General features: G+C 37.2%; 3 protein-coding genes across 5 annotated transcripts in view; 1 reads left to right on the top strand and 2 right to left on the bottom strand.

The window, feature by feature from the left end:
• Nucleotides 1-14652: 14652 nt before the first annotated feature.
• Nucleotides 14653-63804, bottom strand: TBC1D19 (TBC1 domain family member 19). Of its 2 annotated transcripts, XM_062493437.1 has the most exons (21): nucleotides 63706-63804; nucleotides 53441-53513; nucleotides 52635-52680; nucleotides 50843-50918; nucleotides 46212-46286; nucleotides 45231-45294; nucleotides 44243-44289; nucleotides 42600-42710; nucleotides 41730-41802; nucleotides 40871-40909; nucleotides 38297-38409; nucleotides 32856-32930; nucleotides 32320-32382; nucleotides 24495-24579; nucleotides 22160-22204; nucleotides 20920-20952; nucleotides 18420-18529; nucleotides 17116-17207; nucleotides 16270-16385; nucleotides 15719-15789; nucleotides 14653-14727 (listed from the first exon to the last, which is right to left on the bottom strand). In XM_062493437.1, the coding sequence occupies exons 1-21, from the start codon at nucleotides 63802-63804 to the stop codon at nucleotides 14653-14655; spliced, it is 1581 nt and encodes a 526-aa protein (XP_062349421.1). The 2 variants fall into 2 exon arrangements, with proteins under 2 accessions (XP_062349421.1, XP_062349422.1); XM_062493438.1 differs by lacking the exons at nucleotides 50843-50918; nucleotides 52635-52680; nucleotides 53441-53513.
• A 16848-nt stretch (nucleotides 63805-80652) lies between these two features.
• Nucleotides 80653-86938, top strand: CCKAR (cholecystokinin A receptor). Its single transcript, XM_062493436.1, has 5 exons — nucleotides 80653-80776; nucleotides 81528-81779; nucleotides 83835-84096; nucleotides 85711-85838; nucleotides 86412-86938. Exons 1-5 carry the CDS (start codon nucleotides 80653-80655, stop codon nucleotides 86936-86938), a joined length of 1293 nt encoding a protein of 430 aa, XP_062349420.1.
• Nucleotides 86939-105210: 18272 nt separating this feature from the next.
• The window catches only part of RBPJ (recombination signal binding protein for immunoglobulin kappa J region), a 22521-nt gene continuing 4104 nt past the window's right edge, over nucleotides 105211-123627 (bottom strand). The window contains exons 3-10 of one of the 2 annotated variants that reach the window (XM_062492697.1): nucleotides 117439-117604; nucleotides 116174-116348; nucleotides 114515-114652; nucleotides 114237-114349; nucleotides 112436-112576; nucleotides 108058-108213; nucleotides 107211-107314; nucleotides 105211-106433 (exon numbers count right to left, since the gene is read on the bottom strand). In XM_062492697.1, the coding sequence (XP_062348681.1) occupies nucleotides 106118-106433; nucleotides 107211-107314; nucleotides 108058-108213; nucleotides 112436-112576; nucleotides 114237-114349; nucleotides 114515-114652; nucleotides 116174-116348; nucleotides 117439-117604 (1309 nt within the window). In that variant the 3' untranslated portion in view covers nucleotides 105211-106117. The remainder of the gene's footprint in view (nucleotides 106434-107210; nucleotides 107315-108057; nucleotides 108214-112435; nucleotides 112577-114236; nucleotides 114350-114514; nucleotides 114653-116173; nucleotides 116349-117438; nucleotides 117605-123627) is intronic. The other variant, XM_062492699.1, reaches the window with a different exon arrangement.

Below are 123627 nucleotides of genomic sequence, written 5' to 3'. Positions count from 1 at the left end.
ATGGAGTGCCCTGCAAGGTTTCATCACAGAATCAGAGAAAAATGAATGACCTTTAGAATTCCTCTAGTCTAACTCCCCTACTCAATCCTGAGGAGCATCTCTCATAACCAGATGCCAGTTTCATTTCAGACTGTTTTTTAAGTGGAGTGGTTCAGACTGCCATCCACCTTGACTACTTACCTAGCCCCTACTGGACTACAAAGATGCTGTGGATGTCACAGCAAAAGACCCTTGGTAAAATCAGTATTTTCTGCTCTTAGCATTTCAGTCATTGAGCCAAGTCTCATAACCAAAGGCAATTGTGTTGGTAGAACTGTGCTGGTTTTTCTGAATTGACTAGTCCTTTGTCATTAGAGAAATGGCTTCCAGAAACATTTCCTTCATTATCTCCTCTGAGAGAGCTACTTGGTAAGGATGGCTGGTCTGCAGTTTCCTGCACCTTGCTTTGATGATGGATGTGACATTTGCTTTTTTCCAGCAATTGGAAACCCCATCTGATTGCCACAGCCTTTAGAAGGTGATAGGAAGCAGCACAATGAAGTTACTCACCTTTCTCAGCACCTTTACAAGCAGTTCATGTTCAGCCCTAAGGACTTGCAAAGATTTGCTAAATTTGCTGAAGTCCCCTCCTCCAAACCTTGCCAAACTAGGCATAGAGCTCTGTGAACCCTAAGGGCTGACCTTGCTTGTAAAGTACAAGGGAAATAGGGCTTTGAGCATCTCAGCCTTTTCACAGTTCTTCATCACTAGTGACCTGCCCCATTCATCAGCAGAGCTGTGTGGGTTTTGGGTATGTTTGCTATTTAGAATGTTTTCTCTACCTCTGAATGCAGACAGCTGTAATAGAAGGGCTAGAATTTGTTGTGAATGGAGAACGAATGGTAATGTCTGAACGTGGGGTCGCTAGATGAAGCACAGAGCAGCAAAAAAGTTTTCAGCTTGGATTATGCTATTTGCATCCAAATTACTCTATGTAATGTTACGTCTATGTGCAGTTTTACAAGACACCCTGTTGTGGAGAAAAAGAGCAATGAAGAAATCCTGATGACTCACAGAGGTGAGACAGGATGGAGACACTGATAACTATCAGCTGCTAAAGGCTACAAAGAGGCATATCCAAAATCTCTGCGCTGTTCCCAGACAAGAGGAACCGAGGAGAGGAACATGAGGAGAACCTCAGAGTTGGTATCACTTCTCTCCTGTGTCATTGCCGTGGATGCTGGACCCAGCACCACCTGGACAGAAGCGGCACGGTGGCAGATGGGCAGCCTGGTCTCCACTGCCTTGGTGCCCCGTGGCTGCATGGGCTTCAGGAGAGCTCATGTTCCCGGAGCTCCAGAGCACGGGGACGCCCTTTGTTAACTTTTTAACAAAGTTAAAAGTTTATTTGTTTTGTGGTCTGCTCTGAGTACGACCGCCTTTCCCGAAGGAGGTCGGGCACTGGTGTATGCTATATTGCTGATATAATGTTGCAACAGCATTTCCCACAAGTGCCTACCTTGATCTTTTTGCAGGGAGCAAACTGGTCTTGAAGGCTTAAGAGTTCTGCCATTTACGTTACTTTCTGTCACGAATCCTGATGAGTATCAATTGACTGCTACAGTCTTGGTCGAATTTTCTGAGTGTTCTTTGCAGTATGGATAACTCGAAAGGTTTTTATTTGTCCTGCATCCTTCCATTGATCTTCAGTGCAGCTTCAGAAAACTTTTTTTCCCCCTTTTGTTAGCATGTATTAACTGCTTCAAGTTGCCTTTCCCGTTAGCAATTTTATCATTCACCTAGCCTTAATCACCACATTGATTTATCTGAACAGAAAAAGGGAGAGGAAATAATCTTCAGAGTTTAATGGCAACAGTTTTTTCCAATATATGCATTCAGCCAGCCCTACAGCAACTCTGAAGCAGGTTTGAACAATAGAGTAATAGTTTTTCTGCTCTTTGGTGTCATTTGCAGTCTCTCCAAACTACAAGCTGTGAATGCTCTGGGTAGATGAGAAGACTGATGAGGAAAAATAAGCCAGACTAATAAAAACAGATGAGAAAGAAACCTGGTGGGGGAAACAGAAACAAAGCAAAAACTTTGAAAAAATACTACAAGGTTACTTTACAGGAAAGAAGACTCAGAAATTATTTTTTTTTTTAAACAATGCAAGTACAAACTGAATTCAAATTCAGATAACTCATGTCTACCAGATTATTGGTAAATTGTCCAAGAAACATTTGATTTTACTAGTGCTGTGAAAAGAAACACTCATTTTTGAACAGGTTTGAGATTGAAATTCAAAATTCTTCTCTTGTTTAGAGAAGTTATTCATATCTGCACCCAAATTATAAAACCTACCAGTTCTCAGATTTCATGTGCTAATAAAATATCAAATGAAGGTGGAATTTTATAAGATTCATATTTGCCAGAATGAGAGGATCAGTTTAGAATCCCCTTCTCAGTTGTTTTTGGATTACTGAAGTTTATGTTTTAGGGAGGGAAAGTTGCTAGTTCAAGAGGAAACTATACAAAGTATTTTAAGTGGTCTTGTATTTCCAGCTGTTAATGGACTAAGAAACTATGGGTCATAGATTGTTATCTCAGTCCAATAAGATAATTGGAAGATAGAGAATGGAAGTTAGTGAAACACTTTCTTTATCTGATGGGAGTATTAGCCCTTAGGATCTTCTTATCAGTGACCATGAGTCTAGATATCCCTCAAGCGAGTAAATTACCCGGTAATAAGCCAAAATAACAAAATCTCTTTCAATAAGAAAGAAGGAACAGTCTTTAAGGGCAAAACAAGAGCTGCAGATCTGCAAAGAATTTTTTATTAAGTTTCCTAATTTGAGATTTTTATTTCCCAATCAGCATTGTCTCAGGCATTGCAGAAGATTTTTTTCCTTAACACTTATAGAGTAAAGACAAATATAAGTCTTGGAACACACTATGTTCAGCAAGTGTTCATTGCAGCTGAGTCTTGTATTTGCATAGAAGCTTTGCTTATCCTTTCTTCAAATTGTTGAGTTCTTTATGGGAACAAAGATGCCATTCCAGTTAGGAGATGTTGGCTAGGCAGACTGTGGTTGAATTCTGTTTATTTCAAAAATAAACAAAGACTCAATCTGTTTACACAAGATCTGGAGGCGCATCCGGAGATAGAGTCTGAAGGAAAACAATGGCAGAATGAGTGAATAAAATATTTCAGGCAGCACTTTGATTTCTGGAATCTGTATTAGGAGCCAAACAGCTTACCAGGACACAATCTTACTGTGGTGCAGGAGCAGGGAGGGATCTTGCTATCTTGAATATTTTTGATTGTCAGATTACAGCAAAGTGATTGGTTGCTACATATTTTGACAGCTAAAGACCATTAGGAGTAACACAAAAACTGTTGTGGAAATTAACTACATTACAGATTTAGGTAATCAGAAATACGTTAAAAATTACCAAGGGATAATACAGGAGATCATGATTTGACAAAGTTCATAATCTGATCAACTCAGAACATACATCACTACAACTGGTTTTGCCAGAGTTGATTGCCAGGTTGTAAAAGTCCAGGCATCTTATTAAATTACAAGAAGATTTTGATTGTGGTAATTTTACATTCACAGTAAAATCATAATGGGTTCATTTGTAGTTCAAACTGTCTTTAAATGATCAGTGTAACCATTCCTGAACAGCAATATTAACACAACAAATCTATACATTTAAAATAAATTGCTGGCTTTTTCACTTTTCAAGTAATGTGAGAATTTAACCAATTTCAAAACAGAAGTGAGAGCTATTGACATGATTCACCAATAAAAGTCTGTCTTAGAGGGAATGGAGAACAAAGAATTTTACCACCATATGAAAAAAACCCCAGTATATACATAATATTTCTTCCACTTTCCCTGGATCCCAGCAAATTTCTAATTCTGACATTAACTAAGCAGAGACAGTGAGAGCTTTGTGTCTTCTTATTCCGTCCCTTCCTGCTAGACAGGAAACAAGGAAATGCACAATCAGGAGGTGATGAGAGTCACTACTGCATGACTACTTTTTATCTTATAACAAGCATATTGACCAACTGTTTAAAAAATAGAATAAAAATCACATTAAAAAAACATCATTTGGGCAGAGTCATTTAGCACATTCTCATGAATGCAGCAAGTATTGAAGAGTGCCTCCTGGGATATGTTTGGGTAGGTTTTTGCACAGAGAAAACAGTGCCTACTCATATGTAACAGGAACTGTCAGGATGGATTCTGCTTATTCAGGCTGGTAGAGGCATTCTGGGGATCAGTTTTAATTTTTTCAGGGTCTATGAAGTAACTGTTGCGTTAAAAATAATGTGAGTAGTATTTTTCAACATTTTTTTTGTCTAAATAAAGGCTTAGTTCATAATATATAAAGCTGTTCTTTACCAGAATGAGCATGGTCAGAAAAATGCTGTCAGATTAATTATTCACAATGGAAGTTATTTGTCCCTTTAAGATAATATATGGGATAAGAACAAAGACCTTTATTTACAAACTTCAGAGGAAGAAAAAAGAAAGTGGCAAAAGTTTTTGCTTCAAGCGAGTTTTGATACCTTTAGAAGCTCTTGATTGAGAAGTGGAATGAGCAATCACTCAGAGATCAGAACTTTGGTGAGTAGGAGATTATATTCTCATGATCTGTGACTAACAGAAAGTAATAAAAAGCCTAGTGAACATGTGTATCATGTAAATACAATTCTATTCTCAGATGGTTGGTGGTAAATTGAAATGGCTTCTCTGAGGTCACAGTAAGCAGACGGTTTCCTGGAATTTCTGCAGGCAAGTTGCACATCCTGTAAACAGGAGCTCTTTAGATCTGTGGCATTGCACTGCCAGGTACTGTGAGCGACAGACTCCAATAAATAAGATCATTCTGCAGAGGCAGAGAAAGCTGGTCTCAAATTACCCAGAAATTTGAAGGACATATGGAAATCACTGCTCAGAAAATCAAATAACAGACATTTTTTCTTTGTCTCAATTTTTATATGTTTTTAATTGGGTAATAGAGAGAAAGAATCAGAGACTGCATCCTCAGTTACAAGGTCATTGGATACAGACTATTCTCTTACAGTCAGAACACAACCTTGGGCATTTGGTGTTCTGATTTGGTACAAATAGCTGTATTTTTCACAATTTTTTTTTTTAAGAGAGTAAAATTTCATCCATTGCTTGCATTTGTAGAAAAAGTACACATAGTTCGTTTTTGTTCCTGCTTGCTTGGCAGGCTGCAGTACTTGCAAGATTGTGTGCAATGTGCTAAGCTTCCTTGAGCATTGGCGTTGAACGAGCTGTCATGAACTTTCTTGGATCTGGACTTTTTTTATTCCTTTATCTGCCCATTATGAAATTGTAACAGTTTTGGTTAGGGTGGGACAAAAAGGTTCTATATTCAGTGAAGATTTTCCAGCTTTCTGATATGACTTGTATACAACAGGTCATATTTTTTATCTTCTATTTAATGAGTTTGAGCAGTTCCTTCTAAACTGTTCATAGTAGTTAATAGGAAACACAGGGAAGGGCTCAACTAAAAGTCTAAATCAGAGACAATCAACTCTGAATCCCTTAAGAATCAATAGAGAGTAATGGGAACTTCAGGTTGGTAATTTCTTACTAAAATAAGCATCTAAAATCTGAAGCTTTTCAAATATGCAGAGGCAAATCAACTTTCAGGATAAAGAATGTCAGTATCTTCTGTTTCTTATCCAATAGGAAATGACCAGCTAACAGTGCCCCTGATGCCTTTCTTTATTTCATGTTCTTGGGACACAGGAATCAAAATACCTTTTAGGCCTTACAGATATAACCAGAAAACAGCCATAAAGGAAAGCGCTCACCACATGAAGGAGTTGGAATGCATGTCCTGTAGTAATGGGTAAACTTTTCCTAATGTTTTAGCATCTGCTCTCATGTTTACGCCACTGTAATTTCAGAGAATACCTTCAGAACTAAAGTCACTAAAGAGAGACTCAAAAGAGTATTTGGTTTGTAAGATGTGCTCCCAGTGGGATTACCTGTTCTAACACCAGCAGTTTTCCCCTTCCCCTAGAATTAGTGTCTGTGATCATTCAGTACTGGAAGTCTCAGTATCACTCCAGAGCAAATCTCTTATTACACAATCTTGGTATCTTTGTAATCTGTAAAAAGATACAAGCTCAAGAAACAGTTACCTACATGATCCAAAAAATTAAATTCATAGAATCACAGAATGGGTTGAGTTGGCAGGGACCTTACAGGTCACCTTGTATGTTGCTAATAGCTTCTAAACTATAAAGGCTTGAGGCAGATGTGGCACCTACAGGGAGTTACTGGAGAGAGACTGCAGTAAACCACAAACTATGGCAGTGGGTGCTGTTCCTTAAGGCAGGGCAGTTGCCTTGTCCTGAGAGTTTTAAGCTGAAAGGAATGAGTGGTGCACTTCTTGAATGATATCAATTTCTCTTTTTAGATCTAACTGATCTCACAGCCTGAAAACTCACTGTGAAATAAGTGGGCTAGTGAATATTTAAAATATATTACATTATGGAGGAAATAAAAAGCTTAAATGCCTAGCATTAATTCTTAGTGAAATCTTAATAAAGCACCAAGTCTTGAAAGAACATTTCTGTTCCATAATAGCCCTGCCTTTAAATGGTCCCACCAAAAGCAGAGTGCACAACACTGACCTGTTTGCATTGGAACAATTTCCTGAGCAGTATCAGTAACCACCTCTGTTTAAATGTCTGAAGTCAGGAGAGAATAATTTATCCTGCACTTGTAATTTAAAAATCTCTCCATGGTCTTTTCTAAGAAGGAACAAAATTTCCATCTAGAGAAAACTGAAAAGATGGCTTACATTTGCATCAAGAACATATTCATTTCATTGGGTTGTGCCCAGTTTTCTGAAAGATCTACAGTAAATTCTACAAAAAGAAGACTAAAAAAGCCAGTTCAACTCAGAATACTTTTTATTAAACTGTTTGGAACTTGTGAACAAAAAATCCCTATCTATGAAGGGCTATTTCTTCTATAACATTTTACATTGCATGTGTTTGTGCTGCTGAACAAGGTGATATTTTCCCTTATAAAATAGAAAAGACTGAACTGAGATTTTATAATAATGTTCAGAACTGCCTAGCAAGAAGAATAGTAGCCTTGAGCTGAAACTCAACTAACTGTGAGAATTACAGTTCAAACTTTTAAACTAGGAAAATACTAATATAGAATTGATTATTCAATGAAAACAAAAGAAACCCTCATCTGAATGGGCCAAGATGGACCATACATGCCAGAGACTCTTGCTCTTTATGTAAAAAAAACAAACTTTCCACAGTTTACGGAAAGGAAAGGAAAGGAAAGGAAAGGAAAGGAAAGGAAAGGAAAGGAAAGGAAAGGAAAGGAAAGGAAAGGAAAGGAAAGGAAAGGAAAGGAAAGGAAAGGAAAGGAAAGGAAAGGAAAGGAAAGGAAAGGAAAGGAAAGGAAAGGAAAGGAAAGGAAAGGAAAGGAAAGGGAAAATAAAAGAAAAAAAGAAGAAAAAAATTACAAACCTCAGGAGCGAAACTTCATCATTTTGCAGAGAGCAGGAAAAATGAGACAAACTAGCAAAAAGTGTCAAGCTGCTAACATTATGAATTATTATTTTAGATTCCACTTATAATGATACTTGGCTTTTTCTTTGCCCAGATTGCTAGGTTAACTTCAGCCTAACCCTAACCCCAGTTTTCCCTGTCTTTTTTCTAGAAACAGTATTTTCACTTTGTCCTAGTCCCATGCTCTGGAATCCTGTGTAAAGATCTAGTGTATACAAACCAAAGAAGTTTATTTGTACAATCTACTATCTCGGCCCTTCCCTCATCCCAAGTCTAGTAGTAGGGATGAATTTTCTAACCATGTTTTCCATTACTTGCTTGCAAGTTAGTGCCTAACACTCTTGTGTGTGTGATTTCTTCCAAAGCCAAGGTGGCCAAGGTCTTAGAAAGGTTTTTTCCGACTTTGAGTGAACACATAGATTATCATCCAGCCTGAGGAAATCTGCACTTACTATTGTGTCTGCAACTTCCCCTGGCAGGCAATGCACCACTCTCTTCGTCCACAGAGCTCTCCAGTGTCTGCATTTAGAGTGGTCACACAGGATGTTGATGAAAACACCCTGGTCATCACTTCCTGCTGTTTCTGGAGGACTGCACTGACAGGAAAGTCTTTGATATATTTGGCTTTCTAAGATTGCAAACCTCTATTTATGTCTTTATGAACTTAGATTGTTGCAAAACTAAACATCTACCACTTCCACCTTTTAATTGTGTGTTTTCAAGACTGAATATTGATTAGCTACCTAAATAAATAATACTTGCCATAAACCAACTCTCCACTATAATACTTACCCCTTATCCCTATTACCACCTAATGCAGGAATGGACTGATACAGAATTTAAAGTTTTTCCAGGATTTCTTTGTAACAGAATAAAAACACATTTCCCAGGGGAAGAAAACAATCCTAATCAGAAAGGTTCCTATTTTCTATAAACTGTAATCTGCAGTTCCCATAGACAGGAAACCCAGATTAGACAAACTATACAAGGATACAAGACTGAAAAAAGAGAAGAGAGAAGAAGATAAAGCTCTGAAACAGAAAAATCTAGTGGTACAAGTTTGAATTCATACAAACATATCAAAAAGACATTTTATCTTTTGTATGATTAACAGAACTTACTCAAGTTTTTAAAATTAAAAAAAATTGTTGAATAAAAATTCAATATAAAGTCAGTAGAAGAAAGTGTACTTTGTTAAAAATACAGGCAGCAAATGATCACTTTTTGTGTTGCAGAGGTCACAGTCTACAGCATTTGAACACCTTTTTCCACACCTGTTCCCTTTCTTTCAACGATTGCTTTCCCCACAGTGGAAGTGCATTGCTTGAGGCAGAGGTGGCAGATGGCCTCTCCTGCCTCTGTGTTAATGGAAATGAGGGGCATTAATACTCCTAGCACCTCTTTCTTATGTCTATCAACTACCTGTAATGCCTTCAGAAATTCGGTACAATTAGTACGAATTACAACCTTAACATGAAACATCTAATTGTATCTTAAGGTCAGAAATGATGGAGAGAACTTCACCAGTAATGGGAGTCCTTCTAGTAACTGGAATTTCCTTGCAGGTGGTAACTATGCCAGTATTCCACAGTTAGAACTTGATGTTAACAGACCACAGTTAGGCTTCAAAGAAATGCTTGTTTTGGTAACCCAGATGTACTTGGAAAAAAAGGGAGAAAAGAGAAAATGTTGTGACATTTGAATTATTATCAAAATATTTAGATAAGAAATAGCACTGAACACATGGAAAATTTAATATTAATGCTTTTTATAATGTATTTTCTGCTGATTTACTATTTATAATTAGACTTATTAGGGTATAACTATCCTAAATTGAGCTTTTCAGAAAAAAAACCATAGAATGTAACATTCAGAGAACATGATTCTTGAAATGAACAATCAGACATCTACTAAAACATATTATGGTAATGAAACCTAATATTTTGCTGTTGACTATCACATTCCAACTCGTATCTTAGCAACATGATACAGGCTTTTTTGTTTAAAGCAAAGCACAGAAATTGGTCACATGCTTTGTCTTGCACAAATTGTGTCTTTAACTCTTTTGTTAAATATTCCATTTATTTTGGTCATAATTCCAAAATAAACAATTTGTTCAAGTTGTTCAGCCAAACACAATGTCATTTGGCAAAGCACTGTGGTCCTCCATAAAGCAAATTCTCTAGAGAGAATTGTTTGCACATATCAGTAGTCCAATATCTACAACATGCTAATTTTGAAATGTGGGTACACGGAGGCCCCCGTGCAACTTTCTTCAGAGAACCTCAAACTCATTTCCTGCAACCAGCAATGTCCAACAAGACACAGAATCAGGTGAACCTACCTAGGCTTAAACAAACTCAAAAAAAAAAATTGCCAAAAAAGCAGTATTTCTCCCTTTGTATTATTTTTAAGGCTGATTCCTGGTTAGTATTTAGCAAAGTCAGATGGCAGTACCATTGTTCATGTTTTGCTGTGTTACAAAGCATGGTAATGAACCCAAGACAAACATCTTGTCCTAACCACAGACTCCTTCTGTCCCTAGTAATAACTGCTGACTTGTTCTGCACTGTGTCCTCTGCAGAAAAGACAAGTATCCTGAGATGCTTCTCCAAAGCATAACTGGCCAGTAACGCCATAATTTGGTAGGCATATTATTAATTGCCTAATTTAAAAAATACTAAGATGACACATTTTAACACTATTGTAAAGCAGAGACAGCACAACATTCACACTGTTGTTCTTCAAAATTATATTTCCTGCATTAACAGTTTTGTTAAGGTATTGAAAAAGTCAGCCATAAAGTGTAGAGGGAACAAAAAGTCTTTCCGTGATTTCAAATAGCAGCACACAATCTCTGGGTTCTAGAGATTTCAGTTTATTCCATGGTTATTTGCTGCAATAAGTGGTTCAGATCACAGATGTGCAGCCCCTCACTACATGTGTGGCCTTGTGCTAAAAGCCTGAAGCTACCAGAAGGGTATTTTTTTGCCTTCTGTACTGGTTCCTAAAGCTGTAAATAAACAAACTCTGAATCCCAAGTGCTGGAGTTGTCCTTCAGCACTTCTTCTGAAAGGACCCACAAGAATGTATCATTCCTGATACCCAGTTATCATTCCTATGGCTGCTGGAGGGGGAACTATTCAGAGGGGTTGTTTCTCCTGCTGGTGCTGCCCAGTCCAAGGGAAAGGTTGGCTAATGGACCTCTGTCTGCCATTCCCATGGGCCCCCTCCTCAGCCCTGGTCCTGGCCCTGTTGCATTCCCTGCCCAGAGCTGAGCTTCCTGGGGCTGGAGGAAACCTGCTGGAGCTGGCTGGGCAACACATGTTTCAGCTAATTGTCCTTTCTGTGGGGGCTGTGGGGATGGAAGCTGCTGGTCCAGCACATGGCAAGGTGCCAGGCACGGACAGAAATGGCCTGGAGGAAAAGAGGGAAAAGGAAGCGCCCAGAACCTCCCACCACCACCCCCGCTGCATCCGTCACCTCCCTCCCCCATTTCCTCACATAAAATACTGGACAGAATATTTTACTGATCTGTTAAAATATTCCCCTTCCTCACTGAAGACAGAGCCCTTCAGTTTTGCAATGTATTTCAGTATCTTTTATAAAATGCTTATTTTGTTGTTAATTAACAGCTCACTGTATTGCTTTCCCCAAACTGATCTTTATACAGCAAATCTGTTTCAAGGAATCCCTTCAGTCTTGTTGGAAGCATTTTATAAAATTCATTAGGAGATAGGAAAATAGGTGTAAGCTTCTGCTTTTTTTTGTTTGTTTGTTCGTTTGTTTGTTTGTTTTCTGGCAACAAGTATAAATGTGTCTTAAACTGGAGACTCCTTGCAGCCTGTTCTTTTTACTGGGATATCCAACTGTTTTACAGTCTTTATATTCTTGTCATTTCTCATAATAAAATTTGTTACCATGACAAATACTCCACTAAAAATTATAAACTGTTCGAGTTATTTAGTTGTTTCATGACCCAGACATCAAGATTTGAGTTTCAACATATTTTTGGAAGTATTGAAGGAAGATAACTTAAGTATATTTTTAGAAAAGCCTTTTACTTTTGCATTTTTACAACAGTCTATTTGACATTACAAGAAACCCTTGACAGACCATAGCCAGAATACTAAGGTAAGCAGCAAAAAATTTGATCATTATCTAGAAATATGAAGACAGCTGGTTCTTGTACTGAAATGTCTGTTTATATTGATTTCAGATAGGGAGGAACAGACCAAAACAATTTGACTAAATCAAGTTGTTGGATATTAAGCTGAGCCTGTTTAAACCAATGTAATTATCAAGTTAGATATGATTCTGCAATAACATCACTGTCATTACTTGAAACAGCAAAAATGAAAAAGAAGTTTTAAGAATTTGAAGTCAAATGACAGAATACAAATGTCAAGAAGTTTGAACTGATCTCTAAAGTCAAAGAATTAAAATGTAAATATTTGATATTACCTATGTATACAAGAGAAGTATCTAGCTGCAAGATAGAAACCAGTCGTTTTAATATTAAAAAGTAAATATTAGTATTATTTTAAGTAAAGGAGATTAAAAATGCAAGTATCAGCTAGAATTTGAAACAGAGTATTTGATGGAACTAAATGAGTAACTGAGTGGAACACAAAAAAACCACCACTTCAGTAAAAAATTTTAAAATAGATTTTTAAAAATCCATGAAAATCTAACAGTATAGTTGAAACTTAAGATGAGTATCTAGTTAATTTTTTAATCTTATTTGAATCTCATTTTAAAGCACATATGCTTAGTATTCCTGTATAGAAGAAGGTGTGTGGGGATCCTCATGAGCTCCATAGGACAAGGTTCCCTGTCCAGCCAGCAGGAGAGACACTGGTGCAGGTCAGGAACAGTTCAAGTGCCCCAGTGGGGATGCAAGGGAGATGGGAGATAAAAACAGACCATATTCTGTTAGTCATGGACCTGCTTTTTCAAACAAGAATCCAATAGTCTCTATCTCTTCCTCCTTACAGCATTTCCAAATTTATTGAAAATTAAAAAGAACATACTGCTCAAAAATCCTAATCTGGAAAAGGTTAAGGTACCGTTAAGATTCTGCACCATGTACTAGCACAAAGCAGAGGGAATTAGAGGGTCAGCAGGCCTGTAGGGAATCTCCCTTGCTATTTAGTAAATACTTTTAATTCTTTAAAACACCATGGTAACCTTGTAATGACCTTATTGAGCCACAATCCTTGTGACTGCTTTGTAACATTATAATTTCTAAACTACTATCCAATTTATAGATTTTAAAAACTGTGAAATGCTGCATTTTGAGTGGTAGATGTATATTATGTGTTGTTCTGAAGATGAAATAAGATCTTGTGGTTTATATACAAACTGAGTATCCAGAAATGCAAACAGAAATTCAACAGAGGAGAGACTGCTCCCCTCCTTTAGGAATTTACTCTGTAATCTTAAGCAAATCACTTAATCTTTCTATGCCTTCATTTCCCATATATTAAACAAGAGTAATACTTGCTGTAAAGGATAAAAGCTGTCACATGTCTTTTTAAAAACTAAATGTCACAGAAAAACTTCTAGTTAAACAGTTAAAACAACTTCTTGCAAATATTAAGGAAAACATCAATTTTCTCTGTTGTCCAGATAAAAAATTTCCCCAAATACTCTCATACATTATATCTGCTAAGCAGTTTGATTCTTTATATAGGAAGTGATCCCAGAGTCTACAACTTTACCTTTTTAAAATTAGCCTTATAAATGTACTAGTTCACTAACTTTCTACTACATTATCCTGACAGAGTCAACAAGATTCACAGACATACAGCTCATACCCCTACCTGAGATTACATCTTAGATCACTTGTCAAATTTTGAGCAAAGTATGAAGGATTCACATTCTACTGATTTATATTCAGTATGGCAAATGACAACTGCATGTACATTATCATGTACATGTTCATAAACCAGGCAACAACAGAAGTCCTACTGCAAATGCAGTGACTGTATAATCCATTAACATTTTTTGACTGTGAACCTTTTTCAGCTGCTTAGATACAATCAATCAAATCAGATTACTTATTCCAACTTTGGTATTAAACAAATCAAACAAATTTGTGAGGAAGACCTCACAAAAAAGTATGACAGCTAACAGCTGATGCCAGCCTGACTGTAGTGACAATCCCTCACACTTTGATACGAGCAGGGCTCTTGCACTGAAGCCTGAGCTGTTGAATCACAGAGGCTGGAAAACTGTCAAAGGCGTAGCACTGCTCTCCCAGAGAGGGCGTGGGGCACAGCAAAAGGACTCCTGGCATTGTTCTCAGGGCAATATTTTGCCTCATGCAAAGACCAGCTCCAACAAGTTCTGAAGAAAGGCTAAGCTCAGGCCTTCTCTGCAGGGGCACATATTTTATGCCTTTGATGGGACTCTGGGGAGGAGTTCAGCAGACGCCTGAGACAGCTCTATACCTAGCTAAAGTGGAATGTGGAATGCATGACTACATCTCTGTGTGTGAAAAGAATAAACAGGAGCAGCTAACATGAGAAAGAACATGGAGAAAATTTCTGTGGAAAGAACAAATAAGATGGGGATAGCATAACTGATGTACGATCCCATCTTTTCCTTAGAAAAAAGAAAACAAATTGCAAGTAAAAGTATCTTTATTTTCTTACTTGACAGTATTGGAGATGATATCCTCTAAGCTGTGAGCCTGAAAAAGCAATTTCATATTTAAAGAAAAAGAGCTTTTACAATGCTGGCAATAACATCAGAAAACTCAGGTCATGAATTACATTTACTTTATTTAATTTAATATTACATGCATTTTAGACAGTGATTCATATTATTTACTTGCACAAGTAGTCATTCTCAATGTACAAGAAATAACCATTGCTTTTAAGGTGAAATTTATTATCATGCACTTCACACAATCGTGTGCAAAGTTTTTTTTTCCAGTTAGAAAATATTAAGGTAATTATTTCTAAATTGATTTTATACATGGAGTTTAATTTTGGTTTTATGCAGACATTGCATAGTTGATGCTTAGCTTCTCCAGAAAGACTGGAATGTGGTACCAGTATTGTTGAAGCAGATCAAGTGACAGTAGCAAACAAGAAGATTTGGAGAAGAGGCATTACTTTCAGGGTTGAAATGTCAGCAAGTACAGCCTAGGATGAAAACCAAAAAGGCTTGTTAAACTTGACATGTGAGTCAAATTTCCTTAAACTAAGTTAAGAATCTAGGAAATATTCAAATACTGACTACAATACTGCCAATAATTACATTTGGACATGGCTAGAAACAAATTATACTGGTTTATGTTAATACTGTATTGCATAACTTTACATTCTAACATTTCAAAGAAAAAACATGTTTACCCAATGTACAGTACTCAAGTAACTTTATTTTAGTCTTCAGCCTTACTTCAAATACACACACCATCATGGGTGAATTAGGAGTCTAGCATTTCAACTTGCTTCTAAAAATAATTGGGAATTAAGAATCCTTATCCTGTGGCTTGGCTAGTACTTGTGAAGTAAGTCCAATGTAATACCTTAAATAACAAATGTCTTCTCATGAAAGTATGTTTTTAAAAAACCCAAAGAAATTGAACACAAACTCTCAAAGTCTGGAAAAAAATCCATCAATGTATTTTTGAAAAAAAAAAAAGAAAAAATTAACAGGTTACTAAATATAAATAATAATAATAATCTTGTTAGTACTAACTTCATTTTCTTCATTTCATATGGCAGTACACACAATGAAATTTCAGATTCACGTTGGCAAAGTAATCTTGCAAAATTTTTGTAATTTTTAGAACAGAAGCATCTAAAATGTACTGAGAAAAAGGGTATAAACTTCTGCAATATTTCAAGAACAATATATCCCACTAACACAGATTACATATTAAAAAAAAGTAACTGCGCAAAATCATTTTATAACACTGGATTTTTATAGCAAATATGCTTTATTTCTATTTACTCCAGAGAAGTAGCATTATGTACTGCATGTTCACAATTTCCTTATTTTTCATCTAAGGTAAGAATTTAGACAGAAAGACTTGCACTATGCACCATGTGCCATGTGAAGTTCAAGTTACTCCTATTGGCAAAGCATCAGAAACTATTTCAATCTCCTCTAAGTGAAACTTATCCTTACTTCAGCTGCAGCCAGTGATGTCACCTCCATCAGGTTGACTGCTCGGAAAGCAAACACAGCAGCTGCCAGGACTGAAAGAAAATGTCCAATATTTAAGTTTCTGACATGGTAAGTAGTGGTTAGAATTAATCTTGATATAAAATACCATATTTCACTTATTTTAATTATTTTTACAATCAGGGGGCCTCCCAACTGCTTTAAGTACAGTAGAGGTAGTTGCCTTAAATAACATGAATCTTGTATTTTGTGAAAGTTGATGAAGTAATTTACCACTACCACTGAAGCTGGGAGAACATCCAGTGCTCTGTTCAGAGAGCACTTAGCATTTTTTAAGTATTGCCATAAAAAATATTACCTGACGTATTTTTTATTAAACATGCTGTACTCATGCAATTCCATTTTTCTAGATACATGCTTTGACCTGTATGTAACCTGCTGTGTGCATTCAAAGAGCAACCATTTTCTTCTCATCACAAAATACTTTGGGGCGAACAAGTATTTGCCTTACATTCACACAGACTTCATACATTTCGTAAAAATAATTCTATTACCAGCAAGAATTTCTAGAGAATTGTATCCCAGGATTCTGTCCCACAGAAGCAAGAGCTGGTCTGTAGCTAAATAACCAGAAAATGCTCGTACCATCCATTTAAATGAAATTCGTAGCCTGCAAACAAGTGACAAACAATGGTTATTATATCTCTGCCTTCCATAATAATCAGATTGTCTATAAATTGAAAATATTTCATTATCTTTCTGCATTTCTCTTCTGGGAAGAATAAGCATTTTCTCTTGCTGCAGTAATAATCAATATTTTAATTTGCATCAGGAATCATAAAACTATTTAGCATTTTATTTGATAAAGTACTAATGTAATTCTTATTATCATTCTAATCAAACAATCACATTAGAGTGATCCTCATCTATTATCACCCTCACTGTTTCATCCTTTCTGCTATTATGCTATTGAGATGGATACCAATTAAGACAAAAAGGTTTTCAGGTTCTGTTGTGCGTGGCGCCATGAGTTCACTATTGAATGACTCTTGCCTCTTCCAGTACCTTCTGCTGCAACTAACACATCTCTGTGTCTCCTGTCCCCTAGGAAATACATCACTTATTTCTATCAGATCCAACATGAATTACTGAAATTTAGCTGAATAATGCAAGCATAGAGCGCTACTCACAAAGCAATTCCTCTTACACAGAGCAAACAGAAGGAATGCACAGATATGCAGGTTAGACAAAGCACTCCATCAGACTCTCAGGGAAAAATGGCACACTGATGGTTATACTTTTGTGCAATTTCCCATAGATCTTAAATTAAAATACTACAGACAGCATTTTGAGAACAATGAATGTGCAACATTTGTAACAAGTTAGAAAGAAGTACTTACGGCTGAGCTCCAATTTCTCGGAGGTGATAGAAGAGCTGGGGCAGATGGGTTTGTAGAAGAGTCTCAAAAAGCAAACATAATGATACAATGCCCTAAAGAAACAAGATTATATTGTGAATACTAACATTCATCCTGTCAAATCTGAGAAAACAGTATCAGCATGTAAGTGTGCATGAATTTTTATTCCAAGCAATAAAACATTATGAATGCTATAATATTCAACTGAGGTGAGAAAGGCACAAGCAATTCTAATACCTTCAGTCACTAAAGCCTTTCACCTGCAATTCCCTTTATGTATTAGAAACATAATATGTTATGATAGTTCCCTTTTGAGTCTGAGTTACTTATGGTGTTTGCATGTCAGGGATGAAGTACTTAATGGTTATTATAGTGTAACCTACTTGAAATATTTCCACTTTGATGAAACAGACCTCAGCTGCACCAAAAAATAAAGGATGTGAGAAAAAGTATCTCTCTGATAGTAAAACCAAACAGTGATAGGGATAACTATAAAAATAGTTAAACATAAACATATTTTAAAAATGGTTTCAAATATTACCACGGAAATGAACAGACTCTTGTGTGACCTCTTTCTCTGCTATTAAAGATGGAAAGCACAATACATAGTCTTGAAATGGTATACCAAGGAAAGGATTTTCTTTTAACCAGTAAATATTTTAAAAAGCAATATAACTCTTCAGCACTTTTTGAAGGAAAAAGAAATATTTAATCTGTTTTATTATTCACAAATAGAAGACAAGCCAATTTTTACAACTCTTGTACATTCAAGACAGCATATACTGGTCACAAAGAGACAAATTATTAAAACTCATCTAGTAGTACTAAAACACATGTGCTGTCATACCAAGATACTTCAGTTAAAGCAACAGACACAAACTTGGTATCACTGAAACAATATCTCTATATATATATATTTTAGCCCCTTTACCCTAGACAATATTTTGGAGTCCATTTAGATATCTTTAATGAAAGTAAATTTATATGACTCTTTGAACTGAGAAATCTATTAGATTAAAAAACTAGACTCTTATAAAAGACCCCATATCTCATAAAATGAGAACTTACTATTTTAATAAGGTACATGATAGCAAAGACTAACAATGACATAGAAAACAACAATATCCAGACTGGAATTACCTAATAATTTTCCCAAGCTTCCCTGAAATATTTTATTATATTTAAAAGAATACATTTCTATCACACAGAAAACCATGCTACTCTATATTATTGTTCTGTAGGAAACAGGATATCAAGTGAATGGATTTATTTCCTAATGAACTTACAGAGGGATGAGAAGAGATGGAATGGAGTCTGAAGAAAAAACGCACATACATCTCACGGAATATCTGATACAATTTGGAAGGTTCATGGTACAGAAAACAAAGTGGAGCAACTGAAAGGATAAAAGAATTATAATTGACTCAACACTGTAAACTGCTAAAAGAGTTCAATGATTAAGCGCATGAAGTATGAGGAAAAGCCATGTAATTTATAGTACCATAAATTAACAAAAACAATACTAACCCAATTATTGAGAAAGAACTATTCAATCACAGTCTATCATTTAATGCAAAAAGTCAAAAAAGGGAGTATGATACACTCTAACTATTATTCCTACATATTTCAAGAAGCTAAACTGATTAGAACCTGCTTACTACAGTGCTGGCTTCTGAACCATAAGAAATATGCTGTAAGGAGAGCACCCCTGGATTGTAGGGCAATGCAAACAGTGCAAGTTTTCAATTCAACTGTCTGTAACGTTCAGTGTGCCATGGGGCGAGTGACCAGCTCCAAACTGATGCCTTATTTGTAAGACTGCTTGAAGATGGATATTGTGAAAATGAAAACATTAAAAGAACAGCTTTTGGTTGCCACAATAACATCACTACATATGACAAACTTACAGAGACATGTTTATTTCTTACAAGATCTGTAGACTATAGATGTTAGGTACTTTACTGTTTAGAAGTCTTCTGGTACACCTGATTCAAAATAATAATTGATTACATTTGTAAAACAGCAGCTCTGAAATGTTGCTTGTTTTGTAGAAGTCTAGGCTATAGATAAATCTGTTATATGTATGTGCTGCTCAAACAGAACCATCATTCCTTGAGACTGATAATACATCCACTCAATTCATTCTCATAGACAGTTGTCATACTTTTTTGTGAACAGCCTTTTGATCTGTCCAGTCATCATGCTGACTGCTTCATTTTACAGGTGCATTCATTTTAGCTGACAGCTTACATTTTAACACACTCAGTTTCTATCTCTACATTCACCTTCCCCTCCACTTTATTTACACTAAGCTAGGGATATGGATATATTTATCTGCATATGTATGTACACAAAACACATAGATATATGTATATTTTATATATATATATATATATATATATATATATATATATATATATATATACATATATGGATGAATTATATGCATGTGTGAATTTACTGTCATAATTAAGTATCAGAGAATGTGGCTTAATAACAAAAATGGTATCTGTGTATGAGAGGTGGGGTGCTAAGGTCGGGTGAGATGTTCACAGAAACATCTATTTCTGTAGGGGTAAGAAAAGCAAAGGGTGTTACCTGTGTTCACGTTTTTAATGCCTGAAGATGGAGGTGGAAAACTTGTCAGTGTGCACATGTACATAGGGGCCAGGAGTGTAACAGAACAGCCTCTGAGAGCTGGCACCCTGACAGTGTATGCATGCAAACAGGAAAAAGGGTATAGGATTTTCATAAATACCCAGACACTTCCTCATATAGCAGCACAGCACGGAATGCAGAGGATGCTCTGCTTAGTACCCACAGCCTTGAACTACATTACCATGTTTCTGATGCCTTGCTTTTCACTCTTCCTCCTTCTCTGAGGCAGCATTTTCTAAGCCTGTGCAAAGCACAAGGACAGGAGGAAGGGAAGAAAACTCACACCCAAGTTGGGGAGACACTGTTCTCAAGGGTAGAGTCAAATCCAAACATTTTGAAAAGCAGTTCACACAGAACAAGTGAATGCCTCTAAGTGAGTCCCTAAGGAAGAGTTTGTGACTTAAGTACTCATTACTCTAAAGACTTTAGATTCCCTACTCAGGTTCAAATCTGCATTTCATATTTCAATTCCATGATTTTAATGATTGTGTGTGATAATTAGATTTTATTATTAGCAAAACATAGCATTTTAAGTATAATCTTACAATCTGCTTGCCCTGTGATGCTACAAACCTTTGATAAACCAAAAGAAAAAAATGAAAAGCCAAAACGTCTAATCTCTCATTTGCAACAGCTGCAATACGTCTGTAACCCAAAGAGATTTTTCTGCTTTCTTCTAAAAATCTTGTTGATATTTGTGCTTTACTCTGTGTAGTAAATTATGTAATGTTCTTTTAACACCTCTTGTACGTATGTGTAGAGAGCAACAGGCCTTTCACATAATTCATGTTTTTAAGGACTTTTTTTTATGGATAACTTGGTATACCCAGAAGTGAAACACAAGGAAAGAGCACTTGGTAAAATTTATCCCTTTAGTCATATACGTTAAGATGCATAGCTTAGCTCAGCTATTAGCTCTCAAAGAAGGAATTCTCACGTGGTAGCAAGCTGTAATATAAGTAAATAAAACAGCCTGAAATTTTAAAAATTATATTCAGCAATCTTCCTTCACAAAAACCATAAAAGCACATACACAAGTTTAAAAGTTGCAGAAAAGTATATACAGCTTTAAACTACAATATGAGGAAAAGCAATCCTGAGGGTTTAGCTTATGAGAGTCACACTTACCATACATAGAAAAGCCATGAAAAGGAATTACACCTGAAAAACAAAAATATTTCTTTTTTTGTTCTTCAATAATGATGCATGCAAAAAATATTATTTCCCCTCACTCAGATTGTATTCTGCCTACGTCAGGAATAAAGTTTTTCCTTGTTATTGCACCTGCATAGTTCTCCATCTTGTACATACGTAAGTACAGTACACCTATGTCAGTGAAGCCAATTACATGCTTAAACACAAGCTACAGTTCCTAGAAAGCCAAGTAAAGCTCAGTTTCCATGAAGTTGTTACACAGAAGCTTTGCTGATATCAGAACCTAATTTCAGATAATGACAACCCATAAATATCATGCACTGACAAGAATGGAGTAGGAAAAAAAGGAGGCCAAGACCTCTAGTAATTCACGTAGTACTCAGATAAAACATTCACAGTACTTGGCAGTTGTAGCATGACAGCTCACTCCTCCTCAGCTGATCTTAGCTCCCATTCACTAGATTTTATATAAGACAGGTAAGAGGTGGCTGCTCTGGCAAAAGATCTTAAGAACAATGCTTCATGGCTACAAAGCTGCAAGAATTGCAGAGGCAAAGAGAAAAAAAGTGAAACAAAAGTATGTACTGCAACTGACTCTACTGAAATACAGAAGACATAAAAGACAAGGCCAGAGACACAGACTTAAGATTGGTGATGTAAGGCCTTGAAAGCAAGAAAAGCTTGAACTTGAAACACAAATGGAGGGAAAGGATCCCCTTCAATCCTTGAAAGGATTTCAATAAGGGATTGAAATGGTCAAGAAAAGAGCTGAAAAAACCAATTTTAATAACTGTAGCTATAAGAACAGCCATGATTTTAAAATTACATTAATCTGTTTGGTCAACACACATTCTGAAAGGAGAAGACTTTAGGGTGTGGTTTGTTAAGTACTGAAAATCTGGGAGGTCAGCCAGTTTCAGCATTTATCATTCAAATCCTCTAAGTGCTGATACAAGAGTGAATACAAGCTGCTGCACCACAAGCTGTTTTCCTTCTCTTTCCCACACACATAGACAAACTCCATTTGTGATCACTAATACCAGGCTAAATGTGGGTTTGGAGTAGCTTCCATCCAGCTTATTCCTTTAAATTAATCAATTTCACAGAATAACAGCAAAACATAACTTGTAATAGAAAAAGAAAATATCATGTACTTGAGGAAAAAAAAATCCTTCCAAACTACCACTAGAGGAGGCAATAGTATAATTCATACCATTTGGAGGATAGAAAACAGCATATTCTTCCATTCCGAGTTTTCCTGTGACCCGTCAAAACACAAATAAAATGTCATTAAGCTGTAAAAGGTATAAAGATTTAAATAATTTAAATAAAAAAACAGATTTTAAGTTACAATTACAAAAATCATAACTAATTACATTACTGACCATCTGACATTGTCTAAAACGTGGCAAGCAATGCAAAGGGACAGGTACAATGTCAGATACAAAACTGAAATGCATCACCAATAAAGAAGGATGACAAACAACTAAAAAAGGAGGAAAATTTCAGCAATGCTGCTCCACTGAGATTCTATTTGGGTGTGTCCTAGGAGCTCTAAAGGTGTTTGCTGCAGACCTTGAAGACAGGGAAGCTCTAGAAGGAAATAAGTCCAGATTGACCTAGGGACAAGAAAGGCTTTTAAACAGATACAACCACAGATAAAAAATATTCAAGGCTTCATTAGGTCTGCAACAGAGGAAGATGGATGTTCTGCTATAACACAAATATTTAAGTAATCTGCTGGATACACAAGACTAAATTAAGTCAAGAAAATCACTGATCATATATACTGATCATATAACTTTTTTATCTTCCCTGCAAAATGAAGACATTATATTATTAAACTGTATTTTAACTATAGAAACTAATAATCCAAAATCCATTAATAAAATTTAACCATTTATTGAGAAATAGAAAGGTGTTATTAAACATAATTACAACTTATAAAAACTTTCAGTTATTTTCATTTTAAAATGAGAACATTAAACTTTTAAAAAATTTAATTAATTACATGAAAATTTATAGAAAATCCTGTGTACTCTATTTACTCTTCACAATAGAATTTAGCACATGGAACTTTCGTCAGGTTCAATGGAATCTGGACCTTGATATTTTCCTGTAGCAAGAACTGACTAAAATAGAATAAAAATTCACCTGCAAAACTCCTGCCTACTAAGCCATGAAAACAAAATCCAGTATTTTCCAATGATACAAATTAATTGTTTAATTAAACTAAAAATTATTTTCTCATTTTCCTTTCAATAGTTTGCTTCTTGTGCAGCCAGGAATTATAATCTGGGAGGATGAGTATTTTTAGCATAAAGCACATCTCTTGGAAAATCAGCTAAAAATAGGACATAGAAGCCTTCCGGATTTACACTGCACAAATTTAGGTATCAGCAACATCATTCCCCAGATTTGTCTAGGAATATGCAGGATGTTCTCCATAGCTGTGTTTCTGGGCTGCCATTGCTCTGTGTCTGAAGCGAGACCTGGGATCCTACTGCTGCTCTGCTCTCAGGTTAGCCCTTTGCTTATTTCATGCAGTAGGCAAAGAAAAATACATAATTCAATGGAAGACAGTAAAATAAGCAATAAAAAATGAATTAAAAATTAGAAAACAAACTTATAGTGACATAAGAAGCAGCAAGACGAAAACTGTCAGCAGAGGTCCTGCACAAAAAAAGTACTGAGGAATCATATTTGGCTAAATACAACAGGCACCAGAACCAAGGAAATAAAAGGGAATGTAGGAGATGATGGTACATGGAAAAAAAAGTATTGGATTACTGAATGACTCAAGAAAGAAGGCAAAATTAGGAATCTCTAGGTAAAATCAAGGGAGGTGATGTTCTAAGATGCATGGAAACATCCAGAAGAATGGCATGAGAAGCTGGCAGAGAAGGCAAGTAGACTGAATCAAGAAATCTAAAGATTGTTAAGAAAAATAAAGAAACCTCAAGTCAAAGAACATCCAAAAATAAGCTAATACTCTGGAAGACACCATGCTTTAAAAAAAAACAAAACAGTGCTCAGTATGCTTGGTAAAGCTCTCCTTTCCCACGCTTTTGAACAGAGCCCACAACTCTTCAGCAACATGATCTACTGTCTACAAATATTTGCAAAACACACGGCTTTGGAAAGACAACATTCTATAACAACTTCCAGTTGCTAAATTTATTGGAGTTGCAGGAGACAATATTGTCTATTTAAATGCCTATTTGTGATGAAGACAAACATTCTCATGATTTTCCCACATTGTCATTGTTGTGTTTCATTTCTTTGGGTAAAACACTGCAGAATTATACACAGAAAACTGGAGTAAAAGAACAATATTACAATCAGTGATCAGCTTCTAAACTGTCATGATAGAATCTGTGCAGTAGTCAGCCGGATACATTTTTATTAACATTCATTTATTAACATACATTTATTAACATTAAAGTGTAGTCTACTAGGTGCAACGAACACAAAGCAAATTCATATACTGTGTTAGTGCATCAGTCAACAAAAATCTACATGATCTTTTTAAAAACAACTCTTATTACCTCGTATGTATGATTTGGGTGGGGTGGCACTACTGTAAGTAAAGTGCTCCAATACAGATGTATCTCGGGAAAAACACAGTAACACCTGCAGAAAAGAAAGTCAGCTGACTAACTGGATCAAAGCAATGTCAAACAAATTAAGGACCTGTCTTAATTAGCACTTGTTAGATGCTATTTAAGAGAGCCAATAAGGTTGAAAGCTTTTCACCACCTTAGTTTACTTTCCTGTTGAAATTTGAAAGGCTCACTTTGAACTTGCTATAATTTTACATTCACTGGCATTTGTCATCAATTTTATATCCACATTCTTCAACCCTCCTCCTTCTCTCTTGGCAGGTGTTTACCCCCTTCTGTCACAACATTAGTGACTCTATGTACCTGGCTGCTTTTACATCTTTTAGACTGTTTTTCTACTCAGTTACGATGACCTGGGGATGTCCTAGTAAGTGAATAAGCAAATTAAACATTTACACTCTTGGATGTGTGCAGTTCTGGAAGAACTTATATTTGCTTTCATTACCAGCATCTTTACAAAATGTTTGCATGCAATTCAGCCCTGTCAAAATACATATTATAATGTTCACCTTGATCCTAAAGATCAGAAATGCACATCGTATACTCTAAAGTATATTTGGGGTTTGTTGTTCACATAAATGAAAAATCTGTATTCACAGCAACTGAGTATAAAATTAAGCAGTAAAAGCATTAATAGAAAAAAAAACCCAACAAAGAATCTCTTCCTATCTGGAGTTATAAAAATTGTAGTGATTAGTACTGTACTTTAAAAACTTCATGTTTTCACACACCAAAAAGCTGTACTATGAAGAATGTACACAAGAGGGCAGACATAAGGCAGACTTCAAGTCACAGCTGACTTCTGCACATCTGAATCCCTCTCTGTTGGGGTGTAAACCCATCTGGAAACTAAGCATCACTCAGATGTTCTCTCAACCCCCTTCCTCTCCACCCCGGCGGAACGGGGAGGAGAATCAAAGTAAAACTTCTAGGCTGAGATAAGAACAGTTTAGTAAGTGAATAATGGCAAATGATAATAACAACGATAATAAAAGACTAATGCCAGACCATTCCCAAACCCAGACGGGCAACCCAGTTCCAGGTAAATCCCCCTGGTTTATATACTGGGCATGATGTGCTGTGTGGATCAGTCCTGGCTATGCTCTCCCTGTTTCTTTAGTGCACCTCCTCACTGGCAGAGCATGAGACAAGGAAAAGCTCCTTAACTTAGGATAAACACAACTTAGCAATGCCCCAAAATATCAGTGTGTTATCAACACCACTCTCATTCCCAATCCAAAACACAGCACTGTAACAGCTTCAGAGAAGAAATTAACTCTACCCTAGCTGAAACCAGGACACTCTGCTCTTGAAGATTTAAGAGTTTATTTTAACTGTAGTCAAGGTGTAAAAGGAGGAAATGTTTCACTACATAATTCATTGTGAATAAAAATGAATGGATTTTTCCTTCCCACTCATTGGTGTAAATATCTTCCACATATCAGCATTTACCAAAAGGAGACACGCAAAATGACACATCTGAATATTACTGCTTTAATTTTTTTTAATGGAAAGCAAGTCATATTTTGAGACTTATCTTTCTTGAAACTTCAAAATACAAACATCTTTCAGAAACGAATAATACTTTATCTCAAACAGTTTAAGCTAAATATTATTTTTGTGCAATACACAATCATGCTCATAGCTGCCAAAATATCACTGACAATAACAATACACAGGCAAATGTAATTCTATGTGTATGCTAACTGAGGTGAACGAAAGAGAAACTAATCTGAACAGGACATAAACTATGTACTCTCATAGGGGAAAGAATGTAACCTTCATTTGAATACAGTGTCCAGTACCAGTATCTGGAAGTCTTTAAATGAAGACTGCATCTTCATAAGCGATAGACTCTAGCTCAAACCTAAGTTACGACTATACCCAAAAAAACTCTGGGCAAGGTTCTTTGCATGTATTCATTCTGCAGGATGTAAGACTAAAGTATTCAAAGTTCTGGCCCAAAACAAAGAATTTACAAATTTACTCATCCATATGTTATTTTCCTCGTTAACAAAATGATAGTACTAAAGAAAATAATGGTATAAAAGCCTTCTCAAGTACAGAAATATTAACCAAATTATTGTATATTTATAATCCAACTGAAAAGAAAACCACTGAATTCAAATCACTGAGGGAAAGAAAAAAAAACCCAAAGCCAAAGCTTTTATCAAAAAGAAATTACTTTATTAAAAGTACCTGTATTTTATTTAAATAGTTATGAAGAAGTAATAAAAATAAGTAAACTTTGGATAAAAGAAAGCAAATATATTAAAGGAAATAAATGACAACATTTCACAGCATTTTTCCTGAGAACAAATCTATGCGACTAAAGAGGTACCAATAATGCAACAAAATACCCTCTGGTCAATGACCTGGAAAACTTGAGAGGCAGTAACTAGTCATGTAAAAATGCCATAAACCCAGAACTAATGTATTTGGTTTAAACTAACATTTTCATTATCTATCTTATTTAGCCAATATTTAATTCCATTTATCATATTAAATCAATAAATAATGTCCCATATCACAGTGACTCATACTACAAAATCTTTCCAGGGGCTATAGAACAAAAATAATTTGGCAGTAAAGCATTTGAAAATTAGGTTGGAAGAGGAAATTATCAAGGAAAATGGATAACCTTTTTCTAGAGCAGAGTCTGAAGAATACCATAAAATAGCAATCACAACTAGAGCAACACATAATTAGAAGTTTGAGATATTCTCTGCTTCAAAACCTTGCAGTAAAAACTAGCCACATAATTTTTCAATGACTTTTGGTGAGTCTCCCTCAAACTACTAAAGACAGTTAAGTCTTTTTTATAATTCTCATTCTGTAGCTTTCTTTTAGTCACAATATAAAAAAATGGAAAACATTCAAATGGGTTATATATTGAGAATGATGAACAAAATCTATTTCTGATGGTCTTAAAAGAAAAGATTATATCATGTATTAGTTCATACTTCTTCATAGTTTATAACCCTGTGTCTACTGCAAGTGTCAGTTAATGACTAATTAATGCCATGGTAGTCTACATAACGATTAAAAAGAAATAGGAATCAGATTTTCACATCCCAAGATGAAGAAACAGTGTTACAACAATGAAGATCATCTTTGACCATTAAACCAAGGAAAATTCTTACATGTAAGTATTTCAGTGAACAAATACCAATGTTTGAGCTGACATTATTCAGACAGCTTGCAAATTTCACAGAACCACAGAAGCACTAGGTTGGAAGAGACCCTCAAGATCATTAAGTCCAACCCGTGCCCTAACATCTCAACTAAACCAGGGCACTGAGTGCCACATCCAATCTTTTTTAAAACACATCCAGGGATGGTGACTCCACCACCTCCCTGGGCAGACAATTCCAGTAATTTATCACTCTTTCCATAAAAAAACGTTTTCCTCATATCCAACCTCTATTTCCCTTGGTTCAGCTTAAGACGGTGTCCTTTCATTCTGTCGGCTGCTGCCTGGTGAAAGAGACCAATCCCCCCTGACTACAAACACCTTCCAGGGACTTGTAGAGAGTGATAAGGTCACTCCTGAGTCTCTTTTCCCCAGGCTAAACAACCCCAGCTCCCTCAGCTGTTCCTCATGGGGTTTTGTTCCAAGCCCCTCATCAGCCTTGTTGCCTCCTCTGGACGCACTCAAGCATCTCAACATCCTTCCTAAACAGAGGGGCCCAGAACTGGACACAGCACTCAAGGTGTGACCTCACCACTGCTGAGTATAGAGGAAGAATGACCCCCCTGCTCCTGCTGGCCACACCATTCCTGATACAGGCCAGGATTCCATTGGCCTTCTTGGCCACCAGGACACACTGCTGGCTCATGTTCAGTCGGCTGTGGACCAGTACTCCCAGGTCCCTTTCTGCCTGGGCACTGTCCAGCCACACTGTCCCCAGCCTGTAACGCTGCAGGGAGTCACTGTGGCCAAAATGCAGGACTTGGCACTTGGACTTACACTTCATGCTATTGGACTCTGCCCATCCGTCCAACCATTCCAGGTCTCTCTGCAGCACCTTCCTGCCTTCCAACAGATGGACACACGCTCCCAGCTTAGTGTCATCTGCAAATTTACTAATGAAAGACTCCGTGCCCTCATTCGTGTCATCAATAAAAATATCGAACAGGACTGTCCCCAGCACAGACCCCTGAGGAACACCACTGGTGACTGATCCCCAGCTGGATCCAGCACCGTTCACCACCACTCTCTGGGCCCAGCCATCCAGCCAGTTCTTAACCCAGCCAAGAGTGCTCCTGTCCAAGCTGTGGGCTGCCAGCTTTTCCAGGAGTGTGCTGTGGGAGACTGTCAAAGGCCTTGCTGAAGTTCAGGTGCACAACATCCACAGCCTTTCCTGCATTCACCAGGTGGGTCACCTGGTCATAAAAGGAGACCAGGTTGGTCAAACACAACCTGCCCCTCCTAAACCCACACTGGCTGGGTCTGATCCCCTGGCCATTCTGTAAGGGCTGTGTGATGACACTCGATATCAACTGCTTCATTACCTTACTGGGTACTGAGGTCAGGCTAACTGGCCTATAATTACCAGGATCCTCCTTCCCACCCTTTTTGTGAATGGGAGTCACATTGGCCAACTTCCACTCATCTGGAACCTCCCCAGTGTCCCAGGACTGCTGGTGAATGATACAGAGCGGCTTCGCAAGTTCATCTGCCAGCTCTCTCATCAGCCTGGGATGGATCCCATCTGGTCCCATAGATTTATGACTATCCAAGTGGCTCAGCAGTTCTCTGACTGCCTGCTGCTGGATAACAGGGGGACCATTCTGCTCCCTCACACCACCTGCCAATGCAGGACAGTTGTCCTGAGGACAAGTCATCTTCCCACTAAAGACTGAGGCAAAGAAGGCATTAAGCACTTCTGCCTTCTCCTCATCTGCAGCTACCAAGTTCCCTCCCTCATCCAATAGAGAACAAAGACTGGTCTTACCTTTCCTTTTACCATTAATATATTTGTAAAATAATTTTTTATGATCCTTTACAAAAGTTGCCAAATTGAGTTCAAACTGAGCTTTGGCCTCTCTATTTTTTTTCCTACATGCCCTAGCAACCCCCTTAAATACTTCCTGAGAGACCTGACCCTCCTTCCAAAGATGACACATCCTCTTTTTATTCCTAAGTTCTTTCAAAACCTCATTGCCCATCTAGGCTGGACATTTGCCTCATCAATTCATCTTTGACACACAGGAACAGCCTGTTCCTGTGCCCTCAAGATCTCTGTTTTGAAGCACACCCATCTTTCCCAGACTCCTTTGTTTTTAAGACTGCTTCCCAAGGAACTCTCTGAATAAGTCTCCTAAATAGGCCAAAGCCTACCCTCCAGAAGTCCAATGTAAGAATTTTACTGATGTTCCTCCTGATTTCACCAAATATCAAGAACCCTATAATTTCATGATCACTCTGCCCCAAGTGGCCTCCAACCACATCTCCTACCAGACCATCTCTATTTGCAGAAAACAGATCTAACACAGTCCTTCCCCTGGTGGGGTCACTCACCAGCTGCAACAAAAGTTGTCCTCCACACACTCTAAGAACTTCCTGGACTGTCTCTTTTCTGCTGTATTAAGTTCCCAGCAGATGTCTGGTAGGTTAAAGTCACCTACAAGAACAAGGACTGGTGATCCTGAAACATTCTCCAGCTGTTTATAGAATAAGCTGTCCACCTCTTCTTCCTGGTTGGGTGGATGATAACAGACTCCCAGTAGGACGTCAGCCTTGTTAGCCTTTCCCTTAATTCTTACCCAAAGGCATTCAACTTCATCATCATTAGTTTCAACATCCATGGTATCAAAAGCCTCCCTAATATAAAGGGCCACTCCACCACCTCTTCTCCCTTTCCTGTCCCTTCTGAAGAGCTTGTATCCATTCAGTGCAGCCCTCCAGCTGTGTGAGTCATCCCACCACATTTCTGTGATGGCAACTACATCATAGATTTGCTACTGTACCATGGCCTCCAGCTCTTTTTGTTTGTTACCCTTGCTGCATGCAATGCTATACATGCACCTCAGCTGGGCTACTGATTTTACCCCTAACTCAGGCTTACCACCCTTGGGCCTCCTTTCAGACAGCCCAGCTGCATCCCCTTCCCCCTTAAAACCTAGTTTAAAGCCCTCTCAATGAGTCCTGACAGTTCAAAAGTTAAAATCCTTCTGCCCTTAACAGAGACACAGAGCTCATCCAGTTCCCACAGGCCAGGTGCCATAAAAGTTGCCCTGTAATCAGAGAACCCAAAATTCTGCTGATGACACCAACCCTTGAGCCACTTGTTCATAATGTGGGCTCTCCTATTCCTTTCACTGTTTTTCTCTGCCATCAAAGGGACTGAGCAGAACCCTGCCTGTGCTCCTGCCCTATCAACCACTTGACCAGTGCCCTGAAGTTGCTTTTAATTGCCCTGACACGCTTTTTTTAATCTCATCAGTTCCAGCCTGGAGTATCAGCAGGGGGTAATAATCAGAGGGCTGAATCAGGGAGAGTATCTCAGGAATATCCTGTACCCAAGCCCCAGGGAGGCAGCAGACCCATGGGGCCTCTGTTCTCCTCAGAAGGGAATCACCTCCTATTACAACCCTTCTTTTCCTTTTAATGCTAGAGGTGCTGATCTATCTGACAGATAAAGCATAACTGGGAGGCTCACTGGGCAGATAATTTCCTCTATGTCATCTGGCTGACCCTCTGGATCCAGGGCCTCATACCTATTCTGAAATGGCACCTGGGTAGGTGATGAGTGAATTTGTGAGTAAATTTTAATTCTGAAACAAATTCAGATACAGATCTTAATATTGTGCCCATTTTAAAATAAAAAAGGTCACAATTCCATGAGGTCACAGTTTTAACTATTAATGTTTAAATGCAGAATTATATGCAGACATGCTTGCACAGTATGCTTAAACAGTACTGAGTATTTTTATATCTATATGTATCTATGTAAGCAGCATTAAGGACAGTTTCTTGCCTAGTTAAATTACTAGCAGTTTTACATATTCCCACCACAAAATAAATTATTTAGTTTCACATAGCTCTAAACAAAAAATTTAATCACGTCTAAAATAACAGATATGACTAACGAAATCAAAAGTGCTGTGGAAATGTTAAGTTTGCTGCATGACATTTATGTTGACATTGCAATCAAACACACATTAGGAAATTCATAGCTGTAATCTCCTTCTAATTATGAACATTTGATAGGCACCAACAAGGATAATTCTTTATAAATGAGCTGGATTCCTGATTGCTAGAAACAGCTTTGTGATGGGAGCAATCCTATGAGTAACCATACCTGTCACTACCTTATTCAGAATCAATGTCTTTAATTTAAAAATATGCTTATTGCCACAGGTCACTGTAAAGCAAGGGGGTTTTTAAAATGGAACCCTGACTATACTTCTCAAGTCTTAATTTCTCTGTGCATAATAGCTTTTAATTGTTGAGTTTTACTGCAAAGCTGGAAAGGGGGAAAAAATATGGCTGACCTCATATTTTCCAGCTTAGTGCACTGGAAAGATATTGTGTATGGTCCTTCACAGCAGGAGTTCTAGAAGCTTGCCCTCCTTAATCTGTTTAAGTGTCCAAGTTTGCTATTCAGAAGGGAAGGTATATACAGCAAACAGATGTATCTGTTCCACTGTACTCTGCCTTATAAAGTCAGTTATCTCTCCAAAGATTATACAATCCCATAGAAGTATACCTCCTAGGCTTTCTAACCAAAAAATAGTTACATACCTGATACAAATAATCCTCAAATACAAAATAGTAGTCATCGTTGCTTGCTGTCAGCTTTACATCCTGCAATAAAAAATACAAGAGTTTGAAGGCAAAAGACCTCTCTTCAGACTCCCATGGAGGCTAAACTTAACATGCTGATAGAAGACACTGTTTCACTTTCATTCAAAGAACTACAGTTAAACTTAGACTCCACATTTTAAAATTTAAAAATGATGTATTAACTTGATGATTAAGTATTCATAGATGAAACTTGAAATGGAAGCAGTCATACTCTGTTGGTTCTTTCTCACAAACCCAGTTACTCCTTCAAAAGAAGATACCATTCCCTTATGACTTTACAGTTCAACTTAAATGTCTTACATGAGAGACAACACAGGCACTAGGAATAGGTACACAATAATAAGCACACAGTAATTATTTTTACACTCTTCAGAACCAAACCACCTAGTATTTTCTTTCTTAAAAAAAAAAACAACAAAAAGATACCAGTGTGATGAGCACATAAATCACTCTCTCTTGAGCAAATTACTTACTTTGTAAATCAGGCTATCCACTAGAAGGTCGTGTTCAATCACATTTGACTTAAGCTGTTCATAGTACAAGATGTCCTAAAATTAAGAATATTATCATCATCTCTCTGAGACATGACCTCAATTTATATTTAATTAAAAAATTTAATTTTCAGCAATTGAAAAAAAGGCACATATTCAAGTGAAAAAAGCACTGCATGTTTATGAATTATGTATCATAGTGTGTTCTAGTTTAAGCCCTCAGAACTGAGATTTGAGACATTATAAAATGATGTTGCCTTCAGATAAATAATAAAATGAAAATGAAGGGACTAGTTCAAACCAAAGACCCATATCTTCCAACCACTGATTCTCTCTACACCTAAAATGTTTTCAGTGCTCAAAATCATTGTTTTATTTCTTCATTACCCTCTGTTTATATGCATGTCTCAACCAATAGCTTCTGTCTTATCTTTAAGCATTAGTGAGTTGCTGCTGCAAATATTTGACATTAAACTAGTATGAACCTGTGAACAGTTTAAATTTGTGCAAAGATGAAATGATAAATATACAAAAAAAGTGTTGAAGAGTACAAAAAACTAGGACCTGTTTTTAAATTCCAGTTATTTCCTGAACATCTATAGACCACACACACAGGTGAAACAATGGGGAAGAATCAGAACAAACTTCTCTGCTTTTCCTTATTCTATGCCTTCCTTCTTAGAAAGAGCTTGCAAAGAAAGAATACAATGAAATATTGCACTGCCATTCTGTAACTCCCAAATCCCTAAATATCTCTCTGCCATTACACCTACAATTGAAAAACACTTTCTTATTGATTTTAACTAATTGATAAATTAAGTAAGCCATTCGAAAGATCCTTCCCACTTCACAAAACTGTTTTGATTTCAAGGTATCTATACGGACACACAAATATTTGTATATTCCAAACTTCACAGATTTACTGCTGATTTCTTTGATAAATACAAGTCCAGAGTAAGGACTGAAGAACAAGTGGGAAGTAAGATGAAATCTTGAGAGAGAGAGAGAATGGTGAATAGTACACACTTAGAAACTATTAGAATTAACATATTGCTAAACTGCTAAGATGAAATGAGGACAAAAGCTTTACTAATTTACTGAATTTACTAAGTACTGATGCCTCCCACAGGGAAAATTTTCCTTTTGAGAAACAGAAAAGGGGAGGTATAAATATTATGCTATTTCTTTAGGAAGGATCAGACATAAATATTTACTAAATGCAAAGTATCTGCAGTATGAACATAGAATTCTGTTCTTCGAATCTACAAAGAACTACTCAAATACCCAAGTCATCATTTTAAAGCGTCAATACTGTAGTTCAGTCAAGTATAACATTGCCAAATGAGTAACATTTTTTTTGCCATCTCCAATGACTGTCTATATTAAAACACGAGAAACTAATATTAAAAAAAAAACAAAAACAAACAAACAAACAAAAAAAACCAACCAAAAACAGAAAAACGAAAAAACTCAAAACTAAAACGCATGGTCAGGGAGTTGGAATGAGATGATCTTTAAGGTCCCTTCCAGGGCAAACCAGAAGAAGACCAGAAGGACAAGCTGTTCACTTGAAATAGAACCCATGCAAAAAAGGTTCAGGAAACAAATCAGAAATCATTTTAAAAAGACTTGCAAAGCTAAGACAACTGTAACCATTCTAGGAATAAAGATTTTAACTCATTACTTGCCATTCATTCTGTCTTAAATTGTGATTGCTGTGATGCAAAATGAAGATGGGTTTGGGAAGCATGCCAGATTTTCAGCCACAACTTGGCTACAAGAGATCTTGCCCATGTCTCTTAGTAAGACAAGAGGCTAGTGATTGATGCTGTATTAATAGATTTATTCCTTAGATCTGAATCATAAACAAGATTTACTTTCAAGACACAAGACTCTGGTGATCAGTCTCTCACTTTGACAGTGAGGAATATTTTAAGAGCCTCACTCAGCCTTTAAAAAAGATTCAAGTTCTTCTTTTGCTATTTATTGGCTGCACTTCTTCCACCAGATGAGAAATTCCACTACTGACAAGCTTCAGGAGTGTCCAAAAATGTGTTATATTTCTTACATTATTTAAAATGTTTTCAGTTATAAAACAAAAATCTTAGCATTTTCATCTTATTCAACATTTCTTTATTGTCTGCAAAATCTTCATGCAACATTGATTTGTAAACATTTTCTCTTTTAAAAATATGTTGTATTTTTATATAGACTGCAGCTTTTCTGAAAATTATATACTTTTATACCACACCTCCAAATATACTTCTCTTTCCAAACTGAAATAAAGTACACTTCAGGATATAAGAGACCAACCTTGACCTTACAGAGCCACAACCCAAAATTTCACCCAAAACATTCATACTGTATCCACCTGAGAGCGTAAGGGAGGTCTGAAAGGAGCTCATGGGCAAGAGAGAACAGTATCTTTCAGCAGAACCCAGCAAAGCTACTTCAAGCAGAATCTGGATATTCACCTTCTCTGAAATAAAGGTTTGGATTACGCAGCAGTCTCTGTGTGGGCACAGTAAGTCCACCTGAGTTCTGTCATGAAATCCCTGGCACTTGAGCTACACTTTCACTGATGAACTGTTAGCAGGTCATGACCCATTTTTAGTGACCCTTGCCATGGGATTGCACTATTGCATTTGCCTCTTGCATTTGACTCTCAAATCCAACAAGGACAAAACAAAAACCTAATCAGATTACATAAAGAGAAAACAGATAAATGAATTAAAGGAAGACCCTCCTGGTAAATACTTGAAAAAGGTCCAAAGCTTATTCTCCTTTTACCAGAGATCTGTGAAATCTCCTTGTAAAGTACATCTCCAGCCAAAGATGATGACAGTCTGTTACTGTAACTGGGTTTTCTGCTCTTTGAATGGTACAGTGGGAACCTTTGGCTACTGATCCTAATCTAAAAAACCCCTCTGAGAAGGCAGATATACATAATACCCATTATGAACTTATCACCTCACCTATTCATTACATTGTTAAATCTTGGAAACTATATTCAGTAAAACCTACAGCAAAGTAAAGTATTACCAATTTTTGCATGCTGGAATTTTCAGAATTAAGATTTTCCACCTATTAACTAAAAAAAAATAGAGGGGAAGAAAAAACTATCAGATAATGAACAAATTTCCTTCCTAAGCACTGTTTCAGTAGCATGCAGGGAATAAACAATCGTGTAACACTATGAACAGAAGGAACAAATTCTCAGTAAGTGTGTGCCATCCATTTCGTGCAATAAGACAGACATCCCATAGGAAATAACTGTGATTCTGTGATTCAAGGTCATATGATTAACATATATATACAGCAAATTGGACTGTTTACACAGACAATATTAACTGTGACACTGTTCACCTCCAAATGTTTGTCTTTGCAACCTTAAAAAGGCTCTTTTAACACAGTTCCTCTAAAGTGTACCATTACAAATGAAATGAATTCATTGTCAGGTAATGTGTTTATACATTTCTAAATAATCCTGCATACCGAGCTCACAGTTCATCATTTTTATGATTACAATGCTAGATTGTTAGTATCATCCCTTGCTTGGCTGTATATTAGCTTTATACAGAGGCTGAGCTTTACTGAATAAAATTTTCCAAACAACAATATTGGATGCTAGCCCACACAATGCTGCCCATACTAAACCATCATAATGTTTCACATTAAAGAAAGGAAATTCACAGTTCATGTGATTTAGAGATTCATACAGCTGTAAATGTAACAGAGCCTAAATTGCAAATCAGAAATACTACAGTAAGGAATGTCTGCAAGCAGACAACTCAACTCCAGCAGAGAAATTATTCACAAGAGGTAAAGAAAAGAAGTGTTAGACAAATACATAAAGTCTATGTGAAATTCAGCAGATCATGAAACAGCTACTTGTATATGGAAACTGTTTTGCTACACTTTACAAAGAATAAAGCCATGTATTCAGTCTGTGCAAGAAGAACATCTCAGGGTGTTAGCATTTTGGCAGTAGTCATAGCTTACTTCTGTGTAAGAAACATTAGTAAATGTAATGCTTAAACTGAACCATGGCTATTCAGCTTGTAGCATAGTTGTGGCAACTCACATGCTATTCTACCTGATCCCTGGGCAGTCTGCTAAGTCTCACCCAGAAAATGGACCTTTTAAACACATGTACTCAAAGTCCATAAAATAACTTTAACTTAGAACCCAGAATAAAAAATGTTATGCAAAAACAGTCTTGGAAAAGAAGACAGAAGATTATGACAGCTGTTACATTAGAAGAACAGCTTCAGTTTTGAATGACAGAAAAACATTTACATGGACTTACCTCACAACATAGTGTATCTTGTCTCAACTTGATAATTTCTGTTTTTTATGGGGACTGAGGGTGCATTTTGTATTTCACTGTTTTTCAATCCTTTATTTCACCAATCACAAAGTAGTAGACTAATTTCCCAATCTGCATCACTTTATCTGCCATTATTACTTTGTCTCAGTGTAATCTATATAATTTTCTAACCACTTCCCCTCATCTTTCTAGATCTCTTTCAGCATCATCACAAAGTACTGTCCCACCACTAATTCCCTGCACACAATCTATTCAGTTCAGTCTCAAGGCTCTGGATCCAGCAGAATGCCTCCTGAAGGAAAACTTCTACTCTACTCAGTCTCCGAATAATGTGTGTGTACATATTTTTCTTTTCTTTTTCATCTGTAGCTGACAAATATAATTTGCTAAGTGCATAAAAGTTACCACAAGGTAAATTATTATGCACATATAAAAGCCTCACATCAAAGTTTCCCCAATTATGCAAAGACCTTAAAGAGGGATTGAACTTTGCAAGGTGTGTTAAATATAATAACTATGTCATGACTTTAGATACTGCAAAAGGTTTCATTGTTGAGGACTTGCATCAAATACAAGGTAAAATGAAAAACTGTTGCTGTACAAGGGAACATAGAAACAACCCACATCTTACTAGCTTCTCTCTAAGTCTTTTTGATTGCGCATATGCAGAGTATATGCCATAATACACAAAGCAATTTATGATATGTAAATGCCTATGATGACAGGGTCAAACAACCAGGAAAAAGATCTAACACATCTTTTTATAAAACTTAGGAAAGATATGAGAGGTTCAGTCTTCTTCTCAAATCTTTTTCCTTGCCCCCTTCTAAAAAAGTCAGTATCATATAGGAAAATCTCATGAGACAGTCAGATCAATTGAATAATTTGTTGTATTTTTTTTTCACATATCTGTTAAAATTAGGAAGAATGGCAAAGACTTTACCACAGCACAGAGCTTTTTAAACCATGTATCAGTTTCTGTGACAACTCCTTAGAGCGTTTCTATTTTGGAAAAAATATCACTAGAAGATACGTGCTTGCACTTTTGTGCTCTCACCTAGTCTTTACATTTTACTCTTCCTTTGCTACTTACCTCTGGCTGATTAGAAATGTTAAGAATAAGGGCCCACAGATCAGCTCGGAGTGCTGTTGGACATCCCTGACGAACATACTGCTGAGCTGCAGCACTATCTTGCTCTGCCAAAACTGTAAGAAACAAAGCAGGTAAAGAATTGATGTAAGATTTCTATCAAATACCTTTTAACTTTAAAAATTGGTTTACCATGCTGTAAGTATTAACTGATAAGAAAATACTGAAAAGATCTGGTTTCTACAATACAATTTTTAAGTAATTCCTTGGGAAACAAGACAATTGGTATTAATCAGCAAGGCTGTACTACATTCTGTCATAAAATAGCACTGAGTGACTATATCACACACTATAGGACATGTGACTATATCAAGGCTAGTTGCAGCTACTAAGCTGTCATCATGCAGAACAAGTAGCCATTTATAGCCACAAAATACTCCTGGTTTAACTATGAGAGGTATATCAGTTCAAATAGGAGAACGCCACTCATTCTGGCTTTCTTTTTGTGCCTCCCTTCTTTTCATATTAGCTATATGAGTATCTTCACAGATAACTGTGGGGCCGGACTTTTCCATTCCAGAGTGTACTGTCATGTTTTCTCATTATTGGTATATTTACTCTAGAGGATAAAGACCTTGAAAGATGTTGGTTTACCTTCATATTGACATAAAATAAATACTCTACTGCTGACAGGTTTGCTTATTTGGGTCACTGTTGTGAAGCTTTAGGCTACTCTGTCACAAGGGCCTCATGCTGAATACAGTACTGTATATACCATAGAACAGATAATCTCCTACTTAAATTTATAAACTTGAAAGACATGCATCTTCAGCTATCATAATCTGGTAAAAGTGTTCCTCATCAAGGGTATGTGTACCCTCATACTCAAAATGTCTTTCACAAAAGAGAGAGAGTTGGGAAAAATTTCTGTGTTATTATCTCAACATTACATTGGTGTTTGACTGCTACTTGGAAGTTTCCAAATCCATATTCTCTAATTTTTCTGAAGTGTCTATGAAACAGCTTGCTTTTCTATATCTCACTGAATTTGACATTCACAATACCTGCTGTAATAAGACTTAGAAGGACAAGGTTTGGAATTAAATATGCATCTAATTGATTTTTCTTTTCTTCCCTTTTTGCCTAAATACTGAATAGACCAGCTTGCCAATTTTTGTTTAACTTGCAGAGCTCTAACACATACATTTCTATGATGCTTTGTTCCTGCATGAAGAGGGCAAAAAACCCCTACACTCTCCAAAAAAAAAGTCCTACACTCTCCAAAGAAAAACTGACATACAAGATATTAAAAAGTAGTTCTGGTATATACAAGATGGGTTTTACTAAACACGACAAAATAAAAACCTCAGACTTAGCAATACATCTAACATAAAAGCAAAATCAAGACCTCAGTGGCAAACAAAGTCATAGCTAACAACTACCTATTAGAGCATGCAGCAGGATTCCCACTGAATGAAAAGGGATTTCATTTTATGGTCAAGGCACTTAACTTACATATTTACAAATTTTTAGTCTTTGAATATAGGGAAAGCTAAGGTATTCTCTAGAATAGAGCTGCTCAGTATAGACAAGAGATGATGAATATGAACGACAACAAGGAGTCGGATGAATGGCTCAAGAAGTCCAGAAAATATAGTTTATTTGGAAGAATGGGAAAAGAACAGAGAGGTGGACAGTATCTAATGAGTTGTTCTTGAATTAGAAAATTGACAGAGTGGGACAGAAAGATGACAACAAAACAGAAAGGAAGAAAGGAAGAAAGGAAGAAAGGAAGAAAGGAAGAAAGGAAGAAAGGAAGAAAGGAAGAAAGGAAGAAAGGAAGAAAGGAAGAAAGGAAGATCACTGTATTATTACTGCAACAAAAAAAATTAGGATGAAGCACTTTTGGGACAGTAGCCTGCCTATTTTACCCTTGGATGCTAATGTTCAGCAGGAATCAGAAGAGACAATAATGAGTAAATATTGGTGAATTTCAACTATTCCTTGTATGTTTCTTCTATAAGTAAACTTAAACTATTAAATTATTACTTCTTTTAACTTCCCCTTCCTTATGTACATTATTTCTTAACCTACAAAAACAAGCCTGGAACTTTTCAGAAAAAGCAGTATAGAGAGACAAGTAAGTGAATAGTGGCTAAGTACTGCAATATTCCACAACTGCAACTGATTATTAGAAAAGACTCCTCTGACACAAAGGCATAGATCCCCTTACAGTAATGGGAACTTTGTGTGCAGAGAAGGGACTCCACAGAATTTTGATTTTAAACTGAAATTCAGTAGTGGAACAAGTTAAGTTGTCACCAAAAAAGGTGTCAATGTGCTTCCTATTTTGTGTTAATCAAAATATATGTGGAGCTTTTTATCTGGTAGCTACTGGTAGACTGCAAATATTTGTTTAATGGTATTAATGATTTTCTATCTAAATTACAATGGTATTACTGATAATGCCTTGTGCTAGTTTAAGTTCTTAAAATTCTAAGAGGTATATGCAAACACAAATTTACTATATGCGTTCTTAACTACTCACATTTTATTACAATAAAAACAGATCCGTACCTTTCTGCCCAACATGTACATGTTCATTTTCAAAGAACTCTAGAAAATAAAGACACAGAAAAGCATGGCAAAAGATAAATGAAAAAGACACTCCAACTGATAATGTATTTTGTATTTTTACCACACATCATTACATTCAGTTGCTATTTACTGCTAACATCACTAAAAGTTAACCTGCATCAAAGTTGTTTTCCAAAAACATTTTTGTGTTAATTTTGTGTTTAATTTTGTGTTTCAAAACTACAAATATCAAAGCAGCATTATACGACATGCTTTTCATTTAGGCTAGTTTCCACTCAAGAAGAAAAATCTTGTGATACTACATTGATTTCCATTTTTATGTAGAAAGATCATTTTAAAACCTCTTCCTACAGCAATAGATGCACACATGGAAAACCAACAGAGATTATACACTATTTAAGTTACTGAATATTAATATATGGATATGTCCTGTAATATTTTCTTGACAACATTTATTTTAAATATGTTTGTATGTACATTTGTGTACATACATATAAATACGCCTATCTGTTAGGGGGATTAATATTTACTGATAATTTCTGTATTTCTGGAAACAGGCAATGTGGTTCTCTAGATCCTGAAGTGTTCAAACATATTGAAATTAATGTAATCTCTCCTTAATGTGATGACTTTAAATCTTCTCCCAATTTGACTCTACATATATGCGATGTTTTCTATTGTTAGCTATATTTTACCACTAAAATCACTACAATCATAGTTACAGAACAAATATTTATGGTTTACTATGGGGAAAAATACACATTTTTTTTTTTATAATTTCGAAGGATTCTGCTCATTAGTGTTCTGTTTGAATGACTGGAGCATGGCAGTAGCTTACCAGGAGGCACTTGTGCTGAATCATCAATACCCAGCTGTCCTATATTTAAGCCTAGTTCACTAAAGTCTTCTTTCTGAAAAGGAACAGAACCATAACAAAGTAATTAATATGCTTAATTCTCTAAATCACTTGAGATTTCTTCTGAAAGGCTTAATGTGAATATTTTTCTGAACCAAATTAAGTTTTTCTAAATGCATACATTTGAAATAGAATCTCACATCAATTCTTACTCTAGTTTTAATTATAAGGCTCAGTTTGCATGGCAAGTATGAGCTACACCTGGATGTAGTGAAGTGGTGAATGAATGATCAGGTTAAGGATCTCTAATTCCCATTTCTATTCCAACCCAGGTGAAAGTTTTACTAGCATAAAATCTCCAAGAGTCTCATCACTGAAGCATTTAGAAAAACTCTCCTATATAATACACTAGTATCCAAATATTTCTTTTCATTTACAACCTCACAATAAAGGGATTTAAAATTCTATTGAGAAGAAAGTCAGAAGCTAACTCATTGTCAGGCTACTGATCTTGTTCAATGTGCTACAAATTTGAAGTTTCTTGTACAGAAGAAAGTAATTAAGTGAATAACAGGTACAGAAGTGTATTTCTGGCACAAATTAAACCTGTGTGGCATAAAATGAAAACTTCCCTACTGGCAGAAAATTTTTCTGTTTGTTTTGTTTTTCATTATTTTTTTTAATAGGATTTCTTTATGCTCTGTAATTTAGCTACATATTTAGATTGATTTTTACTTTCAAAAGGAGAAATTTATGATGATACTAATATTCTTTTTTAGTTCTTAGAATAATTTTCATTAGCAAGAAAAAATAACTCTTACTGAAAACTCTTATAAGAAAAAATATACTTACCAATTCTGGAATATCTTTAACTTTTAAGGGAACCTGAATTAGTCCCAGATGATTTTTGAAACTAGGCTGCTCTCCATTTTCATAATTTGGGTTTCGAAGATTCATCAGTACCTTAAAAATTGCAGCTCCATCATTTCTTGCTTACATCCAGAACTCTTCTCAACATCATCAGCATTACAAACAGCATATTCAGCATAAAATCATTTCCCACAGCTTATATATATATGTAGATGCAAATTATCAAATTACATCTCAACATTTTCAAAACCAAAAAGTATTCAAATTTTAAGGAAGCCAACATAGTCTACTTTGAAAAGTCAGCTCAATAAAAAAGCAGAAATTATTTTTAATACAAGCACTTAAGTGCTGGCTACATAGTAATGTCTTGACTAAAATTTACTTCCTCATTTAAGGTATGCCAAGTTATATATTTCTGATGGCTACAGTATCCAGGATATTCTTCAGTGTTACTTTTCTCTGAAAGAATTTTTATCCATCTTCTTACACTGCAATCTTACAGAGCTTCTACCGCAAGTGCTACATAATTTGCTACTAAAATAATTCCTTACTAAATAATATATCAAAATATCTTCTTTCATATAAGAAAAAGAAATTACAGAATTGGAAACTTAAATATAATTTAAAGGACAAGGAATTATGTCAAGGTAAGTTAGTGTGATCTATAAAGGAATTTATAGTCTCTTACATACTGTTATTCCAAGGTATAGATTTTGATATGATGATGATGATTCATGATTTGTAACATGAATTTCCAGCTCTTATGAAATTCTTTCATAACACTATACCTCTACAATTTTCACTCTTGTAAATATTCTAATACCATACAATCTCACTGTCAGACTTGTTAATTTAAAGAAACTGCAAACTCTGGAAAGAAAACAGTATAAAAAAAAGAGTGATCATGAGGGTCACTGAATAAAGCTAAAAAAAAAGATGTGTTTATTTACAGATACAAGATTAAAAATACACCATGGCTGTCAGTACAACAATGGAAAACAAAATAAATAAAACATTTTCAACATTATTTTGATTAACTGAACAAAAGGAGTAATATACAATAAGTACTGTTTTACTATGATGTTCTGTGCTTTAGTCATAGAAAATGATGAATAGTACTGACATTTAAGACTTTAAGGAGTCCACAGTCACCATTTTTAAAGATTTAGTTTGATTACACACAAAAGCCTTGAAATTTCACACAGTCCTGTTTCATATTTGATCTTTTACAAGCTTCCTAGATGACCTACAATTTCAACTGCACACAAGTGCAATCTACTATCAAACAGTCTATTACCTTCACATATTGTGACTGATGAGCTTAATATACTGGAATTTAGAATGCAAAATGGTTTAAAAAATCAGTTGAGAATCTTCTTCTGAGGAAAAAAAGTTAGGCCCAGACTATGCTTTAGGGAAGTTTATCACTGCAGTTTAAAAAAACAAAAGGGACAATAGTGTTTTGTTTTGTAAACCAAATATGGATTCATAAAAACCATGCCAAATTTCACTTGCTGTAAAAGACAACTAGCATGAAATACACTTAGCAACTATTTTTCCCACTTCACATAAAGGACTATAATGGATACAAGCCAATGGCTGAGTATTGTTTCATAAAGGCTTACCTCAAGAAAATCTTTAGGTGCATAAACAGGCCGGAAAAGACTTAGATCTGAAGTAAGATTTCAACGACACTATGTTAAAACCAAAAGATCAAAAAAAATGTGCCATATCTATAACTCAATTTAGAAATTTAAACACCATATTAGAGCAAAGACCAAAATAAAATCATCACAAAAATCATGGCAACAACCACCACATACTCTGTCCTGATTATGCTACTGATAATTGCCGTATTTTTGTAAACCCCAGATAAATGAAGAGGAGGGTGTTCTTCAAGGTCCCTTCCAGACCAAGCTATTCTATGATTCCATGAAGTGAACAGTAGTCACAAGAAGCTTTTAGTTAATCTTAATAAGTGCTTAGACTGAATAATTCTTGGACTTCAGAAAGATATGAGTTTCAAAAGCAGCGTATTTTTTAACAGCTAAGGTTGTTGAATTACACGTACTGCTGTCAAATGAAAACTGAGGAGCAGTACTAAAAAATCCATTAAAAGTGTTTGCCATCAGAGAGGTGGCAGTGTGATACAAACCAGCACCTCTGCAAAATTCTTTTTAAGGAACTTGGCTGTGAACTAGCAGGAGAGTTAGCCTTGCTCTCCCAAAGTATAATATCACCGATTATTCTGTGCAAGAGTTATCTTTTGTCAAAAAAAACATCTGAGCTTAATTATCCATAGTTCTGAACATTTTCTGTTAGCCTGAGTTTACACTAAGAGGAGCTGTGTCCTAGCTGAATATATCTCTAAAGCACTGGAATAGGGAGTATTTTACAATAACCTCTCAGTAATGATTCAATGTTAGTACAACTTGAAACAAAGTAACAATGAAATAAGTATTCACTGATGCATAATGACACATTACCAATGAAACAAAGATCAAAATCAATTTGCCTTGAGGAGATTAGGTTAACCTTTGACTGGTAAGTAAGATGTGAATGCTGCCTTTCTATGTACAAAAATTTAATGCATGCAAATTTAGTTGACCTTACCTGGCTCATCAGTTCCCATTTCATTCCATTTATTAAGTAGTTCTTTTTGTTCATTTACAGGCCTCTGAAAGGCACAAAAAAGTATATCTTCTTTTCAACTACACATTAATGCAATGTTTTACAAAATAGCAATAAAACTTACTTGCTTGCAAATTATCCCTACCCTGAAGGTACATTACACTGTAGAAAGCCCAAGTTCCAGTTCCCAGAAGGAAAGATGCCCACTAAATAGTTTCAACTATTTAGTAATGAATTTAGAATATTTAGAACTCAATTTCGTGTTACTGAAGATTTATTGCCCATACCATAGAGCTGTTGCACTCTATCAAATTTCTGTCCCTGGCAGTCATAAAAACCAAATACATCCTTTAGCTCATGACGGACCATAGAGGTTCTGCCACTTATCACCGAGGTATAACAGGAGAAGGAGCAAAACATTCTAACGTTACTCCCTAATTCCAATCATCTTTAAAATTAAAGCCTATTAAAACAAACAAACAAACAAACAACAAAACAACAAACACAATAAACCAGACTAGAATGAATGACAAACAGAATCAGCAATGTACCAGTATCTCTCTCTCCTCAGGTACCAGTTCAACCACAGCCTTTTCTGCACACAAAGCTGATCTGTACTGCAGACAGGCTGCACAAGTTATACAGCTGAGTCTGCACACAAAATGCTCTGTCAAGACCAACGAACACAATAATTAACTTTCCAAAATGCTGCTCTCTCAAGAGGATAATTCCTGCAACAGCAAAGAGGAAAATCTACCTAGAGCCTTCATCTTCTCCCAAGCTGAGCTGATGCATTCATTGCCAGCATCTCTGAAAATTAATCTGCATTAAAATTATTTAGAAATGGAACCTGCAGCTCTTTGTAAACATGTCTAAAATGAAGATTACATTATAAGTGTGCAAGACGAGGCCTAATTTCAGAGAAAATGTCATTCTGAAAACAGAAAATTAACAATACATTACCTTCTGTGCTAGTGGGATATTGAGTTCTGTGCACATGCTGTTCAGACTTTTCAGAATTCGCTTCTCCCAGCTTCCCTAAAATACACACAAAAGATAAATTATAAGGAATTTATTTTTCCTGAAACGGAATTTATTGTGTAATAACAAGCATTTTTTTTGAGATGAGATATATATGAAAGGATATCAAGGGTCACTGACCACATCTGCAAACATATGAAGGGAATATTTACATGCTTCTTTACATGGAAACAATAGATCAAATAGATTTAATTCTTTACAACACAAAAAAGAACCAGAAAATTTAGTCATTCATATTTCAGATCTTTTAAAAAGCATGTATTTCACAATTATTGATTTTTATATATGCCTAATGACCAAGCTTCTTTGCAGACCAACCTTTAACATTTTTTTCAATTATAAGAGGTCAATCAACCGTGCATAGCAAATGCCTCCTCCACTTTGGGGCCTGAAGAGACTGGCAGTCTTTCTCCACAAAAAATATCTTAGAGGTCAGAAATTAAGGCAAGTTAGAAATCTGGTAATCTGTAATGCTTAAAAAATATTTTATTTCTAACACAATGCTCAGGAAATAGTTGTCTAATCAGAGAAACCTCAGTGGCCAGTTTAAAAAGCAACCAGATTCTTCTGGTAATTGCATTAGGCTTCAGTAGTGCCTACTCCACAGCTAACTCCTCTGAAGTTAATGTCAATTAGTATTGACTTCCTTGCCAATGGACTCAGTACTTTGCTTCCATGATTACAGCACCACTGGTGGGTTTTATACTTAATTTAGTTTTCAATGGATGACAAGCCAGACCTTGATCACATGAATGCAAAGACTCCTCTTAATTTCATTTAGTTCTACTTATTATTTGTAATTTGCTCTAAACACAAATTTTACAACAGTTAGTTACTGTTTAACTACACTCCTCAACGTTCCATCCAAAAAGAGGCTGCAGTTTATTAGAGAGGAAGCAAATGAAAGGAAGGGCAGATGTTCAATTTTTCTGTTAAAAAAAAAAAGTCTTTTTCATTTTAGCTTTCATTTACAAAATCCTCTCATACCTTTTTCCATCAAAAAATAACTATCTTTCACTAGAAATCTTTCCTCACAACCAAGTCATCCTTTCACTTCCTTTGGCATAAACAAAACAGATCTGAGTTTTGACTGTAAGGAATGTTTTCCAGATTGCATACTTTTTATCACACTCTGTAAATATTTTTTTTATTTAACTGTATTATCATATTTAAATTCCTTTCAAATGCTGCACTTACACAACACCATGCCACAAACTGGTTCACCTCTCACAAAGTGGTAGTATCAAGCATTTACTATTTTGCCAAGAAGAGGGGTTTTGTTGCCAGAGAAATAAGAAATGAGAGAGCATAAAGATTACTAGGCAATATAAGATAAGAAAGTGGCATTGGAGAATACACAGGTATTCTTAGGAGTGACTTACAGCTGCCACACCAGACATTAATTCACTTATCACACTGGGGATGCAACATGTTGGTAATAAACCACTTACACACAGTCATAAACTGACATAATTTAGCTTTCAAGACCCAGTAAAAGATATTCAAATAAATGCAAAAAAGACAAAACCAAAGAGAGGGTTATACAGCCTTTGCAAGCAAGATACTGTGCCCTCTTCTCTAGGACAGCAGTGAAGTGAGCACAAACGGAATGCACTGCTCTTGACTGAAATAAAAAGCAGAAGCAGAGCTCATAAAGTCATTTTATTGATGGAATGATACATTTAACAAGATGCTTCCTCTAGTCTTATGAAGAAATTCAACACTAAGAAAACACACTATTAGGATTGCTATGGTCACAATTATTCACTAAAATAGCTGAAACTGAGGAAGGTAGTGCTGCAATTTGGAAACCATTTCATAGCATGACAGAATGGTTTCCAATACCTAAAGACCCTGCCTGAAGAGGAGGAGAAAGATTATTAATAAGGATATGTAGTGATAGGACAAGGGGGAATGGATTTAAACTGAAAGGGTAGGTTTAGATGAGATAGGAGCAAGAATTCTTCACTGTGAGGGTGGTGAGACATTGAACAGGTTGCCCAGAGAAGCTGTGGATGCCCCATGCCAGAAAGTGTTCAAGGACAGGTTGGATGGGGCTCTGAGCAAGGGAAGGTTGAAACCAGATCTTTAAGGTCCCTTCCAACCCCAACCATTCTATCAGCCTACTCATTGTCATTAATGCTCTATCCTTCAATAGAAACCTGGTTATCTTCCAAGGTAGAAAAAAAAAGCAATATAAAAACTTCAGTCTGCCATCTATGAAAACAGAACCAGAATGTGAGGAGAAAAATGGTTAATCATGAACATTCTAATACCTGCTCTAGAAAAAATATTAATATAATTTTAATCACTGATTCAAAGTCATTCCAGTAACTATCAGAGTTGGTTTTCTGGGAGTAGTACCATTATTTCCAGAATTCTGAAGTAGAGCAAGATTAATTAAGATAGAAAAGGATAAAGGAATTGTCAACAAACTTATAAAAATGGGAACAGCATCTTAAATGGTGACTGTATCTAATCAAAATAGAATATAAAAAATATGACTTAGATGGACAATATTTTTTATGGGGACTTTTATCGCTCTCCCAAAAGGCATTAGCACCCCATACACTTGTATTTTAGCTATTACCAAATAGTTTAAACAAACAAATTCATTAAAACACTGATTTTGTAAGCTTTTTACATTGTTCATTCATCTTTAATCGAAAAAGAGTAACAAAACAAAACCTAGGTGTGATTCAATTGCTCTGATGACACTTGTTTTCTTACAGGCCCATTATCTACAGTGATAAATGTGAGTCATCTTGAAAATCAAACACTCACAGGGATCTTGTTGTTTTTAGAAAAGATAATGTTAGTTCTCTAACTGTGCATTTATTAGTATTTCATGGATACCATAATTTACAGGAATTTCTCTATGGAAAGGATTCACAAGTCTTTATTAAAGAGCAGTATTTCAAGAAAGGGTTTGAAAGAGTATCTACTGGTTTGGCTGGAATAGAGTTAACTTTCTTCGTAGTAGTTAGTATGGTGCTTTCTTTTGGATTTGTGACCAAAAGGGTGTTGATAACACACCAATGTTTTAGTTATTGCTGAGAAGTGCATACGTAGCTTCAAGGTCTTCTCTAATACCTACCCAATGGCAAGGAGACTGGGAGTGCACAAGAAATTAGGAGGAGACAGAGCTAGGACAGCTGACCCCTAGTGAGCAATGGGATATTCCAGACCATAAAACATAATGTCCCAAATAAAGAAGCTGGGACAAAAGTTGCCTGATGGTGGAAAGTAATCAATGTATTCCTATTTTGCTTTGTTGACACGTGTAGCTTTTGCTTTACCAATTGAATTGCCTTTGTAAAGTGATTTGTCACTTCTGCCCTTGTGGTTCTCTCCTGTTTTGCTGGGGGAAAGTGAGTGAGTGGCTGAGCTGCCTACCAGGGTTGACCCACCCAGAGGATGGATGACTAATACTCTTTGAAATAGGGAACCGAATTTTGAAACTAGCAAAAACAGGACTTCTCCTGCTCATTTTTAAACTACTGGAATAACAGGCCTTTCTACATACAGCTAAAAACACTGCAAGTATTATATATACTTTTGTAAAATAATAAACCATGAAACTGCTTCATACAAACTGCATATAGCTATATCTCTGTGGTTTTTGCATTAACAAACTAGTAAGACTGGTTCTCTTCAGGCAGCAAATTGTGGCATTCACACCACACAAGAAAAATTGATTAAAGCAATCTTTAGCCCCAAATCCTAAAAACTGAACCCAGGACAGAGAGATAAGACTTTGGGGAATTAACAACAATATGATTGAAAAAGTAACACAATTTGTTGAGTATTTTGTAAAAGAACACTGCAATGTATTTCTAGGCACAGCAGAGTTAAATACACTTTTATCCCTACCTCAGATGTTTTGGTTAGATCAGGTTCTTGAAGCTTGTTCATTTTCTAAAATCTTTTTATGTAGATTTTTTTTTTGTTTATTTCAAATGCCATATGTTGGCAAAAAATAAATAAACAAAGCAAAAGTATTTTTTCCTGACACCAAAAATCCTCATTTAATCTTTACAGCCCAGTTTCTCTTATTCTCCTTCAATATGCCTTAAGCTGCTTAGCTCCATATTTTTCATCTTCCTTGCACATTTCTAAGCACTAAATATATCTCTTCTTTCTGAAGACCTCACTATCTCTGCAGACAAATGTTATCTTTCATCATGAAACTGCCTGTGTCCCTTCAAAAGAAAGTTTTTGTAACCCTAAGTGAAATTACCTACAGCTAACCCTTTTTTTCTTCTCAACGAAACCAAATTCTCTTCTTTGACATATTCACGTTATCTCTATTCTAAATTTTTCACCTACCTGCCACTATATCCTACTCTTTTCATGGCTGGAGAATTACTTGAGCATTTTCTGTATCTATGTAAAATGTCACATATACAATAGTACTATTATCTCTGATGCAATTACAAATCTATGCTTTTCCTCACGTATAAGACTTAGAAATACAAAAACATTCTACCACGTAAAACTCAAATAGTGTAATTAAAGGTCTGATATGAATGGTAAAATTGATAACCACCAACCTGTGCTTTCCTCATATAGGCTAAAGGCTCTTTAATATGTTCAGGTGGTGCTGCAGGATGACAGGGCATAGGAAACCTTAAGAAGAAAATATGGTAAACTATAAATATTCTGATGTTTTATTTTGCTTAATTAATCCTGTATTTGTAAACCTAAATATAACTTCTTTTGTGAGACCACTAGCAAAAACACAAGTGCATGTTGATCCACTATTATTTTTAGAAGTATTTTTTCCCTCACCCATTCTATGGATACAAATAAGATAACAATACGCAAGAATTAACATATTCATTTCAACATGAGCTTTTCACCCCCTTTTAGTTTTCAAAATAAAATAATTACATAAACAAATCAGGCATTTTAAAAGTGTATTCTCTTCACATCATGTCATCTTTATGATTCCCTGGAACTTTCCCTCATCAAGTCATCACATTTTTTTTCAAGAGACAATTTTTTTTTTGAGGATCTCCTTTTAAAAATCAACAGTGAACATGTACATGTCCAAAGTAATTAGAAGCTTGAGGTGTTAAGCAGAGTTGAATATCCACTCATAAGTTGCATTATGAAAAAATATAAAAGCTGGTACAAAAATTAAAAACCAAACCAAAACACTAGCTTCTGTTTCAGTAGTGCAGGTTATTTTCAATGAATTTTTGCCAAACATTTAATCCAGCTTAATTTTAAATGTTTCACATGTTTTTTAGGAAACAAAATTTACACATAGCTTCTTTAATAGTTAGCCTGAATTTTTACCTGTTTGAATGTATTCTATCAGTTCCTAACATGTTTCTGAGAAATCCTCCCCAAATTTCCTCCCATTTTTAATTGATGAGGTCATTCTTGTACTTGCTGCAAATTTGTTATGGACTATTCTGTCCCAGTGCGTAAAAGAGAATCAATACCAACAGATTTCAGAATTGCTGTTTATTGGCTTATCCACAACACTTATGAAATCATGGTGTTCATAGTTAACTTCAATTTTCAAAGGCTAATTTCATTGTTTTGCTGCTTAGTTCCGTGCATTAGCCCTAGAGACAGGTAAATATTTTTCCCTGGAAGATATGATGAAGATGAATCCTTACTAACAGATAGAAGCATTTTGCTAAACTAAGTCCCTCATACTACTAAATATACAATGTGCTAAACTGGTAACTCTAACAAGCTTATTTAAATTAGCACAAATAGATTTGCATACACACTTCTTATTTTATAGCTTTATGGCTATATGTGTTATGAAATCCACCTTTCCACTGTGCCAGAATGTAAAGAAAAATTATGCTTCCCAGAAGTCTAATCCAAAGTTTGCTGAACAATAATAAAAAGGAAACTTGACCGATTTTACTGTGTTTATAACCATATCCCAAGCATGACAAGCACTGACCTGGGAAGCCTAGAGATCCAATATCTTAAAAGATTTTTAAAAATAATTAATACAACAAATATGTGCGATGCTGTAATAGTACTTCAATTAAAATTCATTTGCAGCAACTACCTCATTTACATAAGCATTATATTGTGAGCCTTGGTACCTTTGGAAGTAAAGCAAAATGGAAAATGCTAAACTACAAAATGTGGTCATATTTATTTCCCTTACTCTTTAAAATGCACCTGAGTCCAGTATTTTCACTGGGATGAAAAATAAATAATGTCACTTTAAAAACAGAAACTAAGCAGGTATCCTTGCTATGACAAATACTGCAATTTATAGTAACAAACTACACACCTCTATAAACAAATGGATCAAAAGTAAATCATGTGAGTAGAACTCATGAAGTGAATAGTAAATAAACTTACACATTGAGTTCACTATAAACAGCATTCTGAAGCTTCTTTTCCCAACCTGTTAAAATAAAAAAAACAACAAGACAACTTTAGGAATTAATACTAATGGAATGTCAATCGGAGGCTGCTTTGCACTCACTGGAGTTATGTTTGGTCTCAGTTCGTGTCTACCTACCAGAGAGACAGGAAGAGGCAAGGAAACCTCAATGTAATTAAGATAGGAAAACTGCAAGTTGAAACCTCTAGAGAGACCAAATGTCCTTTATTTCCACCTGCTGTTCAAATAATTAAAATACAGTTTTGGTTAAAAAATTTACATTCTATTTTTTCAAAGCCATCATTTTATTAAACCAACAATTAATATTAATAGACACAGTGTTCCTGATGATTATAAATCTCAAGATCATTTATCATAAAATCCTCACATTATAGTAACATAGCTTACAACTTTCAATGCAACTTGGAAATCTAATTGAAGGTAAAATTTTCAAGAGTATTTCCATGGAAGTTAATTTCCATTTTCAGAAGTGACTGAACTCTCGCTTCACTCAGAACTTTCCAAATCATCACCAGTATCTTATAAAATGATAAAAGCACTTTACATAGTATATTTTTCAAAATGCTGATGGAATCCAACAACACTTTCCCTTTTAAATGTTCTCTATCTGATTTAATGATCTGGAATCACTGAATGTCTTCTTCTGGCTACTGTCAGTGACAAGACACCAAACTCCACAAACTGTTTTCATCACTTATATCACGTATGTTCTTATATACATCTGTCCTATTCACAAATTTATCAATGAAGTATTACAAACCTGATGTCTTCAGAAAATCCTTAATATCCTCTTTTAGTGATTCCAGCTTAATTTCTGGTTTATGTAGGCTAACCTAATATTAAAAATAAAAAAATAAGCATCAAAAACGAAAGAGAAATTACATTATTCAAGTTACAAAGTAAGTAATGACCATGCTTAAGGTTACACACAAAGCAAACTCCTTCCTTGAGCAACGGCTATAGCAGTCAAAAATATCAGTTAACTCTTTTCTCACTCAATGTCTTTGCCTTTTTCATCAATGCTGAAAGGTGTGTGTGGGGAAGGAGAAGAAAGAAGTAGAATATGCAATGAATGCATATAAACATACACGTTTAATGATCTGAGCAAATACCCCACATCCTTAGCCCTTAGATTATACACATTAAGGAACTGGTCATAACGTACACATGGAAAAATCTAGAAACCAGACACTGCATTTCACCTAAAAGAATAAAACTGAAAACATTCCATAATTTTTCACTCAACCTCCCACAGTTCACCTCTTTCAGGTAAAAAATGCCATTTTCAAACCAAATAAACCAACTGTGCACCAAACAATCCCTGCTGCAGGTGTGACTACTGGGTATATACAAGCTTTTGCAATGAAATGCACTCAACACACTGACCAGCACTAACCAGTTTTACAACCATACCATGACACAGCCACACAAATGGTGCTGCACATCTTTCAGCAACAGCAGGACCAGCTGCTACAGCATCTCCTTCTACAGGCAGACCAAGGGGAGAAAACGAATGCATCACAAAGGTCCAAAAGGACAACAAGCAGAAACTCAGAAGTTTCTGTGAAGTGCCTTCCCATACATATTCTCCCAAGCATGGTACATGGCAATAGCTGATTAATATCAGATAATAAAGGAAAATGTTTAGAGCAAAAATAGCAACACTGCCTATCAACTTGAAAATAACACCAGAAGATCCATGTGTCCACAGCCATGACAGCCCCAGGCATATGTTTGAAGTACATGGCCATATCGTCTACACAGAAATGTCAGACATCTCTTAACAAAAGCTACTCAACAGTATGCTGTAGGCGCATCAGCTACTGATTCTATTGTAGCAAGCTTTCCTGCTGCTACAGAATTTTAATTATTATTTAATTAAAAATAATCTTTCACCAACTTGTGCAGTTTTCCAGCCCTAACAGCACTGCTGGCAGTATGACATGCTTTCAGTCCACAACACACAACTAAAACTCCTGTAATTTGCCTTACAGTTTATACATAGAAAAGGGTGTTTCGGCACTGAAAAGTTGGTCTAGGTGAATTCACAATGCAGAATTTTAAGGAAACCTTTCCATTTGCCCCAGATGAAAAGAAGAATGGACAATAATGGAGAGAATGACAGCATCAGTATTTCTGCTCTTATTTTGAGTCCTCTTGCCATTACAGGTAAGGAAGGCATTTATATTTGGTTTACCGACTGCAACAGTAAAGGGACTGCATGCATGCTTCTGAGAAAGAAAGGTCATCATAAGCACGGACTAGAAGGTGTGGTGAGTTGCATAATTCTCATGTCAAATGACAAACACGTATTTCATTTAGCGTAACGGGAAAAGCCGGCAGAGGATGTTTTGGATGCTGGTGTCTGGGAAATAAAGATTCTTATGTGAGTTCTTGGGCAGCTCACTAAATACCGTTTTAAGCAAAAAACCTCCAGGAGTATTTTATGGAGAATTCCGTCTGAAGCTACTTTGATGGAAAGTCCTTTTGATGATGATGAAATGTCCTTTTTGGACATTTGTCAGATGAGGGTTTTCTCTGCTGCAAGGCAGTGCTTTTGTGCATCTCCTGTAGAAATTTTAAATAAAGCAACACACATCAAGCAGGGCAGATTTTGTCATACTGTTCCTCCGAAGTTTTTGTGCACCCTTTTGTAAATGCTCAGTTTTGTCTTTGAGTAAAATATGGCTAATTCTAATCTCAAGGTCCATGGGGTGTTTGCCTGTCAGGTCTGGCACACTTTTTAGATATGCAAAAAAAATCCCCTCACAAATACAACTCATTGATAGATGATATATCACAAAAAAAAAATCTCCTGTACAATCTGCTATAAAATAGGTTAATTATTTTGACAGAGAAAACATTCCAAGAAATTATGGAAGTGCAGTTAGATCAGTATTTTAACTCTGTTGTTCACACACCTGTGAGTTCTTGCCTTAAGGAATATCTGACACTCTTATTGACAGCAACAGGGGAATTTTGGAGATTCCTGGAAATTCTAGAAATTGATACAGCATATCACATTAGAAGGCATTAAGGAATTCAGCCCACAGACTACTTCCCATTTTCCCTGTCAGGCCAAAAGAACAACAAAGGTTATTCTTCCCAACAGAGCTTGTTCCCCATCTGTAGAACATGAAATCCAGTGACTCTCCTGTATGCAGAAGAAAAGGCAGTCAAAAAAGAAACACGACAGCATGCTGGAGAACATTTTCTCCAAAGATTACATTATTGCATCAACTGGCACTGGTTACCTTCACCTCTTCATGCCCATGTATTCAGTCAAGCGCTATTTCATTATTCCTAGCCCTGCTGCAGCAAATATTTTTAGGCTAATCAAAACACCTATCTTTAGCACCTTTCCTGTGTTCTTTTTCTTCTCTTTGGTGAAAAAAGCTCTACTGAGACCAATTTTCACATAAGTGAAAATTCTCCCCCAAATTATGATGGCGCTTTTGTCTCCACCTTTACCAATTCAGGGCTCAGTTGCAAAAGCCTCCTCCCATTCACATTCTCCCTTTTGTCTACCTGTGTACTAAAATCAATACATTCCTAAGTGCTAAGCAGAATAAGAGAGCCACAGAAACTGTTAGGGACTCTTGTTGCACTGGATTGCTGATCAGTTTTCAAATCAGAAATTAGATACTTGAGAATGTGGCAAATAGTTCAGCTGGCAGCTGCAGCCAGCTCTAACACAGACCATAACCTAGCTCGGTATAACACAAGGGAAAATGCTCATTTTGGTAAGTGAAAGGAACTCTCTTCAGAACTGCTTTGCTGTAACTTAACAGTATGGTACCTCTTTGGAATTTCTATGGGTGTTTATGAGAATTAAATTGAGGAATCAAGGGGACATAGTCCAGAGCTGATGTTCCAAAATTACTAGTCCAGCTGTCTGTTTCTCCTTTGGATTAACTGATCTAACTTACTTCTGTGTTGTACCATGTTGGAAAACACATCTATGTATTTATATTTTATGTAGGGTTGGTTTGCTTGGTATAACGTACTAAGTATCATTTGCATTTTCAATGCCTGTGATATTTTGGTAAAATGAAAAATATATTGACAAAATTTTATTTATATAAAAAAGCATTACTACAACTTTACACAGATAAAAATGCCTGCCTAAGATTTATTGGGAAAAAGCCCCACATTGATGAGATTTGGATTCATGAACTGAATTAATTCCCTGCATGATCAAAACACAGCAAACACCCAGGTAGAACTACCAATTTTAATACGCATATCTTGATGAAAGGGTGTCTTCTGTAAGAAAACCACTATCTGTTACTATAAGGAGACTATCACATGCAGGGTAATAAAGAGTGAGCAATACAGGAGAACAATCCATGAAGGCAAAGAGTGACAGCTAGAACAGGGGAAAAGTCAACTATTCAGAGGCTGAGTCAGGCCAATACAGAGCCCTGAAAGGAAATAGGAATGAAAGTCAAACTTTTCAGCAACAAATAACAAATTATTTTTAATAAATGTTAATGCCTGACAGCTTTTCCCTGTAAAACTAGCATTGTGCATAATCTTACAGATAGGGCATCAAGGTCCAGGTGTGGGATATTTATTGTCATCTACAGTCTTGGTCAGCTTCTTGTGAATCAAGACATATCTGTCCTTTCCACATTACTTCATAAAACAAGCTATCATTACAGCATTTCTTGGCACCCCCCATTCTTCATCTGTACAAAACAGTATGGTAGTTTGGGAACCTTCAAAATTTTGCCAAATTTGCTGGTGCCTAAGGTACCACTAGCAAATCCGTGAGTACATATTTGACTTTGGCAAGGTATCCTGCTGAGATCTGGGCAGTCACCATTAACCATAGCACTAAAGGAAGTACAGGAAAATAACTAGAAGACCAGCATCATACTACTAAGAGGAGGCTTGACAGAACAAAGTGTTCCAGCATAACTCCTGTGTTAAACTATTTCTTTTCTTAACAAGAATAAATACTGCAGAGAAGTGATCCAACTATACTGAAATGTGGAATCGCATCAGGTGAACGCATATTTTTATCCTGTTCCAAACAGTTCTGCAAATAACTTTACACAATCCTAGTATTTTTACAGGCTATCCACCATAATTTTTCTTAAAAGCCTTTTTGGTTTAGATAAACGTGTACCATCTCAAAGCATTTATTACTGTTCAGTATGGTTTTGCAAAAGTGCACAACGTTTTTTGGTTTTACTGCCATTATTTCCCGAATTACAATTAAACACAATCCCCAAATATAATCCATCTTCAGAAGAGGTAAATTCAATGAAAGCTAATAAAATTCACCTTTCTTTATGTACTTCATTGTACCATAACTGGACTTTATCAGGACTGTTGGGGGTTGGTTCTTTCCCTTTTCCCTCTGTGAAATTTTCCCCATTGTCATGCTGTTGACTGGGCCCTGGTGGCAACGGGGAGGGGGGGGAGAGAAGAGGGAAACCCCTCGATATCCAAACATCCAGAAGAGCAGAGGGAAAGCTCTGGCTCTCCCCATTTTTTTCCCCCGCGGAGTTCGGACGAGAAGGACGATCGCCGCCTGTGCCCCATCCCTGCCATCCCAGCGCTGGGAGCCATCCTCACTGCTGTCAGACCCTGCCCTGCTGCCTTCTCGCTGTAACCTGCCACCATCCAGCACTCTGCTGAGCACCAGGACCCACACCGTGAGCGGAGAGCTCTCTCCCCATCTCTCTCTCCCCCTGGGACAGCGCTGCCATCACCCCCAGCCCTCCTGCAGCTCTGCGGGACCCGCCCGCCCCCAGCACCGGGAACTGCAGCTCAGGGAAAAGGTGCCTGCAGCCAAAAAACACTGGGACTGAGTTACTGTTCTGTTTGTGGGTAATTTCATAGCTGTTGTTGTTCTTGTTTGTCTTGTTAGTTATACTAGTAAAGAACTGCTATTCCTATCCCCATATCTTTGCCTGAGAGCTCCCTTAATTTCAAAATCATAATAATTTGAAGGGAGTAGGGTTCACATTTTTCAGTTCAAAGGGAGGCTTCTGTCTTTCTTAGCAATACCTGTCTTTCAAACTAGGACAAGGACCAATCTGACTTGGTAAAAACCACTTCAAGCACAACCACAACAATTTCAACGCGAACACTCACTAAAAACTCAAAACCCTGCAACTTTAAGGAAGAGATTTTAGTTTTGGTTATCCATTTCTGTAACAGAAAGAAGACTCTGAGCCTAACTAAAAAAAATTCAGTAAGTGTGAAACCCTGATTACACTGACAATTTTTCAACCCTTCTACAGTCCTACATGAATTACACTAAGGGAAAAAGTATTGTGAACTTTGTTATACAAGTAAAAATAACCCAGCAGATACAGAGAGCTTCAGTCAGCCTCATAGGGGAGTAAACAGCCTCAAATGTTATGCTGTGCCACAAGATATGATGATCTATTTTAATGGTGTCATTTTAATGTTTAATCAATTTTCTAGGTTTTGAATATAAACTTAGTGCTGAAAATAAAATATACACACAAGGCAAAAACCAGAATCCACATTACTAAAAAAGTACTACTCTGCCAACCAAGCTTATGTTGCTTCTGATCTCCATTATCTGACCAACATACTCAACTGCATTCAATTTAAAATTCACTAATATGAATATTGCTGCTGAACCACTTAAAACAAAGATACAAGCTCTATCAGCAGGGATAGTAAATACTTTGCCAAATACAATGCATGAAAATGAACCATTAATTATCTATGATGACTCATAAGCCTACATTTGCTGGCTAATTTTTATTAAATAAATGCTACATTGCACAGAAACATTACCCTTCTTAATTTGATCTTTTATTTAAGTTGAGAATGGTATAAATTTTTTTTTAACTGGAAAAAAATGTCATGAAAACAATATGCTGAGACATGTTGCAAATCATTCACTCCACATAAATTATCTGAAGCTTATTTACCTACACTTCCTTTAGAAGCACAGTCAGGCACTACTCCAGCTCCAATGTTCCTAGTGCTCCCAAAGCAAGTCCTCTCCTCCTCTGCCCCATCTGAAGCCTTGTAAAGACTCTTACCTCTCCCTTTAATCAATACTGCTTTACACCCTTCTGGCTCTAGCACAGGTCTGCTGAAACAGTGACAGCAGATTCCCCTCCTCTGGACTGTGGTCGTGATCATGACATCTCCTCTCCACCCTTCCTTGTACCCTCAGGTACCTCCACCAATGTATTCTCACTCCAAAACTTAATTGCTACAGTGGGGTGGGATGGGGTATCAGACCTGATTTTTACACTTACATTACCCCTTCTAGCCTACTGTAACAGCCCTTACCATGCTTTTTTACAAGTTCCCCTCAGGTTGTCCCACTCCAGATAAAACTACAAGAAACATCTGAGAACATTTATGCAGGCCATGCCAGGGGGACTTATTGCACTGTGAATCTTTCTTGTTCCATTTAAAACATAATTTAGAACCTTTATCTTTCATTTAGAACTTTAATTTTATTGTCACCTCCTGTTTTAGAAAAGTTCTTTAAGAATATTAAAGCTTTTGTTTGTTGGTTGGTTTTGTTGGGTTTTTTAAAACTTTGTTATTTCCCCTTGTTCTGAGCAACTCTGAGTTAGACTGATTTCTTTTAGAGGTTTGCATGGGACAAAAATTAAGATTGATTGATCTTAACTGATTAATAAAGCCCAGCTTCCTTCAAAGATTATGAAAAATGAAGTTTCTGAATTGGCTGCAAATGAAAATGTGCTAAAAAGGTAGCACTTTTTTCATGTCTCTGAATGGTTTCATTTTTATTGTCAGTTCACTGACACAGATTTTTCCCTAAAGCAGAATTTTAGCAAGATTTCACAAAATAATTTGTTTTAAAACTGTATTTTGTCCTTGAGATGTCCATGTCTTAGTTTTTCTAAACACCTCTAATTTCTATCTTAAAAAATGTACAATTCAGAAAGGGAAGAGAAAAATGAAGATAATAACAAGCAAATTTGATTACGAACTTGCACAGCAAAGCTTTGCCCGGAAAATGAGGTCTCTCCTCTGTGATCCCACTAACATCAGCAGCAATTCTACCTGTTGAAAAGTTACTACCTAATATTTTGGCTGTCACTGTTTCTCTTTCCTTTCAAACACACTACAAAATATGCGCAGAAGAAATTCCAAAGCAAATGACAGGCACATTAGCACTCTAACCCACATTAATTCTTATTAACTACAGTAATATATCAATATATCAAAACTCAACCTACAAAAATCAACCTAACATTTATTTATTTATTCATTCATCACTTACAAGCATATGACACTACCTCCACTTCAATCCTTGGGATAAAAATATGATTATCTTGGTATCCCCAGAGGTCAAACTATGACAGGAAATAATTTGATGCCCATGCCAAAGTTATTTCAAAGAGATTGTGTATCACAGCCCTTGACACTAGCTCAGGCTCCCAGTGACAGCCAAGCAAAGCACTGGTTTGATCCGTTCATAACCACAGGGCTTCTCTATCACCTCTCACAAATAATGTCAGGATACTGTGTTTTCCCCAAAATTCTATTAACTCATCAATGAAACTTCATTCTGAGCTCTCCTTCCTAGAAAATAAAAGAAGAGATGAAATTATAAAACATAGCTTTTCTAATAGCTAAAATACTGTTTGTGAGACTACATGATCTCTCACCATTTCAGGCAATATTATAATGGACCTTACAAGCCATTTTGACTGTAATGTTTCCAGAGACAGTAAATATTTTTGAGGAACAAATATCAACATCATTTTCTACACTAAGAGATGAAGAATATTTGTGAAGTATAACTGCAGTATAAATATCCAAAACAAAAGTAAGTTTCATTCTGATGCACTGATTCCAAAGACTTCTCAAAACACAGAGTGCATTTCCCAAAAGAGTTTAAAATCCCCCACAAAGGGAGCAGCATTCAAAATTACAACTGGTGCAGACCAAGCACTGTTAACCAGCAGACAAAAAACTCTATCACATCCTACTGATAAACTGGAGTTCAGGTGTGATGCACAGCAACAGCTAAGATTTCATATTTCACGTTGCCACTCCAGCAATACCCCATGTAATGGGAGGAATATCAAGCATTAACTTAATACAGAGTGGAGCAAGATTTAGAAGCTTTCAGAATTCTGTACAGCTGCTAAGGGATGGACAGGAGACAAGCCACTGACCGAGGGGCCCTTGCAACTGCACAGTATAGCACTAACGTGACTATCCAAGCTTAATTAATAAAACAAGCCTTCCATACATGAAAGAGCATAAATGCATGCAAGGTCAATAAAAAACCCTCTCCTATCAAGAACACACAGATTCCTGACAAACACACTGGACATCTGGCCCTAGTAATTTATACTACAGTCTCCAAGAGACAGTTCATTTGATTGAGAAATCCCATTGTTGATGTATCTATAAACTTTCAGATCACTACACTAAACTATAGTTCTGATTTAACCTTCTATTATAAACCCTTCAAACACAACTCTAAGAATCAACTTGAATATTTGATGCCCTGTTTCTTTTCTTTCCCCTTAGCACTTCATATGACTAGAATGATCATGACCTATATAAACTTTTTTTTTTTTCTGCAAGAAATCCATAAAACAGTACTCTGCAAAGCCATCACAGCAGATACATTCTTGTGTCCAGCAGAGATTTAGGCACATCACTGTGCTTTCAGACTCCAACCACCACCCTGGGAGGGCACTGCTCACGTTCTCAGCTGAAGAAAATGGCTCCATGAAACAGCCCCCCACCAGCAGCTTCTAAACACCCAGCCAAGTCCTGAGGATGCCAAGCTTCTTCCTGTCTCAAAACACCCATGCAAAGTATCAAATGACTGTGAAATCAGGCCCTGCCAGAGACAGGGACAAGAGAATGCACGTGGAAGGGAGCAGTGCATTCGGGTTTCTCAGAAACAGGAAGAGAGTTGTTAGAAGAGAGCCCTGTTCACTGCCTGTTTTGAGGACAAGGCCTGACTCTACACTCCTCGTGTCAGGCTATTTAGGATACTCAATTTCCCAACACTTAGCAGAACCCAGCCTCTAAATTCTTTCATAATTCCAGCCTTCTTCAAGTCATGCACACTGGCTTATTCAAATATTTAGGAAGTCCTGTCAACAGAAGCAAGGCAGACACACATTTATAAAAGCATTTAGAGACCAAATTGGCAAATTTAAATACAAAACAAACAAAAGACAGGCAGTGATGTCACTTGCTATAGAAAGCTTCAGGGACATTCAAAGAGGAAAATCATGTTTCATTTTAAAATGTAACAAAACGAACGGACAGTTAATGGACATGGTATCCTAAAAACAAACAAAAAACCCTGTGTAATTTTAAGCGATGTTTGAAAAAAAACCTCCAAAACCAAAAGCACAAAATTTTATAAAACCCAACCCAAAATATTTCTGTAATGCACAATATTTGTTACAGCACCATGACTAGGTTATTATGACCATGAAAATTGACGCAATTTTAATCTGAAACATCCTAAATTAAATTCAGCTGAAATATGAAAATCTGGCTCCAAGTGCAGATAAGTTATTAAATATATAAAAAAGCAACTGTTTTCCCAGCTACTAAAATTTACTTCCATGCGTGTTTTTTTCATTTATTCTTCTTTCACCTAATCCTCATTTTCTCAGGGACACTAGGGGAGCGGGAGAGGGTGGGTGGAATTTAAAGCTTTCCAAATTAAAGATTTAAAAAAGCAATTCATTTCAGGACCTATATTTGAGGCAGTGATATTTCAGACGGATAGTCTTCATAGTCACTGCGAAATCCTCGGGTCCCAAGGGGAAACGCAACAAACGCGGCTCTAGAAACCACACACAGCGCTCTCCGGCCCCGCCGAGGAGGGAGAGGAGCGGGACAAGGAGCAAAAGAGGGATGGGACGAGCGGCGCCGGGAGGCCCCGGACCCCGTGCCCAGGAGGAGGCCACAAGGACCGGGAGCGACGGCCGGGAACAAAGCGCCAGGGAGGGGCAGCGCGGAAGGGAGGCGTGCGTGGGGGCACAGCGGCAGGTCGGGGCTCACCCGGGCCTGTCGCTCCAGCTGTGAGTGGAGGCTGGAGCCCTGCAGCCGCTGCACGACCCTCGCGATGGTGAGGGACAGCCCGCGGTCCGGGTCCAGCATCGCGGCCCCTGCGCGGCCGGGCCGGGCCGCCTTCACTGCAGCACCGCCGCGTTACCCGGCAACGGCGGCAGCGGCGCCGTCTGCGGCTGCGTCCGGGCGGGAACCGGCGCCGCACTGAAAGGTTCCCACCCGCCGCCGCCGCCGCCTCACCCTGACGGGGTAAAAAGACCCCGAAAGCCGTGGATGCTCCTGGTCGGAAGGAACGACAAAAGTCAGAGGGTCCGCGAACAGTCAGAAAGTTTTATCAGAAAACTACTGGAAATTGTTATGCCCTGACCTGCTATAAAAGCCCAGAAAGAAAGAAGGGAGGAGAAAGAGATGAGGGGTCCCGGTTCCTGCGCAGCGATTCAGCTGCTGGGATGCTCAGGGTCCTGCGCGGATTCCTTTTTATGGACAGGTTTCTCCACCCCGAAGACGCGTTTCTGTGTGCTTTTTGAGGGATACGAGACGGCCTGTATTGATGCGAAGTTTTCTTGCACTTTTGGACATTTCACCTTGTGTGCTCGGCATGGTTGAGGCGTTAGCTCAGGCTCAGTACAGGAGCCCACACAGCCCTGCTTTAAACCGAGCAGGTGTGTGGCGCTGTGTGCTCATCCCTGGTCGTGCACATGCCAGGAACTTCCATCTATTTAGCATCTCTGGGAAAATCTATTCCTATGTGCATCAGTAACAGAACCATGTAATCAAATTTTTGCTTAATAAACTAATTTACTAGGTCAAAATACCAATTTTTAAAGTCCCAGAAGGATTAATAAATAAACTAAGAGAGGAAAGAACATGGATCATTGACCTCTAAAGCATTAGGACCCATTTTCAGCTCTGAGGATGACCTCTGTAAAACAGAGAATGTTTCAAGTTTCTGAAGCATCAGGAATAACTTCTTCACTTTTGGGAGTGCCAGATGTGAGGAAATGATAGCTGTCATCAGTTATGTAAATAGAAAATAGAACTGCATATAATAGGTATAAAATTGCACCTGAACTCATTTGTCTGCAACCACTTTTGACTTATCTGCGAGCATTTCTGGATAACATGAAGTTTAAATAGTAATAGAAAGTCAGAGATGAAGTTCTTTAATGAACTGTAGAGAAACCTGAAAAAGTCACTTATTCTAATGAAAATACTGAGGAGAGGTTGCTTCTCAATTCATGGAGAGCATGGGGAAATCAAGCGCCCAATTGACTACCAGTGCCTTGAATGTCTATTCTGATTTACATCAGGTTTTCCATCAGTTCTTTTCTTACATGCGTGTGTGATGTTAGGGCCAATAGTGAGCACATTTTTTTCCTGTGTATTGAGAGAGTTAATGAATATTTTGTCTACATTCCCAACTGAACAAGCATACAAAGTGTAATAGCTTTCTGTGCTAATTCATAAAAACAGTCTGCAAAATACAGAGAGTACCTCATACAGAGAGTACCTCACCTCATTTTGGTTTGTTTATTTTGTTTTGTTTTGTTTTTTAATTGATTAGGATCAGCTCTGCAGGCCAATAGCTGAAGTTCAGAGTTTTACATTTTAGCCACAAGTGTGAGAGAAAGCTGTCCCTCCTTGTCTGGCACAGTCCTCAGCAGCATTTTCCTTTCCAGTTTGTGAGCGAACCTGTGGATTGCCACAGGCATGGAAGTCTTACATTGTGTTTAGTGAGTGTGTTATTTGTCAGGGCTGCTTGATATGTGAGAACTCAGAAGCTGGGTACATTCCTACTGGTAGCACAACACAATCTCTGGCTGCTTTCCATGTGATCTGCAGGCACCACATTTGGCCACATGGCAGGTCACAGAGTGAGATAGAAGCCACAACACCTTGCTAGTTAGAAGTTTGTGTTCCCCTGCTATTGGGAAATATGGGGAAATCATACATCAGGTGAGTTTCATGTGCAATGCATGAGACTTTGCTGGTCTGCAAAAGCCATCCTGATCACTATAGGTCAAGAAAACAGTACAGAAAACTAATGTCAGCTGTGGATGAGTAATTTCCTGCAGATGAATACCTCTGCTCCAAGGTTGCCTTTATAACCCTCTGCGTATGCACATCTGTCAGTCTTCATTCCCTATTTGTTTAGGCTGTTTCCAGTGTGGTTTCTTTCCACTGGGTTTCCCTTTGGTCAGTTACATCTCTGGTATGGGTAGGAAAACTTACTTCTTTCTTGTAAATGCCAATCCAATCTTAAAAGTAGGGCAATTTTATAAGGAGATAATCTACAGGATCTTACCAAGGCTTAACAGCTTCTTGTGTATCCCTACCATATCTAGTTAAGCTATCTCATGCTTTAGTGCATGCTTTTTTTTTTGTTTCCTTACAAGGAGTGTACTGCATAGCAGCTTGAGAATGATACAGAGTCATTATTAGAAAATATCACTTAAATAGCAGGCATTGGCAGAAATCCCAACTAATGCTTTAGCCTGTTCTCCTGGTATCACATGACTGTTTAACTTGGTTCATGTGATAAGTTTTCAACAATTACGCACTTTCATCACGATTTACTTTTAAACTGCAAGTAAGCAGCTGCATTTCAGTCAGCATAGAGTGGTTTTATGATGCCCAGTACCACATACCAGAGGTAGCTTGTTGGTTTTATCAGAAGGTCTAGTGTAGATGTCATAGTTTTTCTGTTTCAAGTTGTTGGTCTTTCCTTCTCAGTGTTTCAGTCTCACACCCTTGAATAATAATTTTTTTCCCTTTGTATTTCTCCTCCATTTGCATCTGCAGTGCTCTGCAGTGTAATACCTTAGTTTACTGTGTTTTGTGTCAAGTTACTTCACTTAACTGTACTTGATACTGGTATCTGAAGTGTCTGTTATTAATCTGCCACAACAGGTCTGGAAATCATTGAGAATCTGGAAACAGAAAATAAAAATTACATAGTCAGTCAGTTTGGCTTTTTCCATGTAATATGGTAGTTGACCTAATGTCCAGCTAGGCTGTCTGAAAGTATCACCAAAGGAGACAGTGGTGTTGTATGACAGATAATGGATGGGGGAAGACAACAAAATCCCAGCAAGGTCAATACAATCCCAACAGTCCCAGTCACAAAATCCCATCAGACAACAAAATCCTAGCACTTCCAGTCAGCTGCTCATAAGACATTCTTCCTAAGCAATTCACAACACCCATGCTGCCCTGATCTCACCTTCACCTTTCATTCTGTTGCTGTGAGAAATGCCAAGTCAAGAAGTCTCCTCTTAGGAGGAGGTGCTTTCACTGCTGGGGGAGCAGGGCTGCAGAGGGGCTGGAGTGGGAACACTGCCCCTTTACTTGTGCTGAGGTGAGTGCCTTCATGCACTCAGTGTTGGCAGTAAAAGGGAACAAGGTATGGTGCAGAATAGGACTAAGTATGCAATCACTGGGACTTATTAGTGTAGGTGAGCCACTTCCCTTTCCTTTGTGCCCTGAGTGCCAAAAGGGTTAATGCTATCCAGGAGCAGCTACATATTGCATTAAGACTGATAATGTATCATAGATAGTGTGTAGCTCCTTAAGTTATTCCCTTTTTAGTTTTTTTTTCTTGTGCTACAGGAGACACTACCAGGAGAATGGCAGTGTGGGCAAACCCCAGTGGAAGTGTGGGTCAGGTGTAGGGATAGCAGTGTCCCAAATTAGCCAAGTGCCACAGAAACCCAGGTTTACAAGAAAAAAACCACCCCAAAACAAAAAACCGAAACCAAATCAAAACAAAAAAAAACCAACAATAACCCAACCCAACAACTTTTCTGCCAAAACAAAAGGATAAGACATTAGAGGAGAAAAAACTGATGAACAAAAGCTACACACATCCTCCCTTATGCCCCCAGACCTCCAAATGTGCCTTTCTTTAGACAGGGTACTTTTATCCCCACTCAGATAAACCAGATTTTTGAAGTATTTGGTTAGTGTTTTTTTCATCTGAACAGCTACTCCTGTCCAAAACTTCAATTCTTCTTTCTCCACTTGAAACCATTTTAATGTGTGAGTGCCTAAAATCCATAATCCCAGTCCTCCATTTCAAGGCATTATCAGAACTTCACCTGTGAACTAATGTGTCAGGTTCCAATAGATTTCTCATCCAAGCAGGTGCTTTCAGAGAACATCATATTCAGTCTTTAATTCAGTGTGCTCACTCTCTATTAGACAAATGTATATTAAAGCTTAATCTCTGTTATGAGCTAATCCTGCAAGCTCCTCTTTATAATATCCACTGGTTTCCTTGTGCAGTCTGGTGCAGTCTGAATCATGATATATTGTTTGGAGCTGATAACAGATGTATGACAAAAGAAGAAAGATCTGACTCACCCTCTTTCAAACTTTATTCAAATTACCAAAAAGTGACAGTGTGTATTTTGACAAGTTTCAATACTTTCTTCAAAATAATCAGTTCCTGTGGAGTAATGAGATTTTTTTTTGCCCCAATACCACCGATGCAATCTGAAGAATGTAGGAAGTTTAGATGATGTATCTTCATTTATCAGAGCAGAAAACATCTCTTATTGCAGAATGGTGTTCATGAGAAAGTAATATATTTTCTGTAATATGTGGCTGAACTTGAGAGCTAGACTTTGACTACCAGTGATGTCAAGGATTATCAGTCTAGTTTTAGGAGTTTCACATTGCTTCAGTTCATGATTTTAGGTAATTTCCTACCGAACCTTGGCTTTAGATAGTGTAAGCCTACCTAGAGAGGACCATGTATTTCAGGCCATAATATGTGTTAGTGGTACTTTTTGGTGGCATTTCTGAGTCATAGCAGGAACTGTGAGTAGTTATCAAGTATGTAACAAAACTAACATGCACAAAGTCCCTAGTTTTTTCTAGTGTTATTAGATTTAGTCCATTTTTTCATGCGACTAAAACATTTTCATGTTTTATTAGTCAAGTGATATGGGTTCTAATTCTCTATCTTCTGGTTGGTAAAATCCCATGTGGGCAGTTGTCATGCATGAAGATAAAATTATGCCAGTGTAGGATTTCTCAGACTTAAAGCAGAAACTGAGTCTTTTGCTCTAGATACAGACTGAAGAGAAACACATGCTGAATCACAAGTACAGTTGATACACTGAGTAGTTCATGCACTTCACACATGGCTTGCATATTCTGTTTCTTTAAATTGTGTATTCACCTGAGAGCAAGTCTGTTGGGAAATCTACACAGCTATTGTACTTAGCCAAACCTTTTAAAAGACAAGATTCAGCATTCATGCACAAGCATTTTCTCAGTTCACACAGCTTACTTTAGCTATTTCTTTTCAGGTTTTTACAAAATTTAACCAACTGGTCTGTAAGGAAGAGATGCAGTAAAAAGAACTGTCTCAGTGAATTCTTAGTTTACATCTCCATGTCAGAATTTACTGGTGTGTGGGTGTGCTAGGGTGAGATTGTGTTCTTTTCAAACCTATTGACTCCAATGAATCTATGTGATCTAAATACAATCAGGACTTGGGCTGTCTATCACAAGAAGTATGCTCTTTTTAAAAAAGGAACAATCTGATCTAGTGGGTGGCATCCCTGCCCTTGGAGAGGGGGGATTGGAACTAGATGATCTTTAAGGTTCCTTCCAACCCAAGCCTTTCCACAAGGCTATGAAAGTATCTAAAAACATAAGTGTGGTGATGTTTTATATCTATTTTTGAAAAATATAACACCCTCTCATTCTCTGTTTATTTGTTACACCATATTGAGCATTACCACACTGAAATAATTTTTTGGTGCTGTGTCATACTTATTGCAGTAAGGGAATTTTGTCTTCTGTGGAAAATGTAATAAATGTTTTAAGGTAGTCTGTTATACTTTTGTTCACTGCCTGGAATATATACAATTTACTACACAGTCATATCAAGGCATGTTGCAAGTCTTCAACAATCAGCAGACCACCTCGGATACATTATTTAGTGTCTAGATCATAGCTGCCTTCTCCTTAATCAAAGAGGTAGAACTATAAACTTCAGTGGCAGAACAAGGATCTCTTCTTGGGTACATTTTATCCTTCTGATTAAGATTTGATGACAAAGTTGATTAATTCTTTCTCCTCTCTCTCTGTTTTTTTTTTCCATGTGAAGGATTATTATGTTGTTTTATTTCCTTATTTGATAAATTTTCAAATACAAGATTCAAAAGTGAAGAATAAACCAAAAGTAACTAGAAACTCTTGAACGGTTTGTGTAATTGTTATGGTTCACCAGCTACTGGAACTGTTCAAAGAAACAATTTAGTTTCAGTCAGGGAGATTTTTACTTCCATTACAAGAATTTTTCACATATCCTTTACCTTGATTTCTGCTTCCTTAACTTGATGTCTGCTCTGTTGGAAAGACAGCTGGAAGCACAACAAAAAGGAAATGCTGAGTGAGCAGAGGAGAGCAAGAGAACCTTCATAAGTTTCTCATGGTTTTGTCTTCAGTGATAGTGCTTTCCTTTCCCTGTATGGACAAATGCTATGTATCATCGAAAGGAGCAGGCACTGATTAAATATCATCACCAACTATGGAATAGAATCTTCTCTGACACATCTCGGGCCATAGTGGGAGCCTAAAGGATCCTATGTTGAAATATTTGCAGTTGTCCTTTATTAGTTCAAAAGAGAATAAGTCAAAATGTAAAACTGAGTCCTAATTTCTTAATTTCTACTGTTTCTCTCTTTATATACAGAAATACATTATTGCAAAAAGTTATCTAAAACACTGATTACTGATACTGCCTGTTACAGGAATTGTGCATAGAAGAAGAACAACTAGACAAACTTTGACTGTGGAAATGAGTTCATTATAACAACACACTCAAAAAATCACCCAAAAAAGAGTGGAACAGTGGGATGGGAGCGCACACATATGTGAAGCACAGCTCTAAAGGCTGGATTCAGAGCCAATGAGTAGCAGACTACCCTGTTTTCATTAACCCAAAACATACAAATTATTAGACGGATCTGCTTTAAGGAAAAATGACACCAAAATATTATACACAGCTCTAGGGAGCACAAACAAACCCAAATGATTTGATTTCAGATGAAGCTGTGCACATTGAAACCAAAAATTTTAAATATAAAATGCATTTAGGTTTTCTGTTTTGCATCACTGTTTAGAGGTCTGTAAAGAAATCTTTCAAATGCACAACAAATTTGCTAAATCAAAAAAAGGACAGAGGTAGTACCTAAAAAATTGTATTATTTTGTTAATTACAGGATACAGGCTTGAATCTTACAATCTATATTGCAGCATGTTTCCAGAAAGATCAGGAAGGAAAATTAGAAAACATTCACAAAAGTCAATGTGCTAAAGGGCTCAGGAAGGGTTGAAATAATTTATTAAAAAAAAAAAAAAAAAGAGACAAGGTATGAAACTAATAAACCAAAGACTGTACAGTTTAGCTGAGACTATCAGTCATTGGTATGAGTAAGCTGTCATATAGCAATGCAATTTATCATTGATCGCTTTTGTTCTTCGTAGGAAGGACCCCTGTGGCCAACATTCCTATCCACTGTTTAGCAAAGGACACATTTTCTGGAGCAGATGGGATAAAATGTGCTCTGAGCTTAAATAAATACAGGTGTGCACTCTAGTAGATAGTGTGGATAAAATTTCCTGGTCTTTGTCTGAAACTGAATTAAGGCTTGCATTCATAGACAGTAGAGCAGGGTGGATTCCTGATATAACGTATAACATTAATAATGTATAACATTAACCTAAAATATAGAATTAAAGTACCTCATTGGAGCTGCTCAACAGGAGAAGGGCTTTTCATTTTGGCAGGATTAGACTAATAACAAAAGCAGCATACTAAAATTTTAGATCAAAAGCATGATGCATAATGTCAGCCCCCACATATGTATTGGCATACAGGGAAGTAACAGAATGAGATCATCATAGAATCATAGAATATCCTGAGTTTGAAGGGACCTCAAGATCATTGACTCCAGCTCCACACCCTGCACAGGACTGTCCCCAAGAGTCACACCACATGCCTGGGACTGTTCTCCAAATGCTTCTTGAACTCTCTCAGGCTTGGTGCTGTGACCACTTCCATGGGGAGCCTGTTCCAGTGCTCAGTCTCCCTCTGGGTTTGGAGCCTTCTCCAAATATCCAACCTAAACCTCCCCTGACACAACTTCATGACACTGACTCTTTTAAGGAAGCTACTTTTAAAATGTAGTGTTGTTTTTCTGCTTCCAGATATATCTGTGTGGTTTGCAGCAAGAATATGGATGGGGCAAATATTTAAAATAGATGCAACTAGCTCTCATAATCTTATCTGAGAAGCACAAATCTTTGAGACTTAACCATTTATTTACTCCTTAGAACTGGAAATAACACCATTGTTGGAGGTACTGAACCCAGCTCAGCTGGATTGCCTAAGGGATGAACAGTCCAGACTTAAGGTGCCATTTTAAAATTCACAGTTTTGGTTAAGTTGGCCTAAAGGAGGAGAAAACTATGCACTAATAGGATGAGTAATAGGTAAAGAAGCATTCATGAGGATGCATTGAAGAAGGAACGGAAGAAGTTGTTATAATGTCACTAACTAAATGAGCCTCCATGTCAGGGTGATGGGAAAAGTGTAAGCAAGGAAAAATCCTGGGTTTTTTCTCATCCCCCTGTACTATTAAGGGAAATGAAATTTACTGTCTTCTTGATAAGGAAGCTGTATTTCATAAAAAACTATCAATTTGTACTGCCAGTTTCTTCTCAGTGTTGAATCGGTAAGGCCTTGGCTATTTAGTAACACGTCAGACTACAGGAATAAAAGTTTCCTATTATTTTAGGTTGGATAATATCATATATGACCTACCATCTACTCCTCTAGAAAGATGAAAACTTATTTACCAATTTATATAATGATCTGATTATTTAGAATTTATTTTAATACTTCTCAAAGAATAAAATTTTAAATTTTCAGCCTTTTCTTTTATAAGGTCTTGTGAAAAAGATATTCTGGTATGAAAGGGCTTAGTTTAACAGCTAATGAAATGCTGATTTTTTTTTTTTTTTTACCAGAGCAGATGACAATTCTGACTTTCTAACAGAAATGTAAATTGAAATTAAAGAGATAAGATCACTTTTAGATTATGGTTTGAGCAGGATTATACTTTAAGTATCACTGTGTTTAAAACTAGACTGGGTGACAGTATAATCTGGGAGTATTTCACTAGCATATTGATTAGAATATTTAAAAAACACTTTACTTGCTCCAGGAACTTCAGTCAGCAAATCTTGTAGAAACAAAACACTAAGTGATACTGATCTTTTGTCATTATCTCATCAGAAATACTTTCTTACTTCAATTTTTTCATTTTCCCCACACTACAGGATTGCAAAATGAATGCATTAGAATAAAAGGAGAACACTGTGAAGAGGTAAGGAATCCAAAAGACACAGTAGCCAGAGTACGTGTATGATCTGTGACTGTTTTGCACTGCTTTTTCTGTACAAAATACACTTAGCACCAGTGCACTTGGTTCTGGAAAGGGCCAAATCAGAATGGCATGAAATTGCAAGTATGAGATAATGTCTTCAGGCACATACACACAAAAATATTAGAAAAAATCACCCAGTTAATTGCAGTTAATATACTGCAAATTTTCAAATGTCTGTTAAAGCAAAATTAAGAGCATATAGCTTTTCTATATACAAGGATTACATCCAAGAGATCCAACTTCTGGTGTGCTTAATTTATAAACCCCGGATATTTGGACACACCACAGCAGCCTTACTGAATCTGACTCTGTCAAAAAGTGAGCGTAGAGAATTCAGAGCACAGTTTGTACTTGGAGTTTTGTTTCTCCCTCTTGTGAGAGGTGAGACTTCTTGGCAGATTTGAAACAGTTTTGTAATGTAAGCAAAGACTAAACAATGAAAATTAATTTAAAACTTACATACTTTCAGTCAAATTAACTCCCTGCACTATGTAATACTGTATCAACATGAGCAAATAGTCCAAACTAACTACAGCAATTGCTCCTCAGAATATGTTTTCTTAAGGGCTATATAGACTAAAGCATGGCAAGTAAGTCTAACAATACCATTATTTAACAGCCCATCTGTGCTGAAACTGTAGAAAGTATTATTTTCAGTGTTTTAGTATTTTAATAATGTTTTGAAATCACTATCAAATACTTTCAGGACTGCTTAGCACAATAATTGAAAGGAATGCGAGTAGTTTTTGTCACTATGGACTCGACCTGCTTCCCCTAGTTTCTCAGAAAATTATAACTGACAGCTTTCTACATACAGTTATTGGACAGCATTATATCTATCAAGGAAGTCCAAAATGCAAAGAGAATTTAGCTAATTTACAAATAAAGCTAAACATCCCAGAAATTAAGACCTGGAAGAAAACGTCAGCTGGGGTAAATTGTCTTTGCTCCTGAAGGTCTCCCCGTACCTCCTCTTACTCTGTTCAATAATTAGTCCGAAGGGCCAGCTAGCAGAGTTCCATTTAACTGAAGAAACTGGCCTGGAGATTGTCACAGGAAGAGAACAAGAGTCAAACAATAAAATACTTATTTGTGTACAACAAAACGCAGGCCATGAGCCTAATTTAAAAACTTACTTTTGTTATATAACTCCACAATTTGAAGGGGACAACCTGTCGTCTTGCTGTCTGAGTACCTTTCCATGCAAAATCATGACAATGGGAAGGAGACCAGCAAAACTCTAGACATCCCATAGTCTTTTGCTTTTCTATTTATTAGATCAAAATTCTACTTTGGTTACGTACTTTCCAGGAGTGTTGTTTCCTTGCAGGCTTTGCTGGCAGAGGTTTATAAAGTACAGTAGCTGTCTGTGTTGTACCAGTAGTAATGATAGACAGGTCTTCTAATGGAGACACATTTTGCAATATCTTCTAAAATTTTTGTTCTTTACCCTCATTTCATGATTTAAATTGTTCCAAATGACTAAAATGCGTACTCAGATATCAGTTGTTGAGAAGAGGTTTAGTCAGTTAGTTACCCTTTAAAATCTGAGGTTATGTGTCCCTCTTCAGTACTGAATAACAGAGAATTAATCAAAAAATATAATAAATTATATGTTCTATTTCTTGTGAGGACTTGTGCGAATTTATGTCAAATCAGATGACTGCTCATACGAAGTTTATGTTTCCTATAAAAACCAGAAATTTTAAAGAATTACTATTGCCAATTAAATTTATTAATTTTATGTAAATGTAATTTTCAGTATTTTTCTAATAGAGACAATGCCTCTCTTGATTCCCATACCTTGGGTTTCCTTAAAACAAGGATTAGACGACTCTTGGGAACTCAGATGTCAGTGAACAAAGTTCAGTAGTATTACCTTAAGGGAATTTATCATCAACAGACACTGATACTCCTCTAAAAATGTTGATGTTAGATGACATGTTATGGAACACAAAGTAATTTCTCTCCGTACATAGTAAGACACACATACTTTGGAATCTTAAATTAAAGCCCTGGCTTCAGACATGCTGGTACCAATTCACCCAATAATACATCAGCTGACCTTCTCCATTTCCTCCCTGCTAATTGCACAGCCAGTCTCTAAATTACTTAGCTGGTGTTGTGAAACTAACATCTCTTCATCTAATTCTGTGGAAATGTAGAAATCCATTTGGTCTGAACATCATGAGGATAGCGTGGCTTCTTTTGAGAGCAGAGTATGAGACAGCAGCAGTCTGAAAAGACTTCCTTGCTTTTCCCAAATCTCCCACTCTCCCACTGAATGGCCTGTGCCAAATACTTTTGTTTACTCATGTTTAAATTTAAACTCATAGCAGCTGCAGCTAACATAACTAATTTCATTAACATACCTCTGTGAGACATGCTAATGAAAACCTTTTGTGGTAAAATAGTTGTGACTTTCTGTTATGCGCCTAACTGGAATCTTAAAAGACTATGGTTCTCAGTTGTTACAGGTGGGGGTTTATTTAGCAGCCTATTGCTGTTTTGAGCTTTGTAAAGGAGTTGAATGCTGTCGAGAAGAGTTGTACCATTTTGTTGTTGACATTATAACCTGTTGGGGTTGTTTCTGGTGGCAATCCCTGATCTTTTATCTGTTTTTAACAAACCATGCCATGACTGTACCTAAGAAAAGTCTCAGACAACCAGTACCTTAGAACATGTGATGGATTTTGACTTTGACTGATGTTGGTCTAACATGCAAAGATGTGCTCAAAGGAAAACATTAATGGTACCAACACTTGATGGTGTTAATATAATCCCAAAAAAGTCATCTCGTGGGCCATGTGTTGATGCAGGTTACTTGGCATGGGATTCTAGCACATAATATACCCACAGTGTAAGGGTGTGCAGGGCTATTTGGTTTCAACTCTAGCTTACATCCTGAACTGCTTTTTCTAGCAAATTAATATTCACAGGGTGAAGGGACAAAAAGGTTTGTACAACATCACGTATAGCCTGCAAAAGAAACTAGCACTTTGTAAAAATATCTATGTTCCTCTTTCATGGGTGTGTGTTCATTCCTCATAGCACTTATGTATCTATTATGGTAAGACACTAAAAGGAAAAGGATCAGCTTCAGTTGTTCAGAGAGGATTGATGTAACTTCTGCCCTCAATTTTTAATAGTTAGAGGGTCAGATGTGTGGGGAGAGGAGATGCAGCTGAGCTCAGTGACAGTCTGAGAAGTGCCCACATGAGTAGCAACAGGCACAGTGAACCATTTGGGTGGAATGAGTGGATAATGACTCATCCCAGACTTCAGTAATATCACAGGGCATCAGAAGGATTGTTATGAGAACTTACATTAAACTGGACAAATGATTTACACATATTTCTTTGAAGCAGTTTCTCCAAATTATATACAAAACTTGCATAGAAATCTCTGGAGCAGAAATCCCTTTTGCACCCCGGAAGCACACAGAAACTTTACCATGATTATGAAATTGAACCTGAGGATTTAGAGAGACAATATGCTTTATTCATCCCATTCATCATAGAGCCTTGAACACTTTACAGAGCTCACAGCCATCACCTGGGAGGTCTCATTTCCTCTCTTCTGAGGAAAGTGGTAGGACAGGCTCCCTGGCTGCCCATGAAGGCATCAGGACTAGCTGTGTTGCATCTCACAGGCAGGTCAGGCAAATAGTACTGCAAATATCCAGGAATTTCAAACCCTGTGAATTGGCACTTCAAAAGAATGAAATGTGGTCACCCCCAAACAATTTAAAAGATACCTTGAGATGTGTCTCAATAATAACATGACCTAAATACAAGAATTTCGTCATTGAAGACCTGTGGAGTCTTCCAGAGATTTATTGAGCAGCATGTCATATAGCGTGTCACCTTTGCAGAAGCACTGCAGGAGCAGCCAGAGCACCTTTTTCACCTTGGGCCTGTCTATGGTTCGTGAATGGTGTTTCAGAAATCACTGATAGTACAAGGTGCTTGGAAATAAATTTCATCCTTCTGTTATTTAGTTCAGATCAGTATGAAATAAATTGTTTAAATGCAGTTACTGTGAGACGCTGATAGAACTCAGGCTCAGATTGCCTTGAAAAAGTTTACAATAAGTGTGTTCATGAGAATTTTGTGCATTCTCCGAAAGTGTTGCCTAGTTCTGATCTGCCTGTAGTTTGTGCCTGTGAGAGTAACTCCACTGAATCAGAGACCTAATACCAGCATAAACCTAGCAAGTGAGAACAGAAGTAGACCATCATTTTCCATTTATTTTTTTTTCTAATTGTTTTATTTAATTTCACTTGTCAGGACAAAAAGACCTGGCAACAAACCTAAACCTATTTGTAAATTTGGCACCAGATAAAGATATGCTTTTCCAAATTCATCATTTTGCAAGAGGACTTTCTATTTAAATTAAGTAAAGGTATTTGTCAAATTAAGGAAAATCAGGACAGAGTATTCTTCAGGAAAAAAGAATGAGGTAACTGTAAATTGATGTGGAGGAGAAAAGTTACATACACATAGCAGGAAATGACAGAGCACAGCAACGGTTGTGGCTGCAAGGGTGGTGTGTTCAGTATATGACGTTACAGGGGAGAAAAGGATTAAGACTAGAATTGAAAGGAAAAAAAAAAGCAGAATCTTTTGTTATCATGGATTAGCAAGCCTCCTTCAAATATAGGTAAAAATATTTTTGTATACTTTTGTCCAAACTATCAACACAGTCATATAAAGGTACCTAAATTATTTCTTAATTAAAAAACAATTTTATTAACAAATCAGTGTTGCTTATGAAACAGCCAGCTCCAGAGAAGTTCTTGCCTAAAACTTCCAACATCCCAAATAACGCATGATTAAGTAGAAGTGGACAGACACTCAGGTTTTTGTTTCTCCTAAATGATAAAATTGCATCTTCAATGAGCAAGCATTTCATTAAAACCCCCTTTTTTTGGTCTCCTGAAACTTGCAGGGAGACAATGAGATGGTGCTCGTCTGCATGGAGAGTGATCTATCAAGCAGTTGTTAGTAGCTAAGTAGCTAAATGTAGTGGAGAGAAATGATATTATAAAGGCAACTCAAAACTGTCCAAACATGACGACTATTGGCTGTACATTTGAGTAAATCTATGCAAAATAAAAGCCTAGAAAAACAAAACTCTTTGATCTCTATATGTTTCATGCAGAAATCCACTCCAAAAGGGGAGTCAAGAGTTCACAGCAAATTCTTCCTCATTTACTCTGGCAATTTAACTAGCAGATGCTGAATCAAGCTCAGCCCAGGACCAGATGGCATTCATCCAGGTCTTCTAAAAGGAAATAGTAAAATTATTAACTATGATGTGCAATCTATTGTTTATAACTACGTTGTTACCAGGGGAAAAAAATTGTGTAAATGCTTCTTAAACACTGCCAGTGTTTAAGAAGAACTCCAGGGGAACTAAAACCTTGGACTTTTGAGCCAGTCTGTAAGCCTGGCATTCAGAGAAGGAAAACTGTTGAGGACTTTAATAACAGATAAAAATCTCTGGACAAATTTGTAAGGGAAAGCTTCACCTTACATATTCAGAGTCCTGAGCATGTGAACAAGGTGATCCAGTTTGTTTTAAACAGTAGCTCCACAGTTACTGGCATTTGTACAGACTGTCATTTCCTCACACATTTTGCTCTTGCTTTTGGTTGAAATTAGTACCTCCTGGAGTTTGTCATGGCTCAGGACTTATCCGTCAACTCTTCAAGCCTGTGCTGCACCTGCTGTCTCCTACCACTGTGTTCCGGGCTTCTTTGCTGTCTGCACAGCACACAAAGCCAGCTGTGGCGAGTGCAGCCTGGTTCCATTTGCCTTTCTGCTGACTCCACGAAGCCTCTGGCTGTGGCTGCTGGCCTCATTGGCTTCATCCATCTTGCACGTGCTTAGCAAGCATGTCCTGACACTGAAGTGGGCCCATCCCTTGGCTTGGGGCTCAGTGAGGGGCTCCTGCTGTCCTGGGAAGCTGGTCCTTCACCCGGCCCCACAGGTGTTTGGGACTGATACAAGAGACCTGCACTGGCTTTAGAGTGTTAGTCCTGTCCTGCAGCCCTGGGCAGCCTGAGAGCAAGGTGGTCAGTGAGACTGTGCAGTGGTATGGACACTGATGGCCAGCTGCATACGGGACTCCCAGAGGTACAAAGGATAATTGAGAAATTAGAACTTTCAATGTAACTTTTCAAACTACTTCCCTATGTCCCTATTCCCATTATTTATACTAAAAAGCAAAGCTGGCAAGACTGGAAAAGAAAGCCAGGTTTTCCAGTTACATCAACTTTGAGGGGTCAGGATTTGTTATAAAGAACCTGTTACTTCTCTGCCTTTAAGTAAAAGGGATTTTAAATATAAAATTAGTATTTCATTCAGTTATAGTAGAGATTAATTTCTAATATTAATTTGCATTTCTGGCCATAAACAAGCTATATACTGGAAAGTAAAAGCCCATGACTTTGTGAAAGTGAGGATGACGCTTATGTATTAAAAAAGCAGAATTTTTAAACCATCAAGATTTTTGTGTTTTCCATTGGTGCATTACTAATTTGCCACAATTTATCAGTTTTATCAAGTTTGTCAAATCATGCACAAGTTCTTGCACAGAGGAAATGTACAGGCTTCTGTTTATATTCTGTTTATATTATACTCTGTTTATATTTATTATCTGACAATTCTAATATAATTTCATAAGATTTGATCCACTAAGTGAAATTAGTGAGTTCTTCTGTCGACTTGCTGGGGTTTGGATCAGGCATGTACAGCACTTTTTTATGAAACTAAGCACTTTGCCAAATGAGATAAATTTAGCTGCTTTTATTTTTCCGAGTCTATCCTATCTTCAGTTTACTCTGAAAAATATGAAGACAAGAACAATTTCCATGTAAGGAATGCAAAATCTTTACTATGTTTTTACCTTCTCTGCCCTTTTATTAAATGACTCTTACCATTTGAAATGCTAGTTCACAGATTTATCACTCTCCTCACTCACTGGGTCTCATTTATAGGCTGTGACATAACAGGCTGACTGAGAAATATTGCAGAGACATGAGTAGAAGCAATCTCACAAGGGGTTAATGCTGTAATCTTTTTCTAGCCTGTTTATAATCCCAACAGTAGTGCAGTAACAGAAGAGGGTGGATCTAAAAAGTACCAGAGGGGCTGTGTGTGTGTGTGTGTGTGTGTGTGTGTGTGTGTGTGAGCATGTGTGCATACGTGTGAGTGTGGATGTGCACATACGCTTTGCTTTTCTGAACTGCCGTGTGTGCCCCTGGAATAAATCTTGTTCAGCCAGAATAGGACTCTGCATGCTGGGTGCTCCTGCCAGAGAGTCAGAACAGCTTCCTTGCACAGCTGCTTCTCTTGTATTTCTTCTAGAGACTTCATCCAGAAACGTGTTTGTTTACTGAAAGCATGGGCAGGTAGTTACAAACCCACCTTCTTCTTCATCAAAGCTAACCTGTGGATACTGAAGAATGGAAATAGTTGATGCTAGTAGCTTCCTTGGGAATGGTACCAACATTACTGATTTCCTCTGTGATATCATCTTGGAAAATGACACTTTTTTCTGTGTGGATGATATACCTTATCCTTCTAAAGGTATGTATGGAAAATAGATTTTTTTTTTTCCAGGCAGTTTTAGTCCTAGTTGGATATAGAGATAGTATAGAAAGAAAGAGCTATGCAAGGCATTTTCTCTGAGAGAGTGAAAAATCAACTGCTTGCTTTTAAGTTAGTATGAGAAACAGGCAGCAAAAATTTAGTATGTGCTGGTTTTCCAAGTTCAAAATTGAACTAGGACAAAATTTGGATATAATGGAAAACTAAAACAGTAACACTTAGGAGCACAAAATGCAAACATCTCTGCTAAGGACTTGGAGAAACATGATTTCTATACAGTTCTGTAACAATGGAGTGATCAGATCTGACACCACGTATGAAAGTGATTTAATATGAAATTGTAGCCCTCTGAAGCTGAAAAAAAAATCCACATAATAAAATATCATTTGATTGCTTGATCTTTTCTTCCTTTTGCATAAAATAGGATCTGCCATGGTAAGTGGTGCACAGTAAGTAACATGAGAACCACATGCTTTAAGAAGTTGCATTTGACTCTCCAAATGTACATTGTATTGCTTATCTTGTAATTTAATGCTATGCAATTAAGGTAGCTCTCAGAATACATTTAAGAATTTCAGCACTTTCACTGATTTTTGCATTGGTGTAAAGACATAAACCTTCATAAAATTGAATACAGAAAAGCTTTTACCTTTTGATTAAAGGTTGAAATATATAATATTAATCCTAGTTGAATACTGTATAACTGATCTTTTCTTGTGACAATTTTCAGATTTGCATCAGATAATACGGATTTTGCTGTATTGCTTGATATTTCTGCTCAGTATTTTGGGGAACATTCTGGTGATTACGGTGCTGATAAGAAACAAGCGGATGAGAACAGTCACCAACACATTTCTGCTGTCACTGGCAGTCAGCGACCTGATGCTCTGCCTTTTCTGCATGCCTTTCACCCTCATTCCCAACCTGCTAAAAGATTTTATTTTTGGAAGTGCTGTTTGCAAAACTGCCACTTACTTCATGGGTAAGTCTGGGAAGTTTATACCTATTTTGAAGACTGAATAATGAGACAGGTGAGAAGGTATTGAAAGATCTATAAAAAGCTGATTGTTTCCATCCATCATTTAAGTTACCAATATTAAGAAGAAACAACTCTGTAGCACAAATCTTCATGGTTCTGGTGTCCTTGGTCTGATCCAGCAAAACACGGAGGCACACACTTAACTTTAATGACATACAGAAGAGTTTTGCTGGATGTGAAGTTGTTGCATGATCAAACTTTAATGAGGAACCCAGCACATGCACTTGCTTACACAGCCCAGCAGAAATTATGGGCTTGTACGCCCTCAGTAAGGGCAGATTTTACCCACACATTTTTGACAGCAGTGATACATAAAAAACAAAAGAGAAATAGGGCAAAGTAGGTGTAATTTGCAGAGCTGGAAGTTGGAGCAAATACTCTTTGCGAGCAGACCAAGTATGATCAGAGCTCACCAGAAGACCATAAAACACAGATAAAGATTTTAGAGGATGACTTTAAAAAGCATCATTTTTGTATGCCTTGCCATAATCATTTTGGTTTTGGAACCACGATCTAGAATTTTCAAAATGTCTGGGTTGTGTATGTGTGTATAAGTGATTTTTGTCTCACTTTAGTATTTCCTCTGCATTTGCTATTGTTTCTTAACCAAAAAAACCCAAACAAAACAAAACCAAGCAAACAAAAGAAAAAGAAAAAGAAAAAGAAAAAGAAAAAGAAAAAGAAAAAGAAAAAGAAAAAGAAAAAGAAAAAGAAAAAGAAAAAGAAAAAGAAAAAGAAAAAGATTATGTAAAGTTTTTGCTGCTCTGGGAGACCCTTAGTTGATTACAGAAACCTCAGGTCCCCTTTCAACTCATGCCCTTGAGAACTTTGATGTAATGTGAAAGTACACACCTAAAGTGTGCGAATGGGAAATCAACATATTTTTGTAGATAAAACCAATAAAACCAAAGGCCATGTTTAAACAATTATAATGAATCGCTGGCAAAAATACCATAAAACATTACTGAAGCATTGTCATCTTCCTCTTACTGCACACATTATAAATTATTTCATAAAAGATCCAGTGAAATAGACCAACATAAAGTTTCTCATTATGAAGCTGTTTTGTTTTAGGACTCAGAATGGGAAGATCTCCCACTAACGTTTCAGGTAACAGAGGCATCACCTGATAAACAGGCAGCCATTGCATCAACTATGCTCAATTTTTCATTTTAATATGAAAAAAAGATGGATATTCAATTACAGATGATTTCTGTAAAGCAAACTGTGACAATATCAGCATTTTGTAGTCTGACCCACATTCACAGAGACAAATAAAAGTTCATTCACTGAAAGAAAAATTGGTGGCAAAGTTAAGAAGAAATATTTATAATTTTACCGTGGTGAACTTGGGCACCTCTATGACAGAAATACAGACAACTGCACTGTATTTTATCAAATATGAACAGAAGAAATTAAGGGTACTTGAAGGACAAAGATTCTGCTTCATGACTTCATTTCTCCTTGTTTGTAACTCCATTAGCATCTAATTAAAAAGTTGTAAAAATTCACCTCTCTTGAATGAGAAAATCATATCACAAGTCAAGCAGGACACTCAAAAAACTAAAACAATAGAAAAGGGACTCTGAACATCTGTGTTAAGAGAATAATAAACTAATTTCAAATGCTTTGTTTGAATTTCAGTGCAATTAGTGGAATGAATAAACTACAGGAACAACGAGAGTAATTGGGAGTAAAATCGTCTTCTTTACCTGTTACCAGAATTTTATGGTTTGACAGAGTGTGTATCTTTTTCTTGGACTTGTGAAGAAAGAGAAGCACAAAGCAGGAATATCAGTCTGGAGCAGTCTGGAGACCCAGACCCACTGCCCACACATTCTTCACCAATTTAATCAGTGTGGTGTTTATAAATACTTTTGCTCATAGTTTGCTATATTTTTAAATTTTTTATGCATACAGCAAGCTAACAAGACCATTTGAACATAGCACAACCTTTAAAACAAGAAACTAACCCATTTCTTTATTTTAAATACCTAGGTATCTCTGTAAGTGTCTCTACATTCAACCTGGTTGCCATATCTTTGGAGAGGTACAGTGCCATTTGCAAACCGCTGCAGTCCAGGGTCTGGCAGACAAAATCTCACGCCCTGAGAGTGATTGCTGTGACCTGGTGTGTCTCCTTTGCTATCATGTCACCATACCCAATCTACAGCAAACTGGTACCTTTCACCAAGTACAACAACACCACGGCAAATATGTGCCGGCTCCTTTGGCCAAGCGATGTCATTCAGCAGTCTTGGTAAGACATAACTGGCTGTTAGCAAATGTGTAATTATCTGCTGGAAAACCCAATTTCATGGTAGCAATAAGCCTATGGAAAATCAAGTATTAACCTTCAGCAAATGTTTACACTCTATCATGCTTAAGATGTAAAAAAAACCCCAGCATTTTTAAGCTGCTTACATTCTGACATTTGCATGACTTTTCCCTTGTCATAGGAAAGACTGCCCAAGATGGCAATGATTCTCACACCATGGTCTGCTAAGTCCCAACTGTCACTGTAAAGAAAGCATCTGTCACTTGTGGTAGGAATACTGCGTTCACTCATTTACACAGAAACTTCAACATTCTCAGAGAAATCCTTGATTAATCTTTGAGAAATGCAGACACAAACATTTCTCTGTGTGCTGCCTTGGCCGTTGATTTGTTTGAAGGTTCTTTGTTGCACAGAATTAGAATATGAGGCTGCAAATATCTTATTTGAGAACCCTTTTAGTTGCTTATGGAGAACAGGAGCAGAGAGAAGTGGGGAGAGACATGATCCCAGTCCTACACACCCAGGCAGGGTAAACAGCAGCACTATCAAACTGCAATAGTACTTAGACACGTTGTCCTTGCATACTGACTAAACACTGGCTGGCACCGAGAATGTGTAAGATTTTTGATACTGAAGGTCAGCTGGAACTGGGAAAAAGATTAAAGTTTGTACCATTTTGGTATGGAGCATCCACAAAGAGAGTAACTTTGTGTTAATGCTTTCAGTAGTAGTCTCAGGTATTTGGTGGCATGAGGAGGAAGGGCACAGGATAAAATGTTCTTCTCTGTGGTCTCCCTGTAGATTCCCAGGTGTGTTACTGAGTTTGCACTGAAGTCACAGGGATCAGGAGAGACAAAGGCTCATGGATGCATTTGAACATCCTTATTTCTCCAACTTGTCATCACATCAGAGAAGCTGACTAGGGAAGTGGCAGATGTGAAACCAAGTAAAAGCTGTTTCCTTTACCAAAGATATTGCCAGTCCTGGGATCCCTCCTCAGGAGCTCTGCATGGCTCCAGGGATGAAAACCCAGGTTGCAGCTGCTCTGTCTTTGCCCACATGTGCCACGGCCCTCAGGAAGCCAGATCTCTCTGAAGCAGAATAATGCAATAATTTACATTGGGAAAGACCGCTAAGATCACTGAGTCCAACCATTAAAATATTTTTAATGTTCCAAGGACCCCATTGAGAATCAGCAGGTGCTCATTTAGCTTCTGCAAAGCAGTGTTTACACTGTCCAAAGCTACGAGGCATCCAATGCTTATCTCGTTACAGCAGGGAGCTCTACTCATGGGCAGAGAGAACTTTTGCCCCCTTTAACCACTGTGGGAGTGCCCATCTCCTCTGGGCTGCATAGGTGAGATGAAAAATGCATTTCAGCCATTATAGTCTTGTTCCTGCTGTACCTTTCTGGGGGAAGCAGAAGAAGTAGGAAGCTTCAAATTTCTGAGGTGTCAAAATGATACTTTGTATTGGCATGAAAAAGAAATTTGAAATCTTGAAATCCTTTCTCCCCCAATTCTCAGTTGTATAAAAAGGAGGTTTTTTCTGGTTTTGTGCCATTCCATATTCTCAGTGTGTCTTTTGATTCCTTAGGTACACTTTCCTGCTACTTACACTCTTTCTTATTCCTGGCATTATAATGATGGTTGCGTATGGTCTAATTTCTTTGGAGCTCTACAGAGGAATAAAATTTGATGCCAGCCAAAGAAAACCTTCACGAGGTAACAGTACACTTTGGTTTGGGGTGGTTTTTTTTAAGTTACAGTTGAAGATACGAGCAGTCATTTTGAGGCTAGTAAAACTTTCTACTTGCAAAAGTGATCATTATGGTCAGTTATGTCACAGCCACATTACTTGATTACAGTTACTCTGCTGTCGGCAAATAAACCTCATCTTTGGCTTGTTTGCAAAGATTCGGGGCAGAATCCATTAAATTTCTAATTTGTATATTGTAGAAATACCAGGGCTTTTTTCTGGCCATGGATGAGGACCATTTTCGTCAATAAATGTCACAATTAAAACTTTCAAATTAACACAGAAGCATATAAACTTGAAAACTATCTTCTGTCTACCTTTTGCGTCAGTTTGTATAGAGGTAAAATGTGAGAATATCAGGAGACAGTGGATTCAGAGTAGCTGAATGACTCAGAAACAGGCCAGTGTTTTCTTTGCAACAGTTGCTCAGCTATGAATTATGTTGTTCATTTAGACTTAGACTGCATTCTTCATTTTTTATTTGGCTCACTGTTCGGAGATATTTTGCTGACCATTTAAACAGCACTTTATATGTACAGAAAGAAGAGGAAGTACCTGCAGTGCCAAATACGAGGATGGAGATGGATGTTACCTCAACAAAACCAAAAGAAAAAGGAAAATGCCATTGCAACAGCTCTCTGCTATGAGCCACAACAAAATAGAGAGAGTGAGAAGCAACAGTTCTTCTGCCAACTTAATGGCCAAGAAACTTGTCATCCGTATGCTGATGGTGATAGTGGTTTTGTTTTTCATTTGCTGGACCCCCATCTTCAGTGTCAATGCCTGGCGAGCCTTCGACACGGCTTCGGCAGACCGGCATCTCTCAGGGGCTCCCATCTCCTTCATCCACCTGCTGTCCTACACTTCTGCCTGCGTGAACCCCATCATTTACTGCTTCATGAACAAGCGTTTCCGCATGGCCTTCCTGGCCACCTTCACCTGCTGTGCCAAGCAAAAACCCCCCGCAACACGGGGAGAGGCTGGTGATGAAGAGGAGGGGAAAACTACACGGGCTTCCCTCTCCAAATGTTCTTACACACACATGTCTGCATCTGCACCCCCCTGAGCTGCACCAGGGGAGGCAATGAGTGGTGAATTGTCTGGTTTGGAAAGTGACTGTGGCATCAGCTAAACGCGATTTAGTTCTGAGTTAATGAAACGCTTCAGCTGACAGTAAACACAGCGAGAATTTTATGGGAAATTGATGCTATCACTGTCTCAGTGTTACATCACTTTCCCTTCAAAAGTACAAAGGAGGAAGAGAGCTCTGAAGATAAAGGACTTTATGAAAAGCCTTAGAAGTTGCTCTACTTGTAATAAATTCCACAGCAAAAATTGGTGTCCTCTACATCAACAGCTTTGCTCAGTTTTCAGACGCAGCTCTGAGTATCTCTTAAAATTTCCAAGATGCAAATAGATTTTCCTCAAACATAAATGTATGTAATGCAGTCTTCACTTCACTAGCTATGCCTCATAAGCAAAAATCTTTCTGTTATATTTGTACTATCTTTTCACATTATTTTAGCTGAACTAATACATGTTGAGATAATTTTGGTGTCACTCTCATGGGAATTCTGGGGTGGCAAGAATGGGTTTGTCCATGTGAAATTAATGCTTTTAAGTAAAATAATTTCATTTCAAAAATAAAATTAAAATAAATATCATTGGCTTTGTGGGTGGAATGCTTTCTTCACTCAGGCAATAGCATAAATTAACATAATTTAATGCCTTTTTCACTTATATAAACCCCATAGAACAAGGACAAAGAAATGGCTTTCTTTTGTGCAGCTGAAAGCACCCACACATACAAGTGGCAGAGTCTAAGATGAGCCATAAAGGCTCGTGTGGAAATTTCCACACTGGGAGGCACTGGGATAAATGCTTGGGATAAAGCAAAGAGGTATTTTACAGAAGATGCAGGACTGAAGACTCAGGTTGGTGCCCATGGCAGTGACATTACACAAATACATTCACAGCCACTTCGGGCGTGGCACTGCCAACATGGAAATAAAGGCACTGGGTGCAGAATGGCAGAGAGGGCAGATAAAACCAGCAAAGGCTGAAAGGCTTTGTCAGAAAATAGGTTTTCTAAACTTTGGAGCAGCTATTTTCTCTAACTAGACGTACTTGTAAACAGATTCAACACAGAGTAAAACAGCTTTGAATGATGTAATTATTGGTGCTTTGTTGAGCAAGGAACCCAGTCTCTTTCCTGTGCAGCTCACAGGTGACTGTGGGTGTTCAGGTCTTGTCCTTTGACCTGTGGGCCTCATATGGAGAAGTTACGTCACTTATTTTGGTTGGTGAAAATATCCTTTTGGAGATGTTTCTATCTTCTAGCTGAATCAGTATCATTATAAACCCTTGTTATTAGACAGAGATTAAATTTGAGCACAGCGTGGAATGTAGATGTGGATATTAAATATAAGCCCTCTCAGGGTTTTTAATCAGGAAAATCTGATCTTTTTACAGAATGATTTTAAATTAGAAGTCTACTGTGAGTTCCAGCACACAGATCCATGTTCTGCACTCAGTTATTGCCTGAAATGGTTTACCCTAACAACTTAGGACGCAACTTTGGCTATTATTATTTTTTTTATCCCACTTGTCCACAGACAGGAAATTAAAAAAAAATTCTAAACACTATGCACAATCCATAGAAACAATGTTATGCCTGCCTAGTTAATAAAGTAGCCCTGCTCCTGGAGCAGTGCTGAGACTACTGACATCAATCTGACCTTTTGCAAATACTCAACAAATTAAATTATGGGATTTAATTCATAGCAATAAAATGAAAATTTTTCTTCACTTACAGATACATGTTGAGACCCTCTACAAAACTGTCCTGCGTGTTGAAACTGAAGGAACAAATTTAGCTGCTTTGGAATTTATGTGGCAGCAGAAAACATATTTGTGAAGTATTTTATACAAATTGAAAGCCTGGGCTGATTATAGATAATAATTTAAAAATAGTTGTTTCAGTAAGAAAACCCTCCACATTTTAATAATATACAGGATGTGACTATTGCTGACTGTGTGCTGTATTGCAGGACAGCCCACGCCACAGCTCGGTGTGCTCTTTCAAAAGCAAATTCCTTTTCATAAATGTAGCTTCTCCAGTACCTGTAGAATGACAAAACAGGACATGCACAGTTCACCTGCTCTCACTGATCGAGTCTGAGGATTGTGGTTTCACATGAAAACCAAAAGCTATTTTCAACAATACCTTAATCAGATCTCAGCCCCCCCCCCCCGCCCCGCCCCGTGGCCTCCAGTGGCTGTGGCTGAAAGGAGCAGAGTTTCTGATTGATTCCCTTCTCCTAACTGTCAGGGAGCACAATTTGGAGGTGATGAAATGAGGAAGGCAGGAGAAGATCCTGATGGAGTAGTGGCTGGGAGACAATCAGGGAAGGGTTGAAATGTGCCATTTCTCCAAGGCCCATCTCTGTGTGCGTCACTCATCCCCTCCACTGCCCCCTCTGCACCTATTTTCTTGTTATACCAACACAATATTTCTTTTGATCAATCTCCCTAAGCCACAACCCTTATGCCAAATTCCAGCAAGAAGTAGGAATTAAGCTTTTAAAATGCAATATTGCAATCCAGACATTTTATATTCTTCTGCCCTGGTCTCCTAGCACAGGAAATTTCAGCCTTTCTGCATCTTAATGCCATTTTTCCTGATCTGTGCATTGCAGAAGTCATTCCTGGTCCCAAATGTTCACCTTTCATTATTGAAGAATCATGGCATCCTCCCAGTACCTTTAATTCAGATGCTGATGTCACTGAAAATGTATCTTCAGCAATAAATACGGGTGGAATAAACATACCAAAATAAAAACGGCCATGAAATCTTTCTCATTTTAGTAGTAGTTTAAAGGTGATTTGGAGAAAAATCCTATCCTACTACAAGCAGTCCCTAAAAGCAAACTGTTTTCCAGATGTAGCAGACAAATGGCAAACCAATGAATTTCAGGTGCATAACATCCATAAATCTCAGAAGTTTTTATCTTCTTCCCCTTTCTCCCAACTCCCAGGGTTTTTTCCCCCTCCCTCTGTCTTTCTCTTATCTCTTTCAGCTGCATGACAACATCTGATTTTTGTCCTGCATGCTTCTCAGTCTCTACGTTTCTTTCCCACCACCAGCAATTGCTAGATGATTTTTTTCTCTTTGACAGGTTTATTTTCCTCCCCAGATTTACTCTCCCAGAAAGCACTCTCATCTTCATTTCCCCCATCATCTCCGGCTGACAGACTCCTGCAGCACATTTCTCCAAACAATATATCCTGCCCATGACACAACAGTTCTGCAGCCCCTCCCTACAATCCCACGTCTGAGCTCCCACAGCAGCTCTTGAACACCGGCTCTGGAACAAGCAGGATTGCACCAAGAGTTCAGAAAACAAATGTGGAGCATTGAATAACACCCAGCTCCTCCTTTGATACTTCTGCCACTATTACTTACAACCTCTACTATTAGGTTATGCTTTACTACTGCTGCCTTACAATACTACTAAATACAGGACTTGGTGAGGGGTCAAAGTAAAGGTATTTCACTATTGCCAAGACAAAATACCTTAATGCTCTCAGTGGAAAGCTGCATGTGGATTTGGAACTCCAGTTGCTAAAGGTTTACATCCCTTACACAGGGCATGGATTCTTTTCCAATACCACCAATCCCTTCTGGGCAAGGTGGAGAGCCTGTCTATGATCCCACCTGCTCCTGTATCCCCTCCTGTTCCTCCTGCCTCCAAGCCCAGGGATGGTGCAACCCCAGCACACCCACCATGGTTCATCACAATGCTCTTCTGGCCTGGAATAGATGACTTCAGGATCAGTCAATACTGAAATGGATGTTGGGCTAAACTGAGCATTTCCAGTGGCAAAAGAAGCCTATTCTCAAAATGAAAGTATAGAAAGATAAAACCTAATGGTTTTGAATTTGAGAAAGGATTATTTGAGAGCAGAGGCTGTAGCCTTTTTATTACAGCATCAGAGATAGAGTGGTAGAGAGTATAAAATTAAAGTTTAGACTTTTGCTTGGGTTTTATTTGTAAAATGCTTTGCTCTTCCACTTCAGATGTAACATAGACCAACCAAATACCACTTCACTTGGATGTGCATGTAGGTCAGCAGTTTGCCCACCCTCTGGCCACAGTTTTCCAGTCAATTTTTCTATATGCATTATTAATTTCAGTTAAACAGCTTCAGGTTTTTATGCACAATCCATCCAGCATGCACCCAGCTCTTTTCTCAGGGGTTACATACAGCATAGTAATACATGCCTTTAACGTGCCAGAATTTCTCTCTCAGTGTGTATAAAAACCTCAACTTCTAGGATTACCTTTTTTATTTTTTCCTTATGCAATGCTTGTTAGGCTGCCTTGGGTACCTCCCAAAGAAAAAAAATGCAAAAGAAATATTCATTAATTGTAAAGCTTCTGTTCTGCTTGCCTAATGGCAATTCATCCCTGCTAGGAGCTATTTGTCTGCATCTCCACAGATAACAATTTCATGAAGAGTTTTCTTGGCTTCCACTCCCAGTTGTGTCCAAAAAGCTAATTTTGAGCTAGGGAGATGTCAGTTGTTCCACTGTATGGTGAGACAAGAACTAAACATATTCATTAGCATCAGCTGGTAGTAAACATCAAGTAGGAATCATCCCCTATGGGGTAAACACCAGTTAATTGATGTCCTGCTATTTTGACAGTTATTAAAATTTTAAAAAAATATCTCCTGATAGAATGAAGAAATGCAACTTATATACAAAGTCTGATTTAAAACAGTAGACAAAAATCAGTGCTTGGGTCCTGTGAAAATCATACAAACACCAGAGTAACAAAACAGGCATAAAGAAAAGTCACATGTACAGAACCTAAATTCACAGGAAAGGGGCTACTCATGCTCTTTGCTTGCTGTCAGAGACAATTTTAAAATTATTATTATTATTGAATGGACATTGTCTCAGGGCCTTGTTCTGAGAATACTTACCAACTGCTAAGAGGCCTCATTCCTGACCAAGTGAAGAATGACACACAGAGGTGAAAACACAGGGGCAACTGTGCTGAACACATAACAGTGCCAAGAGAGAACTTTCTAATCAGCTGGGAACTTTGCATTGACTCCTACAAACCTGCCATGGTCCTTCTAACACCTGAGATTGTCAGGATTTCATAGCTAAACTGAAGGTAGGTGTGGAGAAACCAGAGATGCTCCTTGCTCTGCAACTGGCTAAATTCTCAGCCCATATCCCTGGGAGGATATTTGGCAGTGATGCTGTGACTGGCTTGCTGTTATTTCAAAAGAATGTGAGCATAGCAATGTCACCCGAGACATGCTTGTCTTTCGAGTTGCTTTTTCTGTTGCATCCCAAAAGATGGTCCTGACACATGCAAGTAGGAAAAGGAAGATTACAGGCACAGCACTGAAATTAATTCATGGTATCAGCAAGGGCACACCTGTTGATTCTTTGGAGAATCAACATCATGTCTGTTTTAGCTTTCCAGGGAACAACTGATTTAATGTACCTCTGACCACCCTGTGGGGACTGACAAAGGTTATCACAGGATTAGGAAGAGGCTGTGTCTTTAAGACAAAGAACCTTTTATTTGATGTCCAGATGTGGTCAGTGCTCATGTTACAAAGTTGCAAAAAAATTCAGTAGTGACCACAGCAAGTAAGACTAAAGCTACCACACAGGTTATCACAGTGCATTTTTAACAAGAAGGAAGTTCTGCTAATATCAAAGCCTTTCCTTCACTGAGATTGCAGATCTCTGGGAAGCACCCAGAAAATATATCTCAGGGCCCTGGTGTTTATTATATAGGAAACCTGTTTAAATACTGTCAGCTCACTGAGGCAAAACAATACAGCCCAGGAAAGCCTGTTAGGCATAGCTCTGTATTCCCTGGTATTTTTCTAACATTTTAAAATTATCTATTTATTTATTTTTAAATAGCAGGGAAAAGTAAAAGCTGATGGAAATTCATAGACTTTTTACTGACAGGCAGGATTTTCCACAAAAATCAAATGTTTATTAACATCCAGCATGATGCCTCTACTGCAGTGATTTGTCAAATATTTATTAGAACCAGGACAGGCTTCCTTTGCTACACACTGAGGTCAAGACTAAGATGCCTCCAATGACAGAGGCTGTGTAGAGATGGAATGGAAGAGCAAGCAAGTTGCAGGTGCACAGCTTTGTCTGACACTGCTTTTGTGAGATCTGTAAGGGATTAATAAGACTGGTAGAAGAGTGTTTAGGAAGATAGTGAATGAAGTCAAAGCTGAATCTGATGCACTTGAAATGTTGCTCTGCAGGGCCCAAATGCAGGGGCAGGAACGGAACAGAAGCTGAACAGGAAAGATTTTGGCCTTGTAGAGTGGTGGGGGACAAAAAGTCATAGTGAGGATGAAAGGAGATGGTCTTGGCCTGTGGAGAGAAGATCATTGCATATACTTTTTAATTTGGGATTCTGCTTCTGAAAGTAAAAGAAAAGGCAGCTGTTTCCTGTATGGGAAGGAGGTACCTAGTGGGTGAGGGGGCAGTGAAAGGTGGAAGGAAAATCAAACTTCATTCTTGGTAGAGAAGCACTCATTTTAGGCAAGGGGGAAAGTGGAGATTTGAAGCGATAACAACTACACTGGAATTAATTTATTTTCTACAGGCCTTGTGTAGGTTTTGCAGCTGAAGGGATTGTGTCATCAGGACAGACCAGGCAGTCAGAGCTGAGGGTCTCAGCCTTGTGCCCCAAGCACAGGAGACAGAGGGAGAAAAGTTCCTGGCCACGGAGAAGCTGCAGCACAGACCTGCTGGCAGCAGCACAAGCTGGGCATCTCTCACCTGAGGAGTTCAAACTGCACTGCCAAGGTGTCACTACCTTCTAGTCCAGCTGACCTGATGGGCTGGGAGAACACAACCCGTGCTCCTCTGCCCCAAAGCCCAGTGCCCAGCACCCTGCATGCCCGTGGGACCTGCTGAGAGCTGCTCCTGCACTTCTTGTCCACCAGCCAACACAGAGCTCACCGCTGCTACCATTGCCATGGTGGGAAGCAGCCTCCACAGGACATGATACTCCATCAGAGTAGGAGTGACAAAGGCTTCACGAACCATAAAAACCAGCTGCAGTCAGGTAAGTAGAAAAAAAAACCCTAAAAAAATCTAATTAAGTAAGGGATTATTTAAAAAAGAAAGCAGAAAACCCCACAAACCCCTCCCCAAATTGCAGCGTTTGCATTTAATAGTTACCAATAACTACTCTTCACTAGCATCCTGTAAATTAAGTTTAAAAGTGCTCTCTGCTAGAAGGAAACAGGTATTGCCTCTCCTGCCTCACCTCCAGCTCACTTTTCTGAAGCTCTTTTTTCACTAGAGAGCTCCTGTGTCCTCATTTTGGGGACTGACAGCAGCAGTCTGTGGTGCATCTCGGTGCTACCATCTGGCTCTGCTAGATAATAATTTCCAAACCTATGTGTCTGCTTAGGCTATAATGCCTTGAGGATCCAGTTATTCTCCTAATTCTACCAAAAGTAACATTTCTAAATTAATATAAACTTACCAAAATGCAATTTTATAACTGATTCACGTTGTGTCTGTGCTTTCTCCAAATGTAGTTTGGATAGCATTTTCTAATCTACTAACACATAAAACAAACTAAAGAACTTTGATATTATTTCCATGTGCCTGTAGGCTCAAATGTAGCCATCTGTGCAACTTCAGGCTCTACTTGTGTGCCAAGAATTGTTATTTGCTTACATTTGTCCTTGGTCCTCTCTGGAGGAACACTGTTTGTGCATGTGCTTTTGAACACTTTGCTCTGTGAGAGTCTCTCCACCTGTGGGATCAGTTATCGCAGGCATCAGGCTTTGAAGGAGGGACACTTGCAACACCTGCTCTTTAGTTACACCATCAAGTAAATTTACACCCACTTTTTTTTCATTTTTTAATACGCAAAATCTCACATCTGGCTTAAGGTTCATCTATTTAAATTTCATAGCTTTAACATAAATCTTCCTCTTTCACCTCCTGACTGAGCTCCAATTCCAGCAATTCCCATTTTCCTTGGGGAGAATCTCACACACAGGTCACCAACAAAACTACTGGTTTTTTGTATCCAGGAAACTAAAGTAATTTTTGATTGCTTCTCCTGATGCATTGTGTTCAGCTTCATCAAATTTAAAAGGTTAACTTTATTAATATTTCAGGATTTCCATGTCTGCCCTGACAAATTACCATTCACAATTGTTGGGCAATCTTGCACATTTTGGTTTCTTGAATTTGGGCCCTTCAGCTCCTTTTGTGGAGTGAGATGTGATGACACCTGTTAGGAGCAGTCCAGGGGAGACACTGAAAATAAGGGTATATAATAGATATATTTTCTAGATTTTGATCTCTGCAATACATTGCAAGGAAGGAGTGACAGCACATACGTAGGTATCGTTAAAGAGGGTGAAGGTTTGGGCAGCAAGGCAAGAGATGAAAAATTTTAGCACCTGGTGAAGCAGGAGGCCACTGAGTACATAGACTGCATTTGTGTTGGAGAGGGATTTACCCTAAAATGCAGGTATTTAAAGTCTTTTAGCATGGCTGAGTGGTTGAGGTAGTTTACATCTGCAGCAGAAATGTTCAGAAAGGAATAGCTCTATCTTGCAAGAAATGGTGTAAATAAAAGTGGCACCATATCTGAGGTGCTGATGATGATCTGGAAACCTTGTACACATTTATTAGCTAGTTCTACTTCAAACTCAGTCTAGGTCAGTGCCATACAACCTGCTTGTTCCCAAACAGTAGCTCTGCAAACAATCTTGGGCTTACATTCGCAGATTCTATTGCAAGTGTAAACTACTACATCTGTAAAGCACAACTCCCCTTTTCTCTGAGTATCCAAGAATAAATAGTATATTTGTTTTCAAGTGTTTGTCCACACTAGTCACAAATACATCGGCCCAGAATCCTACTCTGGGTGTGTCCATCAGGACTTAATTCTGACCCTAACACCCATCTAAGGTGAAGGTGGGGCTTGGAAGGCCACAGAAGCAGAGTCCATTGGACCAGTCAAAGTTCAGGCTTCATTTATTATTATTTTTCATGTCATTTCAAGAAGGCAGAATAGGTTTAGTACTGTAGTAAGGCAGTGGAGTGTTTGTATCATTTACAAGGAAACAGTTCTTTCACTTTCCTGATGAATTTTCAGCTCTCCCTCCAAGCTGAGATTCCTGCATCGCTCCATTCAAAAGCTCAGCTGATTACCACACTGACTTGAGTGTCTTACCAAGTAGAAACCCAGCACATCACTATCATATTCCTCATCCAACAATTGCCAGAGCAGGGGATTTCCAAGCAGCAGCTACAGCTTGAAGTTCAGTAGTCCACATTTTCCCTTATACACAAATACTCTCTTGTCCCTTGCATTCTTTGGCTTAAGGTCTGCCATGTCCAGATCCTTATTGAGGACCTGAAAGTACTAAAGATAATGGTTCTTCAGCATCCTCTGTTTACATTTTCATTTCATGACCTTTCATTTGTACACACCAAATAATTAATATTTCTCCATCTCAGGAATATAATTCACTCTCTTAAGAACTTAGGTGAAGTGAAAGTTCCTCAAGAGCTTTCCTATTAAACTACCCAATAGAAAAAATTTTGATGGAGATAAGCCAGAGTTAGTATTTTTTTTTGTTTGTTTGTTTTGTCAGAAAGAAAGTTCTTATTACCCAAAAGAGAAATTCTGATTTAAGGTGAGAGAGAATCAGATTTTAGTTCTTTCTGCCTCAGAAAAGGAATTTAAACCTCAGTTTGCGCCGGTCCAGGCAAGATGGACTCACTAAATGATTAAGATGGAAGACAGACATTACAGTCTGTCTGGTCTGATGCTTTGTCAACACCGATGAACTATTCTTTATTGAAATAAGGAAAGCATAAATCTCTAGAGAAGTACTTCAGTGAGATGCATCCCAACTTTGCATCCAAAGTTAAGTATCTTGACCAGACATTTTTCTTTCCCTTTCAAATTTTATTTTTGACTTGCTCCCTCTGACCCTGGCAAAACACATCAAATTGATTAAGATAAGGTAAATTTAAGATGATTTCAACTTGGATGAGGCACATGCCTGGGTTTTTTTAGTTGATATCTTGTATATGATTTGATATTTTATATGAGTCCTTGACAGTTTACCAAGGACAGTGAATCACTAGAGAATAATTATTTCTAACTTGGCTCTGGTACAGTGCAGCAGTACATTGAATTGCAATTATCATTAATCTGTTATTTAATTTTTCTCATTTTACATCACCAGGTTTTAAAACAAAATGATTCCTAAGTTCTGGCCATCAGGGCTACATCTGGTACTTGACAGAAGGGTTTCATACATGGTTTTTTAACAGCTCATCCTCCTGCTCACTCTAAGTCTACACAGCTGGAAAGTTTTCAGTCACATATACTGAAAAAATTGAAAAACAAGGTAAATATATCAGCATTGTTAGTGTCCACTCTAATATGAACAGCTGCAAAGAATTTGTTAAAACAAATAAATCCAAGTACAGGTGAGAGAAGTTAGACTGTAATATAATGTGCATAATATGCAACTCACTAATAGAGGTTTTTCAGATTCCTGCAGATGAATGGTCAAACTCTGCCACATTTCATACCTGTATCCCTCAAGGTAGTTGAAAAAACATGCTGCAGAGATCTTAATACCATTTTTAAAAGCTATGACTGCATGACCTAGTTTAATTTTCTCCTTGATGCGAAGACAACCCCATGTAGGTAGTAAGCCTAATTTATTGTTTCACCATCCTAAAATTCAGTGAGAGGAGATGAAATTCTTTGTTATCTAATTGAACACATTTCTCTTGGCAGCCAGTACCTATTTTCTACCTATTTTCTATCCATTTTCTACATTTACCTGTAAGCTGACAGAAAAAGTTGTGCAAAAAGAGAATTTTATAAAAAAATATTATTTCAAGCTCCAGATTTGGAAGATGTCCAGGATACAAAAACACCCAGATCGTAAGTTTTAGGATGAAACACACATGGCTTATGACAGCTCCACAGCCAAGGTATCTGAAAGCAGCAATAGAGAACAATAAAAATTAGATTAGGGTTTTTTTTTTCCTTCGAATAAATAGCACAAAATTACTATTAATCTGAAAAATTAACCACTTGGTCAAAAGTGGAGCTGTATTTGAAAGTTGAAACACTCACCGATTGCATTTATCCACCTGAAGTAAGGAATGTTCCTTATCAACGTTATTTCTAAATTAAATGAAGAATAAACCATTTTTCAGACCACAGTTTGATTTGCACGTCCATTCAATCTCCAAGGTAAAACTGTTTACCAAAGAATTTATTTAGAAGTCCGAAGCTTTTTGCATGCGTGAAACTGGGAAGATGACATAACATCAGTCTCAGGCCTGAGGTTACCACTTTAAGCACAGTCCAAAACCCAGATGGCTCCTTAAGCCCTGGAATGCTGTTAAAAGCACTGTGGAGCAGCAGCAGGACTGTCAAGGCAGACACACAACCCCAAAGATTAATCCATGCCAGATCCTTCAAGAACAGCTTCCATTTCTTGGATCTCTCTTCTGAAATTTGTAGTAACTGGTTAGTAATCTCCAGCACAGCCACAAGACATTTCCATGTGGAACAAAAATAAACTCCTCCTTTGTTGAGAAGGTTGTGTTAGTTGTCTATTTGGTCAATACAAGATTTAACACCTCTTCTTTTTATGGTTTCATAAAGTATCCTGCTTTGCATTCCTCCAGACTGCCAGCCTGTGCCACCTAAGCAAGTACACCTCACCACAATGCTGGAAAGGAGCAGGCTGCAGCTCCTGTAAAACCAGAGCAGGGTAAAGGAACAATGGGACTGCTCCCTTTTCTGATTCTGGGAAACAAGTAATTGCATAGAACTATACTAAACAGTGTGAGAAATTTAAAATTCTTTCTTTCAAAGGCACAACATAGAAACACTTTGCCTTATAAATAAGATGAGGACACTAATAATCAGATATGCTATTTCATAACCTAATGATTTCTTTCATGTTAAAATCTAAGACCCTCACATTTTTTGAGATTTCCATTTTTTAAGGCAGTAAATTCAATCACTATGAATCCTCCACTGCCTTTCCCAATTTCCACAAAGAAAAACTGTTGGCAGTTAAAAGAACTAAAATGGAATTTGAAGCACACCTAACAGAGAACAAACAGCAACAAAGTAAAGGCTAACAAGACACAAACCAACCATTTGTGTCCAGGTTTTTTTGTATGTATGTATATCTACATGGTGCTGCACAAGACATGCTTATGCAGATAAAGATTTATAGTTAGTCCTGAACTAAACTCTGCAACTACACTGCAGATACAGAAGTATGCAGATACTTGGACAGAGACCAATGAAGTTAGAAGGCACTGCTGTCACATGTTACATGTATAATGACACCACCAACGTGGCTCTCAGGATCACATCCCATTTCACAGCAGATACCTTGGTTGGATTTTGAACAGATCATGTACAATTTATAAGAATTACCAAAACCAAGAATAAACTCTAGAACAAACTGTCTCATAAAAAAAAAAAAAAAAGAGTCCCCTAAACTCACCTGGAGACCTTAAGAACTAAGTTTATATTTGTAACCAGCAGCTGGCTATTTAAACAGACAATTTCAAGAGAGAAAACATAATACGTACAGATCTGTGCTTTATCTTTTATATAATTGCTGAAGTTTTTCTCTGAACAGAACTATGAAGCTACTGGAAGGATTCTGATAGTATGGTCTGCAAAGCTGTGGCTGCTGTATCCAAATCCTTCCTCCTCTAAAGGATGGCCAATAGATGGCAGTTTATTTAAATGCTATGATGTACTGGTATAGAAATGAACAGGTAAACGCAGTTGCTGTTAGTTGAAAATGCCAAAGGCTTCAAAGCCAAGTCACTCAAGAGCAGCTAAAGCAGAAAGATGAGATGGAGGTAGGGCACAGAAATAGCTCCAATAGCACAAGGCCCCATCTTGCCTGTAAATGCACCCACTGGGATTCAGATGTGGAAAACATTTCCCAAAAAGTGGGAGTGTTCTTTTGTGAACAAATCAGCAAACAGAACAACAGAGAAGACTGAAGGTTTAAATGAACATAGATAAGGTGGCAACATGACAGAAAATATAATTAAAAGATAAATAAAAAGCAAAGGGTTTCTAAATTCAAAGGATTTACAACTTTGTTGTAAATTGTCCTAAATTTGTCCTAAATTGTGCCCCCCTCAACTAAAAACCTGTAGATCTTTAGGGCCATGTCTGTGGAACCTTCTGCTCCATGGAAGGAGTGGAACCTTCCACTCCATTCCTTCCACTCCACAAGCAGCTTAAATTACAAAAAACTAACATTTTATTCTCCCCACCCTGCAGTCCAGCAGTAGAAACTGCACTAAGAGATGGCAATGTATAGTCTCAAAAGCTGGAGTTCACCTTACTGAAAACCAAGTCCTCTCCTAAATTATGCAGCAAAATTTACACATTCTGAGAAAAACAAACAATTAAAGATCTGGGAAAATGCACATGAAAAATAAGCAAACTGAGACTAGAATACAAAGGCAATAGCACACAGAACAGACAAGATCCAGCTTTTAACCATCCCTTTCCATACTTGAAGGAGACGCAGTACCTGAAAGATGTCAAATTCAGAAGATTTTATCAGATCTTTCTCAGAGAAGTAGTTAACTTCCAAGTTTGTTTCTACAAAGAATCAAGTCTTTCTTAATTTCTCTCACTTTAGCATACATCATTAAAGTCTATATTCAATAGAGAGTATTTTTAAGTAACATGGGCTATAGCTCCTCGTGATTTTGATCTAACACTAAGCTTGTACTACTGGATAACAGAAATAAATATCCTTTACAGAGGCACTGAGCACTCAAGTTTTTTCTAACCCTCAGGAGCATGCAACTTCAATCTAAACAGGGCACTGTGAAAGGACAACTACTTGACTGAGTTCAGTAGTTCTGAAATGGTACATATTACATGTAAACACTAAATTAATACTTCCCTCTAGCCCAGTTATTTCATACCATCCTCTTTTTAATCTTCTCTGGATCCTACTAGGATTTATTACTGAGACTGCCAAGCTAATTGCCAAGGCTTAACTGAAGAGATTTTCTATTCACAGTTCATCTAAGACCAGCACCATCCCATGCAGTTTCTTCCAATGACACCAACGCTAAAGTTTAGCAAGTGACCATTCTCTTTGCAAAATCCTCAGATCTAATTTCTACTCTGTTTCAGAAGAATCAACTTGTCATTTCAGAAAATTATTGAAGGGTCTTGGAAATAAATTTGAAATATAATGTCCATATTGTCCCTGTCTCAAATAACAGAAGCTCTGCAACTGTTGAGTTTATAACTATTTTATGTGTATTAATGGCAAACATCTTGCAGATGTTTCAATAAAAAAACCTGCCCTCTTTCTTAAAAAACAGTGATTTTTTGTTGTTGTTGTTTGTTGTTCTTGCCTCTCCTATTTAAGAGCCACTTTTAGCCCCTTGACAGTCTTACAGGTAAACTTGCAGTTCTTCAATCTGTTTAATACAACACTAGTTAGTACGGGCAGGCTTCTGCTATTCTATATCCTCTCTCAGACATCTCCACTTCCCATCTCAAAAACTTTTTTGAAGTGACTGTGTCACTTGTGCTTGCAAATTGAGAATGCATGATTTCTAGCTGTTCCTTACAGTCCTACTATTCTGTCAAAACAAGAAATAAGCTAACTTGCTGAATTTCTGACTCTAGTTATCAACCAACTGAATGAAATGTCAGACACTCTGCAACTAAGAATAAGATAAAAAGGAGTCAGGTTGCAAAAATGAAGTTGCTAAAGTTAAACAATTAAACACAGTTCATTTTTTCTTATTTAATAAATTATATAAAAAAGTGAAACTTTTTTTTACACATTATTAAAAAACAGTTTCTTATCTAACTTCAGCAATAATACAAGCAAAAATGAAACCGATTTAGATTTTTGGGTGGACATTCCATATCCCATTTAAGTGGAGTCCAGTGCGCACAGCCTCACAAGTACTGATGACTTTTCACTCCCAGTGTTGGTCTTCTTTTGTGTTGTTCTGGTTCATAGATGACCTCACTGTTCATTTAGGGGGGAAAAAAAAATCCAAACCAAAACAAACAAACAAAAAACAAACCCATATTCCTTGGTCAACATTGGGAAAAAAACAACAAATGTGGCATGTTTCAACACCTGTTCCAACTGTAAGTACTTTTGTATCATCATACAGATGCTCAATTACGTTTGTCACAGCAACAGTAACATGGCATTTTATCTTTAGCCTTGTAGAAAAAAAATGAAACCCAATAGTTTATGCACGTACACACACAGAGTACACTTGACAAGAACACTTTTATGTTGTTTACATTTCACTTTTATTTAATCCTCAAAACTGCCCATATTGCAGGGGTTTTCTTGATGAAATATGGAACTGAGCAATTAATTCTACAAAATTATGGTAAAAACTTGCTCGTTTTTCTACCTTTATTGCTAAGAAACTTTACAGGTGCACAGTTTGTAAAAATAACCCTTTTAAGACTGAATGTATACAACATGCTACAGGATTTTAAAAAATGATATTAGCATAGCACCTCCAGATGGGGCAAATGCAGTGCTGAACACAGAACGTTTACGAAGTTAGAACTGCTGATTTATTTTACAGCTTGTAAAGGGATGAAATCGTTCAGTCCTAAAAGGGTTAAGTAAAAACCCTAATATGCTTCTTTTTCTAACCAAGCTGCCACTCAATCCCACAGTACAGTGCTTGAAATCAAAGTTAAAAGTCTGGCACAGGAAAGTATACACATTTGTTCAGTACTTATAAACACAGCTGCTTTTGAAAGAAGGTAAATAATATGGTTAATAATTGAAGAGCATCTTAGCTTCAAGATGGACATCTCTATGAAGTCATGTAATCTACAAGTGGGTAGCTTACTTCCAAGAGCTAATTTGATTCACTAGGCATTAATATTTTCTATTTGGGGAATTCATCAATTTATGTCTTGACTTCTTTTCAGGTAACCATTCTGATTTTTTTAAGTCTGTGCAATGAAAACAAGTACAGAATACCATTACTAACACAGTTGTGGGATGCCCTCAGGGCAGATAATTAGGAAAAAACATCAGCAGCAGATTATTAAAGACTATGCTAGTGTTGAATTCTGAAACGCTGTTCCGAACAACAGAAAACAAGAAAAGGCATAGCTAAATTAGAGCACTCACTTTGCTTCTTTTTCCTATAGTTGGAACTATAACAACATTCTGAACACAGACTCAATTTCTATGTATACAGAATTAACAGCAGACTTAACAGCTAGACTTGAACAGTTTTAAGTGTTTCATAATGAAACACTCTATGTAGTTTTATCAAAATCTTGAGATATTGTTAATATAATGAAAACTGTTAACAGCTCACAAGGCCAATATATGTAACAATATCACCCCACAGAAAAGAAGTTCAGGAAGATAATATATCTGAACAACTGGATGTACTAACAAGAGTAGGGACCTGGAAGACCATTTCTGTACTACAGAATAACTACTGGCAACAAGAGACCCACAAGCCAAATGAAAAGATGTGGTTTAAAATGGTCTTGTAAGCAGAATAGGCTCTTTTTTCACCCACTTGGCTGTAGTGTGTAGAACAGCAGATATTAGGCGAAATCTTTACAAGTCAAGGGATATTATATCTATTGGGCAAAATTACTGCATGTAAAGAAACTGAATATAAAAAGTATTGCATTTATACGTAAAAAATTTAAAATAATGAGTATAAAAGCACGTGTCAAGTTCTGAAAAGCTATTTTAAAGTCTTTGAAGGTTAAAAGGCTTGTTATGGTTTGCCTGCTGTGTGTCTATTGTGGTTTCTTGAATAACCTCAATCTGATATATGTATCTTGTTTATTTTAATTCTCAGTCTAATTAGTGATGAAAATCTGTGGCTCTTGAACTAAGCTGTACTGTAAGATATTTATGTGCTTCTAACAAAAACACTGTGAAATGATTCCTGCCACAACACAAAAAAACCAAAATGTTACAGCACATACAAAGGTAAACAGATTTGCAAGTAAATGCCAGTAAACAGTTTAAAACAGAGATAAGGCCACAATGAATCCTGCCCTTGGTCACTGAAATGGAGATGAGGTGAGGCAGCATTCACTAGTGCTAGGAACCAGCATCGTGACTACCGGGAACACGTTTCGTAGTACAGAATAACAAGTATGAAGGCCTGTGGTAGAATACAAGCACATTTCAAGGAGGATAGTGGCACTGATTCTACTATTTGTAAATATACTTTATAACCAATTTCTTCCATTAAACACATTGCTTTCACACGTACAACGGAGCACTGAAGCAAACAAGTAGAATGGAGCGTCAAGAGTATACAAATATGGTGCAGAGTCGATGCCTTAAAATGGTGGTGGGTGTTGAAACTGGAATAAGTGGTCAGAAATAAAAACCCTATGAAAATGGTCAACAGGAAAGCTTGTAAGCAATGCACTGTAGGAAACCACAGGTTCACATTTACACAGCAGTTGTGACTTTTGCTTCAGGGTATAGAAAAGGCTCAACACACCATGAAATTTTGGCTTTTAAAGAGGAAGATCACACTGTCAGAACTTGTCCTACAAGTCTATGCCTAGCTCTGTGACTACAAATGAACTACTGGGGTATACTTTCAAATACAAAGGAAGCAGGCAGGTCTACAAGGAGGGACAAAACATGAAGTCAAAAATGAAAAACAAATGCAACAACCAACAAAGTCAAAGTGCAAATGAGCCTTGAATCTATGCTGGAGAAAAGACTTGAATGTTGCACAAGCTGTTGGCAGGGAAAGGGAAACCCACAGGAAACAAGGATGGGAGGAGTTGACATCTTCATAGTGCTTTTATGATTTTCTATTTGCCCATTTCTAAGTAATAAAATTTACTTCTAGTTATTACTGTATGATCACTTCACAATGAAAGCACGTTCTCAATACAAGTGTTACACAAAAGTCTGGCCTAATTTACTGAACAGTATGAAGAAAAACATGCTTGTTTGTGATTCTTAAGTGATGAAGGGCATCACCTACCAATCCCATTTGTAGCACATACTTCTCATGGTACTTTAGTTACATGCCAACAAGACAGAAGACATGCTGCCAAATGACGTTATTTGGAACATTCCACTTTTGAAATAAAACATTTAACTTACACTCAATACAAATTATGTACAAGATTAGAAAAACCTGAACAGATCCTGAAACATTTTCAGATGTAATATGACTGAGCAAGAAAGAGAGGGAGTAACCCAGTAACAACCCTTCAAAAACACCAACATATGCCTGTGACATAAACAATCATTAATATGACTGCTTGAGATGCCACTTTTAGGAAAAAAAACTCATGTAATGTTAGAACCTCATGAATTATCACTATAAATACATATTTAAAAAAGAAAAACAGAAATAACTATTAACAATGACTGAAAACAGAGCACTAAAGTTAACATACATTGCATGTATTGCAGGCAAGGCAGAGGCATTTTTTTAAAGCTTTTGCACAGACTTCATATAATCTTAAAAAAAATATGCTGGCCTTTACAAGGTTCTACTTGCTGAAATAAAAACAATTTCAGTTCATAAAAAGTCACAAGACTTCAGTTTAAAAAAAGGAACAGTTCCAGCCACAGACCAAAAATATATATTTTTTTTAAAACTGGAAGAGTATGGTAATTAGATTATACAAGCATGGTCAGGCTTGGAACCTGAATATACTTCAGAGCAAAAGCTCAGAGGAAAAAAAAATATAAACTATTTGGTAACAAAAGTGTACTATATGTTGTGATACAAAAAAGGTATGGTGAAAATGTACCTTTTATACTAAAGCTTATACAAGTTCCTTGGTCCATAAAAACTATGTTGTGTTCATGTTTTCTAGTTTGCTCAACATGTATCCCAGCCACATTTTTGTTTCTTGCCCACTAAAAAAAACACAGCTGAAAAATAGATTTTCAATAAAGTTCTTATGTTTCGGATGTTGTTTTTTTCTTTTTTTATTGTGGCTTCTGTTTTTAAGATCAGCACTTGCAGGTAACAAGGTTCAAATCATATCACCTAAAATGAAAAAGTGTTTTCCCATGAAACCACAAAAATTGTTCAGTTCTCTTGAATGTAGCATGAAAAGTCAATTAAAGTCCAGACAAACAACAGTAGTTAGGAAACTACAGTTGCCGTAGATGATGTGACATTGGTGGGGTTTGTGCTGACGCTTGTGTAACTTCCCTCACTGTTTGTGTTTGTTTCACTGGAAGCCATGAGGCTTGAGTTGGCTCTGAGGATTGCTCCAGCAGCACTGCAGTGTGGCCGTGGCCCTGGTTCCGGTGTGTACGTAAAGGTAAGGCTGGTGGAGTAAATTATGCCATCGTTACGGACCAAAGTTACTGGAACCTGGACTGGCTGTCGGACCCACCTCCAACCCTCTCGAAATGCAGAAATGTCTGGAACAACACAAAGCATGCTCTCCGCACATCTGAAAAACAGGAGAGTCAACTGAATACAATGCACTTAAGTTGAAAGAATTCAACAGAACAGAATAGTTCTGTTGGAAGGGACCTACAATATTCAAAGAGCGCACACACTGACAACTTCAGGGCTGACCAAAAGTTGCAATCATATTACTAAAGTGCAATGCCCTTTATTTGGTTAAACACAGAGAGGCTTGGGGCATCAACTGCCTTTCTAGGAAGCCTGTTCTAGTGTCTGATGATCCTCTCAGTAAAGAAATGCTGCCCAGTGTCCAGTCTGCATCTTCCCTAGTGCAGCTCTGAACCATTCCCAAGTGTCCTGGCACATGACAGCAGGATGCAGAGCCCAGAGCCTCCCTCTCTACTTCCATTCCTCAGGAAGCTGCAGAGAGCAAGGAGGTCAACTCTCAACCTCCTTTTCTCTAAACCAAGCCTAAAGTTCTTAGCTGCAGCTCCTAGAGCTTTCCAGCCCTTCACCATCTTTGCTGCCCTTCTCTGGCCATGTTCTGGTACCTGAACATCCTTCTTAAACTGTGGAGCCCAGAACAGCATGCAGCGCTCATGGTGAGGCTGCACTAGTGCTGACTGCAGTGGGATAGACGCATCTTTTGACCAGCTGGATGCAATTTGGTCTCCCTGCTGCCAGGGCTCATTGCTAACTCATCCTGGCAACCAGCACTCCCAGACTCCTTTCTGCAGTGCAGAAAAGTGCACACAAGTATACAGTCTTCAAAGCACCCAGTAAAAAATAAACACCACAAATGTAATAGAACATATCATACCTGTACATAGTTTCAGCTTCCACATCCCCAAACCAGACACGTAAATTTGGAGTGAAGTTCTGTCCTGTAAGTTCCAACATTGCTACATCCCCACCACCATTCAACTGGAAACAGAGCAAACAGAAAAAGAAGAAAATCCCCCCCAATATGTATTATTAAGAATAAACACTCTCCCCTTAGAAAAAAGAAAAATCCAAACAAATGAGAAACCCCAACAAACAAAAAAAACCCACCAATCAAAAATGTCACAAACAAAACCTTCACATGCAGGTAAGAACTTTTAACACTGCTTGTTCGTATCAGCTGACAAAACCAAAACACAAACACAAAGCCTACACAACTGAAGTATAAAGTAGTAACACATCTAGAAGATACTGCCAATGAATTTGATACTATGAAGGAATTTAGAAGTTTTGATAATGGCCACTTAGAATAGATGTTAACAAGGCTTTGAAAACAGAGAACAAAATTTTTCAGAGAAGGTGTTAGAGGAGCTTCAAGTTTTTCCTCTACCAAATGCTGTTTTGTTGGGTTTTTTTCTTAGTAAGGTTCTTTGATCTGTATTTGGCAAGAGTCAAAACCAATTTCTAAATAATCAAACAGAAGTCCTAAGGATATCACTACCATAGTACTTTCAGAAACAAAATTCTAATTGTATACAACAATACTGGATAGGCTCACATATAAATGCAATAAGAAAAATTATTACAACAAAGTTATTTTATTATTTGTAAAGCTATTAAGACTGTTTTCCTACAGTATTTCACAAGGGTACCATGAAGGTTAAATGAGTATGACAAAAATAATCTCACATAAAACAGTCTACTAAAACAAACTACCAACTTACTTGAAGACTTTCCACAACAGGCACAGGTGTCACTGGAGCATGGACTGGACCCATCCCCTCATAAAATGTGTATTCTGCTTTGTCTGTGCTAATGATTGTCCAAGAAGCTCCATCATTTATCATTTCTTTATTTGGTTCTTTTGGGCATGGAGTGGCCTTAAGAGAGAAGGAAAAGTTTAAAATCTGATCCGTACACATGACTGTCAAGTCACAGACCTAAAAACCAACTCAGCCAGTAATAATGCCTGTTATTTCAAAAACATGTTTCCTTACGCTTCCTATAAAAAATGACCTAGAGAAACCCTCTTCACATTTCAGAAAAACTACTAGAAAACTAGTATTTGTGAGAACACCATAACTCTCACCTAGAACACTGTCACCTCTCCAACCTTATGTCTGAGTTTTATTTTAGTTAAAACTTTCAAAGTTTTAATGTTCTTAAGTAGGCATTAACAAAAAAGATACAGCAACTAGAAGTGGTTGCTTAAAAACAGATCTTTCCTTAAGGCTAAAATGTCTACAACAGCTACAGACTGAAGTGGAGTACTTTTCATTAGTTATGAGTTTATCTGCTGAAGATTTTTTTTCTTTTTAGAGTTCTTCACCCTCCACAAAATGATGGAAAACACAAGCTTATATTTCAGTGTACAAAGACATAGCAGAAAAGCTGAAATGACAACCTTATAAATTAAAATAATGGAATCACAGAATGGCTTGCATTGGAAGGGACCTCAAAGGTGTCTCCCTCTAAATACTACTAAATTAGTATACACATAGATAAATACACAAAAAATACATATACAAATATTTTTTTGGCAACAGAAGCCTCTCTGAACAATTTCACCACCTAGCAACCCATAAGAAAATTGTGTATAGGTTAAACACAGAAAAAAAGGGACAAAAAATTCTAATAACCAGATTTTCTTTCCCTCCATTGAGCTTTAAGGACACATTGGTGCAACTTTCACTCTACAAAGTGGCAGATAAACCTCAATTAGCATAAACAGTCCGTATCAGATGTAAAAAAATAAAGCTGCATTTTCATGTGGACTCTTCATTCTGGTATGATCATGTGAAAAGCACTGAAAACAGCTGGTAAGGGAAGTGTGTGGCATGGATAGTAACTACATACCTTTCCACACACAAGATGCCCAAATCAAACTTCCATCAGAAACTTATGCAGCTTCTGAATTACTAGCTCAACTTCAAAAGAGGAGCTGTTCTGTAGGAACTGTTGTACACTATTCTGAAGCATGACACCTTTCCTATAGGCTGACTGCAATTCTTGTTGGCATGGAATGATATACTTTGAGTCAAGACAAATACAACCATGGATACAAAAAAATGAACAACCCTGTAAAAGATCCTTGACTGACTTTTTCACATTTCCTAATTCTGTGATGTGGAAGGTAAATGCCCCAGAATTCCCTCTCAAAATCGCATTACATGGAGAATCTCTTCAGTAACACATTACTCCATCTGTTACAGAAATGTTTAAAAGGTTTCAATTCTTCTTCTGGACAAGCATTCTTCCTTGTCACTTCCAAATAGGGCTCCAGGGACATTTCTCACCCTTTCTTTCCTTTTTTAACTAAATTTTCTCAACAGGTGGCACTGGAAGATGAAAATGCCTGTACTGTTTGGCTTCAGCTGGAGGCAGAAATGACAACTTGGGATCCTAGGGTTGTCACTGACAGTTTTCTAAAACCACCACCTTGATGTGCAGTGGCAGCTGTGAGTGATGATATAATGCTGGATGCCATCAGAAAAAAAGTGCTGAGAACAAGCTATCTGGTACTATTTTGCCAGTGTACATCCTTTATTCACCTAATTCCATAATACCGGGTGCAGTTGTGATCTCCCTAGCTAAAAAGCCATGGAAAAAAAAAAAACAAGAGAAGGGACAGAAAGGGCAACTAAAATCACCAAGGAGTGCTGAACTTATGAGAAGAAATGGAGAAGATCGTACTTCTCCAATTAGGAGAGAGGAAATTGAGATATTGATGGCTAAGTGAATGCAGAACTCTTGCTCACTAAATGCTGCAAAACTGGATGTAGGAATCACTCTAAGAAATGGTTACATTATTCAAAACTAATACAGCACACATTTAGTAGACTGGGAACAGGAAACCTTGAACTTTCTGCCACAGATTACTGAAGAAAAGGAACACCTGCACATTCTAAGGAAAACTAATGATGTGCACATCTACAAAAGGACACTAAAAGACAAGAGTCAGGAATGCAGCATTTAGCAACACCTGGTACTAGAAGAGTGGATGCTAGCAGAGTACAACCACACTGGACTGTGAAACACAACCAGATCCACCTGCTTCCTGTAAGCACCAACTCCTGCTGCTTCTGGTAGACTAGACACAGACATGGACTATGCTCTGATCCTGTAAGGCATGATTTATATCCTCTCTCCATGCTCCAGAATACATGCATGTCTTGAAACAGATCTGGCTGGTGCTTCAGCAACTCAATTTCAAGGCTCATGCTCACCTGCAGACTTTTTACAGCCCCTTTGCTTTAAGCTTCTATCGTCTCTATATAGGGCTATTTCTATTCACCCAAGAGAGACTTGTCATCCTAAAGCTCCAGGATTTTAGGGGGCTATTTTTATTACTGATCTGGTTATTTTGGGATTTTTTTGGGCTGTATTTTTTAACAGTGACCACAATTCATCAAGATTCCTACTATAGGAACAGTATACACATGCTGTTTCCCCGGTCTTTGTCTTCTGATCCAAAATAAAAAACCCATATAAAACAGGATTTCTCTCCTGACACTAGCAGAAAGAGTTTCTCTTCCATTGTGATTTCACCTATCAAAGCATGTTAATAGTCTGATGTGCAAGCTACCAGATTTTATTCAAAAAGTATAAGTAACAGGTACCTACTCCACTAACAGAATTCAGCATAGGGAGTGTCCTTTTATACAACTCCTACCCATGCAGAAACTTCAGAGCTCTTATCAGACTGGGCGCCGTGACTGCTGCTGAAACTGAACAGTGGTAGGACATTCTGATAGTCCCACAGGCAATTTCAGGATGCTGAACTAAGGCAGTTGTCAGAGAAGCAGGAATTGTTTCTTCATTCAGCACTTCCCATACAGTACTCTAAGAATGATTCAAGAGCAGGCTGATCCTGAGCTATTGTAGTTCACATTTCGCAGCCTTCTCTTCTTAATGACAGTCCACTCTCCTTTCCAAGAACATACACTGACAGATAAGTATTTGTGCTGTGGGTAGAAACAATAGATCTAGCCCCTTCTGAACCACAGGTCATTAATATGTTTACTGGAATAGGAACTAAACTCCTCATATTCTCTTTCCATTGTTCCAGTTCAGGACAGAATTGAAATGACTCTCTTCACACAGCCTTCCTGTCCCTTCCCTTAAATTAAGGGACATGTTAAATGTTAGCTTCTAATTTCCTACCTCTACTTTTCTTACCTAAGAAGGTACAGCTGTTCTAAGTACTGCATCTTTCTCAAGCATTGCCATCTTCCTGGAGCACAGCATTATCTCTCAACACCCTTTATTTGAACTGCCTCCAAAATATTTAAAGAAAACTGCAATACTTGGGTAGTCCTGAACTTTGTCAAAGTCTTCAGAGTCACAGAGTATTTTGAGTTGGAAGTGACCAACAAAGGTCATCAAGTCCAACTCAGGTAAAGGCAAAGCATGTCCAGGGATTGAACCCACTACCTTGTTGTATTCAGCACCATGCTATGACCAGCTGACCCCAGCTCAGGGTCCTTGTTAGTCTGGTAGCAATTACCATGTGAAAGTGCAACAAGCATGCTAATATACAAGAGACTAAAACTCGATGTTTTTCCCCACCTGCTGGAGAAAAATATATTTCTGAGACAGCTATATTCTTTACAGACAAATCAAATTTCTGTGGCTTTTCAAGTTACTGTGGGCAACTGCCACAGCTGCCTATGTTTACACTCCTAGCCAAGAGCAACACATGGCAGCTCTGCCGAGTTCATGGTGAAACAAGGTCATTATCAACTGTATAATTTCCTATTTGCTGTAACCCAGAAAGGGACCTAGAAATGTGGTGCAGCTCCACTGGCATATGTCAACATGTTAAGCCACAGTATCATGATCACATGCATAAGTTTCTAGTGTGTTTATTTTTCTCCACTGGAGAAACCAGAATTCATTTTCCAGACAGACATGGAAAGAAAAACAGTTTTGGTAAGTCACAGGTCACTATTTGTTCCTTTCCATCCTCTCTTTTTTAAAACAAGTATTAAGACTCACATTCAAAAGCTATTGCATAAATGACATTCATACATATTTTAGGGATATTTTGGAAAACTTCACAACTACACTTCTCATCTGCTGATATAGTATTAAACAACTTACTTGAAATTGGATTATTCTCTCCTGGGAAAGGCACAAATACATTCTCTCAGTGTCTTTAAGGTAAAATGCACACTTATGGAGCTGTGATACTGGATCATCTGCATCCAATAACGCCGTTTGTTTATCTACTTTTCGAATTATCTGTGAATGAAAATTGTACATATATATTGAGAACAATTTCTATACTTTATTACATATATGCAGTCAGTAAAGGAAGAGTAATTTTTAATAAAATTTCCATGCCTCTCATTTTGATATCAGTGTTAGATTCATAATTCTTAATGCTTTTGAAACAAGAACACAACATTGAAGCGATACTTAGTACTACTTCAATGTCATATACATTTTATCTATTTTTGCAAAACGAGTGGGGAAAAAAATGGAAACTTCAGCAAAATCTACTTTTGTTTCATTCACTGGTGCAAAATTGTTATCTTCAATTATTATTAATTACTATTCTTAGTAATTAATATGCTTCAATAGAAGCTTTCACCGCTGATACAATCAACAATATTCTGCGGCAAACTGGTTGCTAAAGGAGAATGATTAAAATAAGGATTTACTAAAGGTATTGACATGTCCTTAAGTACAGTTTTGGAAACAACAATCATAACATATCTTATCAGTAGTTGGTCATTAAATACTACTTAAAGACAACTGCAAAAAACAATTGTTCCTTACGTTTGGCGGTTCAGTGAAAAAATATTTGCTGACTTAATTCAGATCTGTTTTACCCATTTATTTCTAAAAATCAAAAGTTATTCCCTTAGAGAGTGAAAATCTGTAGCTTGTAATTGTAACTCTACTCCCATAAAGAAGTTTAATGCTTTATGCAATGCTACTAGATACAACAGCCAAAGTGCCTTAATATTTCTAAGCTGACAATCAGAGAGCCAAATATCCTCTGCAATATCCAATTATAAGAGTATTATTAGCAATGTAAATTTAAAGACTAACTTTTTCTTCTAAATTCTTTGCATTTGCTTATAAAGTATCTGCAAGTTATCTTTTAATTACATCACTTTCCATCAGTCCTGTAAGCAGTATGACAAATGTTCTCCATGGCAAACAAAACAGGAACCTTTAGCCTAATTTGTTTTAATAATAACATAAAATTCCATTTAAGCTGTCATTAAGTGCGTAAAATGGGTAAAAAAAATCTATAATTATACTTAACTTCATTTACAAAACCCAGTACTATGTATCCAAAAGCAATTTTTATTTTTTGGTTCACAAGCTTTAACTGGCTATTCTAAAGTCAATTCCCATGTTTCAGATTTAAAACAGATAGTATTAATAAATATGAAAAAAATGCTTTTTGCAAGCTGCTACTGGTAGAATACACCCTTAGGAGCACACAGAAGTGCTTTCAGATTCAAATCTGTCAATCATTTTTAAAGCTGTGCTGGAACTCAACACATGGAAGAAAGAGTCCTACTGGCTGAAAATATTTTACTCATATATTCAAATTCAGTATCTGAAGCATTTTGGAGCACAGAAATCTACAATACTGTTTTTAAAGCAGACAGATTAACCTATTTTTGCAGGTTTAAATTCTGAAAAATTCCATCTTATTTTACAAGTTGTTCTTTATTTACAGAAATAATCTGCAGATACAAAAATATTCTTTAATTAAGATAAAATATTCTTTAATTAAGATAAATGCCATTTTCCATATAAAACATGTATTGCCCAAAGGCAACACAAGGCTGAAAATTGTAAACACTGCAAACCCAACTACAGAATTACAATAAGTTGCCATCTATAAACTAATTAAAGTATTGGAGAAATGAAACTGTACCAGTCTCGGGAGTGCCATGCCAGTAACTGAGCATACAAGTTTGACAGTCTGCCCATAATGAATGTAGCCATCTCTCACTGTGAATTCTTCTCCTTCTGATTCATCATCATCCACTGCATGAAACAGGAATTTTCAGATTTAATTACATCAAATATACAATCAGTAACAAAACATGTCTGCATATGGGCAATTAATATGGAGGAAAAAATGCAGGACTTTTTTGTGAGGATGAAGAAAAAGAAACTGAAAAAAGAATACACAGATTTGCTTTTACTTACAGAGGTGAATGTAAAATGCTCCCCACTGTTGTGAACTGGCATGGAAATTACCACCTTCTACGTGCAAATATCTGGTGCTAACTGTTTGTGATCGAAGTCTATTAAATAGTGCCACTTTTGTCCCTGATGCAATACATACTGCAAGGAACACATACAGACTTGAGATTATAAAATGACTTCATAACATAGAAGAATACCAAAAAGTAATAAATAACATAAAATAAGCTGAAGAATGCTTGAAATCAAGACACAATTATCAAATATTGGTTAATTTAGAAGATATTTATATTTGTGACAGACCAAAAATAGTCATAAAATTATGAGTGCAACAACATACATAGTGGCTGTTCTCCAAAGGCATGCTAGCTCACAGAATTTTGCCACTTATCCAAATGAGCCAATGCTTGCCAGCTGAAAACTCCTTCTGTTCATAATTCTCCAGCAACTGATTATTTAAGCAGAAGCTTTAGTTCGCCCTTGTGAAGAACTTAAGACAACTTTCAGCAATCATTTGAAGAATATTTGAAATATAAAGACAAAGTATTCTTACAAATCACAAGCAACTGAAAGGAAGACAGATGTAACTACATCAAATTATAACCATGCAACTTGTAACGTTCCCAGATCTGAACTTACTTATCATTCAAAAGAGAGAAATGTTAAGTTTGCATCCCTAAAAAAAACCAGCAAGTAATATTTTGCCATCAGAACAGGCATGTTGCTCTACTTGGTTTACATTTACTATTGAAGAATGCTTGGTTCATATTCACTGTCCATCAAAACTATCTGTCTGAATACAAATTCAACAGTGCATACTCTGAGCCCACGGGTGTGAACTGCACAGCAACAGATTGCCTTTAGTCATGTGCCAAGCTAGCGGCCCCGAGATCCACATTCCATAGGTGAATGGGTTCCAGCCCAACACAGATGGAAGAGCCTTTTAAAGCACTAGTGAAGAGAGAGAGAAAAACAAACAACAAAAAAAAAAGGCTATCTCTTGAGGTGCTCCAGTGCTATGCAGGCAAAAAACGTTGGAGGAAAAGCAAAAACGTTCCCAATTATACATTAGCACCGGAGATATCATTAGGTGAAAAACACAGTAAGCAAATAAATCTGGGTGAAATATCACCATACAGATTTCTTAAATGACTACTTAAAAGGAACCATGCAAAACAAAAATAAGATCATGAAAATGGCATAAGACAGTACGAAGGTGGCTGTGATGTGACCAAGTGCAGTTTGGATAACATTATGCTACTAATTTATCACAATCTGAAAGCCATCTCTTCAATACTGATCAAAACATTCTAACACAGATCATGGCAGATAAAGAAATCCAAAAGCTTAGGAAGCTGAGGTAGAACATTCTTTATACAGTTGTTTACATGAATTCATTCTTCAGAATACATGGGGGTTTGGGTGGGCCTTTTGTATTTACAAAATAATTAACCATGACTGCATAAAACTCAACAGGCTCAACTATCCATATTGGAATATTTTAAAATGCACTGATGTGTACAGTTCTGAAATACAGCAAAAAAACAGAAGGTGAAAATTTCATTGTATTTCCCTTGCAATCAGACCTTAGAATACATAACAAAAAATTAGTATGAAACAAAATTAATTCCTAAATAAAGAAAAAAACAGTGAAATACTTACAGTCTGCATTTTTCAGTGACTGTTTCTTTTTAGAAGGTTTGGAGATGACTTTGATCCGTTTGCTGAGGAACACACCAATGTCATCACTATTGCCATAGAACATTTTTACCGATAACATGAAGTGCTTTCTCTTGTCTGAGTCTGATATGTATAATGTTTTGGCAGTGCAATAATTCTGTAGGTGAAAACATACTGTGGTTTATTCTTGGAAGTCAACCCAATTCAAGAAACTATTCATACTCAATTATGAGTAAAATAGGAAAACTGATGCAATAGTTCTAAAACAGATGAGAACCTGTTTATTTCATCTCTTCCATATGCATTTCTTTCATGACTACTGTTTAGCTTTATGAAGTGTTGCACCCAACCTCATGACACTGTGATCATTCTAAAGACCCTTACAGGACTCAAAGACATGAATGGAGACTCTAACTGTGTCAAAGCCACCTGGGAGGGGTCAAGAGCTGAAAACTACATTTGATTAGGGCTTTACACTGCCCTACACTGGGCATGCACAAGGGACCCCCTGTACGGAAAATGTGAGTACAACTTTTCTTGAAAGGATGGGAAATTATTGGGTTTTGAAACACAAGGAAGTTCCTTTTGGCTAAGTGTTTATGCTGGGTTACAAAAGAATATCTCATAAAGAACTTCAATTATTCTTTTCCTACTTAGAATATATCAAGTATTTCTGTTAGACTGTGCTGGAAATACCAGGTAGCTATAAAATACTGCTTAATAAAACCATGAGGTAAAATGAATACTTTTGCTGCTAGTTCTATTCCAACTGTTTAAGTCACCACAAATACCTTTTAGAAAAATCTTGTAAGCAATTTACACCACTGTAAAAATAACCTACTAAATTTTTAAGATGCTACTTCAATTGTATTTTTAGGCAGACTTAAAGACTACTTCTAGCAGCAGATGTTTTGATATTTTCTTGATAAGATTATCCACTCATACAAGCCAAGGAGAAGGACAGAGAGCTTGGGCCAGAAACCATACTTTAATTAGCCACTGACGCCTATCAAATAACCTACAGCTTACTGAGTCTGCATGACAACTTGCTATGACCCTATGAGCCAAAACCAACTATTCAATTGTCCTAAATATTTTGAGGGATTTTTTTTTCAAACCATTATGTAATACCTAGAGTGTAAGAAAATAATCCAAAAATAAGAAAAGCCATTCCTTGAAATATGCACCATGTAGTTATAACATCCTTTGCAGTTAGTTATCTTAGTGGTTTATTACAGTTTTTCTACCTTTCCTTCCAAGTTCAGCTGCTGCATTTCTTGGTCACTGTTTCCTATCCCAATAAAGGCGCAAGGTTGTGACTCCTGCTCAGTGCAACCATCCCGCTCCATTTGCTCTTTTTTTTTCTTCCATCCACTGCCCATGAGATACACACATGGAGGAGGACAAAAGAACCTGAAAATGAAGAACACATCATGGAATTGCACATGGTTTTCTAGATAAACAAACTGATGTGTACCCAATGCTTTCACATTCACACTTTGCACTTGAGTTTATACTCAAATGAAGGCATGCCCTTGACTTGTCTTGAAGACTTTCTAAATGCAAATAAAAAAAATTACCTTACAAAGAAATTCTGAAAGAAAGGAAAAAAAGACCTCAAAAATTATTACAGTCTTTTGCAGGTACTTAACATGATAGAGCAATTAATACCCACAGAACAGTTCCACAAACTAATTTAATGGACAACTCCTGACTACAATTCCTGAATGTTTAGCATAAGCAAAGAGGGAGCTGATTCTGTCCACGCATAAATCTCTCCACTGCTTTTCAATAGAATAGCTAATTTTATGTGTAAAAAATAAGGCCTAGCTTTCAGCAGCACTGACTATAATCAGTCTAGACGTTACTTATAGCAATATGTTCAAAATTAAGTTCACCATTAAAATACAATGCATTGGTCTTGAAGTTCCTGCAAATTGTTAAAGCCCAAATCCTGAAAAGGTTTGGTTTTAATTAGGAAACAAGCTGCTGCGTTTTTATCATAATTTCACTATGATCAAAGATAAAGTGGAATGAGTACATCCAGTTGTGAGGTAGCTAAAAAGGCATGTAAGGAAGGGAATAAAAGAAAAAGTGGCTAATTATTTTTTTTTTACTTCAATTTGGAGAGTGGTGTTGTAACTTGGCACTTCTGCAACCCAACAATGTCTCCTACCTTACAGGCAAGGGTTTTCTGACTTGTGTGGGTTTTTTTGTGTCTTTTTTTTTTTTGTTTGTTCGGGTTTTATTGTTTGTTTTTTGTTTAGTTTTGTTTTTTATATTGGGCTTGTGGGCTTGGGACAATTGAATTCTGGGCAGGAGGAGCAGGGGGATGAACTGAACTGTGGGCTCCAAGTCATGTAAAATGATCAGAGGATGAAATTATTCAGTTTCTGAAGTGTCTGTAGGAGTCCTGGGCAAGAGAAGTCAGTGCCAGATAATCAGTTGGACTTGATGATCTGAAACGTCTTTTTCATCCCAAATGATTTTTACTTCTCTTAAAGACCATTAAGGGTAGCTTTAGGATGAAAATCCAGTGAAAAACTCATATTTATCTTACCTATTCAGCATTATTATTTTTCAGCATGATCACATTTATTTAACAGATATAAATAGTTTTTTTAAGTTACAGAAGTCTTAATAGATGAAACCCAAGTGCTGTTAGTAATACCATAATTAAATACATATATATTAGAATACATATAAATAAATGCAAGTATTTGCAGTATTTTTTGTTAATGGACACAAGTAATGTATATTCTCTGTCAGAGAAACAAATCACCAAATTGTAAGTCTTACTGCTATTTAAAATGTCTTAGTAGTTTTGAAAATGAACAAAAATTTACTGCCTGCAGGCAAAAAAGCTCCTCAAACTTTCTTTCTTGACTATAAATCTGCAGTCAAAATTTCTCACTTACTTTCATTCTATTTACAACACAGCAAAGCAGGCGTTATACCAATATGTATACAGCTGAAATATCTATGAACCTCTTTTAGAAGTACTGTGGTCATCAGCTATAAGCTATTCCTGATGAAGAAGTTGTACACAGATTAAAAATTAGTGTCAACCTTTGTTAATAGAGCAATGCTTTGCTAAAAAAAAAAATTCCCAACCAAAACAAAAATCCAACAAATCCCTTCTATACCAAACAATATTACACCATAAAGCACATGACACATTTACCTTCTTTCCTCATGTAGTCTTTCGTATTTATCTTGCTGGTTTAGAACACAAGAAAAAAAATCCCTATTTTTTTCATACCTTTTCTCATTTCATCTTTATTCTAAACCAAGTCCTTTGAGTAACTACAGCCACTAGATGGCAATGAAGACCTGTAAGAAACAAGGTATAACCCACTGATGGAGAGAAAACAAACCACAACAATTAAAGCACTCTTAAAATTTTGATGCAGAGAAAAACCTTTGAAAACTTACTGAACAAAGAAAGAAACTTTTAAAGCTGATAAAATTTTAAGTTTGGTTAAAACTACAAACATGAAGAAAGAGTCTGGACACTTGCAACTTGAATGGGTTTTCTTTCTAACGTATCTACCTCTTTCTCAGCCTTCAGGCATAGACAGCTACAGTCTTGGGTCTTTTTAACTTCATATTTACAGCTGCGTGAATTCATGCATAGAAGAATTTAGCTATGAATATTGCATCCAATACAGAAAAAGTGAACCAGATTTGAACTTTGGAAACACAGTATTAAATACGATAAACATCAAAGGAGAAAACAATATTCCTTCAGACAGTTCAAGCCAATTGACAGAGAAAATGTGGTACTTCAATCAGAGAAGCTACTCTAACTGAACTTCCCCGGAAGCAAGGGCTTAAAGGGAAATAAGATCCACTCGTGTCATTTCTACCAGTTCTGATGCACTCAGTGCTCTCCTCAAACCACAGGCTTCTGTCACATAGGTTGCTTTTTCAAATTATCCAAGTCATCCCTGTGTCTGTGGCAAGTCTGCCTTCAGAATTCAGATGCTTCTACTAGCTTATTTTATACCCAGAGTGACTTTAGAAGGGAAGTTTCTGCTTTGTATCTGTTAGTCAATTCCAAGTTTTTGTCAATTATTCTGAGAATGGAACTTCTCAGGAATCTTTCTTCACAGGAAATCAAAGAACTAACAACATCTAACAACTAAAGAACTCAATGTGACAACAAACAAATGAAAAATCATTATGTACTACAGTGCTAAGGACAAAGCAGTGGAGCCACAGGGTAAGCTGCAGAAAAAGCTACGCTCTCAATAACAAATTTTATCCAGAGGACAGGCACACTCAATTCAGCAAAAGGAAGTACTTGATCACAAATTATAGGAGCTCCTTCACTAACAGCTGTAAAACAAGATGCAGCTACAGCATTCTCATGCTAATCAGCAGTGATCATGTTTAACTCTGATCAGCACAATCAAAATACCAACCAGGATTGCAGTCTTTACATGAACTATGCCTTGGAATCCAAAACACTTCAGTCCTTAAAACTGCTGAATGTTCACACTGTTCACTTTGAGGAGCGAAGCATCAGTGAATGGTAAATAAGGAAAACAATACAAGAAGTACAAGCCAAATACCCACACTCATCAGGACTACAACAGCACCTGAGTCTCTGTCAGCTGAATGCCTTTGAAAGGTGACAGTCATCCAACAGGAAACATCAGGCACAAAGTCTTAAATTCAACTAAAGATCAACCTGAGCTTCTTACTTCCTGGCTTCTTTCTTAAGCTAAAACCATTAACTTCCTAAAATGCAAGGCTCTTGTGAAGGGTCAACTCAAAAAAGTCAACTCCTTTCATTCCTGTTACCTCTCAAATTAAACTAGAAAGTCTGCATCCATGCATCTGAAATAGTGCTATTGTGATGTCTGTTTAAATCAGGCCACACTACCTGAGATCTGCACCATCTACAGCAAGTTTTTAATAAAGTATTTCACCATCTAGGAACCCTCATCAAAACACCGAAAGGTAGTAATCGTAGTAATTGTGCTACCCTTTTAATTATGATGTGCAAAGTTTGCTAATGGCAAGTATTTTTCATGATCTTGAAACAAGTAAGACTTAAATAAAGATTGGAATAAGAAGTGAAAGTTGGTCTAGGTTTTTTTTTTAAGTTCTGTATTTACTTGAAAGAGGTGTCAAATTTAAGAAATAATTCCTTCTGTAAGAATTCCTCACTACAGAAGTAATGAAAATTGTTATTATTTAAGGTTCAAAAATTAACCAGATGATATCTATGCCATGAAAACTCCCATGAGAAACAGGAAATTTGTCTATAAAAATGGGTATGAAATATGTTTCTTTCCATAAAGATGTATGCAAACCAACTCACTTCAGAAATGGTAGCAAATGTAAAAATGGTGAAAACTTGACTGTCCAGTTGCATAAAACAGCATTAAAACTTTACTAATTTTGCTTACTCCAGAAAAATGAAGAACCAAAGACCACAGTTTGCTATAAACAAAGAAGAAACCATTTAAAAATTCAAGAAAAAAAAAAAGAAAAAAGAAAAAGGGATATAATAATTTATCATTCAGTTTTACTAAGTACCTTAGGGCATACATGGATATAAAGATTTAATAACTGGCACTTTCCTTTATGCTGATAACAACAGGATAATCATTACTGATGCCAACAGTCGGAGAATTAGCAGAACACTAACAGAGACAGTCTACATGGTTTGTTAAGCTTCAGAAAAAACTGAAAAAAATGAAACCTTAGTATGTATAGGACGAGAGGGAACAGGCAGAAACTGATGCACAGAAGTTCTACTTGAACATGAGGAAGAACTTTTTTACTGTGCAGGTGACTGCAGATGGAACAGGTCGACCACAGGTTGTGGAGTCTCCCTCACCAGGGACATCCAAGAACCATCTGGATGCAGTCCTGTGCCATGTGCTCTAGGTTGGACTAGATGTCCCAAGATGGTTCCTTCCGACCTGATTGATTAGGTGACTGATTCCACACTTCCATTTCATATCCATACCACAGCAGCAATAATTTCAGCACCATACTATCTGATAACCAACAACCAACTATTTTCATTCCTTATCTTCTTTTATAAAACTCTGAAGTTTTCTATGCTCATTTGACATGCTTCCATTCTTAAGTCGATGAACCCGAGATAACCAGCATGAACAAATGCAGTTGCGCTAAGACACTGAACTGCACCTCAAATAGCTTGATAGAAGAATGCCTAATTCCAGTTAGCAATTGTTAAAAAAGCTAAAAATTGTTTAGAAGTTTCCCAAACATTACCACTGCTTAGGTAAGGTATATGCTACAGGAAAGCATCAGGTTAAGTATACACATATATTCAAGTCAACAGGATTTTATGGCAATACTATGAAATGCACACCAGAGCTTTCAGAAACCATTACCAAATAACAATTTGAAGCTCTGCCCTGAACTCCCAAGAACACTTCTGCAAGTTTTCCAAACAGTAATGGAACTTTTAATAATCAAAATTACATACTTTTTATATTCTCCTTTCTTTTGATGCAATTTGTCTTCCAGAATAATGATACACTGGACAGCTTTGCAAAATGTTCTTTATTAACTGCCTTGGCCTCAGGAGGACAAAGTTACAGATACATTGTTTAGAAAGCCACTTTCTGATCTGCAGACACACCCCTCACTTTTTGGGGATTAAAATATAGTTTACTCATCTGCAGAGATGAGTTAACTATGTAACTCTTGAATGACAATATTGTTACCTTGTCAGATCCTAAGAGGTTTCTATAGTGTCATAATAAATCTTTTTGGCAGTTGAGGTTGCCACAAAGGGTTACAGTCATCCTTTACTGCTAGAAGAGCCTGGCATAGCAACTCTTCTGCATTTAAACAGGGTAGAGAGCAAGAGGGCTGCACAGTTACACAGCAAATACACCTGTCTGCTTTTGTGCCCTTCCTCCTTCACTAACTTCCCACTTGAGTCACAGCAAGAATTTCAGAAACATATTAAAATCATTTTGATTATACAATTCCAAAGATGCTGGTCACTGCCCAAAAGAAAGGACCTGAGAAAGACAAGTACTCAGGCACAGTATATTGAAAAATAGTTCAATATATAGTTTGTTTCTCTGATTCACATACATCAGAAAGTGTGACTGAGACAGGTAACAACAAACTGAGAAATCCCCAGTTGTAATTATAACATTTGGGTTTTCTAACAGTCATACATAAATCTCTAACCTCAAAGCTATAAAAACAAAGATGCAATAGGACTTGACAAAACAGTGGTAAAAGACAGGTTAAAATTTCAAAGACATTAACGTGCTGAATCTGTGGTCTTTCTGTGCGAACAAATAATAATTAAAAAAAACAAATACTGCACTACTCTAGTGAAATGTCATGTAGAAGAGCATTGCTTACTTTTGAAGAATGCTGTGTTACATCCTAAGAGGTCCAGAAACCCACATATGAAGAAGCATCCT

Source organism: Cinclus cinclus, chromosome 5 (genome assembly GCF_963662255.1).
Source record: "Cinclus cinclus chromosome 5, bCinCin1.1, whole genome shotgun sequence".
NCBI lineage: Eukaryota > Metazoa > Chordata > Aves > Passeriformes > Cinclidae > Cinclus > Cinclus cinclus.
This window is presented reverse-complemented; position numbering and strand designations above follow the sequence as displayed.

Bases quoted from the DNA above. Each gene is read 5' to 3' on its own strand.
- CCKAR (XM_062493436.1), top strand. From the start codon at position 80,653: ATGGAAATAGTTGATGCTAGTAGCTTCCTTGGGAATGGTACCAACATT. The intron at 80,777-81,527 runs GTATGTATGGAA...GACAATTTTCAG, and splicing joins TATACCTTATCCTTCTAAAG to ATTTGCATCAGATAATACGG. The intron at 81,780-83,834 runs GTAAGTCTGGGA...TTAAATACCTAG, and splicing joins AACTGCCACTTACTTCATGG to GTATCTCTGTAAGTGTCTCT.
- TBC1D19 (XM_062493437.1), bottom strand. From the start codon at position 63,804: ATGCTGGACCCGGACCGCGGGCTGTCCCTCACCATCGCGAGGGTCGTG. The intron at 52,681-53,440 runs GTTTGTAATACT...TTATTTTAACAG, and splicing joins GGATTTTCTGAAGACATCAG to GTTGGGAAAAGAAGCTTCAG. The intron at 15,790-16,269 runs GTAATAGAATTA...ATTTTCTTTCAG, and splicing joins TTCTCTAGAAATTCTTGCTG to TCCTGGCAGCTGCTGTGTTT.